The 144,179-nt window shown below is 43.6% G+C and overlaps 2 protein-coding genes, 2 long non-coding RNA genes and 1 pseudogene across 6 annotated transcripts; 4 read left to right on the top strand and 1 right to left on the bottom strand.

The window, feature by feature from the left end:
- Positions 1-54,197: 54,197 nt before the first annotated feature.
- On the bottom strand, positions 54,198-57,098 carry LOC131482811 (uncharacterized). Its single transcript, XR_009247311.1, has 2 exons — positions 57,034-57,098; positions 54,198-54,365 (listed from the first exon to the last, which is right to left on the bottom strand). It is a non-coding gene; the product is annotated as an uncharacterized LOC131482811 (long non-coding RNA).
- Positions 57,099-71,083: 13,985 nt separating this feature from the next.
- Positions 71,084-73,195, top strand: LOC131482762 (terminal nucleotidyltransferase 4A-like; annotated as a pseudogene).
- Positions 73,196-77,233: 4,038 nt separating this feature from the next.
- LOC131482807 (uncharacterized) lies at positions 77,234-106,720 on the top strand. Of its 3 annotated transcripts, XR_009247307.1 has the most exons (4): positions 77,234-77,292; positions 77,398-77,644; positions 105,034-105,091; positions 106,349-106,720. It is a non-coding gene; the product is annotated as an uncharacterized LOC131482807 (long non-coding RNA). The 3 variants fall into 3 exon arrangements; XR_009247306.1 differs by lacking the exon at positions 106,349-106,720 and having other exon boundaries at positions 105,034-105,253; XR_009247305.1 differs by lacking the exons at positions 105,034-105,091; positions 106,349-106,720 and adding an exon at positions 83,552-83,623.
- A 1,880-nt stretch (positions 106,721-108,600) lies between these two features.
- Positions 108,601-114,552, top strand: LOC118758162 (zinc finger protein 260-like). Its single transcript, XM_058678369.1, has 5 exons — positions 108,601-108,716; positions 108,958-109,050; positions 109,603-109,667; positions 111,366-113,665; positions 114,400-114,552. The coding sequence occupies exons 1-4, from the start codon at positions 108,647-108,649 to the stop codon at positions 113,541-113,543; spliced, it is 2,406 nt and encodes an 801-aa protein (XP_058534352.1). The 5' UTR covers positions 108,601-108,646; the 3' UTR covers positions 113,544-113,665; positions 114,400-114,552.
- Positions 114,553-132,736: 18,184 nt separating this feature from the next.
- On the top strand, positions 132,737-133,925 carry LOC131482763 (ubiquitin carboxyl-terminal hydrolase 17-like). Its single transcript, XM_058678165.1, is given in 3 exon segments — positions 132,737-133,229; positions 133,232-133,633; positions 133,636-133,925. Coding segments are annotated over 3 exon segments (1,185 nt in total).
- Positions 133,926-144,179: the final 10,254 nt, after the last annotated feature.

The raw sequence follows: 144,179 nt of genomic DNA on the forward strand, positions 1-144,179 counted from the left end.
GTGGTAAGTAGGAGTAACTATGCTGTTTGGCAAGCTGACCATAAGGTATGCAAGCATTTCCAGTTGGAAAGTATCTGTTGAGTCCCTAATGAACAGAGAGAGAAATCTATTGAAGGCCCTTGGCAAGAAAGAAATTTGCAACACAATTTGTCTATCAACTTACCCATCAAGTCTAATTATCTTTGCACCAAACAGATGGGGCAAGTTTGATGTCTCACTCAACCCATCTCCTAGGATTCCTTCTGTTCACCGGGTAGCAGGTGTCCAATAAGTGCCATTGAACGATGACTCTTTTCACCATGGGGTTTCCTGTTGTCCCATGGTACTGAAACCCCCAAAACAACCATGTCTCCCTACCAGCTCTTCTGGAGAGACACTACAGCATAACTGGCAACCTCCACAGCAGCATGATGGAAGACAGAAATATCAGGAAACTCCAGGGCAGTGCCCCAGCCTCAAGCAGCCCACTACCATCACCCTTGTAAATCCAGGACACTGAATATCAAGTCCATGTTGCATGTCAGCGGTGAGGGGCCCCAGGCAGGGAAGGGAGCTGATGGCCTGGACTCCTGATCCACAGCTGCTGGGAAATGCTGCCTTTGTGTTGCTGAGAGCAGCTGCTGTGTGATTATTTGCTATGCACGATAAAATGGGATACGCTAAGTTTTGTTAGAGTGGGCAGAGAAGTTTCACTGAGGTCTTTTATTCAATCGCAGCCAGGTGTAACCACAAGACTTTGATGTCACATAAAGAATCCAAGGCAAGAGCAGCTGCTACGACTCAGCAAACGTGGCTGCAGCTGCCACGCCTCAGCAAGCGTGGCTGCATCCATATCCTATAATGCAGTCCCAGTGAGAGTGGTGGCTGCTCCGCTTCTCACCCGGCTCCTTGCTAGGGCACCTGGGAAAGCAGTGCAAATGACCCAACTGCTTGGCTGCCTGCCCACTTTGTGGGTGATCCAGATGGAGTTTGCGGCTTTTGGCTTCATCCTGACTCATAAGTGGCTGTTGTGGCCATTTGGGGTTGTGAACCCAAGGAAAATCTGACATTCCCTTGCTCTGTAACTATTTCGAATTTTTCCAAATCAATAAATGTTAAGGGCTCTCTCTCCAGCTCACACATCTGTTAGACTCCCTCCCTGCCTTGCTGTTGACTTCACACCTCCTGCGACACCAGCCAAGCCGACCTCTTTACAAAGTCTCTCACTTCAAGTATTTTGTTACAGAGGTGACCTATATATCAGCACCATGAAGGTGACCTGCTTTTCCTTAAAAGGGAAACACCCGGAACTGCTGAAATATTCCTTTTCCCAATGTCTCCCACCTTGCTTATTCCCCATGGACACAAAGTAACTTTTTATTTAACAAACTTTGTTTACAAAGGAAATGAGTGGGGGGGAAGAGGAAGAAGAACAGGAAGAGAGAGAAAGAAGAAACGGAGAGAGAGAGAATGTACCATCTGCTGGTTCACTGGCTGGATGGTCACAGCAGCCAGGACTGGGCCAAGCCAGGAGCCTGGAGCTTGGGATGACAATTCTTACCCACACTGCCTCTTGGCACCTGGTTCCTAGAGGTTTTAGGAGTCGTGAAATCAACAGCAATACAGGGGATGCAGTCAAACAGACTTATGACCTTGAGAGAGAGCATTATGACAATTCCCAGCTTTAGCATTAGCAACAAATCCTGGGCCAAGATGAATGTGATGCTCCGCTGAACACTGCACAGGGCACCCTTGTGGTTTTGGAGGACCAGATCACGTGAGTGAACACGCTTCCCTTCCATCACACTGCCAAAGATCTAAAGGTGGACTTCTGCGCAATGAGTATATGGGAAATGACAGCCGCTGCTTGGCTGTGACATGGGGGTTGTCAGCCAATTACACTTGATCACACCCCGACAGATGAGAACAACATGTGTACGTGTCCATTTGCATGATACATCACCCATCAATTCTTGATACATTGACACATGTTAGAAGTTTAAATGTGATCACAAAGGTCTGAAATGCAATAAATCAGATCAAAAGATGAGATGTTGGAAAAGATCTCAGTTATTTTTGACTTTCCCTACATAGCAAAACGAGAACAGGCAAGTGGGAAGACCTAGTATTTATTCAACACTGTGTGAAAGGAACTTTTACAAAGGCTGACACTTAGGAACGTAAGACAGAAAAGGCTCCCTCATTCATAGTTAGTGCCTGTTTGAATCAGGGTTCCCGGGAAGGTGGCTGGGGCTCTTGTTCATGCTGCTATGTGAGCTTCTTTCTGAATTTCACTACAATCCTATGAATCCAAGGACGCCCTGTCCATGTGATTGCAGTCTCCAAAGGTTCTTTGGAGTGACATGAATATGAGATGTTCAAGTATCTTCTGGTCACCTTTACACAGAACCTGACCTGGTGGGTGGATGAATCTTACTGTAGAATGACGTGGTGTGTGGGGCCACGTGCTTTCCCAGGTCACAGGGACTGTGCATCCTTGCCTGACTCGTGGATGTGCTATAGGTTCCTCCCGTCAATTCCCATTGCCCTTAAAATCATCCATTTTCCACTGCAGTATTGTGTCTCCTTTTGCTCAATTCAGCTCCTGGAAATACAAAGGTCCAATCCCAGATGTGCATGGGCTGACCTGATATCTTGTCACTTGTCCCTTTCTTCGGCCTTCTCTTGAAGAGCTAGAGGTCATACTTTTGGGGTCCAGATATGACATCTACCAGCTGGGCAAGTGAGATCATTGACCAGAGCAGCAGGGAGTTCAGGCAAGGGCTGGCCTGCTGATAACCTGACCTCTAATAGGGTAAATGGAACATGTCTGTGGAATCTTACCAGCTAAGTAACGTTGTCAACTTCTCTCAGTGGCAGGGTCAGCCTGCCTTCTACGGACACTGAAACATATTTAATCCTTTCGTTGGGAGACTGAGTGCTGTGAGAAGCTCTGGGATCATGGTTGGCCCACTTAGGAGCTTGGTGCATGCTGAGTGTCAGAGCGCTGGGTCTAGATTGCTGTATTCCAAATCAGCACACTGGTGCAGTTCTGTTTTGGCACACTGTAACATCCAGATCAGGGCTATACAGGCTCCTCCAGGTGCCTCCTGTCTGGTTCCCCGGCTGCTCTCTTTTGGACAGGGCAGCGATTTGTTGGTGTCGCAGCTGTGGCTCACTGGTCTAACATTTTCCAGGAACAGGCTATGAAGTCCAGCCTATCCCAGGTGAAGGGGAAATTGAAAGAGCTCATCATTGCAGTTATACTGTATCACTTGTTATTCTCAACAGAGGGTATCCATCATTCGGCCCCTTCCCTGGGAGTTCAGTGCAGCTGTTAACTTGGCCTCATTGAGCTGTCCCAGTTCTGAGAGGTTTCAGCAGTGGCAGACACCCAGGCCCCAGAAGAGATTCCAAGCCATTTCCCACTTACTGTACCTTAAGTCTCCAATCAAGCTGCATAGAATGGGCAAATGATCCCCTCCTGGTTCTCACGTCCATTTTCTTCCAAGTACTATAACTAGGCAGATGGTACAGGGAGTCAATGGTCCTTATGTAAGAATGGAATTTGAGTCTGTTACCCTGGCAAAACCTCAACTTTTCCACCTGCAAAGTAGGGGATGATGACATCTACATCCAGAGAACAGTATGAGCTTAATATTAATGCCATCCTTTGTTAGTGGAAACATAGCAAAATGTTCAAACCTTTTTTTTTTTATTGTCGCTATGGTCCTCACTTTGCTTGGAAGACAGAGGGAACGGGAGAAGGGAAGATAATAACAGGAGACTCCTAATGCTGTTGTTGTGAGATTAGATCTCATAATGCTGCTTTTGGCAAAGGCTGGCTAGTTGGGTTTCCATCTTCTCCCTAAAGTCCACCTTCAAAATAATAGAGGGACCACCCTACAGTGCCAGCCATGCCAGTCCACCTGCTGGCTAACCCAGGACGACCCAAAGCCTCCCAACCATGCACAGGTCTTCCTCTGGAGTCCCTCCACCTGGCTTGCCGCCTGCCCTTGTTAAAGCAGTTGGTGGCTCTATCACAGTGTCTTTCTCCAGGCCCTCCACCAGTGTGCATTTGACAGGCATTTATAGGTGCCTGTCACTTTTAGGACTAATTTGTTGCTTTGCTTACTGCCTTTCTCCACCTGTAACAGCATCACTTCTGTGAAGAAAGGCAGCACACCTGCTTCATGAGTTGCTGGATATGAATCCAGCAAAAGGAGCAGCACATGCACGGGACATGAATCCAAAACGTGTTTGTGATTGTCAGTAAAGGAATGGCTTATCTATAGCCTTGCTATGGATTAACTGACCGCCTGCTGGCATGTGAGTGTTGGCCAGGTGCTGGACACATGTGAATAGGAACAGCCTGGCATGTATTGACCAGAATGCATGGTGTGTATGAGTGGACCTCAGAAAGTTTGTTGATAGATTAAATTAGAAATTAAGTTTACTTTTATATGAAAAAAATATTGAAACTATACATTTTCTTTTTTTTTTTTAAGATTTTTATTATTATTATTGGAAAGCCGGATATACAGAGAGGAGGAGAGACAGAGAGGAAGGTCTTCCATCCGATGATTCACTCCCCAAGTGAGCCGCAACGGGCCGGTGCGCGCCGATCCAAAGCCAGGAACCAGGAACCTCTTCCGGGTCTCCCACGCGGGTGCGGGGTCCCAAGGCTTTGGGCCGTCCTCGACTGCTTTCCCAGGCCACAAGCAGAGAGCTGGATGGGAAGTGGAGCTGCCAGGATTAGAACTGGCGCCCATATGGGATCCCGGGGCTTTCAAGGCGAGGACTTTAGCCGCTAGGCCACGCCGCCGGGCCCAAGTAAACTATACATTTTCATACTACACATTTTCTATGAATTATTTGAGATGCAAAGAGATATAGATGGGGAAATAGAGAGTTCCTATTCATGAGCTCACTCCCCAGTACCCGCAACAGCTAGAAAGCTGAAGCTATGAGTTCAAACTGCAACGTCCCCATACATACTCTCAGAGGCCTTGCGTGGCATGACTTGAGCTACACCCACTGCACCCCAGGGGCGGTGTTAACAGGAAACACCAGTCAGGAGCTGCATCTGGGTGGAGACATTCCAGGATGGTAGGTGGGCTTCTTATCCAGTGCCCCAATTGCTAGCCTGATGGCCACCACCTATGAATTTTTCAAAGCTCCTTTGCACGTGGATTTCAACATTATTTGCACTCAAGTAAACCATGTCTTTTTTTATTATTATTAATTATTATGCATTATGTGACAGTTTCATAGGCTCTGGGAATCCCTCCACCCTTCCCCCTCCCCTCCCCCCTGGTGGATTCCTCCACCTTGGTGCAGTATTACAGTTCAAATTCAATCAAGATTCTTTCCTTGCAAACATATACCAAACATAGAGTCCAGCTACTTATTGTCCAGGTGGGTTGAACAGTTTCTTGGGGAGACCATTTCTGGGGACCATTTCTTGGGGAGACCATTTCCAAAGTTAGAGCTGGTAGAATATCATCCCAGTCAATTAAGAGTCCCAATATAACATTAACAGCAATTTGTAACATTATGGAATTGACATGGTTTTGCGTAACCAGTATGTTAAAAAAAAAACAAAAAACTAAACCATGTCTTTTTAAAGACTTATTTAATCTTTGAAAGTCAGAGTGATGGGGTGGAGGAGACAGGAAGAGATGAAATGGAGGGCGTAGAGAGAGAGAGACAGGGAGAGTGAGAGTGCTTCCATCCCTGGTTTACTCCTTAAATGATGGCAAGGGCCTCAACATACACTTACAGTGTAATTTCACCTCCTGTGCCCATTTGAAGTCCCCAGTAGTAGGCAAGCAAGACCTCTGAGAGTATGTATGGGGGCGTTGGGAGCACCGTCACCCCTGCCAGGCTCTGTGGGACTTTTCCCTGTGCCATACACAAGCCAGGAGTAGGAGACTAGGGATGCCAGGGGCCCCATGAGCCTTAGCTTCATCATCTGATGAACTTATTAACAATCATGCAGCCCAGGGACTACCCATGAGCCGATGGGTCACCAAGGGCCCTGTAGAATTCTGTGCCTTGCTATGTAAATAAACGACAGCTGAGTTGTGGTTATTTTGAAATTCTGGAGATTAATGATTGAACACAAGAATATGCACTCCTCCCTGGAAAAACTGCCACTTCTGAGTTCCTTTTCATAAACTTTCCTTCCTCTCTTTCCCAGTTACATAGATGGAGGTCCTGAGCACAGCACTCCCCTGGCCAATGATACAGGTACTGTGTGTAAGCTCCAGCATCCCTCGGTGAGTGCAGCCATGCTGGGCACAGCTGTCCTAACCTCCCTGCCGAAAGGAAGATATGCAGTGAAGAGAAGTGGATTGGCTAAAGGCCCTCAGTCACAGAACACAGTGCACATGACACTCTGTACTCTATTTTAAACACAGCTGTGTCCCAGGATGTACTCCTATTGCCAAACCTTTAAAAGTACCTAATCAAATGAACACTCAGGTATTCTATATTCAGGTGGCTGGCAGTCCCTGAAAAGGCATACCCTGATCATCAGGTCCCCATCTTCATTCCCAAACTCCCCAAGCCACTCTCAATGAGGCCTGGAAGACAGAGAACTTCACTTTGTGGTGTTCTGAATAGCAGTGCCCCAAGAAGAGCAGAACCTGGGGTGCTCAGTTGGGTCATTCGTTAGCCATCTGCTCTGCTGTGAAGTGGGGCAGGACCAAGATCTTTTGGCTGTTTCAGGTGATGCACTGGGCTCTTGGCATTGAGATGTCCCTGTTCAGGCACCCAGCAGATGGTGGCTGTGAAAATGGGTCCGTTTGATCTTCAGGAGTGACTTCACATAGGTTTCAGGGCATCTCAGTATTTTCAGAAACCCCCAAATTGGATTAGCTTTGACAAGCCTGCTAGGACTATCTGGAGGGACCAAATGCCCTGATCTGCTTCTACTCTTCCAGGGTTACCTCTGCTGTATGGCAGGATTGTGTTTCTGGGGAATCTGTTTCTGGTGGTAGGGTTCGAGGATCACAAACCACGTAGGCTCTGGGTTAGGGGTTGAAGGCACAGACACATGTCTTGTGGCTTCTGCTCTCAAGGGCCCCATGGGATGAATATCAGATCTGCTACTAAATACCGAATTCATTAAACAGTCATGGCCCAGTCATGGCCAGGGACCCTTCCTGTTAAGCAAGGATGCTTCTATTTTTTTTCTTAGCGATGCAGTGGAAATAGGACTGAGGTTTCTGAGGGTCTCCACCTCTGCCTTGCCCAGCTCCTGCTGCTGGAGACTGCCCTGGGACTGGCATGGGCAGGGCTGGTCAATGGGTGACAAGTCCACCTTTGTGAGCGCAGGAATGACATGGGCAGCATTGTGATCATCACAATGACCTCTGCTCAGCAAAGCCCCACCCAGGCCAGGCGTCAGTGGGAGCAGCTTGGGTGTCCTTGTTAACCAGAAAGCCCCACTGTTCTGGACATGACCACACTGAACAGGAGCCACTAATCAGATTTTATTTCATTTAAAAATATACTAGATTGAACAATTTTTAACATTTTGCTGTATTTGTTTCATATGTAAATGTTACACATATTCACACTGTTTTTCTTGAAAGTGTGGATATCAATATCAATTAAGGTAAGATCACTGACAAGTATCAGAAAGTGAGGAAACAGGGTAGATTGTTGCATAAATAGCATGAGTTTAAAAAAAAATGCTGTCAGTGTTGTACAGGAAAGTACCCTGATATCATGCTGATGGAAACACAAGTTAGTATCACCATGTGGGGAACAGGATGGAGGCTCCTCAATGAACTAAAAACAGATCTCCTTGTCCCAGCTGTCACCTAATTGGCAAATGAAGTCAGCATGTGGAAGTGGTACCTGAACCCCCAAATTTACTGCAGCCCAATCCACAACTGCCAAGGTGGAATCAACCAGAAGTTCATTGACTGGTGACTGGAAAATACAAGTGTGTATATGCGAAGAAATGTTACTCAGTCAACAAGGAATGAAATCCTGACGTCTCCCACAGGATGGATGGATGGATGGCAGATCCAGCTGCAACTATGGAAACAAGACAGACAAGGCCAGTCACCTTACCTGGGCCAGTCACCTTCCTGAGGGTAAGGTCACATTTTCTGGGACAAAGCAGGTAGCATCCATGCAGCCACACCCGTTCCAACCTGAGAAAGCATCCGTGAAGTGGTCACAATCTTCTCAGCCTTCTGGGGAGGATGGGCTTGGGTTGGATCCCACAGCAGGGGCGTGAGTCCCAGGGACATCTACTCCAATGCAGGCAGCAAACAGTCATATTAATCTGTCCCATCCTGAGAAAGCATCCGTGGAGTGGTCGCGCAATGCACAGGCATCCTAGCTGATCTTCTCAGCCTTCCAGGGGAGGACAAGCTAGGCCTGGCTCCCACAGCAGGTGGGGGAGTCCCAGGGACATCTGCTTGCTCTGTATGTGGATGCTAACTAGCTTGCAATACTGTTGATGTAGCTACCCAGATCCATACACTTTATTGGAAAACACATTTTGTAAAGGAAAGGTAAGTCTTTTGCATCAGTTTCCTTGAAATGTTTGATTCCTTTCCTCTGAAGAAACACAGGCTTGTTGTGTGCTTGACAGAGGCCAAAGCTGGAGGTAGAGGGGGTCTTCCAGGGACCCACTGATCTTGGGAGAGGAGCAAGGTGAGCACAGATCAACACTACGTGTCTGCCAAGATTTCTGAGGAGCTTCAGAAACATCCTTTTTCATACATGTTGGAACTAAATTTTAAAAAAAGAATGGGGCCAGTGTGGTGACTCAGCAGCCTAATCCCCCACCTCACCATCCCATACAGGTACCAGTTCATGTCCTGGCTGCTTCACTTCTGATTCAGCTCCCTTCTTACATCCTGGGAAGGCAACAGAGAACACTCCAAGTTCTTGCGTAAGAGCAGTCAGACTGGGAAGTAGGCAGTGAGGGTATTCAGGGTCCCCGAGTCATCATTTTTTTTCCAAATATAAAAGGGTATTTTCCCCACCACGTCTTAGATTCACCAGAGGCAAGTACATATTTTAGCACATCCAGAACACTTCCCCAAAAGACAAGGGTGACATTAATATACCAATTCCCCACCTAAAGCATCAACCCAGTTCCATCTCTGGTCATTGCCAAGGGGATAGTTTCAGACTGGCCTCTTTATCATTAAAAAGGGACTAAGGGGGCCCGGCAGCGTGGCCTAGTGGCCAAAGTCCTGGCCTTGAATGCCCCGGGATCCCATATGGGCGCCGGTTCTAATCCCGGCAGCTCCACTTCCCATCCAGCTCCTTGCTTGTGGCCTGAGAAAGCAGTTGAGGACGGCCCAATGCATTGGAACCCTGCACCTGCATGCGAGACCTGGAAGAGGTTCCTGGTTCCCAGCTTCGGATCAGCGCAGCACCAGCCCTTGTGGCTCACTTGGGGAGTGAATCATCGGATGGAAGATCTTCCTCTCTGTCTCTCCTTCTCCTCCTTCTCTCTGTACATCCGGTTTTCCAATGATAATAAATCTTTTTTTAAAAAAAATGAGGTATTCTTAAAAAAAAAAAAGGGACTGAGGAAGTTGGCTGGTAACACCTCTTTGGAACTTTTGTCCCAAGGCCAGGTACCATGGAAACCAGGGCTTCTCCTTTGTTTATGGAGAAACTCCTTTGAGGTGAAGTTTTAAAAGATTCTATCCCCGCCATTCATACAGGTCTTCCTTTCTTTCCTCCTCTGCCACTTTGACAGGAGGTCGGGGCTTTCTTTCCTCCTGCCACTATGGCAGAAGTCTAGAGTCTTTTTCTCTCTTCCTCCTGCCACTGTTAGAGTGTGGGTAAAATGTTATTGTTGGGCAGTGTGAGATTTCTTTGTACTGAACAACTGCTACTTTGCTAGGCCAGGAGGTGCCTGGACTTTGGGAGGATTCCGCTTTAGCAATAAATCTGTTCTTTGCTGCCTCGCAACTTTGCGAGGGCAAGGGCACAGTTGTTCACAGGTCCCAAAAACAGGAGGAAGATAAGAGTGTGAGAATGGGATGAGCCATAAAGATAGTGGGTATGGGAACGGAACAGGCTCCCTGTGCCTGGAGGCCCTAAAATAATGAGCATGTCTAAGGTTGTTACTTTTGATGTATTTCCCAGCCCCAAAGGGCCTATATAAGCTATTGTCTTCTGCTGTTCGGGGTCCGACTGCCCTGCTTGGCTGGCCTGCATGCCCCAAGTGCGGTCTGACCCCAGGATGCTGGCGCAATAAACACTGTTTGCTGTTTGCATTACCGGTGAGACTCTTTGTCATTCTCTGGGGGTTGACTAGCTCGCACCCTGACGTCCAGGGGCTTTGGTCCGGACTCTAACACCACTATGGCAGGAGGTAAAGGCTCCTTTCTCTCTTAAAGCCCCCTCATGTCACTAGGAAGGGTAGCCCTCTTCTCAACTTTTCTAATAAATCTTACTTTAAGACTAAACTGTATCGGCATGAAGATTCTTCTTTCCTGCCAGACAAGAACTGAGGTTGCTGCCGTATTCTGGGTTGAAAACCCTACAACACTTGGGCCCCTGTACCCATGTGGGAGACCTGAAGGAGGCTCCTCCCTCCTGGCTTCAGCGCAGCTCCACTCTGGCTGTTACAGCTATTTGGGAAGTGAACAAGTGACTGAAGATCTCTGTTTTTCATTCTCTCTGTAAAGAAAAATAGAAGTTCTCCTTTGTAATTTTGCTATTGAAGTAGTGCTTTGTGAAAACTTCAAGGATTTGTCAAACAGATTCACAGGAGTTACATGCTACATACCACATCAGTTTTACCATGTGCAATGTGAAACATAACGTGATATTAATTCTGAGACTATTTGAAACATGAGTGAAGGTGAACATCTTTCTATTTGATTATTGTTTATAGTCCTTGCTGATCTTTAGTCTGGACTATGGTCTTTTTACCCTTTATCTTTTTGTTGATCTTCTGATTTGCTGTTATGCCTTTGACTGTAATGTACATTAATGTTGTCTCAATAGCTGGTGCTGTGGTTAGTAGGTTAAGCCATCAGGGCACTGACATCCCATATAAGCAACAGTTCGATTCCTCGATGCTCCATTTCCAATCTAGCTCTTTGCTAAAGTACCTGGGAAAGTCATTGAGGACTTGGGACCATGCCCAAGTAGGACACCCTGATGGTGTTCCAGGCTCCTGGCTTCAGTCTGGCCCATCCCCACCCTTTGTGGTCATTTGGGGAGTAAACAGTGGCTGAACTCTGTTTCTCTGCCTTACGAATAAACTTCGAGGGCCCGGCGGCGTGGCCTAGCAGCTAAAGTCCTTGCCTTGAAAGCCCCGGGATCCCATATGGGCGCCGGTTCTAATCCCGGCAGCTCTACTTCCCATCCAGCTCCCTGCTTGTGGCCTTGGAAGACAGTCGAGGACAGCCCAAAGCCTTGGGACCCTGCACCCATGTGGGAGACCTGGAGGAAGTTCCTGGCTCCTTGCTCTGGATCAGCACGGAACTGGCCATTGCAGTCACTTGGGGAGTGAATCATTGGATGGAAAATCTTCCTCTCTGTCTCTCCCCCTCTCTGTATATCCTACTTTGCTATTGTAGATGGTGCTGCTGGAAAGACAGAAGCAGTCTTAGTCCTTGTACTACTTGAAAGAAAAAATTTCACGTAGACAATTCAATGACCAAAGAGATTTTTTTTTTCTTAAAGATTTATTTTTATTAGAAAGGCATATCTCCAGAGAAAAGGAAAGAAAGATCTTCCATCTGCTGGTTCACTCCCCAGATGGTGACAACAGCTAGAGATGAGCCCATCTCAAACCAGGAACTTCCCAGTCTCCCACATGGGGGCAGAGTCCAAGGCTTTGGGCCATCCTCCATTGCTTTCCCAGGCCACAGCAGGAAGCTGGATGGGAAAATAAGGAGCTGGGACATGAACTGGTGCCCCTATGGGATGCCTGGGTTGGCAGGTGGAGGATTAGCTAATTTAGGTATTGCACAGGCCCAATAGCAGTTCTTGCATCCCACAACTCAGAGCTGCTGTAAAATTCTTTCCCTGACTCTATTGTAACCAAGAACTGTGCATTCTTTTCTAGGAACAAAATTTGTGCATCTTTGACCCCAAGATGAATAGGTCTATCATTTTACAGAGCTAGAATTGTTATCTATTTTGGAGCTTAGAGTTGGTTTAAGGTGATGTGATGGATTCAGTATTCATATTGAACTGGTACCGTATAGGATGCTGACATTGCAAGGGGATGACTGCCCAGTTGAGCTCTTGTGCCGGGCCCAAGGTCTTTTTATTTAAAGATTTCTTTGTTTTCATCAGAAAAGCAGATTGTCTAAGAGGAGAAACAGAAAGACCTTCCATCTGCTGCTTCACTCCTCAAATGGCCTCATCTGGGTTTTCCATGTGAGTGCAGGATCCCAAGGACTGGGTCATCCCCTGCTGCCTTCCCAGGCCACAAGCAGGAAGCTGAATTGGAAGTGGGGCACCCAGGACACAAACTGGCGCTCATAAATTAGGCTGGCACTTGTAGGTGGAGGATTAGCCCTTTGTGCCATGGGATCAGCCTCAATGTATAAGGTTTCTGATGATGCTTTCTAGGCTGTTAGCAGAGTGCCTTCAAACCATTTGTAGAAAAAGATCACATTTTTCCCATCTGCTGTGGGTTGATATTTTGTAAAAATGAAATAATTATTAGGAGTAAAATAAAATAAAATGACTATTCAGAATGGACTGTTTCACATTTAATTGCTTGCCACAAAATTAAAAAGCTCCTTAGGGTCATTGTACTGTTGCTCAAATCATTAATCATTTCTTTTCACAGCAATCACATTTTATTTCAGAACATCTGCAACCTGTATTTTCTGTTGCTATCTATAATATATGGCTACAACTCCTGCATTTGCAATTATAATCCAAATCCATTGTGGCAGTGTGGAATCTTGCAATTTCTGATTGACTTTTTCATTGTGAGCTATTTGTCACAGAAAGTTTCATGTACACACTTTGCATAGCCATCTTAGGCCAATATGCTCACTGACAATTTTGAAACAACATTTTTAGCATTTGTGAATTTTTATCCATCTAAAAATATATATTAGAATTAGATTTTTAAAGATTTATTTATTTTTCTTGGAAAGGCAGATACACAGAGAGAAGAAGAGACAGAGAGGAAGATCTCCTATGTGCTGGTTGACTCCCCAAGTGACCGCAATAGCCAGAGCTGAGCCAGTTTGAAGCCAGGAGCCAGGAACCTCCCCTGGATCTCTATCACATGGATGCAGGGTCCCAAGGTTTTGGGCCATCCTCGACTACTTTCCCAGACCACAAGCAGGGAGCTGGATGGGAAGTAGAGCAGCCAGGATGAGAACTGGCACCCACATGAGATCTTGGCTCATGCAAGGCAAGGATTTAGCCAGTAAGCTACCATGCTGAAACCTTAACTCTAATATTTTAAAGGTGACATTGTCCTTTTTTTCTATTAAATAGTACCATCTTCAATGTACATTCCCAGTAAATACTATTATCAATAAAATTTAATGGGCTATTTTTAGCAACTTTCCTTTCATCTCCTATCCTATTATAATTATTTCGAATCGTGTACTCATTTCTCCTCACAGTAATGGTAGCATATTGCATTTTGCTTCATATTTGGGTTACCTTTGAATTTGTGTTTGATATTAACCATGCCCCTTATACATATACATATGTGCTTTATATATGTAAGCCATGTGTATTTCATATGCAAACATGTGTGTATATATATATATATATATATATATATATATATATATATATCTTCAATATCCTAGGTTAGGCCAGTCTGTTAACTGTGAAACTGAAGCCATCTTGTTTCAGTTTTACATTGTGATGTCATCAGCTTCTTCAGAGTGCTCTCCTGGCAACTTTCAGGCAGTTTCCCAGAGTCACATTATGCTGGTGTAATCACTCACAAGGTCCAATGGTCTACTTCAGGTATTTTATTTTAAACATTGTCCACACAGTTGAGAGATGCACAGGTAGGTGGGTCTGATTACCTATATTTGGTACCTATTATAAATTTTTATGGACCTCTAAATTGGCCTTAACTGTGAAAGTTAATACAGTTGAAGATTATTCTGGTAAGTAGCATGATCTTTTATTTATTTTTATTTCAGTGTCTACTATTATAACGAGAACAGGATTTCAATAGGGCTAAATAGGGGATTCAACATACATAAAATTACAATCATGCTAGGTCCTAAAAAGGTAAGAGCCAAGGCAAATGTGGCCATTCATTATTCCATAATTCTGAAGACATATGTATCTTATTAACCTTTTCACACAATTTATCAATTTCTTGATTAGAATTATCTGTTAAAGCAACACAATCTAGAAGTTTCCAGAACCCATTATGTTTTTTGACCAATATAATGACAAATGGTAATTTATACCACCTAATATTTTGTTAACACTTTCTCAAATTTGACTCACTTCACAACTAATAATGCAGAGCAATAGCAGTAATATTTGCAGCTTTGAATAACAGAAATGCCAAGGGACAAAGTTTTGTTTTTTTTTTTAAAGATTTACTTTTTTTTTTTTTAAGATTGATTGATTTTTATTACAAAGTCAGATATACAGAGAGGAGGAGAGACAGAGAGGAAAATCTTCCATCCGATGATTCACTCCCCAAGTGAGCCGCAATGGCCAGTGCCACGCCGATCCGATGCTGGGAACCTGGAACTTTTCCCAGGTCTCCCACACAGTTGCAGGGTCCCAAAGCTTTGGGCCGTCCTGGACTGCTTTCCCACGCCACAAGCAGGGAGCTGGATGGGAAGTGGAGCTGCCAGGATTAGAACCGGCGCCCATATGGGATCCTGGGGCGCATTCAAGGCAAGGACTTTAGCCGCTAGGCCACACTGCTGGGCCCCAGATTTATTTACTTTTATTACAAAGTCAGCTATACATAGAAGAGGAGAGACAGAGAGGAAGATCTTCCATCCAATGTTTCACTCCCCAAGTGAGCCGCAATGGGCCGGTGCTGCGCCAATCCAAAGCCGGGAACCAGGAACCTCTTCTGGGTCTCCCACACGGGTGCAGGGTCCCAAAGCTTTGGGCCGTCCTCCATTGCTTTCCCAGGCCACAAGCAGGGAGCTGGATGGGAAGTGGAGCTGCCGGGATTAGAACCGGCGCCCATATGGGATCCCAGCGCATTCAAGGAGAGGACTTTAGCCGCTGGGCCATGCTGCCGGGCCCGGGACTAAGTTCTTTATGAGTGCTTGTGGCCAATGCTGGGCTACCAGCCACAGAAGCTGCTAAAATTGCAGCTTCAGTTACGGTCATGCCTGGCTCAGCCTGTCGCCGCTCCTAGCCCTCAAGTAAACCAGTTGGTATGGCAGTCCCACAGGAATGAGCCAAAAATTCCCCCACAGCATATGTCCCCAGACCTGGTTCTCTCACATACTGTTTAATGTCATGGCCCAGGGTGACACTGTCCAATCCCTGCCCCATCACTCACTGTAATGGCAGGACCCCAGTCATGACTTTCATCTGTACTGGGAGGTGGTGGTTCATAGCACCAAGCCCAACTCAGGTCTCCCACATGGGCAGATGTACTAGTTTGATCCTCCTCCAAACCATCTGTCTCAGCCCTCCTTATTTATCTGCAAGTGCAGTACCTAGTTGGAAGTCCCCCGGAAGTCACTCCTCGCCTGTCATATTCTCCCTCAGCAATCCTCCCTCCTACACACGCCAGACCCAGTTTCCTGAGCAATCCACAGTCCTCATGCCAGCTAGCATACAGATCCGCAATTCCAGTTCTCAAGTGGTATGTCATACTGCTGTGGAGCCCTGCCTGCCAGCCTGAGGCTCCAGACCCCATTTGCCTGTGCATTGGTACAGCTCAGGCACTGGGATTCCTGTCTTAGCTGTTGGACGTCCCATCCAGCTTCCTGCTTGTGTCCTGGAAAGCATCAGAGGATGGCCCAAAGCCTTCAGACCCTGCATCCTCTTGGGAGTCCTGGAAGGAGCTCCTAGCTCTTGACTCTTGGCTTTGAATTGTCTCAGCTCTGGCTCTTGTGGCCATCTAGAGAGTGAACCAGGAGATGGAATATGTTTTTCTGTCTCTCCTTGCCTGTATATCTGGTCTGGCTTTCCAGTAAAAGTAGATAGATATTTTTGTAAAAAAAAAATCTTACATTCCATAGTAGTTGTTGAACAATTTGAATAAAAAACCCAGTGCCTTTTAACAAAACATATAAACACTTAAAAATTTGCACAGACCTGCAAGATATGGGCATATAACAATCTTAAATTCAAAAAACAGTGCTGGAATTGTCACTGATTTAATAAGGTGTGTTGGGCCTGGCGGCGTGGCCTAGCGGCTAAAGTCCTCGCCTTGAACGCCCCAGGATCCCATATGGGCGCCGGTTCTAATCCCGGCAGCTCCACTTCCCATCCAGCTCCCTGCTTGTGGCCTGGGAAAGCACTCGAGGACGGCCCAAGGCTTTGGGACCCTGCACCCACGTGGGAGACCCGGAAGAGGTTCCTGGTTCCCAGCTTTGGATCGGCACGCACTGGCCCGTTGCGGCTCACTTGGGGAGTGAAACATCGGATGGAAGATCTTCCTCTCTGTCTCTCCTCTCTATATATCTGGCTTTCCAATAATAATAATTAAAAAAAAAAAGGTGTGTTGCAAAGGTGTGGTAATCAGAATGTCATTTGGCTGGCGTTAATGACATTGACCAATGGAACAGGATACATGGTCACTGTTAATATATGCTGAAACAGGCCCAGTGTGATAGCGTAGTGGTTAAAATCCTTGCCTTGCACGCGCTGGGATCTCATATGGTCGCTGGTTCTAATCCAGTAAGCCCTGCTTCACATCCAGCTTCCTGTTTGTGGCCTGAAAAAGCTTTCAAGAACTGCCCAAAGCCTTGGGACCCTGCACCCACGTGGGAAACCCAGAAGAGCTCCTGGCTCCTGGCTTCGGATTGGCTCAGCTCCAGCCATTGTGGCTCACTTGGGGAGTGAACCATCAGACGGAAGATCTTCCGCTCTGTCTCTCCTTTCTGTATATCCGCCTTTCCAATAAAAATAAATAAATCTTTAATATATATATGTGGAAATGGTTTTAACAAGATAACAGCAACATAGAATGAAGAATGAGTAGTCTCTTCAACAAAAATATTTGGAAAACAACCAACTTCTTTTCCATTTGAGTAGCAGCTTTCTGAAACACCAACAGAGGGTGAGTTTATTGCCAACCTGATCCCCAGCTAAGGCTTGCTGTTTCTGTGTCTCCTCCTGTGTTGACTTGGCTGATTTGGTTCCTGACACCCACTTGAAATACCTGGATTGGGTTTATGACCTGAGTCTAGTTCTGGTCATTCTGGGTATTTCGGGCTTTGAATGTATTGTGCGTGGATGTGTGTGCATGTGCGTGCTTCATCTGAAATAAATGAAAAGTTAAATTAGAAAATAGCTATAATAAGCATCAGAATCCTATTGGCTCTGGTTGTATAGCTGAAAAAATGAAAAACAGAATGTCAAAATGTGTCTGAATGCCTACGTTTATTAGACACTGCTCATAACATCTAAGATACAGATATTATCAATGTGCCTATCAGTGGATGCCTGGCCCAAAACTGGGGCATATACACAGAAATTCAGTTGTGAAAAGTAAAGTGGTTCTGTCAAGGTGACAGTGACGATAAATATAAAGGCCATTATGCTAACTGCCACAAAAAAAAGTGATAGGAAAATACATAATGTATTATTTCAGCTACATGTTGATTCTAAAGTACTCAAAATCATTGAAGTACAGAATAGAATAGTGGTTAAAAGCAGGCGAGGGGTAGAAATGCATATCTACCCTCGGTCAAAGGCAGAGTCTCAGGTAAAAAAAAAAAATTCTAGTGCTGCATTTATAGCACGGAGATTATAATAACATCAGTAACACCGGTTTTCAATAATTATATGAAGTAATAATTATATGAGGCAGCTGATAATTATATAAGACAATTCAAAAATTCAACAAAGTCCACATGTATCAAGACATCACATTGTTATCCCATTTACAAATGGAACATAAACATTTAAGAGACGAGAGACCCTTGGGTTAACTCACTAAAAACAATGTCAAGCGATATGTGTTTTTTTCCAAACTATATGTGTGTGTGTGTGTGTTTCAGGAGGAAAACATCCAAAGATATAGAAGTACTGAAAATTAAAGATTGACAAATAGATGCACCATGTTTAATATTTACAAAAAAGCTGTGTATAGTGTGTGGCCATTCTGATAAGGGACAGAATAAACTCCAGGACAAAAAAAAAAAATGCAGCTATGGATAAATAAGGACATTTTATGGTCAATTAAAATAACCTTTCAACTACAGATAAATATGTATTTCACACACACACACACACACACACCATTAAATAAAATCAAAGGGAGAAGTACACCGATAATGACCACAGTTAAAAGATAGAACAATGTCACTTTCACTAACGGACAGAACAGATTGGGAAGATATTGGAAGGGGTTCATATGTCAGTATCCTCATAAAACAACTTGACTAAGCACTTGAAGAGAATATGTATTTTATTCGTGTGCACATGTAGAATTCTCTGTAGAAGACCTTTTTCTAGGTTACACAAGATCCCAAAGAAAATTAAAAATCATAAACATAAAACAATGTTCTCTGACCAAAGTGAATTTAGTCTGAGCATCAGGAATAAAGGAGCATCTCAGAAGGTCACAAATATGTGGGAAATGGTGTCATACTCCTAAATAGAGACATATCGGGACAAAAATCACAAGGGAAATTAGAAAGTACTATGAGAAGACTGAAAATTAAATCGCAACATACAAAAAGTGGTGAATGCAGCTAAAATAGAGGTTAGAGAGATTTCTTCCCTGTGGCTTTACAATACCAAAATGGAAAATTGTGATCACTTCAAGTCTTGTGCATTGTATTCTAAGTTTAGTTTTGATCAACAAAAGCATATTGGTTCCACCAGATGGCAGCAGAGGGCAGCCTAAAACCACTAAACTGCATTTGGAACCTAAAGGCAACAAGGGCCGTTCTGGAGGCTCCCTAAGTTTGCTGCATCAGGGGTTGTACTTACTGTAAATGCAAGGGCACTCTTTCTTCAGTGCTGAGCTAAGGAGGTAACAGGGCAGCCTCTGAATGACTTCAGGTTGCTTCCACATGGAGGAAAAAGGCCCAGATGATTTGAAAGGGAATTTCTGTTACTTTCCCAGATGTTTCTCTTCTTCAAAACTTAATTTGAAAAGCAAAGAGAAAGAAACACACAAAGACGCACCACACAAAGAGAGAAAGAGATTCTACCTGCAGGAGCTGTGCCAGGCCAAATTGGAAATTAGAAATGTATTCTGGATCTCTCAAGTTTGCAGCCTCCCTTGTCTGTGCATGAACAGATTGTTGGATCAGAAGCATAACTGGAACTCAGGCACTGATGTGGAACGTGGGTGTGTGACCCACTCTGCCAAATGTGGGAGCCCTGGCTAGTGCTCTTCAATAACAGTGGAGAAGGGCCCGGCGGCGTGGCCTAGCGGCTAAAGTCCTCGCCTTGAACGTGCCCCGGGATCCCATATGGGCGCCGGTTCTAATCCCGGCAGCTCCACTTCCCATCCAGCTCCCTGCTTGTGGCCTGGGAAGGCAGTTGAGGACGGCCCAAAGCCTTGGGACCCTGCACCCGCGTGGGAGACCCGGAAGAGGTTCCTGGTTCCTGGCTTTGGATCGGCGTGCACCGGCCCGTTGCGGCTCACTTGGGGAGTGAATCATCGGATGGAAGATCTTCCTCTCTGTCTCTCCTCCTCTGTGTATATCCGGCTTTCCAATAATAATAAAAAAATCTTTAAAAAAAAAAAATAACAGTGGAGAAGCTCTCAGTTCCTGAAATGCCCCAAGCAAACTATTTACTTCTTCACATAATGTTTATGTAAAAATCATAAGTATAGTATCATAATCATAGTATCCAGCATCCAGTGGCTTAAGTGGGTGGAGCCACAATAGGCTGTGATGCTTTTAAAGATGCAGAAGTGCTTGGGAGAAGAAACCCCAACACACATCCAAACCACAGGCGAGTCATCACGCTGGAAAGGAAGAAAAGCTAAAAACAATTCAACACAGTGATGATTGTTCGGCAGAAAGCACAGGGAGTTTTGAGCCGAGAGGACAATATTCAAGCTTCGGCATGTCAGACTGAATGCAGGGAAGCCTTGGAACTACCCAAGAAACAGCATCTGTAGAACCAAGCTGGTCTGTCTGCCACCCTCAAAACGGGAAAACCAAAACCTTTTTTCAAAGTTCAAAATTGTCAACATTCATACAAAGTTCTAGAATCTGGGAGAAAGCCGAGCACTTAGACGCACTAGGCAAATAGGAGAACTGTGGAAGCATCGCAAAGCTCCTCATGTCAACCGGAGCACTTTCAAAGATAACGCCATGACAAAACATACCATTGGACGCACTGCTGACGGCTCATCCTGCAGAGGCCACCTCGCGAACTGCTGCTGGATCCTCCACCCAAGACGCTCCACACGCTTCTACCTTTCAACCACTGCCTGAATCCATCTGCTGTACTCGACCCACTGGACCTAAAGTCTTACGAGATAAAAAAAAAATAAATAAGACTGAGATTTTCAAAACTCAACTATATTTCATAGAACCAATCGCCACTTTCTGTACGTCTGAAGTGCTGATTGTACCTGTCAATAAAGAATACACATATTCAAATGAGGCATGTCTCTTTTCCTTACTGCTGTTCTACGCATGCTTACAGAGACCAGGAGATTCAGAGACCTTCCCTCTGCCGCCTGAATCCTCAAATGGCTTCAATGGTCAGAGCTGAGCTGATCGGGAAGCAGGGAACCAGGAGCTTCCCTTGGGTCTCCCTTGTGAGTGAAGGGGGTCCAGGCACATGAGCTGTCTTCCCTCGCTTCCCTGGGCCATTAGCAGAGCGTTGCATCAGAATTGGAGCAGCTCAGACTCCACAGGCTCCCCCATAAGGGATGTCAGTATTGCAGGAGCAAGCCTCACCTGAAACCCCATGGTGCCCACCCCTTACCTCAAAACTGCTCAGGAATCCAACTCAGCCGAGGGCAGCAGTTGTATCAGACCTTCACTACTAGACCAGCGCTTCAGCTTCTGACGCCCTCATCTTTGAAAGAAGGGCGCCATACCACCAACTACACAGAAAAGTGTCAACGCTAATCTTCTCTGTGTGTACATGTGCACACGTGAATACTGCGCAAATCACACAACGCCCTGGAATGAAAACACTCCCCCAACACTGATTCTTCTGCTTTCTTCAGGACTAGAGCCCTGAAGCATCACAGGCTCAAGACGAGGGACTGATGCAGGCACAGGGCAACAAGAAGGACAAGGAGAGACAAAACACGAGGAGAGGCAGGGAGCGAGGCCAGGAGTCGGGCTAGGGTAGAAAGGAAAGCAAATGCTGACCAGGACAGAGGCAGCAGCCAACACCGCAGGGCAGAATTCATGGGCAGGAAGAGGGAGAGGACAGAAAGCAAGCACACACGACCACCTAGGACAACAGCACTCCATGACAGCTGAAGCTGAATGAGGACACAACCAACAAGGTCTTGCCATCCCTGACATTCAGAGAATTGGCCTAGGAACAGAGATTCGCACTCCTGAGGGCCAGGACCTCCCAGGCATTTGGGCCAAGTGCTGCAGGAAGGCACCATCAGGAAACAGATGCCCTCAAGAGGATCAAGGGGATCAGGTCTTGTGGACCGCTCTGAGAGATCCCTCACTAGGGTTACTGGGCCTGCCGGGAGGTCTTGGGCTAACTGCTCAGGAGCCCTCAGGGAATTCACGGAACTGTCTCCATTCAACGTGGCATGACAGCCCGTTGCCAACAAAACTTCCTCTGAAGTGACCCATTCTGATCTGCTCTTACTCACTCTGAGGTCACAGCAAGTTGAGTCCCCAAAGCAGCGGTGTCCCAGGTGTCCAGCATGGATGGAGACTGCAAAAACAGAGTCTGTCTCAGCGTAGGTTTAACCACCAGGAAAGCCTTTGCTGCCAGAGAACACGAACTTCTTCCCCACTAAGAGCTCTATCTAAACCCATGAATGACAGCCCTCTCTCAACCTCCCCAGACTCACTACTCACGAGACCTTGGCTCCTGGCTTCCCATCAGCTCAGCTCCAGCTGTCGCAGCCCATGGTTCATTCGGGCAGTGAACCAGCCCATGCAAGGTTTTTCTCTCTCTCCTGCTCTCTGCCAACCTGAGCTGCCTTTCAAAGAACAATGAACAAATCCGTTACATAATAAGAACAAGAAAAATCCACATAAGCAAAATAGAATTCCTAGCCCTAACTCCTATTGTTTCAAGCATCTGTCTCTTTTGATCTGAAAGGCAGGTTTAACAGGGAGGGAAGGAACAACGCAGAACTAGCTCCTGCTGCCTCACTACCCAAAGGGCAGCAACGGCCGGGACTGGGTCAGGCCAAGGCCAGTGACATCTTCTGGGCGGCTCATGTGGGCACAGTGGCCCAAGGACATGCGTGATCCTCCACTGCTTCACGAGTTGTGACATTTACACAGCAGGGGGCTAGACTGCAGGTGGAGGAGCCAGAAATCCAATCAGTGTCCATTGGGGGGCTGACACTGCAGACAGAGGGTTCACTTACATGCCATCGTGCCTGCCTCCACACAACTTTGCCTAAACCTACCAGAAGCATTGCTTCAGCCCGTTTACCCTGTCTTCTGGAACAGGTTTCACTCTCACCAGAGCATAGCCAACTTATACAAGGTCACCCACTTGAAACGAGAGGTACCTACCCCGTGCGCACCTGAGTAGCACTCCACTTCACGCTCGGTCGCTCTAGAGAGAGCAGCAGGACTCAAGGGCCACCTGGAAGAGCAAAGGCAAAATGGAAAATAGGCAAAGCTCACTCTATTGGAAGACAACGTTCTTCTGCAACTTCTTCATTCATTTCTTCCCTTGCATGGACTCAAAATTCGCAATCATTGAAAGGACAATAATCTCACACACCAAAACCTTTCACCAATATACTGTGAGTGGTTTGCATTTCCTGTTTAGGACTAGCACACCACTGGGCAAGAGGAGTCATCTAGAATCTTACCAGCCTAAACAAAGCATTCATAATTCGCTGTATTTTGGCTAATATAGGATCACAAGCATTTTAGAAAGTGTTCTATGAATGCTGAATGGGCCCGGCACGGTAGCATAGTGGCTGAAGGCTGGGATCCCAAATGGGTGCCAGTACTAGTCCCATCCAGCTCCCTGCTTGTGGCCTGGGAAAGCAGTCGAAGACGGCCTAGGCCCTTGAAGACCTACACCCTCAGGGTTGGAGGAGGCTCCTGGCTTCAGATCAGCTCAGTTCCGGCCGTTGTGGCCACTTGGTTAGTGAATCAGCGGACAGAGATCTTCTTCTCTGACTCTCCTCCTCTCTGTATAGCTGACAGTCCAACAAAAACAAAGAAATCTTGAAAAAACAATGTTCAATGCGTCCTATATAATCACTCCAAGTTCAATCATTTGAGACACACAAAAGTAGAAATGAGAATCCTAATTTCATGCAAGCATACTGGGAACACCTTACTCCAAAATCATTAGCAATGCTCTAGGGTGGCAGGTGTCTCCCGTGGGCCCACCTACAGGCCTGAGGACCACAGGGGCTCCAAGCACGGGGTCGGGCAAGGGCTCTCTGGGCCTTGCCAGGAGTGACACTCTCCTACAGCTGCAGAGCCCCAGCACCAGGGGCCCAGCTGCTGCGCCTCCAGGCACACTGAGTGGCACCCAGCATGCTGAACGGGCCTCAACACCATGGTGGTTCTTCCCCACCCACAAGCTCTTCCCACTAGACCAGCTGCTCAGAAGGGCAGGGCCCTTCATGTCACCTCAAGGGCCTCGATGAGGCTAAGTCCCTGGCCACGGACCTGGGCCATGTGCTACATGCTGCAAGGACTGCCACATGAGGGCTCCTCAACCCTCCCACAACTCTTAGCAAGACCAGTAAGTTCACAGGGCCCAACATGGACCCAAAACCCTTTATCCCCTTGAGGGCACTCGATGCCTGACCACGCTTCCCTGCAACACCTGGCCCACACGCCTGTGAGCTCTCTTGCCCTCACCAGGGCCAACCTCCGTTCCTAGACCAGTTCTCTGAACATGGAGCTATTTCCATATCTTGAGCCACATATATGTGTCTCCGCCAGTCACTGATGGAGGACCCACTGGGGAAGCCCAGAACCCTGAATGCTGTTTGGCTCAACTGCTGTTGACTTGTCTGTACCTGAAAAGTTTGGCATCATAGTGAGGCCGTGCCCCAGAAAGCACTACAGCTAGCCTCCCAGAGCATACCGGCCATTCCCCTCATATGGATCATGCTTGGGATGCCTATGAGGGAGAACCCAGTGACCAGCACTAGAGATTCTGTGTGTGCAAGCTGTAGGGTGATGGCTGAGGCCTTGTGGGTAGAGGCCACGGGGACTATGTCACTAGCCTCATCTTTAGCAACAGGGCCTTCCTGGTCACTCTGTACCTGCTGCACAAACTACTACTGCCTTAGCTTCTCAGCAAGGGGGAAAGGATCAAATGACTACCTCGACTACTCTAGAACTGGCAAAACCTGGGCTGGAGTGGATACAACATTCCTAGGATGGCCTTCTTACTAGTTGCTTTCCCTCTTTGATGGAAATTACACTCACGCATATGTATCACAGTGTACTTCTGACTTGTGTCTAGGGCACACTTTTGCTTTATTCATGTTTATACCAAGAATACAACACTATTCTAGGGCATGGGCATTTGGCTTTTATATTCCTTTAGCATTCAAAAACTGCTGCTTTGCAAAAAAAAAAATACTCTAGGGGCTTGTGTGACAACTCAAGTGACTATCCTCAGTTTTGCAGTGCTGGCATCCCAAATGGGTGCCAGTCCATGTCCAGAAGCTCCACTGCCCATCCAGCTCCCAGCTGATGACCTGGGAAAGCAGTCGAGGATGGCCCAATGTCTTGGAAACCTCTACCCATGGGGGTGGACAGGAGGAAGTTCCTGGCTCCTGGATCCCGATCGGCTCAGGTTCCAACTGTTGCAGCAGACATCTGGGGAGCGAACCAGCAAAGGGAAGATCTTTGTTGTTCTCCTCCTTTCTGCCCATCTGCATTTCCAACAAAATTAAAGAAATCTATAGGAAAAAAAAAGTTCCTTAAACATAACGCTAACACCTATTCCAATTTTCACAAGCTCTCAAACAATACAACAAATAGATGATCCAACTGCACTCTACTCATTTCCAGGTCTATGCCAACAAGTAGTCTTTTTGCTTTGTGTTCCCCCAGTTGACCCTGGAAAAGCAGAGACAGACACAGAGATCTTCCACCTCCCACATCACTCCCAAAGCACTGTCCTTGGCAGGGATGGGTCAGGCTGAAAGCATGGGTGGCAAGGTCTTACCCACCAGAACCACCATCTGCTGCCTCCCATGGCATTGACATCATTAGGAAACTGGATCTGAGGCAGACTCATTGGCGCTCAAAACAAGCACTCCAATCTGGAAGGTAGGCAAACACTGTGATGGAAACACCAAGCCCTGTGCTTACTCCAAGGAAGGTTCTTCCCAATGGCGCTAGATCGCTCAGCTCCATTTGAGTACGTAAATCCCCCAGGTGGACCCTGACGAAGACAGCAGCAGCTCTACACACTCAGTAGACAAATGGACTCCAACGTGACCCACAGCTGAAAATCAAACTCACCACAAAGTCCAAAACTGCAAAGATCTTGGAGGTGAAAGAAATTCTCACTTGACAAGCGCCTTCCTATTACACCATCCTGAGTCAGAGGACTGTGTTCTGACAGAAGGAAATGACACAAGCACAGAGAGCACACTAAGGCTAGGATTGCCCTTGCTTCAGCTAGCCAACATGGCATCTCTGGGAAGAGGTTCTTAGCACCACTATCCCAGAGCACACGGGCTGTGCTGGGTGGCAGGCCTGTTGTACTCCAGGCCTGCATTTCCGTTACCAAACCCAAGTGTTGGAGGAAAGAATGGTGTTTCAAGCAGAGGAAACAGGCCAGTTCTTGGCACAGTCATATTAAATCTTAAAATACATTTCACCTGTGCCTGTGAAGCAGCCCATTCAAAAACAAAAACAAACAAACAAACAAAAAACACACCTACTTGCCAAACACAAGTTCCTTCTAACATAACAAGATGATCATTCAAAGGTAATCTCTCAACCCACTTTCAAAAGTTTCAATCAAGAGACTTAGTAGCAAACTAACATGACAAAAAGTTGCACATCTATTTGTATCCTTAAAAAGTTGAAGAACTGGGCCTGGCGGCGTGGCCTAGCGGCCTAAGTCCTCGCCTTGAACGCCCCGGGATCCCATATGGGTGCCGGTTCTAATCCTGGCAGCTCCACTTCCCATCCAGCTCCCTGCTTGTGGCCTGGGAAAGCAGTTGAGGATGGCCCAATGCATTGGGACACTGCACCCGCGTGGGAGACCCAGAAGAGGTTCCAGGTTCCTGGCTTCGGATCGGCGCGCATCGGCCAGTTGCGGCTCACTTGGAGAGTGAATCATCGGATGGAAGATCTTCCTCTCTGTCTCTCCTCCTCTGTGTATATCTGGCTGTAATAAAATGAATAAAATCTTTAAAAAAAAAGTTGAAGAACTGCATATTCTTTTAAGTCCAATGCTCAAAACAAACTTCTTTATGCCTGACCAAATATTCAAAATCACTGACAAGATATCTACACTCTGAAGAGCTACAAGCTAAGCAGCAGAGACAAGGTTCAAGAGGACTGGAGTTGCTTTGTTCCTCCAGCAGTCTCCCTTGGTTGTTCTCCCAATAGCAGGTAATAAAGTGAAACCTGCATGCAGAGTACAGGAAAGCCAAACAGGATTCGTTGGCCCCTCAACCAACCAGGCTCATTCTTCATTCCGAAGGAGTTCCCTTTGGATTTCTCTCCCCAGATGGGGAGATTCCCCAAATGGCCACAGGGGCTGGGGATGATCCAAGCCAGGAACCAGGAGCCAGGAGCCGGGAGCTTCCTCTGCTCTCTCACATGGATAGCAGAGCTCCAAGGACTTGGGCCACCAACCAGTGCTTTCCCAAGTGCATCAGTAGGGATCTGTATCAACAGTACAATAGCCAGAAGGGATGCCTGCATCACAGGTGCCAGCTTGACTCACTACACCACAGGTCTGCTCCCAAACACAGTGATTCTGTAACTCATTTGACGAATATGGAACATACTCTCCCTCTCTCTCCCTCTCTCTCTCTTTCTCTCTCTCACACACACACACACACAGAGACACTGACACACACACACACACATATACAAATATTCAAAAAGCTCATGCAAACTGAGTATTTTCAAGAGTATATACAAATCAGGCTTCATTTATATGTTATTTCCTTTTGTTGTTGTTGTTACTTTTACTTATTTCAATGGCACAGCAGAGAGAGAGAGAGAGAGAGAGCGCGCACCAGCTGGCATGTGCTAAGGCCTTACTCTCCCAAAGCCCGCCACAGCCCACACAGGGCAGGCAGAAGCCAGGAGACAGAAACGCCAACCTGTGCTGCCACCAAACTGGCAGGAATTGAGACACTTGAGCCATCACCGAATGCCTCCCAGAGCACACAGGGGCAGCAAGCTACACTCTGATGGGGATCCAGGAATCAGCTCCAACGCCAGGAAGAACTACAGCACAGAAGGTGTAGGGGGAGCACTGGAGAGACAGGCCCTGTACTGTTCATACCTAGGCATGCTCACACACTCTAGGGGAAGGATGGTTCATTTGGGGGCTTTCAGGGCTATGATGAGGACTATGTCTGGCACTACAGAAGAGGGCCAAAGAGCTAGTGGGCTTTGAGGGGGAGGGCTGGGCCCATGCCCGAGTTCCGGGCATCTCCAGGCAACAGCTCGTTGCTAGCCAACGCCCATTGTGAGCTGCCTATATGAGGCCCAGCATGCACTGCTCTCGTGACACTTTGTGGGACTGTCCGACTGAGCTGGACGCTCTCTGAGCACTCCAGACCAGTTCAGCCACCCACAGCCATGTCCTCAGGGATCCGTGGCCTAGGCACCAGGCTAGGCCACTACCTGGGACAGGCAAAGGCCATCGGCAGCTATTTCACAGATACACTTGATAAAGGCGTGTGGAGGAAGCACCTGCAAGGATGTGAAGAGCACATGTTGACAAGTCTCTCCACAGACTTGGAGGCATGCTATCAGGCATGGGAGCTGCGCAACAACCAGCACACCGCCACTCAACACACCTTACCCCAAACACTGGATCAATTCACAATCGAATCGGAACTCTTCAGCACCAACTGCACCCATCACCACGCAGATGATAACACAGAAGTGGGAAAGCTCGGAAAGGAAGGCGCCCAGCACCTGCAAACTCTCGGGAACTTTTCCACCAGAGAGCATCTCCTCAGAGTGCCCGAGTCTCTACCAGAAGCCTCCAACAAGCCGACCTTTCCCAAAGAAACTAAACCTCTGGCCTGCCTCGAGCCTCCTCAGTGGCTCCTGGAAGAGAACCAAAAGCTCAAGACATCACTAGCCACCAAAGATGAAGCAATCAGGCTCCTCCGGGAAAGCATCCACACACTATCTCAGGCCGTGATAGAGACCACACACGTGGACACACAACACCGGCAAGTGGCCCTTGAGATCAAACAACTCCAGAAGAAGCAACAGCTCTTACACAAACTAGCCAAGGGCACAGAGCTCTTTCTCACAGTGAAAAAGAAGGAGGTGCATGCTCTGCAGAACCACCTGGCACAGATCCAGCAGGGAAACGAGACGCTCAAACAAACCATGGCCAAAGTCACCAAGCTGGGGAGGCTTCTTGACACCACACACCACATCAGCCAGGACACACCAAGTCACACTCACTTGGCACACAATCTCCACAACAACAACATCACAGCCACAGAGTTTGAGGGTGAATCCTGCCAAGTCCCACAGACTCTTGGCAAATTTTCTCCCACCAAAGAAGATTGCCTAAGTCACCTCCAAACTTCCCTAGATGCCTCCCACACGACACCATTCACACAAGAGTCTCCAGAGCTCACGCAACCTGAGACCTCAAGCAAGTCTTCTCAACTCCTCCAAGGGGACAGCCACAAGCTCAAAGCATCACTCGCACCAACACAAGCCACAACCACGCTCCTCCTGGAACAAACACACACAATGCCTTCTTCCAAGACCACCATCACACTCGAGATGCAACCACACCAAATGTCTCTGCAGATCAAGCAACTCAAGGACAAACAGCATTTCTTGCAAAAGTTACTCAAAGGCAAAGACCTTTTCATGCATGCCAAAAATAAGCAGCTACGCTCTCTCCACAAGAACCTCGAGGACAAAGAGAAGGAAAGTAACACTTTATGGCAGACCCTGAGGACACTCACACACTCCACCACCACCAACATGTCCCTGGAGACACAACACGACCCAGAGTCTTCAGCACTTGAGGAAATGAGGAAGAAACAACAGGCACTAGAGAAGCTCGTGCGAGGGAAAGGGCTGGTTCTCAGACACAAAACTCGGCAGGACACCCTTGTCCACAAGGAGGAGGAGAACAGGATCTTACAGCAATCTGTGACCCAGTTAGAAGAGGCCGTGTCCACACTGCACATGGAGATTCAGCAACGCACACAAGGACACGAGAGAAGACCCGACACAGCTCGGGAAACCAAGAAGGCACTCCAAGACTCCAACACGGAGAGGCCCGCGTCAATCCAAGAGGACCAGCTGGCTGCCTGTGCACTCAGGGAGGAGCTGCACACTCCTGAGCGGCTGCTCCAAGAAAAACAAGACAGATGCCAGCAACTCTTCAGCGCCACAGAGGCCATCCTGAAGCAGATCCTGGCGTTCCAGCAGGAGAAAGATGCAATGCTGCTGGTACTGTACCAGAAACACCTGCAGGAATGGGCCCTGCAGAGCACACTGGAGAGCTTACAAGACATGTTCAGCCACCAGCGCCACAGGGACCACCACCATCTTCCACAGTCCCAAGACTCTCACCTGCCTCAAGGCCTGCCCAAAGCACATGCACTGTCCAAGCCAGAGCAAGAGCAGGAGTAGGAGCAGGAGGCAGAGCCCTGAGCAGCACCACCAATGCCGCTGGCCCGGGGACACTGCAACACTGTGGAGGCAGCCCATGATGACACAGCCGACCCTGGATACTGAAACCAACACCGAGAGGCCAGGCCAAAGCCGATGCTGACAAGACCCAACAGCAACTGCCTGCCAACCATGAGCCTGAGCCTGAGCCTGAGTCCTCCACGATGGAGGACAAGAAGCCCAAGAAGTACCTGTCAGACCTAGGAGACGCAAGTACGGGCAGATCAACATGGTGCAGGGCCAGAAGGCCATGCACCTGTCAATATCACAGGCCCCAGAGGAGATGCAGTCCACGGCAGCAGATACCTGGCCCAGTGGAGCCATTCCCAGTCAAGCCTAAGACACAGGGCTCCTCGGAGCCATCTCCCACAGGCTCACCTCACCAGTGACAAGGAGGGCTCTTACAGCACCTGAGAAAGCCAGGCCACACCCGCTGGCCCCAAGGCTGCCCAAGCCTCCCCACCCTACTACCAGCGGCCACCTGACCGGAGCCAAAAGCACGATTCCCACACTCTGCTGCCGGGGCAGGCACAAGGGCTACAAGCTGCCCAGGGCCCGGCTGCATGCAAACACCAAGTGCACATACAACAACAGGGAGAAGACACCCAAGCCCAGCAGCCGTCTCTCAGCTGCTCCCCATGCAGCCGCCCACATAGCCCCAAACACCAACATGGCTCACGGGACAGGGTCGCTCAGCGCTCTGCCCACAATCCACCTGCTCGCCAACCTTACTAAGGATGCCCCGGCTCAACAACACCACCCCTGTCCCCTTCATCCACCCAGTAACCAAGCAATTGGACACGCAAGTCACACTCTCAAACACCACCACTCATGACAAGACCACCCTCAGCACAGGCTCAGGATGATTCGTTGACCACTGAACCCCACACATACAACTCTTACATGCTTCACGCAGCTGACGTTGACGTGAGGCTGTCTCTTTCTGGACCATCAACATAAACTTTGTTTCCTCAGGAAGACCTTGCCAAGTTTACTGAGTCAGTTGTTTCCTATCTGCCCAAACGGACATTTTGAAGATACTTGGAATTGGCCATATGTCATCTGCCAACTGTAACTTATCAATTGTGCACAAGAAATAAACCAATGACAAAGACAAGATGATGCGCTGGCTCACCTCATACCATTCTCATAGCAGACGAATGGCTGGGACAGGCTAGTTTGACCCATAGAAGAAGTGCAAAGGACCCAGACACAGGTGGCCTCATGCTGTCAATACAGACACATGAAGAGGCCGGCTCAGCAGAGAGACAATGGCCATTGCAGCTTTCTGCTTCGCAAGACAAAGAGAAGCACTGGAACCTATCACTCATGCAGGGAGAAGGAAAGCTGACCCCTTTACCACAAAAGTCTACAGAAGATTGCAAGAAAACAACTGCCAAGAGCAGACTGCAGGACGAGCAGCGAAAGACTTCCAATGAAACCTCCACGTACTTTCCAGAGACCGATTTGAGATTGAAAAAGTGTCCGCAACACTAGGTGGACAAGGTACTAATAAAGTTTCTCACATCCCAAAACTGCTGGGAGGAGTATCTGTAGAACCCTTCAACGAGCCCCTCTCAGACCACACAGCAAGCCAATTTCTGCTTGAGGGTGGGTGTGGCCTGGGAGGGGGACAGACAGTAGGACTTCCTGGGGACCAGCACGGTGTCACTATACATCATGCACACATCTTCCTGGATCCCGGCATCGTCATGGGCACTGAGTCTAGTCCCAGCTGCCCTTCTTGTAATCCAGCTCCCTGCTCCTTGGCATGGGCAAGTAGAAAAAAAATCAACTAAGTACCTGGCCACTTGACTCAACACATGGGAGACTTGGAAAAACCTCCTGACACCCCTGGCTTCACGCTGGCTCAGCATAGCCCCTTCCGTGCCTGCCAGTTCAAGACTGACCCAGCACATGGTACATCTCTGTCTCTCTTTCACTCCCTGTCATTCTGCCATTCCCATAAGGATCATTTTCTCATTACCAAAATCTACATTTTGTTGGTTTCGCTTTTCTGTTTTATATTTGAAAGGCAGGTTCACAAGGAGAGTAGGAGAGACAGAGATCTTCCATCACCTGTTGGATCATTCCCCAAATGGATCACTCCCCAAATGGCCACAGCAGCCAGATCTGGGACACTCTGAAGCCAGGGGACTGGAGTTTCCTTCGAGTCTCCTGTGCATGTGCAGGCATGCAAGGACTGGAACCACACTCTGAGGCTTTCTCCAGCACAGCTGATTTCTAATGGAGTTGCTGCCACTCAAGAACCACCCCACAGGGGAGGCTTGGCCTGCCAGGTCACACTGCTGGCTCCTCAAATCAATCTCTTCTAAAAAACATTCATGTGTACCACGTAGGGCAACGAGTCCATAGCAGTGGCTCAAGACTGATGTTCCTCAAAAACAGAAAGGTGGGGAATGGTAGTCACTTTTTCAAAGATCAGTCGCTCTTGGTGCTGGCCCAATGTCCTAGTGGCTAAATCCTCACCTTATGTGTGCCGGGATCCCACAAGGCACTGCTTCGTGTCCTAGCTACTCCACTTCCCATTTCCCACCCAGCTCCCTGCTTCTTCACCAGGAGAGCAGTAGTGCAAGGCATTACAACTTGGGAACCCTCACCCGCATGCAGCACCCCAAATAAGCCTTGGCTCCTGACTTCGGGTGGGTCTCCTTGGTCGTGGCTGTTGCAGATGCATGGGGGCAAACCAGTGGACAGAAGAGTTTGCTCACTGTCTCTCCCTCTTTGGGAAACCTAACTTTCCTGGAAAAATAAATATGGCTATTTTTCATTGCTTTCCACTTGAAATGCGAAAGTACAACAGACAGGGATGGAGAGACTATGAGATCCTTCCATCCAATGGTTCTCTATCCAAATGGCAGCGATGGGTGGAGATGAACCAATCTGAAGAAAGAACCCAGAAGCTGCTTCATGGTCTTCCTCGTGGCTGTAGGAGCTCAAGGCCTTAAGCCATCCTCTGCTGCTTCCCAGGCCATCAGCAAGGAGCCAGACTGCAAGTGTCACACCAACTTGCAGTTGGTACTCTCATGAGAGGCCAGCACATCAGGCTGAGAATCAGCCTACCTTTCTATAGCCTAAACCCCCTCCCACTGCTAGAATCTTCCTCCAAGGAGCCAGAGCCATCACATATTTTCTCCTCACTTCCTGCACAAGAGGGGCTCTGAGCTTGCCTATCCCTTGCATGGAACTCTCTTCTCAATGGATCCCTCTCAGGAGCTCGAGAACTTGCACTCCGTGTTCATGGCCAGGTTTCCTACATCTTCATCATCACCCTGACATCACTGCCTTCTTTGCACATGATTCAGCCACTTAAGTGATCTAATCATGCAGTATGCGTTGTGTGCCGAGGCCAAACCACACACCCACAGGTTCTGGTCCCTGAGACTGGAGATGCTCCTGTGTCTGAGGTCAACATGAGATGAAATCATGCGTTCCTGGCCAACTCCAGAAGCCACTGGTGGGCCTATCCCTGTTAAATCAGGTGTAGCCGTCTGGCCCACAGAGGCCCTTGAGGATGCCTGCCCAGCCTGTTCCCAGCTCCAGCCCTCTCACTCACTGACAGGCGCTATCTCCTGGACCACACAGGCCACAGTGCTGGCTACTCACATACACTGCCCTGAAATCCTGAGCCCAGATTCCTCTTGTTTTGCTCAGAGGTGCAGCAGGCTGGCCTAGAGTCCTTAGGTGAACCTCTCCCTACTCAAATCCCTCAGTAGCTGAGAGTGTAAGCTTCTGCTGGCACAATGGACGGGGTCCAGGTTTGCCTGCATTGTGTCACTACACACCAGTAAGTTCACGTGACAATCAGGGTTGATGATGGACCTGGCTGGACTAGGCTACTGTACCTGCTGCCACTGAGAACTGGCACTATGTTTGCCCAACACCAGTTGAGATCACAGCAACCACTGCTGCCTGCAGGACCCAGGGCTGGAGCTGGGCTTGGTACAGGAACTTGGCTTACTGCACTGGCTGGGCTGCTGCTTCCACCGTTGTACATGATAACCGCGACTATGGTCTGGCTGCTCCGGCCAGGACTGAAGCACCTGCCAGCCATCACGTAATCCCCTGAATAGTAACTAACTCCATAGATCAGTAGTAACCCCGGGTTAATCTAGGATCAGACCAATAGTGAAATACACATCATCAATAGTATCTATACTGTAGGAAGGCAAACCATTTGCTCTTTCCCCACTCCTAAATTGTGAGGCACCACACGAATATTAGGGAACACTGAAACAATCTGACAGAAATAACACAATAGCACACAAAGCATTTTGGAATGCCTTTTCAGGAACGTAAAGCTTACACCTATTTCAGTGGTACAACAACGTCAAACAACACATTCATCATCAGTAAGGGATTAGCATATGTTTGTATATGCTTAAGAACTGACAAATGGAATATATGACTGAAGATAACCAGTAAAATTATACATATTCACAATTCTCAAATCTTTCAGTGAAATCATGCAGAAAAGAGGCTGCTTATAATGCTCCACTTACGAAAACGATGTTTGAAAAGGGAGGCAGGAAAGTAGCATCCTTGAGGGGTTCCCAATCCCGAATGCCAGTCCTGATGGAATTCCTATTTGCAAGGGTTCTGAAACTCCATGTTGCATCCAGAAATATCCAAACTATTTAAAAAAGGAGATGTATTTGAAGATTGCAAAACATACACAAACACATAAGAAATTACGGCAAATTGATTTCCCAGGTGTCTATTCTAGATTAAATAAGTACAGGTGCACTGAGACCTTAATTTACTAAGTTTTTATGTTCTTCTGAATCCTTTTTTTTTTTTAAAGATTTATTATTATTGGAAAGCTGGATATACACAGAGGAGGAGAGACAGAGAGGAAGATCTTCCATCCGATGTTTCACTCCCCAAGTGAGCCGCAACGGGCCAGTGCGTGCCGATCCGAAGCCAGGAACCAGGAACCTCTTCTGGGTCTCCCATGTGGGTGCAGGGTCCCAAAGCATTGGGCCGTCCTCGACTGCCTTCCCAGGCCACAAGCAGGGAGCTGGATGGGAAGTGGAACTGCCGGGATTAGAACCGGTGCCCATATGGGATCCCGGGGCGTTGAAGGTGAGGACTTTAGCCGCTAGGCCATGCCGCCGGGCCCCTGAATCCATCTTAAATAACCCAAATACAATTAGCACACAGCCTTTCTCAGTTGCTGATACCAAGTGAGAATTTGAAGAGACCAGGTTACAGATGATCTTCCCAAGGTTTTCTCAAGTCATTTAGAAAGGGACTGTCTATAACAATGATCTTGACTCTCTTTTTCTTCTGTCTTCTTCTGTCTCTCAATTCTTCAAAACCTGATCTCATCCCAGTAATTCCCCATCTTAGTTGATGGAACCACCAATGTTATGGTCAACAGTCCCAGAACCACAGAGGATACGCTCAGTCAGTATCCCTGAGCCATGCTCATCACTGCTCTGCCTGAATCCTCTAGCGCAGTCACAGGCAAACATGCCTCTGTTGAACAACTACAAAGGAGAGCTAAGGGGGAAATCTCCCAGGGAAGATTGGAGGAAATATCTGAAGACAATCAGAGGGAACGCCGTGAGGAAAGACAAGAGCTGAAAACACCACAGTGCTGGCAGCAGGAAGGATCATGATTTCAGAATTCTAGAAAACCTTTCAAGGTCAGGGCAAAAGGATTTAGTGGAGAACATGAAGAAAAAAAAAAAAGAGAGAAATTGGCAATAATATTCAACCTGAGAAAATAAAAGTATGTATTAGTAAGACAAGACTGCAGCACTACAATTATGTTCCCTTTTTAAATTTGGGGAACTCAGGTTTTAGTCTACCTGTAATAAAAAGCAATTGGAAAAACTCTTCCTTGGGTCTCATAAATATCCATAATACTCATCCATCTTTTTTTTTTTTTTAAAGATTTATTCATTTTATTACAAAGTCAGATATACAGAGAGGAGGAGAGACAGAGAGGAAGATCTTCCATCTGATGATTCACTCCCCAAGTGACCACAATGCCCGGTGCTGAGCCAATCCAAAGCCAGGAACCAGGAACCTCCTCCAGGTCTCCCACATGGGTGCAGGGCCCCAATGCATTGGGCCATCCTCGACTGCTTTCCCAGGCCACAAGCAGGGAGCTGGATGGGAAGTGGAGCTGCCAGGATTAGAACTGGCGCCCATATGGGATCCCAGGGCATTCAAGGCGAGGACTTACGCCGCTAGGCCACGCTGCCGGGCCCAACTCATCCATCTTTTAAGGTTTCATATTATTAACACTATCATTTTTTGTTGTGTTGTTGCTGTTTAAAGCATGCGGTAGGGAAGGCTCTAATTGCAACCTAGTTTTAACATCAATTCCTGGGAATCACAGGTACCTAACAGCCATTCTGCTGGTTGCTGTGCTGAGGTCTGGTTTACATTTAATAAAAAGATTCCTCTTATAATTGGCCAACCTTTAAGAACACCTGCCCATTTCCACTCAGTTTTACAGTTATAAAAGCGCTTCTGGCATTTCATTTTTATCAATGAAATAAGCAGAATCAGACAGAACTGACATCTGTTCACTCAAAAACTACTTTCTCTCTGCCAGGTGAAAAGAAAGGGTTAATAAAGAATAAACACAGGGAATAATATAAACACCCAGGATGCTGAACACTAAATGGTATCTTCAGTACTTGCCTTCGTTCACTTTCCAGTCCTTTATTCTCAGAAATGAAGAAACTAAAGGCTACATAAATTAAACTTTTTCTCCACCATCATTCCTTAAAGCTTGGGTTCTATGACAAAAACTAGTATTAATTCTGTTTAAAGCAGTTTTCTTTAACCTTAAATAAGTCAACGTTTTCTGACAATTTAACCAAAAATTCAATGCAAGAAATAGAAAAGGTACAGATGCCACAACAGCAGCAAAGGTAAATGACTCAAGTACATCATGAGCACGTGAAATTCAATCTACTGGGCCAGTGCCGACATCCCATATATGTGCCAGCTTGTTTCCCGGGCCTGGGAAAGTAGTGGACAGGGGTTTCCATCCAATAGATGTCCACAGCATTCCATCACTCAAGTGCAAAATTAAAAAGATGTACACGGTGGGCCTTTGGTCCAGCAGTTAAGACGCCTGCATCCCACAGCAGGGTTCCTGGATTGCACTTCTGGCTCTAGTTCCTAGATTCCAGCTTCCTGGTAATGCAGTTCCTGGGAGGCAGAGGGGGAAGGTCCAGGGCTGGAACCCTCGATGGCATTCCCAGTTGTAGGCTTCAGCCACAGCCACAGCAGACATTTGGTGTGTGAACCAGCAAAAGTAAGCTCTCTTCAAATTTCTCTTCAAAAACTTGAAGTCTCCAGACTTCTTCAAACATCCCCCTCTGGACAATATTAAATACACTATAAAAAGAGACTGATCGGGCCCGGCGAGGTGGCCAGGCAGCTAAAGTCCTCACCCTGAACATGCTCCGGGATCCCATACGGGCATCGGTTCTAATCCCGGCAGCCCCACTTCCCATCCAGCTCCCTGCTTGTGGCCTGAAAAAGCAGTTGAGGATGGCCCACAGCCATTGGACCCTGCACCCACGTGGGAGACGCGGAAGAGGTTCCTGGCTCCTGGCTTTGGATTGGCGCAGCACCGGGCATTGTGGCTCACTTGGGGAGTGAATCATCGAATGGAAGATCTTCCTCTCTGTCTCTCCTCCTCTCTGTATGTTGGACTTTCCAACAAAACTAAATATATATTTCTTTTAAAGGGATTAATGGGCCCGGTGTGATAGCATAATGGTTAAGATTCTTTCCTTGAATGCACCGGGATCCAATATGGGCTCCAGCTCTAATCCTGGCAGCTCCACTTCCCATCCAGCTCCCTGCTTGTGGCCGGGGAAAGCAGTCAAGGACGGCCCAAAGCTTTGGGACCCTGCAATCGTGGGAGACCCGGAAAGAAGTTCCTGGCTCCTGGCTTTGGATCGGTGCAGCACCGGGCATTGTGGTCACTTGGGGAGTGAATCATCGGATGGAAGATCTTCCTGTCTGTCTCTCCTCCTCTCTGTACACCTGCCTTTCCAATAAAATAAATAAATCATTAAAAAAGGGGGGGGGATTGATGACATTTTACTGTAGTCTCAGGTCATGAGTTGAATTTATGTATTTCTATGGGTTGATTTTTTTATTTATTTGGAAGTCAGAGCCACAGAGAGGGGGAGAGAGAAAAGAGGCAGAGGTCTTCCCTCCCTTGGTTCACTCCCCAGAGAATTCCAATGAGCCAAACAGGGCCTCACCCAAACCAGAAGCTTCATCCTGGCCCACCACTGGGGTGCAAAGGACTCAGCACTCAAGACATCCTTCACTGGCTTCTCAAATATATCAGCAGAGGCCTGCATTACAAGTGGAGCAGTGGGATTCCAATCAGAGCCCATATGGAATGCAGGCTGTGCGGGCAGCAGCCTTTACCTGATTTTCCACAACACTGGCTCTCGAGTTACAAAATTATCACTTTTACAAATTTATCCTGATGTACAAATCGCTCTTTTCCTATTCCACTGTTTGTTTTGTTTTGTTTTGTTTTACAAATTCCATCTGCGATGGCCTAGCAGCTGAAGTTCTCACCTTGAATGCACCGCGATCCCATATGGACACCGGTTCTAATCACGGCAGCCACACTTCCCAGCCAGCTCCCTGCTTGTGGCCTGAAAAAGCAATCGAGGACGGTCCAAAGCCTTGGGATCAAGCACCCATGTGGGAAACCTGGAAGAAGTTCCAGGATCCTGGCTTCAGATCAGCACAGGACTGGCTACTGCTGTCACTAGGAGAGTGAATCATCAGTCAGAAGATCTTCCTCTCTTTTTATCTGACTTTGCAATAAAAATCAATATATCTTTGGAAAAAAAAATTCCATCTGCCCATTTTGGTTTGAAAACAGAAAACAGAGGTGAGCACAGTAGCAAGGCAGCTTGAGCTATGCGTGGGACTTACTTACCCCGTGTAACTGCGTAGGGTTGAGACCTGCTTCTACTTCCAGTCCAGCTTCAACCTTCTGTATCTGGCAAGCAACAGATGATGCTGCAGGGATTGTAGTCCCTGCCACCCACACACAACACCCACACCACCTTTCAGGCTCCAGGCTTTGGCTTCAGGCAGTGCTGGCTCTGCAGGCATTTGGGGAGTGAACAAGCAAATGGAAGACACCTCTTTATCTCTTCACCTTTCTCTCTCTGTGTCTGGCACTCTGCATTTCAATAAAGAAAAAAAAATGTAAAAACCATACAAAGAAACAAAATACAGAATGGAATTTTAAATGAGGTTAGTGGGAAAACTTTTCCAAGTATAATGATTCATCAACAGGTTTGCAGGAAATGAATATTATGAAAAAAATCTATGTATGGATTTCAATGTTTGGACAGAAAGAAACTTGTCTTTAAGTTAATTTCTCCATAAAGTTTTTCAACTATCTATTTACAGACTTCACAACTCTCTACTTAACAGGTATAGTTTACACAACACCTGGCATATTCAGCTTCACTCCACCCAGAGGTAGCTAATAAGTTATCTTTCAGCTCAATGGAAAAACTAAAAAACAAAATCCACTTCTGCAAAGCAGTATTCAGTTTGATCCTAACTTGACAGTTTGTACCACCCTCCTGCAGAGCCTCTCACATTGATGACATCTACACACACACACACACACACTTAATCCCACAGGACCAGACTGAGTCACTAAGTTCACAACCAAAACTGAGGGCTTTTTTAATAAATGTGGTGGAAAGCACATAGTTTTTCAGTGTCTTTTTCATATTACTTTTACGAGTGGATTTAAAAACAGTTAACTTCCTTATAACTAAAAGCATTTGAATGTTTCTGTACATGATGCGGTTTCTGGATTAACTAAATAAAAAATGAGATTCAACTCAGGGAATTTTGATTCACTCCCTCAAATCAAACAAATACTAACCAAATAAAGTGTTTGTTTCCCATTGACAGAACACTAAAATTTGTCCTCCTCTCTTTATCAAAACAGAACACCTTACAGTGCACATTGGACTCTTACATTCACAACCAAGAAGCATACAACAATGACTACACGGGGGCTGGCATCGTGCTACAGCATGTTAAGCCACCACCTATGAGGAAAGCACCCCAGAGGGTTCATGTTACAGCTGTGTGCCTGGGAAAGCGGCAGAAGGTGGCGCAAGTACTTGGACCCCTGCATCCATGTGGGAGACCCTGCTCCTGGCTACAGCCTGACCCAGCCCCAGCAGGTGCAGCCACTGAGGGACTGAACCAGTGGACAGAAGATCCATCTCTTCCTCTTCCCTCTATCTTTTCCTCTGTAATAGATAATATCTCCAAAAATAAAGCTTCCTTATCATTTTGCATTATTGTTGTATGATATATATCTCTCTCTCCAAGTTCCCTCCTCCCCACACACATTGATTTCCCCTCTATGTTTACAACTGGTGGTCCACTGGTGTTCAACATGCTGGTACTGAGGTGTTTCCCCACACTGTGGGCGTGGACAATATCGGAGAGTCCATCATCATTAGAAACTCAGATTTGACAGAGAAGAGGGACAGAAAAACCCTCTGTTCACTGGTTCACTCCCCAGGTGGCCACAGCAGCAGCAGCTGAGCTGATCCAAAGCCAGGAGCTCCTCCAGGTCTCTCACATGGGCAAAGGGTCCACCACTTTCCCAGGCCACAAGCAGGGAGCCGGACAGGAAGTGGAGCACCTGAGATATAAACTGGCACCCAGATGGGGATCCTGGCTCATGCAAAGCGAGGACTCTAGCCACTAGGCTAGTGCCCAGGACCCAAAACAACTCTTTTATTTAAAAAAAAGAGAGAGAGAAAAAGAGAAAGAAAGAAAAAAATTGTTACCACATGCTCAGCCTAATTGTGCAGATTAAATCAGCAACCTGTGATACCTGCAGCCCAGATCAGAGTACCTGGTGTGACTTCCACCTACTTTGCCTCCAGTACAGATATCTGCTAATGCACCTGGAAGGCAGCAGGTGGCACTTGAGGTACTTGCATCCCTACAACCCATGGGAGAGACTCCACTGGAGTTCCAGGTACCTGCCTGTGGCTTGACCCAGTCCTGCAGGGATCAGCGCAGACACCAACACACAAGTCAAGTCTCTGTCTCTGCCTGGCCCTCTCACTGGCTCTGCCTTTCAAATAAATAAAGATGTCAAAACATTACCGCTATAAACCAAAATTCAACCATATCATACCATTCACAGAAAACCACAGTAATAACATATCATGTAATTAACAGATGTAGAATGTATTAGCTTAAAATTCAACTTCTTTCTGGGCAAACGAATTCAACAAAGATGACTTATTTATCCCTCCAACACAGGCTTTTCAGGGCAACACAACAACTCAGAATAATTAGGTAAAAAGTAAAAATGTTAAGAAAAGGCTTTTCTTTTCAATACGAATCTTCAAAATAATTACAAGTATCAGACTATTCCACAAAATTAACTCTCAGGAACAAGTCCGTATTCAGCTCACTGACAAGAAAGTGTTCTTTCTTTCTTTCTTTTTTAATACAATCAGCAAACAATCATTTTTCTAAACAATTTGCTACCTTTTATTGTACTAGAATAAGATGAGATACTCATGTATATTTCATAACACTGCAAGATATATTTCACTTCTGAAAATATTGAAATTCATACTATATACAAACAATACAATCATAAACACACTCTAATTCTTCAAAGACCCACATTAAGTGAAAAAGATAAGATGACATGAATGCTAACACAAAAACAAAAATGAAGAAAAGCACAGTTATCATGAAACACCTGGCCAGGAGCTCCACACTCCCCACTGCTCAACTACCCTCCGAACATTCTTCAGTGGACTCCACAGGGTTTCCAATAGCAAGGTGCCTCTACTACAGGGGCAGGAAACAAGTCGTACCTTCTCCAAGGCCTATGCCTACACTACCGCGGGGTCACACACAAACAAGTTGTCATCTAGCAAAGTGTATTTTCAATCACAAGAGCACTAGAGAAACATCAAGAACGAAAGTTCATCTCACATATAAGTTCTCAGGGCGTAACAGTTTACCTAAAATATTTTCCAAGTTCAGTTTAGTCACCTCTGCCTCTACATCCAGATTTTGCTTCAAAGGCAACTTCCAAAAGTCAACAAGTTCATGCTGAGTAGCAGCTTGCATAGCTGTAGGGTCAGCACACTGCCCATTCTCTGAATAAAAAAGAAAGGATGGGCAACTGTCACAACTCACTGAGAATCAACAGACATGTACATTAGTTATGAGTTCAGCACACCATGATCCAATCAGAATGATTTCATAGTCCATGATACGGTTTTTTAATTACAAAGACTTGATTTTCCATGCATTGTACTCCTTTGATTTACAGAACAAAGGCATCCTTATTTTGAAAAAGAAAAAAGTTCCAAAATCCAAAGAATTAGAGTTGTGCAGAAATTTGTAAAGTTTTGCCTTAACAATTAGGTCCTATACTGTTATCTGACTCAATACTCAAAAAGGAGACATTACACACGTTCGATTCAAAATTCCACGGGACCGATTCTACAAATTCTATTTCAAAACACGGTAGGTAGAAGGAAAAATGGACAACCACAACTTGACAGCCAAGGTTCAACAAGCAAGCTGTCACCTTTTCATGATAAAATTCCTCATAATTAGGAAAACATGCATTGGTTATTTCCATTGAAAATAATTGTTAAAATTGAATGAAAACAATGTGTAATGCTGATCAGTTACCAATCAGGACTTTCTCTTCAAAAGGAAACTTAAACACAAAATGAAACCACGCAACTCTTTTCCATGGTCATATGACAGGAAAATGAAGAACACAATTCATTCACTATATGGAATTTTCTACTTTGCAGACTAATAACAATAATAAAAAGCAGATGAATGCATCCTCTACCGAGGACCACTGGGAGGTTTGCTACACTTGGTCACCTCACACAGCCCTCCAGCACTGACAGCGCCCACCTAGGAAACACAACATTTCTAGCGGCCAAGATTATACAAGCAGTGCAAAGTAACCAGAGTTTCTTGAAACTCAGGCAGCTCCGAGAACAAGAGCAGCTGAGAATATGAACCAACTCAATTAGACACCATTTACGAAAACAGGAGCTGCTCATCAGAAATAACTGAACTGCCTACAGCCTAGTCCATTTGTCACTGCCTGACAGGCTGTTGACAGCTGGACCTGGTGACAAGACCCGTTACCAATCATTGTCATTAAATTATATACTGCCTACCTGCTGGGCCCCATGCAGGTGTCCAGCACAGATCCATGGCCTCCCACAAAAATACTAACAGTAGACTACACCGTGTTATCACTCAGGACAAACTGGCTGTGTTCCTACACGGAATCATTCCCTTTCCTTACATGCTGGGGAAGGAGCCTTTTCCAAGGAATAGCCCTGGCCAGGGAGAAATTTCCTAGAAATGAAGTTAACCATTTTCAAAAACGTTGCTGAACTTCCTCCTGTTTTCCCCCTATAGTTTATACATAGAGTCCACCGAGCAGTTTAGAAATTAGGAACTATACTATCGTGATAATGCAGGCAGGAATGGCAGGAGGGGAAAATGGGAAGGGAGAAAAAAGAGGAGAACGGAGAGAAATGAACGCTTATAGTTACAATAACGCACCTCAGAAAAAAATTTTAAGAAGAATTTGTAGATGAAAGGAATGTGGGTTTTACAACCACTTCGCTTTTATGACAATACATCATTCTCGTCTGGGGAGGATAGCGAATTTACACCATTATCAGGACAGGAACATTTAGACAAATACTGTCTGAGGATAACCCGGGGAAGTGACTCCCTAACGTGGCTGCTGGCTCTTATAGACCTTCTGTATCCCTCTGGCTATTTTTTTTCTCCAGTGTCCAGCCAAGCCCACCTGCACAGTGGAAGCAACTGGTCCCATTAGCAACCCATGACTCCCACTGGCAGGCAGTCCTCATCTTACCACAAACTGAAAAGTCCTGAAGGCCTTCAGCTGAGGACCAGGCAGGTGCCCACAGTGCGGCTGAGGACCAGGCAGGTGCTCGCAAGTGAGGACCAGGAAGGTGCTCGCAAGTGAGGACCAGGCAGGTGCCCACTGCGCGGCTGAGGACCAGGCAGGTGCTCGCAAGTGAGGACCAGGCAGGTGCCCACTGCGCGGCTGACGACTAGGCAGGTGTCCGCGGCTGAGGACCAGGCAGGTGCCCGCGGCTAACGACAGGCAGCTGCCCACAGCGCGGCCTGCCCCCACAGACCCCAGCACCAGACCAGGCGTGCAAGCGCACAAACGGCCCCGCGGCCACTTCCCACACCTTCCTCCGGCGCTGCCACAGCCGGCCCGCCCATAGGCCCACACCCCCGGCCCGCAACGCCCCGGAGCCACGACCCTGCCGGACCACCGTCCTCACAGCCGCTTCGAGAAGCCCACCTCCCTCCACCGCGGGCGCCCAGGGGGCTCCCCGAGCACCAGCCGGGACTCCCACGCCAGGGCTCCGCCGCCAAAAAAACTCACCGAGGCCGCCCCTCCAGCGCTCCCGGGGCTCCTGAGGCAGGGACCACGAGCGCGGGCTTCCCGTCTGCCAGCCAGTCCGCCGGCTCCGCCTGGCACGCCCCGAGGCCCCGGGCGGCCCTGCCCCACGACGGGCTTCAGCCCGCAGGCGCCCGGGGCGGAGTGGAAGGCGGCCAGATCCGCCCGCCCATCCGCCGGCTGCTGGAGCGCGCCAGCACGTCCAGGCCGCTGGCCCGCCCCACACCTGACATTGCCCGGGGCCACACCCCGCCGGGCCCGCCCCGTCCTCGCGCCGCTCCTACTGGCCCTGGCCCAGCCAGGCCCGCCCTCACTGCACTGCTATTGGCTCTGAGCCAGTCAGGTCCGCCCTCGCCCCACTGCTATTGGCCCTGAGCCAGCCAGGCCCGCCCTCGCGCCGCTCCTATTGGCCCTGGGCCACACCCCCGCCCTCACGCCGCTTCTATTGGTTTTGGGCCAGCCAGGCCCGCCCTCACTCCATTGCTATTGGTTCGGACTAGCCAGGCCCGCTTTCGCGCCGCTCTTTTTGGTGCGGTGCCAACCAGGCCCGCCCTCCCCGGCCTCTATTGGTCCTGGACCAGCTACCAGAGAGACTCTGAGGAACTCACAGGACCCGAAGTGCTCGGTGCAGGATGCCCGGGGTCTGTCTGTGTCCAGGAGACGGAGGCCCACCCCTCCACCCCTCTACCACAGCAGAAGCAAAATGAAATGACCACCTTCATGTTCTGGAAATTCATGAAGCAAATACATCCCGCGGCTGTCCAGACTTTGTGGTTGTCCTTGCTGCCTCTGTGTCAGACTGGACATACAGATGGTCTAGCCGGAGGACTTAGCTCAGTATATCGCAATGGGAAGGCTCAGTCTTTTTGTCAATAGTGCTTTGCCTACCACGCCATTTAAAAAAAATCATATCAGCCCCCCAAAATCCCATACAAAAGCAGGGCATAGTCCCCGAGCAACCCCCGATACTACCTGTTACAGGCGTTCTGAAATGGCCCCTTTTCCTAAAGCATAAAGAATAACATGAAGCTGACTTTCCAAAATAAGCTGCTTCGTGCCTTCCGCAACAGTCACCTAAAAAATGCAAAGTACATTGCACTGCTTGGCAGCAGCTTCAAAAGCAGTCACACAACGTTTGATGGAGGCTCGAAATGTTATCACTAATACCAACTACCAACACTCACGGCTGTCTACATTTCCAAATTTTTGAAGCAATATTCTGTCCAAAAAAAAATCTGTCTTGCTTCAAAATAACACTGATATTGAAGAGAGACACCTCTTGATATCTTTTCCAATGTACTCCAGAATGTTTAAGAACTACCTAAAGGGGCCGCACCCTGGTAATACAGACTAATCCTCTATCTTCAAGCACCAGCTTCCCTGGTGTTCATGTCCCGGCTGCTCCACTTCCCATCCAGCTCCCTGTTTGCAGCCAGGGCAAGGAAAAAAAAAAAAATCCAGCCATTGCAGCCATTTGGGAAGTGAGCCCGTGGATGGAAGATCTTCCTCTCTGTGTCTCTCCTTCTCCCTGTAATTCTTCCTTTTCAATAAATATATATATATGAATAGACAAATAAATAAATAAATCTTAAAAAGAAACTACTTAGAAAGAATGATGTTGCCATCCGTGTAATAACAGTAACAAAGACTTCGAGCCTATTATACACTTACTTAATGCCTAATGTTTACATTAAGGGGCACTGGTACTCAGCCTGAAAATGAGATCCACTTATTTCTAAACCTCAAGACTATTTGATTTTAAGCTAATATGTGTAGCTCATATTTTAATACAAAACACTTTTTATAATAAAAAAGTGAATCCGCATAAGCAGTATTTAAATTGAAATTCACACAAGCCCAGCTTAGTTTAAATGCAATCCTTCTAAACTTAAACTCTACCCCATGCCACCCAGCAACTGAGGTAGGGGCCAGCATTGCTGCACAGCAAGTTAAGCTGCTGCCTGCTGTGCAGGCATCCTATAGAGTACCCTGCTGGAGTCCTGGTTCCTTCACTGAATATTCAGGTCGCTCCTGATGTGACGGAAAAACAGAGGGAGACTTGCCTAGAGTTCCAGCCTTTGGTCTGGCCCATCCCCCAGTGGCCAGTTGGGAATTGAGCCACTAGATAGCAAATCACAGCCTGGTCTATGATCTCTCATTCTGTCTTTAAAATAACCACATGAATAAATAAATAAATAAATAAATAAATAAATAAATAACTTTTTGTTATGTAGAGACTCATGTAAAAACTCAGTGTTTAATATGAAGAATACTCTGAAACAACAATCAATTCAAAATATGTGGGGAGCCATGCAGTTGGGTCGGATGGCATGGGTGTGTGATGAGCACTGCTCCTCGGTTAGCAAGACTATGAGGAGTTTCTGGCAGCAAGGCAAGGCCCGGCGGAATGTCTCTGGTCACCTCATTTCTGCTTCACCCCATTGTATGGACACTCAATCACCTCTCTGATGTTTCATATAATTCTTCTGAGGGTGTTGTTGTTTTTCTGCTAATGTGAAGTGATTTCTGTAACTGGTATGACACCTCAAATTGATCAATCATGTTATGATAGAAACATCAATAGCGACATAAGGCTATGACACACAGCTAAAAATATATAATAGCACAATTGAGCCCACAATGTCTCCAAATATTCTGCTATGTGCCCACTTTTGTCCTGAAGTTTGCCCTAGTGTAAGTAATGTTTTCCTTAAGAAATGGCTTGATAATATCTTGAAACAGATGGCAATCATGGAGGTACAAAGAGTTTGTTTACCATGCGCCTTGAACTGTTACAACACATGATATGACACATTTTAGGTTCTCACCACAGAAAGCAAAGGTATATGGGGTGTCTTCTAAAGGGAAACAAATGTGAACGCCATCAAAATGGCTTACAATCTCTATCTTATATTGGCACTTATTTGTAGGGGAAGAAAACAGTTTATAAAGATAAAAGGAAGTTTCTTGCAAAGGCCCTCTGTTTGTAGATTGGCTGAGTTGCCTGGATCCCTTTCACTGCCCTTTAACAAAAGAACAAAAACCAATTGAATCAGCACTAGGCGAAGGTGACGGTTATTAACGCATGATTGATGTTATATGCTTTTATAAAATCCTTTCATTTATGATCTTTTAATTCTGTACTCTTAATATTTTAAGCAATATTAGTTAGTTTGTGCTTAGTAAAAATTGATTTTGAGTATAAGTGAATCATTTGTCACTATGTAACCGCATGTACTGCAGCAGTGGAGTTCCTGGCTTCAACCAGGTGACTGCAGGTTTCAATGAGTAATGGCTTGTTGAAAATGTTTTCTTGGGCCCCAGTGCAGTGGCCTAGTGGCTAAAGTCCTCACCTTGAACGCTCCAGGGTCCCATATGGGTGCCGGTTCTAATCCTGACAGCTCCACTTCCCATCCAACTCCCCGCTTATGGCCTGAGAAAGCAGTCGAGGATGGCCCAGAGCCTTGGGACCCTGCACCCACGTGGGAGACCCAGAAGAAGTTCCTGGTTCCCGGCTTCGGATTGGCTCAGCACCGGCCATTGTGCTCACTTGAGGAGTGAATCCTCAGACAGAAGATCTTCCTCTCTGTCTCTCCTCCTCTCTTTACATCTGACTTTGTAATAAAAAATAAATAAATCTTTAAAAAATATTTTCTTTAGGATTGTTTTTTGTATTCTCTTAACCATGAAGTAAAAATGAAACAATTGGATATTGTGCAAAAGCTTCTGATGATTTGTGTATAAATAAAAAAGGCAATTTTTCTGAGTTGTCCATTATGAGCATCATGCCATAGTGGTCCACGTCTTATCTCTTCTTCATATCATCTCGCCGATCCATGCATCCTTTGCCGGAGTTGGTCTCTGGCAGCGATGGACTGTGCCGGGCCCTGTACTTGCTGGTACACACAAGAATCTGGTCTGGGAGCACCTGAGACAAAGTTTCTTTGGGGATCTCCCCAGTTGAACTGCCAGACTCAGAATCCTAACCTTGAAAAGACAGAAGACAGAACAAGTCAATCAACTACCTCAGCTATATGTTGGCAATGAAAAACTGGGCAAATGGACTATAATGGACTACGTCAATCAGTGGATTCTTCAATGACCTTATCATGCTTGGAGTGGCGAGAATAGCAGCAATTCATAACTGGTGAACTATCAAACCACTTGAGCAAGAATCTCGGAGCATACCTCACATCTGGGACCTGGGGTGGGGTGGGAGACTGGGTGGGACTTCTCCCTTAATATCCCCCTTTATCTCAGATACATTAAGGATACAATATGGAAATAATAGTCTTACCCACTTTCCTATAGCCCTTGAACCTTTTTACCCTAATTAACTATGTGAAGATTGTCAGAAAAATATAATAAAAACATGGGAAAAGTTTAAAAAAAAAAAGAGTTGGGTGGGTACTTGTCACAACAATTAAGCTTAGCTTGGATACCTACATCCCATACTAGAGTATCAAGTGCTACACTTCTAACATAGTGGCTGCTGTGCACCCTCAGAGGCCCCTGAGACACTGTCATCCATGCTGGAGCTGTAAACTCACTGTTATCCTCCAGAAAATTGCAGTCTTGAGGCTGACGGATCCAAAGCTCTGTGTGCTCGTCCTCCTGCCTTCAGACAGTGGTACTATAACTCAGTAATAATAATGGCTGCTTATCTTAGAATGTTCTGGTATGTATTGTAGATCCTAATGAAGTTCCATCCTCCACTCTCATGAGCCTGACCTTGCCCCTTGCACCTCTAGACTTTGTCCAATTGATCTTTGACAAACATGTAGCAAGTAGTGTTTTGAATGGTGTGACACATCCCATGTTGTAGGAACTCTTTCTCCTCCATATATGAGAGGCAGGGTCTACCTATTGTTGCCAGGGAGTCCAAGACAAAGCCCACCTGATATGAAAGCCCTTAAGTGTCTCTGTAGTGCTGTCAGTTCAATGAAGGCTCTTGAGTGGCCCAGGTGAGAAAGAAGGACTACCCAGGTAAGCCTCCAGTAACCCACTAAACATAAGAAGTAAAGTGATTAGCAAATCCAGTAAGCTGTTGGTGATTTTATCTCATCAAGAAAAGACGCACAAAATGGAACAAATATAGATGATCAAAGGACAGTTAGAAACTTGAGCTAGTGCAATACTGTATTTTTGTTATCAAATACTAGACTTGTGAAATGTCAATATGTAGTCATTCAATCAAGTTAGTATGCTTAATATACTCTTTGTTGTCACAAATTTATTTGCATAAACTGTCATTTACTATGTTTGCATGGGTTAGCATTTTGAAAGTCATCGTAAGAATGTCCAGGACAGGGCTCGGCAGCGTGGCCTAGTGGCTAAGGTCCTTGCCTTGATCCCATATGGCTGCTGGTTCTAATCCCAGCAGCTCCACTTCCTCTCTATCTCTCCTCCTCTCAGTATATCTGACTTTGTAATAAAAATTAAAAGAAATAATAATAAATCTTAAAAAAAAAAAGAATGTCCAGGACACTGAGAATAATTATAGAACTGATACAAAGCACTTGTACCAGTGTTTGGCCTTCTGTGCCTTATTCTATTTAATATCTAAGATTTGGGGATGATATTTCTATAACTCATCAATTTAGATACATTCAAATTTACATTTTCAGAATCATTCAACTTTTTGGTTATTCCAATATTTGTCCTTTAAATACTTTAAATTAAAAATAAATATTTTAGAAAAAATATTAGTAGGAAAAGTCAAATATGTATTTCTGAACAGTCAAATATATAGTGAACAAATAGATATTAAGAATCAAACAAGTATTTCTGAACAGTCAGATCGATACTAATGAGTAAATAGGTATTAAGAGTCAAATAGGTGTTCATGAATAATCAAATGGATATTTGAATCAACTAGGTACTGATAAATAAAGAGATCTTAATGAAAAGTCAAGTAGATATTAGTAAAGAGTCACAGTAGATAGTAATGAACATTTAAGCATATATGGCATCATTGGTTTTTAAGCTTAGACACTTGTAATATTGCTTTATGGTTTATAATCATGCCATATATTGTGAGTCTTGAAATAGTTTTAAATTATTTGAATCATGAACTTGACTAGGTAGGTTATTTGTTCAGGAAGATTATCTTGATTTGTGGATATCATTTGCATATTTAAAACTGTGTAGATGTAACACAGTAATGTACGAGTTGATCTTAAATGGATTTTTAGTTGGTTAAAAATAAGATAGGATTGGATGCACTAAAAGCATATTTTGTATGAAAATGTTCTTAAATTTTTCTAGGGTATATCAAATAGCACACAAATAAAGGTATACAAAAAAAAGCATAAAAATGGAATTAGCAATTTGAGATGATAGTAGTTCAAAAATTTTAAATTCATGCAAATATTTCCAATATGTATTTTCATAAATTTTATGAGACTTTGTAAAAAATTATGAAAATGCAAATTATTTTTAAATGCATGGATTTAATTTTTTGACCCAAAATCTCATCTGTAAAATTCTATTGTTATTCTTTCCAGTTTTGTCTTTTTATACCATTTTTGTAGGAGCCTTTTGATGTTCCCTTGTGTAGGAGTAATGGTAACACTCTGAGCTCCTGTGTTGGAGGATGCTCACTGAGTACTCCATTAAGAACAGATCATGTAAGATGGGAAGCAGAAAGTTGGTCTGAATTTATTGTGCTTCATGACCAATCCTTATCAAGAAAATCCATTTAGTCTTGAAAAAAGGTGAAAATGTCATTCACTCTTAGGAAAATGTGGTAAATATTTTCAAAGAGGTCTTAATGTGAAAAGAAGTGTAGGTGTGCAAAGTCATAGGTAAATGTGTACATGTTTATACTAAATGCCTCAGTAGAATATAGAGTTAGATGGGCCTATTCTAGATGCGGGCTTTCTATCTTCCATATTTGGATCTCTTAGTCAATTAATGTGATGTCCACGCACTCAAAATCAACAAATTGCTCATTTTCTCTGGTGAGAGAAAGACGAAAGATCATTTTGGTATCAATGGTGTCAAATTTCCAGTCTTCCTACTTACTAATTAATTACATTTTCCTAACAATTTCTCCTAATCAATTGGTAGATGTCATAAAACCATGAAAAGGCACAAATCTGAAGGAATCAATTATGTATATTTTCAGGACAAGCATGGCGTTTACATTGTGAAAAGCATTTATCACATGAAAACAAGGCTGTTTTTCTCGATGATTCTAGTTCTGTTAAAACTGTTTCCATGCACACTGAAGGCATGCAGTCCCAAGGGTTCCAAGAGTCACTGAATGGGGTCAGGGTGAGAAGGAATAAAAAAGGAATATTGGAAGCTCTTTTAGGGCTATTGATTCTATGTATGGTGACTTTCAGGGCATGTGTGATAAGGAGAAATCAAAGCATGATTATGTTTTCATGGACAAAGTTTGTGTTGTTCAAAATAGTCTTCCCCCAAATATGAAAACTGCATACAAAAAAGAGGCCTGACATCAAAATATTTCCATGAAAACAAGCTGAAATAGTATCTCTGGCTCAATTATCTGGACTCCTGACACCCAGGTGGAAGAGTTAGGTTAAGCTCCTTTCCACTGATTTTGGCACCCCACACAATGTTTTCAATAGCGAAGCAAGTAAGTGGGAAGTACCTCTCTCTTCAGGAATCTGTCGCTTTATTAATAATCAGTTAACACATGCTTAAATTTCATTAATCTGTGTATTTTGTGAGGTACCCCTATAAAGAAGAGTTCCACAAAACCTGTTGTAAAAATCTTAGATCCTGTTTTGTTCAATAGGATGCATCTTGAAGCAATTAGAACTAGCTCTTGCTTTCTGAAACCAGATGGCTCAGCTTCTCTTTTGTTTCACATGCACGTGAAATCATCCTGGGCCTGTGAGTGAGCTTGTGGACAAGGGCCTCACTGCCCTTTGAACATGCCCTGGGCTCCAAGACAGCCTGAAGGCCTGTTAGGGCACAGCAGTGTCATCAAGAGCAGTTAAATGTGTCATTATGATACCTAAGGTGTCCTGGCATGTAGGCAGAAAACTCCATGAATGCTTTCCATAAGAAAAGAGGCTGCTTGAGAGAAAATGTCTGCTTGTACTGCAGTCTCTCCTGTGTACTGCTCTGCCTAACCTCTGTTTTTCTCAGAGAAGATCAGAAGTCACAGTTGGCTTGTTGGGATCCCATGATGTTTTGGAATCATTGCTTAATTTTCACTTTCCATAAACAGAAATAGAATTGGACATCTCTCAGAAGGTCTCACAGCAGAGGAAGGTCAGTGAGGAAACCATCTTGTTCAGGTGCTTGACTGTGCCACCCAGGTGCTCTGCTCAGTACACTGACTCAAGTTATGTGATGAAAAAGCCTTGGCATGGAAACAGTGCTCTCTGTTGCACAGTGTTCAGTCATAAGACCCACACTTGGACCTTGTTTCTCCAATCCCAATGCCTGGGTTCATGCCTATCACATCACAGTACATGTCTCTACCCTAGTATCACTCGAGGGACTTCCTCTTGCATTAGAAAGGCAGAGTGAAGCCATGCACTCAGCATCCTGCTGAGTCTTCTCCTGCTCTTAACTAGTCGAATGATGGATGATTGCATTCCTCTGTACCAGTAGTCCAAGGGTGCAATCATATACTGGCTAGTAAGAATTAATGCACAAGATTTAAGATTCAAAGTAGAGACAGTGTTCCCCGTGACATAAAAATGAGACACCCCATTACCTTTCTCTGCCATTCCATTCCTTTCTGAGCTACCTGAAATGGGTGGCCAAAGGAGGCTTGGAGTCAGGCACAGCGCCAAATCAGATGATGTCAACTTGCTTGATGGTGAGTATGCAATCTTGTGTAAACATAAGAGTAAGGATTCTAAAAGATGAATATTCAGTTTGGGAAGCTGGTCTAAAAGCCTAAACACAGAAAAAGACACTGTTAAAACAAGAATTTTAAGCATAGAGCAGAACGCTTTGTGCATCGTTGAAAAATCACAATGAAAATAATGAAGAATACACCAATATATCTTCAAAATAGCCCCTGCAATATTTCTTTCATCATGTGTTAAATTGAGGGAATATTAATCAATAATATAAGTGTATTTAAAACGTCCTGTGTTTCAGAATTGCCAAACTGAGAGCTTATTGATAATAACCAAAATTACATAGAATAGTCTCCTTTAGTTTTTAAGGTAGTAGCATAACAGCACTGCCTTGAGGCAAACACTGCAAGGGTTAGGGTTAGGGTTAGGGTTAGTTATCTTAGAGGCCCACTCAAGGTATGCAGTTGTATGAAAATCTCTCATTGAATTCAATTTGTGACCACCAATAGACTAGTGTTCAGCAGTCTTTGAAAAGGTTACACAAAGAACACTTGCTAATCCTTTTGTATGCACATGGAATCAGGATTTCCTCTTTTGTTAGTACCCTAGGTTAAGGATGTGTACAAAGATAAGGCCTCCATATTCATAATGTTAACAGTGCAGCATGAACTCAATGGCAGTAGCAAGGCCTCCTCCACAATGTAGTCCTTTGTCTGGGTCATGAGTTGAGTAAATAAAATGGAAAAAATAGAAGATGTCTGAAAAGAATGTTGGCTGCATTGTTGAGACATGTTCAAGAGAATAGTTGTTACAGCATCACCTGCAAAGTATGGCAGTTTTGACCTCATTGTTCCCTTCATCCAAAGCATCAATTAATTTTTCATAGAGGTTGGTTGGAAACGGGCTTCCAGGTATACTTTGAGGAAAATCCTTGCACAGATGGAAAAATACTATTTTTATATGGCTAACCTAATGTGAAAATCTAATTGAAACATTCTATTGTTTCACCATTTCTTCCCAGTAAACCAAACTGTGAGAACTTAGTTGCTACTGTCTTCTGATTCATAAATCAGAAGCAGAGACTTGGATTTTATCATATCAAGGGTACAGTCATGAAAATGGGATCTGGAGTGTACTGAGAAAACTCTTCCTATCACCTGGCACTTATTATTTTAGTAAACTTGTACAAACTGATATAATTCTTATTGTGCTTATTTTCTGGACAAGTAATAAGCACATATGTTTTCCCTATGTGCTTATGTGAAACATTGTTTCAGATTCTTGGAATTCAAGTCTTGGCTGCCAAGATTTGGAATCAAAGGAACTGCCTATTCACACTCATGTGTACACTCACATAACACATGAAAACCGAACAATCTTTTATGATTCAAGTTGTGCATGCCCCTTTTGACAATGCTTTCATAATATCCTTATGATTCTTGTCTTTATATTTAATTCTGTACTACTACTAAGCAGATGCTTCTTGCAAATTTTATAAAAATGATATATCTAGTTATTGGCTACTACAGATACAATACCCACAAAAATTAACACTAATTGAGATATATCACAATTTTTCTCACAATGCTTTGGTATATCCTGGCTGATAAGCTTTCTAGGTGGTGTTATGAAAAATTAGCCCATGTATATCATTGATGTACATTGATAAAACTAGGTATGACGGATGTACACTGTTAATACCAGGTATATCACTGACACACACTGACAATACCAGGCATGTGATTGATGTACATCGATAATACCAGGTATATGACTGATGCACACTGATAACACTGGCTATATAACTGACATATATTGATGATTCCAGGTATGATTGATACGTTAATAATAACATAAAATTCAACTTACATTTGACAAGGAAGAAAAGAGTGTTTCCTTTTCTTTGTATGAGCACAAAGAGAAGTTGTTACATATCATTGCTAATGTTCTTTGTAATTGTGTCACCATAGAATTCTTTAATATTTATAACAGTAACTGCACCCAGGGAGTTCTAATGATAATAATCCTGTGACAGTTCACTCTAATATTTATTGAACTAGTCTTTATAAGATACATTTAGGATTAATGAAAATAGAGCAGTGAAACAAAGAGACACAATTCCAGTCTTCCGGTGTATTTACATGTCTTTAGTGTACAATGGCCCATCTCAGATATGTGAATCTGAGATCCCTGGGAGGGGGCTGAAGTGAATTCTTGGCCTCTGACTGCCTTTAATGGCTTGGCACTCAGGGGTACCTTTACCTAATGTGTACCACACGCATGACCCGCAACCAGTGTTTTCTTTCTTGTTCCCAAGATCCTAGAATCCAGATTCCATTAGCAAAGTTAATAAGTGAAACAAAAATAAAACCCAAGAGAATGTACCAAGAGTTTTGGATCTCAGCATCTAGACACCTAAATAGCAAAATCAATGAATATAGTTCTGATCATGTAACTATTTGAAGTCCATAGTCATTCACTAGTCATGTAACATGGTGCTACCCAGAGCCAGATGCAAATTACTCACAGATATTTTGCCTGACTGGGAAGTAAATCCATTTTTTTCTGTATGTACAGCACAAAGGGGTAGCACTCACTTGTTCGTATTGTTGTTGGAACACAACAGTATTCAATTAAAGTCATTATCAATCTGTTGCCAATTATCCTGTGGCTAAATAGAATGGGGACAAGAAAATTCAAAGTTTCTCATCCTAATGCCGTCTTCAAATCTTGTTTTGGTTGTGATGGCGGCACCCTCTATTTGTACACTACTGTCAAGTACCAAGATGGATTGATTCAATTCTTTCTCATTTCTACCATTTCCTCTCACAGAAATACATCTGCATATTTGTGACTTAACTTGATAATTTCCAAGTAAGCTTACTTTTCATAGACATCAATTGAATGTTCAGAAGCTCTAGCAAATTGAGTTCACCACACGTATGTTTGTAGTTTGATTTAATGTCCCAGGCTCCTGGTGAGAACAAATTCCTCTACACTCTGTCATGTAGTGTGGTAAGCATGGTACCTATTGACCAACATACCAGAGGAGATAAAATAAGGAAAGACAACAATGGTGGCATGCTTCCTAAATCACCTTGAACGTGAAAACAAAGGAGATAGGCACATGAGGCATTTAATGGACGTTTTAATGACCCATTTGCACATTGGTTGATTCACTGAAAGATAAATGTGGGTCTGCTCTATCGAACTTTTCTGACATGTTGATGAATGCTTTCTTTCAAAATATTTGTTGAAAAGTGTGAAAGTCATCAAATGCATAATTGTGTTTTGGGTCACCATTGTGTTTATAGAGGGGATCTGTCTTGACATTCTTCCATTAATATTATCAATTGTTCAATTTTCATCTAGGACACTGAAGTTAAAGAATAACCATGTGTGTTAATCTGTGTGATAGTCTCAAAGAACATATGCATTCCCTGGGCTTTTGAACAAAGGAGTGGCTATCTGTGTAGTTTATAACATGTCTTACAGAATCAATATTTTGCTCTACTGTGGTTCTTCAGCAATCACAATGAAGAAGACATAGCATACGGACTTCAAAACTGTACCCAGATGACATTAGGCTACTTCTTACCTTTAAAACAGTTGCCAACACATAGGGAGACTTACTTGTCCAGTCTACATGATTTCTAGAATTCACACATGTTGTGAATATGCCCTCTGTAAATTGGCCCTTTGAATCAATATAGGAAATCATATTCTGTACATAAAATAAATGAAATAAATTTGTAGCATCATATGTTATCAGGAGCACAGGACAAGCACATCCCTATTGCAACATGAGAGCCAGACTATGCAAGGACACAGATCTATAAGGAATAAAATGACACCAAGCTTGAAATTTTCATTTTGGCATCTCTGCATCTGTTAATCATACATATTCACATTCCTTTCTACATAATAAATATCTTTGATGCTCAATTTTATACCATGTTTCTTTACAGGGAATTTATACATTTAAATCCAACTCCTAAGTCTGCCATGGAGTCACCTCTCATCAGTTGCCACTTTTCTCATTCATATCCCTTATGATCTCCAAGTGTAGACATGTTTTGCTAAAACAATTTCTTCCTTGTACTCCACAAAAAGACTATATACCCTATTCCTACACCTGTATAGCTCCAATTCTTTCATAACAAATCTGGAGCTTGACCATTCTCCAAAGCAGTTTTTTATTATATTCTCACTGTGATAGGGGCAAAGACTACGATAATATTTACAAAGTACCTAACATGATGATTTTTATACATGGAGACTAAAATTCTGCATATCAAGTGATGAAAATGGAGAAACCATGGGAACTCCATAGATGCTACAACTGAATTCTAGTATTCTACTTTTCAGTATTAAATGCCCAAATATATACTCTCCCTTGACAGGTTCTGTTAGAATGGAAGGACAGATATTCCATCAGATAAATTTTTATGTTGAAATACATGAGAGAAAAGTGAGATCAAACTGAGGGGTGTTGACTTGTGAGACAAAGTAGTCCAGTAGAGAAAATGAAAGAAAACATGAGATTAGCAGAGAGCTCTGCAAAAGCCAAGAGGGGAATGTGAGATGAGGCAGACTCACTGATATTCAGACATTCAGATCCAGTTAATGTGTGAGGATGTATGGGAGTTTGTACTGAAATCAGTGACACAGTTTTCATGTGTTTTGTATTTCTATGCATTTTCAAAGCCTTACCACAGGGCAATAGATAAATCAGATTATTTTGCACTGAAAAGAGTGAAGCAAGTTTTTAAGCCACAGAAGGAGGCCATCCAGTGACTTTTCCATTTTTGAGACAAACATGGATAAAACTGTGGCTCAGAAATATCAGGGTATAGAAACGTACACTGAAACTTACTGAAATTGACTTTGGCATCTGGCCATTGTGACACACATCTTTCAGGGCTGAGCCAAACAGTGGTGCTTGTTTAGATGTGGGCAAAGTAGGTGCTGGTGCCACCGTATTGTGCTTGTTACCAAAGACACACTGAGATAACCACTTTTTAATGGAATGTTTCTTTCAAGTAGGCTTCAGGTAAGAATGTGAGGAATAAGTGAGATGGTTAGATGTAGTGTTCAATTCATGGAATCCCATTTCCACATTTTCCAGATGACTGCATGCTGGAAATGGATAGGAAAAAACAGCAATGAATCAGTGAATGTGAAGAAAGCTCTACAGACTAAAATCAGTTCGAAGCCCTGGGAGGAGTGAATGTGCTTTCTTCCCTGCCTTTCAGGAATTGGTATTGAAACCCGGGGTCGAACAGCCATGGTTTGTTGCACTGCATTAACAGGTGCTTAGCATGCCAAGGTGCAGCCACCCTTATTATAACTCCAATCAGTAGGCTCATGGGTAAGATAATTTCTCAAAGATTAAACAGCATTATGTGTTCAGATGACTTTGAATTTCATAATCACATGCATTCATACTCAGTCTCTTTCAAATCTTCCATCAAAATGAATTAAAAGAACAGTGATGACTCAAGGACCTGGAGAGCTGCTGCCACATTGGCAGAAGGCCTGGATTAAGCCACTTCCCCAATTTTGTCTAGCCCAGCATCATAACCTGCAGCCATTTTAAATGTGATCCAGCAACCTGGATCTCCATCCTAGTGCCTGTCTACTATTGTATTTTTTTTCATGCTTACTTATGTTTTGGAAGTACAAAATGAGACAGAGGAAACAGAGAGCGGCAGAACATAGGACTATAGGACTTTCAATCTATTGAATCAATTTACCAATGGCTACTACAATAAGATTTAGCTAAAAAAAGCAAGGCACAGGGAAATCCACATTGATCTCCAACATGTCTGGAAAATGCTGAAACACCTGCCTCACCTTCTGCTGGTGTATTATCCGTATTATGTCCCAGATGCTCTACTTCGGATCCAGCACCATGTTTATGTCTTGTGATATCCGGGAGGGGTAGCTCAAGTCCTTGGGCCCTTGCACCCATCTAGGAGACAACAGAAAGTTCAGGGAAGTCTTTGTGAAAGTGGAACCAAAAATGGTTAGCCCAGATTGTCACAGACTTTACATAAGGATGGAAATAATCAAGATATACTGAATCTCAATCTATGCAATTAGCTCAGAGACATGTATTTTCAACAAATTGCCTGGAGACATTGTTTCAAACAAGTTGAAACCCACTATGTATCTCAAACACTTGCAATGCTTAAGGTTAGTCCAGGACAAAGTTGTAAACCAGAACTACAGCTCAGGTGTTCTGTGTGCATGGCAGGAAGCATTAAATTTAACATGCTGCTTTCCCGTGTATGTAGCAGGAGTAGGAAGCTGGAATTAAAAGCAGAGCAGAACTAGAATCCAAGCTCTCTGTGAGATGAGGTATGAAAACAGGTAACTTAAATGCTAGACCAAATGCTTATCACAAGACAATACTTTTGTCAGTGATTTTGAGGTCACTGACAATTTCATCTGGAGTTCTTCCAATATGATTTTTAATATCACCTCAATCACTAAAATTTGACATATTTAGATGAATTCAGTAAAATTCAGGTTAAGGAATTAAATGACCAGTACATCTTGATTTTTAAACATGGAAAGTCCATAAGAGAACTCTGAGGGTTTAAACATTTGATACAAAAAAATCTGATGTTCATAATAAGGATAAGGGACATATTATTTTTATGAAACTCATAGGTGAGTGAGATTTGAAGTTCAATTTTTGATTTGCTTTTCAGCTGAAATTATCTTCATAATTTAAAAATGCTAGAAGAGAAAGTCTTGACACATCTTCCCATTACTGATTATGTACCCCTAGCGCAGTTTTTATTAATAATTTTACAACAACCATAGTTAAGAATTTCTACACATCCCTGTCATGCAGGTAAGGGACATGGTAATTGGGGAATGTAGAGGACTGGCCCCAGGGCACCTAGCTTGCAAATAAAATATCTGAATCAGAAATTGAGGCGATTCGATTTTGAGAGAAATCTATTAATATATTCTCCCATGCTTTGTTGCCACTTCCTATGCATTATCCCTTTCTTTTTGTTCATTTTATTTTGTATGTGTCATAAAATTGTTCTGTGCAAAAATTTGAAATCCTACAAGCATTTTATCATTGAAAAATACATTTGTTTCAAAAAAAAAAATAGCTTAGGAAAGCACATCTGCCACCATTCAAAAGACAAACAATACATAGACATTGAAAATTCTTAATTTGAATGTGACCTCTATTATCTGTAGAATGTTTTCATGCTTGTATATTGGCATTCATTGCCCTCCAATAAATGAGCAGTCTTCAACAAGCTCATGGAGAGATGCATATTATGAAAAGTTGTGCACGATTTTCAAATTTGGCAAGCAAATAAGCATTTTTTATTATGCTTTCCGTTTTTAGTTTGAAGTAAGTTTTGTATGTATATGTTTAAAAATCAATTTTTTACATCTTGTGTAGAACAAAATTGTAAAGAAAATATGTTGTCTTACGCCTTTTGTTTACATTTGATGGCAAACTTTCTGATTTTTTTTCAGACTAGTATGTATAATATATTTAGTTGTCTTAATTGTGAGTAGAATTATTTTGAAAATATTTAGTTATTTGAAAGAGAGAGATTGCTGCCCTCTGCTGGTTCACTCCTCAAATGCCTGCTGCAGTCAGAGCTGCCCTGATCTGGGAACAGGGATAGTAGGGAACCATGGATTGGAGCATGACCGGCTGCCTCCCAGAGGGCACAGGAAGCTGGAATTAGGCCTGCGGCAGGAGCACAGCCCAGTTCCTCTGCTTTGGGTGCACATATCAAATGGCGCTTTAACTGCTTTGTCAAATGCCTACCATTGTTCCTATCCCCACATTAGCCAAATACATACATATTTGTCATGCTATTGGTAGTGTCTTTTCCATGCATGTACCATGTCCCTCATACACACAATCACTGTGTCAATCAAATTGAATTCAGCAAAATGAAGAGAAAGCCTGCACCTGGAGGCAGCAGTGAAAGATCCAGAACCCGGGCCCCTACCACTGCATGCAAAACCTGAACTGAGGCCTCACTGCTGTGGTCATCTGGGGAGTGAGCCAGCAGACTGAGTTCCTTGTAGATATGCCAGTTTCTCTTTTTTAAAAAATCAAAACACATTTTTTTTTTTTTTTTTAAAGATTTTATTATTATTGGAAAGCCGGATATACAGAGAGGAGGAGAGACAGAGAGGAAGATCTTCCATCCGATGTTTCACTCCCCAGGTGAGCCGCAACGGGCTGGTGCGCGCCAATCCGATGCCGGGAACCAGGAACCTCTTCCGGGTCTCCCACGCGGGTGCAGTGTCCCAGTGCATTGGGCCGTCCTCGACTGCTTTCCCAGGCCACAAGCAGGGAGCTGGATGGGAAGTGGAGCTGCCGGGATTAGAACCGGCGCCCATATGGGATCCCGGGGCTTTCAAGGCGAGGACTTTAGCCGCTAGGCCATGCCGCCGGGCCCCAAAACACATTTTTATGAAAAATAAAAACTGATGCCCATCACAAAGTCCCAGACACACAGGTCTCCTGGGAGCCACACCTGGGCCTTCCAGAACTTTCCACCACAGGTACACAGGTTTCCCAGGAGCTACATCTGAGCCTTCCAGAACTTTCCACCAGACACACAGGTCTCCCAGGAGCCACATCTGAGCCTTCCAGAACTTTCCACCAGACACACAGGTCTCCCAGGAGCCACATCTGAGCCTTCCAGAACTTTCCACCAGACACACAAGTCTCCCAGGAACCACACCTGGACCTTCCAGAACTTTCCACAACAGACACACAAGTCTCCCAGGAGCCACATCTGAGCCTTCCAGAACTTTCCACAAGACACACAGGTTCCCTGGGGGCCACACCTGGGGCTTTCTCTCCCAGGGGCCACACCTGGGACCCTCAGAACTTTCCATCAAAGACACACAGGTCACCTGGGAGCTGCAGTTGTCTGATGCTGTGTCCTCTGCACACGCACACACACACACACACACACACACACTGACGCACATAGAAACTCTAGCAGATGGCTGCCATGCCTTGGTGAAAGTTTGTGGGCTCAGGCTATTCCATAGGGATTTGGGAATATTTAGCTTACAACAGCCATTAGAAGCCAAGTTTCTACATGATTCCTAAGCTCCATTTAGACAGTATTAATATAGAGAACAGCAACAGGATTTTGTTGTATATTTTAATGCGCATTTATGGTCAAAAAATCAAACTATTGGCAGGTGGTATTGTAATGTGCTTTATGGATTAAGTTATCCCTCTCCCTCAGATTTATCCTTTAAATTCAGGTGGACACATGACATGTCTCTCTCTCCCTCCCCTTTCCTACATCTCTTCCTTCATCCCTTTCTCACAACCTGCCATGCCTATGGAGAAAATAGAATTGAGCTGCAGATAACCATCCTCCAGTTGTGAGTGATTATAAGGTTCCAATGGCTGCTGGATGAGGACTCCCCTTCACCAAGACCAGCCTGGCGGGGACTTCTTGTTCTATTCTTAGGAATGCTCTTCAGTCAGAGGGAGCCCTTGTAAATGAGGGTAAGGGCTGACAAGCACAGCTATTCTGCTTCAGTGCCGACTGTAGACTTCACCTGTGGCAGGGGCCATGAATTTAACTAGTAGTAAAACTATGAGATGACCAAAAGAATGGAATTTGGATTCAGCTTGGGTCATGATTTGTGAATTTCTTTTGGGTGTCAGACCCCTGGGAGATTCCGATGAAAGGTTTGGAATCTCTTTCCACAAACTGCTTATATTCATAGGAATTTTCATTTAATTTCAGCAGTTCATAGACTTCTGAATTTCAGAGATAGTTTATTCACATGTTCAGACTTGACTTACCCTAGAGTGTTTATTTTGTAATATCTTAATGCTCTCATCATATTTCTCACCATGTTAGAAGCGTGTATTGTTCTGATCACAACACTTATGCACAATAAAAAATGAAACATCAGAATGTATCCTACAGAAAATGAAAGTTCTTTTCTTTCTCTGGTTACGCTTTATTTGCAGATGAGCACAATTCATCCTTTACTTATAAGCTCTTGCAGCTTTCCACCTCATACATACCAGGGTACTTCAAAATGTTTGTAGAAAATGAAATTAAAAGATGTATTTATTTTGGTGCAAAAACAGGGGGGAATCCAAGATGTTCATGCAAATATGTATACTAGGAAGAAGCTATACATGGACTTCAACAAGATTTTGCAAAGAAATCAACTTGTTTTTCAGTTCAGTTTCTCCACATTTTGAAATAATTAGCACATTCATGCTTATTGAGTTATAATGCTTTAGAGTAACTTTCTAATTTACTTCAGACATCTTCCTCTTGCCACTGCTTATAAATCTAACCTATTCTTTTTTAAAGATAGCAGATCTCCCATTGTTTGGATAGAACATGTTTTTTAATTGAGCCCATCCCCTATGGATCACATTTGAGCAGGACAGAAAAGCTCCCCAAAGCAGGACTCTAAGGGAAAATGAAATTGAAGTCCACAATTAAAGGAAGCTCTCAGTTCAGGGCGAAGTGTGCTGGCCCCTGATCTGTGGGGCAGCAGGGCTCTTGGGAAGTCCCAGAGGGGTGCCTCGGCCTGTCAGAATAGATCAGATTTCCAGGCATCTCTCCAGCTGGAGGGGCCGAGATTCAAGCCCAGAGCGAAGGTCTATCTGTGTAAGAGCCACTGAGATCCGTGCTAGTTCAAGCTTCTTGGGCTGTTCTGAACCTGAAAATGGCCCTGTTGTCATTTTCCTCTGATACTTCAAACAGGCTGTAGCTAAAATCAATCCTGATAGCCCCAATTGGAGAAAAACAAGTAAGCTGTAAACATTTCAGGTCTCAAGTTTCTTTCTTCCTCCTTCTCCTTTTTCTCCTTCTTCTTTTCTTTTAAGGAGAGTTCCTTGCTTGTGCGGTGTATTACTATCATCCTCTCCATAATGTATACATACCCTAAGCCAAATGATTCAACTAAATGAATGTAGAAGTTCATCTGAAGTGAGTCAGTATGTTTTTGATGTTCTTAAAAAAACCTCACATAATTTCTAATGCAGGAATTGGAAAGACAATTTTCAAAGGAAAATGTTTTTCATTGGGTAACCAGACTATGGGAAATTTTTTATAATGGAAACCATCTCTTACTTTTAACTATAGCATAAAAATTTGATAGTATAAAATTACATAGTAAAACCCATCAGATGCAAAATTCCAGTTTTTGATTATAAGTTATAACTCAGGATAGACAGATTTCTGAAAAATGGTTTGATTTGGCAATGATGTTGTTTATTAAATATAAAAATTTCAGAAAAAACTAGTTCAGTCCATTCCTTTACATGGAAGATTACAAAAATGAGGTAGCTGGATTTTGGTTCTACTGGGAACTACTTTGCTTATTATAGCTCATTGGATTATATTAGACTAGAAACATACTGAACATCTTAGACTGTATTTCAAAAGGTAATATTCAAGGAATAAAAATTTAATCATATAAATATTTTAGAAATTAATTTACCTAATTTACCTTGTAATCTTGATTCTTTACAGTACATTTGTCCTAAGCTCAGATTTTTTTCCTGTGCATGCATAAACGTTGTTCTGTTGGGCCATTACTTTATTCAATGTTATTCAAAGTACACTTCAAGTTAAATCAAACTGAGTCAGCAAACAACTATTGAATGCTAAATAATATATAAGGCAAGACAAACCAAATCGTACAAATAGCCAGTGTCCTGAATATAGTGGACATCATCATTTGATAGACATTCATAATACTTTACTAATGGAAACAAAGATCATCATGTACCTGTGGCTGGCTGTCAATGACTGTAAAGTTGTTCTTGGAGTTTGAAATGCTGGATCCTAAGCCCAGTTCCTCAAATATTTGTTCTCCAGCTTTTTTGTTAATCTTATGAAGTCACACACCTGACATGTGTCAATGCTATTCTATGCATTTAGGATCTTCCACCTGCAAATAATACCACCCTTAATTTCTTTTAATACCTGTCAGATGTGGAGGTCATTGCTGCCGCACTAAATTATCTGTATGTTATTGTTGTTATGGTTCGCAATCAAGATACTTGAAAACAGGAGAGTGGCCGTTTATCCTGGTGTGTAAAACACCCTCGTCCCACACTGGTGCACCTAGGGTTGATTCCTGGGCCTACTCCTCATTGCAGCTTCCTTCTAATGCACACTCTGGAGGCGGCATTGATGGCAGCCTGGATCAAGAGCCTAGCTTCTGGCTTAGGTGTGGTACAGCCCTGGCCATTACAGGCATTCCCCAGCGGAGTGAACCAGCAGACAGGGGCTATCTGTCTCTATCTCCCTCAAAAGAAATACTTGAAAACAAAGGCAAGGGGTCAGTGTTGTGTTGCAGCAGGCTAAGGTTCTACCTTTGATGCCAGCATCCCATGCAGATACTGGTTTGAATCCCAGTTGTTCTACTTCCAGTCCAGCTTTCAGCTAATGGACCTGGGAAAGCAGAGGATAGCCTAAGTACCTCAGCCCCTGAACCCATGTGAAAGACCGGAATGAAGCTCCTGGCTTCAGCCTGGCCTACCCTGACCATTGTTGCCATTTGAGGATGGAAAATTCTCTCTCTCTCTCTCTCTCTCTCTCTCCCACTCCTCTCTATTTCTCCTTCTGTAACTTTCCTTTTCAACTAACAAATAAATCTTTTTTTAAAGGCCCTTTGTATCACCTATCCATTCACTCAATAGGTGTTTATTTCATGTTTATAACTGTAGATCAAGAGAAAGCAACAGTAAGCAGCACAGACAAGGTTGTTGCCCATATGGAGTTCATGTTCTGGAGGAGGCCAGGGTATAGGATTTTTTTGTGGTATGTATGAAGGGAAAAAAGCAGAATCACTTCCTAGAGAGCCCCGAATGACCATATTGTGGAAGAGCATTTGAAGATTGAAGATACTTTGGGAAGATAACATGTGAGCAGAGAGTTAAGTGAAGAGAATGTTTATTAAATGTTTGGAGTGATGTTGACAAAGGCCTTGTTAGATTTATAAGCCAGTTTAGACTATCCTAAAATCTACCAAGTATAGCAAAATTATGTGTCAACACAATAAACTGCTAAATACTAAAATGAAAACAGACACGAGACAGCTGAATAGTACCCTATAGCCACTTTCAGGTGTATAGCAGCCAGTTCTGTGTACAAACAAAAATTGAAGGGTGAATGAAGTAGTCACAAGATGTGGTTAAGAACTTGCACTGTTATAATGTATTGATTACTCAATACCATGCCAATTAATTCCATAATGTTGTAAATTGATGTTGATGTGTTGGGGCTTCCAATTGAATGGGATGATATTCTGTTAGCTCTACCTTCAGAACAGAGAAGGTCTCCCCAAGAAACTGCTGAATTTATCTGGACAAAAAGATGCTGGACTCTATGCTTGGTATATGGTTGCAATGAAAGAATCTTGATTTAATTTGAACTGTAATACTGCAACAAGGTGGAGGAATCCACCACAGGGGGAGGGCACTGGGAGGGGTCGGGGGAATCCCAGAACCTATGAAACTATGTCACATAATGCAATGTAATTTTAAAAAAATGATTGGAGTGACACACATCCCCCAGAGCTCAGAGAATGGTGGATATAGCCACCTGTCTTATTTTTTATCTTTGGACAGAAGCAGATAATGCACAAAGGTTATGAACAACATTTATTTCAATTGTGTCAAGTTTTGGACTGACTCCAAAACTTAGGAACCAGGATAAAGATACTTGTGTCTTCCTTTATAGATAGATGCAGGAAGTGGGACTTCCGTGCTTGGTCTATAAACATTGGGTTCATGGCAGCAACAGAATAACACGCTAAATTTTCAGACCTGTAATTCAGTCCAGTTAAACAAATGCTTATTGAATATGCATCAAACAATCCAAGCCAAGTTCTATGTTAAGCACTGTGCACACAAAGAGAGATAAACTATGTTTCCTGCCCTGGAGGACCTTATAGTTTAGTGGGAAAGACAGACTTGTGACCAGATGCTGTTAGTCTAGTACGGTAAGAGCAAGCCTTCACTCACTGAACTGCAGTGATATGAGCAGTGGTCTGTAACAGGTGGCATACTCTCTTTTCACATCTGGACTTACAAAAATTATTTAAGTTATGCTCTCCCTAAACAGAAAATAGTATATGATTCAAATTTGAGGGTAAAAGTTTGCATGTGTTTAATAATGTGCTTTAAGACATGTTTCTAAATGGATCTTCTGAGATTTCCATTTTCTAATACAAAAGCAATTTGTACATTAAATGGATGAGTGTTTTCTGAGAAGTCTGTCCATGACATTAGTTTGTTGTTAGGGAAATGCTGGTTATAACAGCAGAGTAAGATAACAGGTGTATTCCCCACAACCTTGAGTCCTCAGATAGGCAAACTATTACTCCATCCTTACCAGTTTAGTCTACTGTATTCTCTGTGTAGTTAGAATAAGCTTTCCCATCACAGTTCAAGAAGTTCTATTTGGAGGGTCAGCAAGAATTTTCCCTATTTTCTTGCCACTTGGTGCACTACTGGAGAGTAAACATCTGATCAAAATGATCAAAGTGAAGTTTCCATGGCTCAACAAGACTCATCACATTTTAGGTTTCATTTTTATCCAGTAGAACCAGTAGAAGACTCCTAAACACACATGAACTTGAGTGGCTTGTCCCTCAGGCTGACACGTGATTTTCTTGATTGCAAAACAGAGCAAGCAAAAAAAGAAAAAAAAAAAAAAAGGCACTGCCTGCCTTCTCTCCCTGCCTTCTCTCCCTGTTCTATGCCAGCCTTCCTGCTAAGCTATGTGTATGCATCCAAGCCAACATTCCAGCTGAGCCCGAACCTGAAACAGGACCCTAAAACCGAACACTAATCTGAAACCGAACCCCGAACACCAAACCCCAAAACCAAGACCTAAAACTGAACACTAATCAAAACCCAAACCCAAACCCCTATCCTAAACACGAAACAGAACCTGGACCATAACCCTAAAACCGAACATTAATCTGAACGTGAAACCGAACCTGAACCTGAACCCCAAACCTCTATCTGGAACCCGAACCCTGAACCGGAACCCAGACCCTAAAACCGAACACTAATCCGAACCCAAACCCCAAGCCCGAACCTGGACCCAAACCAAACCCCTGTCTGGAACCTGAACCCTGAACTTAAACCTGGATCATAATACTGAACACTAATCTGAACCCGAACCCCAAACCCTATCCCGAACACGAACCCAAACTTGGACCTGAACCCTAAAACTGAACACTAATAAGAACCCGAACCCCGAACCCGAACTCTAATATGAACCAAAACCCCTATCCCAAACACTAACCCCAAACCTGGACCTCGAACCCGAATCAAAACCACTACCCCACACCCGAACCCTGAACCTGAATCCGGACCCTAAAACCAAACACTAATCAGAACTTGAACCCAATGCCCAAACCCCTATCCCAAACCCGAACCTCAAACCTGAACTCTAACCCTAAATCCGAACACTACCCTGACCCCAATCTGGAAACCCTGGCTTTCCTTCCCTGTCTTGATCAATGTCACCAGGAGGGGCAGAATTGCTTTGCGGACACTCATCCCGCAGACGCAGAGCGCAGAGCGGCTGCTCAGGGGAGCTTAGTTCCCAACTGTGCATAATGGGTAGCATGGCAAACGTTCTCTAAGAGAAGGCCGCGGACCTTGGGTGAATCCTGGACAGCATGGGGCATCCGAAAGCCCAGAGGCAGCATTCTGAGGGGCCTGTGCAGGCTCAGACCAATAGTCCTCTGCTCCAGCGTCCCTCCCGACAGACGGCAGGGTCGCAGGTCAGCTGGCACTCCCGGGTAGAGGAATGTCCCACGTATGGCTTTCCCTCAGCTCACCCCTCAGAAGGGCCCAAGAATGCTGCCAGAGGCCTGGGTGCAGCCCTGCAAGCTAGGGGTCCTGACTTCAGCTCACCACTGCCTCAGCAGAGCCACAGGTGGCCAGCTGGGGTCCTCCTCACACCACAGTCTCCCCAAGGAGTTTTCTGAAGAAGAGAACTTGACAGGCCTGACACCCACGCAGAGTCCACCCCTGCATCCCAGTGGTGCAGAGACGTGTGACACTCAGCTCCCACAGCAGAGCAGCAGGTATGGGACTTTGAATGCTGTGGTAGAGCCGGTAAGCCTTCTTGTGATGCAGGTTGGGGTCCTCACTGCTCCCTTTCCATTCAGCTCCCTGTTAATGCACCTGCGAACACAGCGGAGGAGGGAAGAGGTGCTTACGCCCCTGCACCCAATTGGGAGACAGGGAAGAAGCTCCTGGCTCCCAGCTCTGGATGGGCTCAGCTGTGCACATAAGCCACGTGTGCCCCACCAGTTCCACAAACAGGCTGTCACCCTTCAGGACTTCAGCCCTGGCATTCCAATTTCCCCGCGCAGGCTCACTCCCTGCTCTCACCTGGGGCCCTGCCCTCCCATCTCTTGTCCTTCACTCAGCCACCTGTGGACCTTTGCCCTATCTAGCCATCTCACCTCCTCATCCCCCATACTCCTGCCTTGATCTGAGACCGGGGCCTCTTCCCAACCTGGGCTCACTCCTGCAAGTTTTAACTTTGTCCAAGTGTGAGGGATGCCACCCATGACTTTTTACAGGCAAGCCAGGTGGTCACAAGGAAGGGAAAGGACACGTACTGCAGGGACAGAACTAACCTGCCTGTGTCCCCCAGAGGGTGAGCCAACTCCACTAAGGAGGGCCGAGTCCTTCCCTGGGGTTCCAGAGGGAGAAGAGTATTGGGGGGGAGGGGTCAGGGTCTCAGACCCCTGGTCAGCCAAACCCCAGCAGAATGGATGGCCCTGACTGGTTGTTGGACCATCCCCTCCACTCAGCTGGTTGCCCTTTGTTGGACACACCCAGATGCTCGGGCAGTGCCCTCTGGCAGACTCAGCAACATTCCAGGGGTTCCAGGTCAGTGGATGCTGGAACTATTCACAACTGACAGAGCCCCGTTAGGAAGGTGTCCTCCCCAAACCCTTGCTCCACGCATATGCATGGGGCCAACTTCACTTGGTGCTGCGGAGGACTCCTGGTTTCAGTGGGTGTCTGCCACAGGTTCAGGTGCTGTCTGGGCTAAGAGCTCTCCTGGCAGCAAATCAGTCACCATCCTCTGTGAAAAGCCCATTCTGATTCCCTGGCACCTGAAGCCACATGTTCTCTCAACACATTCTGCCTTTGCTCTGGGATCAGAATACTACTCCTGTGCGGGGGTTCACGGTGGCTTCTTTGTTAAGATTTTGTTTTAACTCTTTGAAAGACAGAGTTACTGAGAGGAGCGACATAGAAATCTTCCACTTGTGGGTTCATTCCACAAATGTCCGCAACAGATGGAACTGTGCTGATTTGAAGCCAGGAACCTTGAATTGCAGCCGAGCACAGGGGCCCAAGGACTCGAGCTGTCCTCCCTCCGTCCAGTGCTTTCCACGGCCATCAGCAGGGAGCTGCAGGGGAAGTGGAGCAGCTGGACCCGAACCTGCAGCCACTTGAGATGCCAGCAGCTTCGTCCATCGTACAAACCAAACACAATTCTGGCCAGCCATCTCATGGAGGCCTCTGTCTGTCTGGCCTCTGGTCAGTCAGCCTCCCAGGCACTGAAGAGCCAAGCAGGGTGGGCACCCACCAAGCCATGTCCCATTGTTCTGAAGAAGCAGCCATGAGAAAGGAGATGGTGAAATGGATAGTGAACCTGTGGTGAGCAATCTCTGCCTGATGTGCAGATATTTGGTGGTGTTAGCACAGGTATTTTATCTTCCCTCCAGCAACATAGACCTGATTGTGTTTGGAAAGTGGGCATGTCCTCGCTTGCAGCTGTTGGGGCAGTCATTTGCAGCAGCACAACATGGTGGAGACATGTTCCATCAAGGTCTTTTGCAAAACCACACTATTGATAATTAAACTTACAATTCATGTGGCTGAAGTTCAAGTGGATAGCAGCTTTAAGATAGATGGGCAGCAGAGGCCATCAAGGACCGCATGAAGAAATATTAATTGCAGATTTAGTTGGATTTAGTACTGAAACAGTTCCTGCTTCAGGGGGACCTGAATGAGTTTTGACAGGAGGAGTCAGCTCGTACAGCCTCATTCTGATGGGCTGTTAGCTTTCTCCAGCTGCATCCCCAAATTAATGCCCAGAAACCTAAGGAGAACCTGGGGATGCTTCTCATAGAATTTTTTGAATTCTATGGAAGAAACCTAAATTACTTGAAAATTAGTATTAGGATAAAAGAAGGAGATGCCTGTATCACCAAGGTCTTGAAAGCCATGACCATGGGTGCAATCAGGATGCTGTGCTAAGGAGTCCCTGCTGCAGGAAACAATGTTGGTAGGAACTCCTACAGCTCACGCAGGTTAAGTGAAGTGGTCAGTTCACCTACATTGTGCTCTGTAACTTTTTCTTGTGGGTACCTGGGGAGGGAAAGGGTCTAAAGAGGCAGACAGTCTGTGGGAAACTGACGAAAGTTTTATTTCCAGGGTTTGTTTGCATATGTTAGGCAAAGCAACAGTTCAAACTTAGTTCAAATAGGTTAAACTTCTGCAAAACATTAGTTACCATCATCAGGTTACATTACTTTAGTTTAAACTTAAGTTACGTCACTAGGATTGATCAAAATAGTTCAAATTCAGAATTTTGTCACAAGAATTGATTGGCTAGTCATTTACATTTCTCATATGGGCAGAGAGTTCCAGGATAGTTAACAAAGGTATTTTGATCTGGAGTATAGTTTTATTCTTGGCTAATGTATTAACTTGAGTACCAATGCTTATTGGGAAAGCATGAAAGCACCTCCAAGGTGTCACTGGGGAAAAAAGTTACTCTGGGCAAGGAGGCCCTCTGCTTCCTCTTTCCTGTAGTCTCTGTTCAACGGATTCCCATAGGCCTCTGCTCTCCCAGCTAACCTGCAATTCCACAGTTCTCGGTCATGTAATGTCACCACTTATGAGACCCACCCCCACCTATTTAGAAAGTACTTTAGGAAGGATCATGGGTCACTAAGGAAGTCATCGTCTACCACAGGTGGGTCAAGGCCCAGAACTGGAAGCAAGGTCACCCTCCACACAGGTGCTTGACTCTGTCTTTCCAACCCTGACTTCAGTCTTCAACTCCTCTGCACCTTCTATGTTGTCACTCTCTGGAAACAACATTGATTCAGACATGCTATCTTTTACCAGATCTAGTGCTTATCAATTCAGTAAACAAGCATCGGCTTCTCTGATGGCCAAATTAACCACTGTCTAGCTGACACCCCATAGCAAACCTCAGTCCATGCCTTCCAGAATGATGATCATGGTAACCAAACATCAGACCAGGTTCACCATACCTCTGCTGATTCTTGCGGTGGCTGCAGTTGCTTGTAGATAAGCTGCTGTCAAAGGGACTGCCTCATTGAATGTCCATCACTCATCATCCCTGGCCATCACCTCTACTTCCTCCACCCCGTGGTCCAGTGTGCATCTGTACTGTAAGTGGCATAACAGCATGAAATTATCCATGAAAGGCTCTCATGGCTATTTGGAAGCTGTGAGCAGCAGAGGCAGGGGGTCCCCTGTGGGCAACTGGGGACACACCAGTACATCTGGAGGAAGAAAACACAGACACACACACACAAGTGATAGCCTGCCTATGAGCCTGAGCAGACAGTGGCTCTGCTATACCCTGTACCCTAGCCTGCTCAATGGTGTTGATGCCCATGGGGACCCAGAGCAGGGCCAGCAGGTGAGCCTGTGGCTGGGCCCATAACCATCATTGCGCATGTCTGTCTGTGTGATGGTGGCGTTGGATCCCAAGAACAACATGTGCTCACCTGCGAAGCATTATAAGGCATGGACCATATCTACTCTCATGTTTGGTTTGAAACTTTGGAACTGCTTTTCTATATAAATATTGAAAATTACAATTTGTGCAATAACTAAGATTTTTAAATTTAATTTCATATTTTCACATGTTATATTTAAGAAAGTGGTCTTTTTCTCAAAAAAAAAAAAAATCAAGCTCAGATCCTTTGCCAAGTTGCATTTTCTAAGATGGGCTCATTGTGTCAGCTGTAGTCAAGTGAGCATTGGCAGAGGTTCTTGGAGGCTTCTGTTTCATGATTTTACTTTTGGTCAGACATGAGGCTAACTGCCTGGAGGTTTCTGGGGCCTTCAGCCCCAGAGCTTGGGACAGGATGTCCAGCTCTCATCTGTTCTGACTGCAGTTCTAGCATTTTGATTTTATTCTTTCAACCTTGACAGAAAATCCAGCATTGAAAGTGCCAGAAATATAATTTTCTTTTTTTAAAGATTTATTTTTATTAAAAAGTCAGATACAGCAATTCAGTCAACCGTAACCCCAAGAGGAACAAATGATCATTATCCTGAATCCATCCCTGAAGCTGAAGATCTAGATCTCAGCTTCCCCAACAATATGTTATCCTAAGAGACATACAACAAATAACCTGGGCACACTTACAAATCTGCAGACATTCACCTTTCCCTGGCTTTTCTGTCCACATTCCATTATTGTCAGGTCTCACCTCTCCTGGAACTCTCTAAATCACATACATTAGAAATACAAAGCATCTTAGCATTAACATCTTCACTGTCCTGCCCAAGCAGTGAACAGAGGGTGAGGACTACAGAAATACAGGGCCCATGCTTAGATGCTACCTGTCCTCAAAGACTGTCCGTGGGAAGCAAGCAGGTACTGCGATGAGACATACAACCAAGATAGTGAGCCCCTCCCTATCATGAGCCTTTATAGGGGCTTGTGAGAGGGGAGGTTATACAACCATGCAATGCTGCTCCCTCTCAGGTTCCAGGTGGTGATAGCTGAGCAATACAGCTGGGCAGAAGGGAACACCTAGGTGGTGATGGGGGAGTGGCTTCCAAGTTTGTGACCCTGAACTAGCTGCCTACCTCACTACAGACCATTAACATTAAGTGTTAAAAAGGTTTTAGTAAAATTAAGCTTCTAATGAAGGAAACTTTTAGCAGGTTAGAAAATAGTGATTTCCTTATAATTAAGATAGGATACAATGCATCTATAATAACCAGTATTGCTAATATAGAACCCTAGACAAGATGTCTTCTCACTTTGTCTCTTACTGTGAATGCATAATCAGGTGTTGGGTTGGAATTTATCGCACCACCTTGAATAGGAGTTCCACATGTGACAATGCAAAAGCAAAGGAACATTATTGCTAGCGCGTTAGGGTCCAAGTCTCATCCGACACAGCCGAGTCTTGACAAGGACCCCGACTATACATTTCACATAGTTCATATAGGGTTTTGGCTGCAATTCTAGGAATGGACCATTGATTCTATAAACAGACACTGGCAAGATTGTAATTGGTCAGTTTCTACCACCTGTGACCACTCTAGTGGTCAGTCACTCTTATCCATGCCCACTCCAGTGTTCAGCCTCTATTGCCATGACCACTTGATGACTAGGGACCTTTCAAGTCTCCTCTGATTGGTTGGCTGTGTCTAGGATGTGTGGTGGCCCACTTTGGGGAATCGGTTGCCTCAATTCCAGGGAATGAAACTTAGGCCTAGTGTGTCTGAGGCCTGCTCAAGGCGTGTCATGACTTTACTTTGGTTCTCCTTACAGCAAGCGAAGCTCTCATTACAGCAACCAGAAGTAGTGGTTAGCTTAGCCATTAATCAATCAGCATCACTTTAGCATCACTTATCCTATATTCTAATTACCATTACTTTTCCAACCCTCTACTAACTGCTATCTCTTAACACTTACATATGTGCTTTAATTACCTTATTACTAGTTACTCATTTAATGTTATCCCTAATGTTTTCTTCTAACACTTGCGTATTTTTGCCATTAACTTGATTTTCTTTATTGCCATTCATTTATTTAACTACTCCCCAATACTATTCCTTATTAGCATCATCCTTGTACTATTTATCTATTGCTTAGCTCACTATTTTTTTAATTCATCTATCAGCACACTTCAGTACTACTTAGCTGCTATTTTAGCTCCTCAATCTCACACAGGAAATTAAACACAGTAAGGAAATTGTATGCACAGTGGTCAAGTTTTAAGAACTATCAATTTGTATTAATAGACCTTTTATGCATGGTGGCAATCCAACAGAAATCAAAACCAAAAATGATGAGATACTCAAGCAAGTTACTATGTACTAGTAAGAAACAGATATGGAACAACAGTAAAATACAAAATACAGACCAGGAGATTAACCCCAGTAAGATAAATGAGATTGAAAAGATAAATGTACACTGTATTTTCAAATGCTCTTCAGGTCTGTATTTCACAAAGCCAGCCGGTCAGCGCAGAGGCTGGCGCCACAGCACGCTGGATGAAGCCGAAGCGGTGTGGGCTCCGGAGGGCACAGCCCGCCCTCAGCATCCCGAGCGCGCCTGCAGCCTCCCTGGGGCCGCCATCTCCGCCCTTCCTTCCGCCAGGCCGTCAGCAGGCGTCACAGCAAAGATGGCGGCGGCACCCGGCGAATGCCCGGCTGAAGGTGCCAGCTCCCGAGGCCCGCAGAGCTCCGTCCCCGCCCCCGGCTCCCGAGTCCTGAGGGACGGATGCTCGAGGCTGTCCTCCACCCGCAGTGGGCAGTGGCCTGCCGAGGGCTCAGGCGGTGGGGGAGAGGCGTTACACGCGGGAGGAAGAGACGTACAGCGCGCAGGCGCAGACGGAAGCGGGGCGGGGAAAGTGACGCGGCCGAGGGCGGAGCTGCTGCCGCTCCCAGGCCCGGCTGTTTCCAAGGGGCCAGGCTTCCTCGCCTCCCCACCGCTAGCCGCCTCTCCGCGCCCCTCTCCCCGCTGGTCCCCGGTTCTCCTCCACTCCCCGGCGCTCCCCGTCTCTCCCCACCTCTCCCTGCCCCTCTCTCCCCACCTGTCCCAGGCTTACCCCTCTCCGCGAGATTCGCCCCCGCCTCCCCGCCCCCGCCCAGGCTTTCCCCGCCTCTCCCCCACTCTCCCCACCCCTCTCCCGCCGCACCGGCCTGGCATCACCCCGTCCCACCTCCTTCCCAGGCCCGCGCTTGCCGCGCAGGCGCACAGCTGGTTGTGGGGTCCGCCCTTTCTTGTTGTGCTTTTGCCGCAGCAAAGCGAGCGGGGAAATCCACCCGCTTGTAGTCCCTGGCCTTTCCGCGCCAGCGCTGTCCGTTCTCAAAACAACCCTGAGCGGCCCTGGCAGCACTCGGGGCCTCACGTCTCCCAGGCCGCCTCGGGGCTGCAGCGTCTTCCTGGGGGATCTGGCGGCTCAGGGCTCTAACCAGAACCTGCAGTGCCTAATGTGGCTCGAGGACACAGGAGCTCTGCATTTGAACATCTTTATTTCAATCATCTAGTCGGCATTTGGCATTTCCCGCAAAAAAAAGTCAAACGAACTAACGGGAAAGGGCCGATACAAAGAAAAATCTGCTGCAGGTTCAGTGAATTGTGTGAAGATCGGCACACTTTCCGGAGTTCGCGACAGAGAGGGCAGGAAGCGGCCAGCAGGCGGACTTCTCTGAGCTGACAGCGTCCCCTGCTGTGGGGAGGTCAAGCTGCAGACGGGGAGGCCGCTTCAGCGCTGAGGCAAGCCTCACTCCCCCTCCTGCCCTCACACCCCTGTGATTCTGATTGGCTGCGCGTCCTCTGACGCCGCACGTACTCAAGGTCTGTGCGAACGGTCCAGTCACGCGCCCCCGGAAGCCCTGCAGAAGCACACGGGGTGTTGTTTCCTGGTGCGGCCAAACTCGCCTTCCTGTTTCTACTGTGAGGCAATCCTGGGGCAGTGCAGCCGCTACCGCCCCGAGCCCTGCTGTACTTGTGAGAGGCTCCAGGCTCTGCAGCTCCTGCCGCCCGTGACCGTCCTCTGCTCGTGAGAGGTCCGGGACAATGCAGCCCCTGCTGCCCCGAGATCTGCTCTGTTCCATAGAGGCCCGGGCAGTGCAGCCGCTGCCGCCCCGAGTCCTGCTCTGCTCGTGAAAGAGGCTCCGGGCTCTGCAGCTCCTGCTGCCCGTGACCGTCCTCTGCTCGTGAGAGGCTCCAGGCAGTGCAGCCCCTGCTACCTGTGACCGTCCTCTGCTCGTGAGAGGCCCGGGACAGTGCAGCCGCTGCCGCCCCGAGACCTGCTCTGCTCGTGAGAGGCTCCAGGCTCTGCAGCCCCTGCTGCCCGTGACCGTCCTCCAGCACAGGAGCCCTCGGACGGACGCCCGACTCCTTAGACGCTGGGAAGTGGTGAGTGTGTGCGAGCATCTCCTCAGGCCCCCAGGGCGGGCGGGGGGCCAGTATGGAGACCTTGATGGCCTCACTCTCCAGTATTGACCTTGAGCCTTCAGGACTCACATTTTTCCAAATTGTGTGTGGTGGGGAGGGGAGAGTGTCCAGGAACAATTCGAACTTCATGTTGGGCCGGATTTTCCTTTTAGAAAATTGGTCCTGATTCTGTTGAGAAACAGCGTCTGAAGGCCACAGCTAAGTCCTCAGTGTAGCTCCTCCTAAGGGTCTCACGGTCACCTTGTTCCAATGTCAGACCAGCACAGACTCTAGCAGTTTACCTCACAGCTTGGCTGCAAGGTTGAGGGGCAGCATCTGGTGATGGCCTTCTGGTTGGCAGAAGCCAGGGGGTGGCACAGAGACCTTGCAGACAAATAAAGGGGTGCAGCAGGGACTGCCCCAAAAGGGGCTTGTATAGAAGAACCGAGGACTTAACCATTAAGGTACAAGTTGTCTGGATTGATTTATTTTGATGGCTTTTGATATGGTGCCACCTGTCCCCACTGCTTAAGTTCTCATACTTGGGAATAAATGTCCCCATGAATTTTAGAGGGAGATAAGTCAGGTTCTCCAGAGAGCATTAAGGCAGGGAATAAATCCCTAAATGTCCAGAACTGCTCATATTGCCAAGAGCTGACTTCTGCCCTGAAAACTCACATCACACTCCACTGTTTCCCCCAAGATACAATTCATTCAACTTTAGTAATTTATCTTTGTTTTTCCCCCACAAAATAACCATTAACTCTGTAAAAGGACTGTTTTCTGTGAACACTAGGCATAAGAGAAAAGCAGTGGTTGCCCACCTGACACACACAGTGAGATATCATTGCCCTGTCTGGGTGAGTGTGACAGTGCTTAAGATGACATGTGGGACTCACGTGGCTGTATCAGAATGTGTAGGTTCCAGTTCTGTGCAAATGCAGTGTGAAGTTAATGCACAAAGTGGCTTGGGTTTTGAAAAATCTGATTTATTTTCAATCTTGTTGCTTCAGTCTTGTCCCAGCCTTGCCTGTTACAGCCTTGTCTGTTGCAGCCATGAGGAAAGTGAGACATTGGATGAAAATGTCTGCCTTTATCTCTCTGCACAGTAAATAAAATTAGATTAAGCTTAAACGTATTAGTACATCTCCCTTTTTACCTAACTGAAGTGCTGGCACTTTTATCAGAATGTCCTCACTTTGTGATTCCCTTCGGAAAATTTGCATGCTGCTTGATATACCCTTCTCTTTTCGTTTTGCTGAGTTTGAAAAACTTTTGTAACAAACACGACCAACTTATCTTGGCTCACTCAATCCTCCTGAAACATAGCAGTAGAATGGTAGAATGCTGCCCTAAAGCTGGAGGGCATCTATTGTGTTCCCTCTGTTTTGTAGAGTTAACCCCCTGCAGCATTAATACTTTCTTTACCCATCCTCAGTTCCATTCCTTGCTGGCATATTGGTACCAACTAATTAGAAGCTGATTGCTTAAAGGACAATGCAGAAATAATTGATGCACTCTCGGTTAACTTAGCCTTGCTCAGGGAGTGAAACCTTTACAAAGACCCTGGTAAATCCTAGGACAGTGTGCCCTGATTTGAATGTTACATCGTTTTTCCCTTGCATGGAACCAAGTTTATTCCACAGTCTCAGAGAAAGAAAAGAAAATTCTTGACATCTTTATTTTCTGCCAGGTTTTCAGTAAGACGTTTAACAGTATAAACCTAATGAGTAGGTGAGGAAAAAAGTATTTGTGAGTTCAAGTCTTGGTCTTTTTTACCTACGTCTGCAGAGGTGACTAAGTCCTGGTTCTATCTGATGTGTTTGATTGCCTAAAATATATTTCTTCATTAATGTGGTGGCACAGCAAATCAAGCTGCTACCTGTTTATGGGTGCCAGTTCAAGATCTGGCTGCTTCTTACAATTGTGCTCCTCACTAATAAATCTGGGAAAGCAGCCTAATGTGTCCCAAGTGCTTGAGTCTCTGCCACTTGTGGGACACCCAGAAGAAACTCTAATTTCCTTGCTTTGGCATGAGTCAGCAATTGCTGTCATATATGGAGTGAACCAGCAGGTGGAATATTTTTCTCTGCCTTTCAAATAAATAAACCTTAAAACTATACATCTATTTATTTTTCAGTGAAAGTTGCAAATTAGAAGAGACAAAGATCATCTATCCAGTACTTTACTCCGCCCATGGCCAAAATGACCAGTGCTGGACCGGGCTGAATCCAGGAGCCTGTATCTTCCTCCAGGTCTTCCATGTGGGTTATAGGGGCCCAGTCATGTGGATGATCTGCCACTGGTTTTCCCAGCTGATTAACAGAAAGCTGGGTTGGGAATGAAACAGCTGATTCCATATGGGATACTGGTGTTGTAATTGATAGCTACACATATTATACCACAATGCTGGCCTTGGCTTTAATTTTTTTATACTGAGGACAATATTTTTCTTGCTTTTTATTTCTCATAGGCTGATTCATGGCAAGTGTTTTACATATGGGACAGTATTCTCACGTTACAAATTCTGGATAAATTCTGATGCTGAATAAAGCATTGGTAAGGTAGAAGGATTGGAGTTTCACAGTTCCTTCATGTACATTTATTTATTTTGCGATTCTCTAGGAGTTGGTTTGACTTAGTTTTTTTCATCTAGTATTAACTGAATTCTCTGTGCGATAACTTTGCTAAATAGTAGTTGCCACTAATATATACTGGAAGCATGAATTTGTACTGATCAGTGCAAGTTGGTGTGTACTTCACTTGCGTTTTATAAGATTTTCCTCTACATAATATGTTGCTCTGTTTAGGATCACTGGGACAAACACAGCAATTCCAGGGTAGAAGGAGGGTCTTCTGAGCATTTTCTCAACCACTCCACCAGATTCCCATACCTCATTTTAATTGAGCATCTTATAGGATTCTGTTTTCTCTCATTTATTAAGATATGAAGGTTATGTGTCTCCTAAATTTTTATTTGTATAGTTTACATAGAGTCTGCAGTGTTCATTGCCTATAATCTAAACCCAATTTGAAATAACACTGTGCTGGGCCCAGCGGCATGGCCTAGCGGCTAAAGTCCTCACCTTGAAAGCCCTGGGATCCCATATGGGCGCCGGTTCTAATCCTGGCAGCTCCACTTCCCATCCAGCTCCCTGCTTGTGGCTGGGAAAGCAGTTGAGGACGGCCCAGGGCATTGGGACACTGCACCCGCGTGGGAGACCCGGAAGAGGTTCCAGGTTCCCGGCTTCAGATCGGCGCGCACTGGCCGGTTGTGGCTCACTTGGGGAGTGAATCATCGGACGGAAGATCTTCCTCTCTGTCTCTCCTCCTCTCTGTATATATCTGGCTGTAATAAAAAAAAAAAAAAAAAAAATAACACTGTGCTATTCCTTGAGAAGTTCAGGTATGTTATGGTCCCAGTTTTTTCACCTATTCTGTATATAATTTCTGTCATTCCTTTTAGTTAGTGTAAATTGAAACAATGTGTTCATTGTTGGTAATACCACTTTGAATAAAGATGTATATATTAAATAATGTGTGGGGCCTGGCGCAATAGTGTAGGTTAAGGTCCTCACCTTGAATGTGCCACGATCCCATATGGGCACCGGTTCTAATCCCAGGAGCCCCACTTCCTGTCCAACTCCCTGCTTGTGGCCTGGGAAAGCAGTCAAGGACAACCCAAAGCTTTGGGAGCCTGCACCCACATGGGAGACCAGGAGGGAGGAAGTTCCTGGCTCCTGGCTTCGGATTGGCTCAGCTCCAGCCTTTGCCACTGCTTGAGGAGTGAATCATCAGACAGACGATCTTCCTCTCTGTCTCTCCTCCTCCCTGAATATCCAGCTTTCCAATAAAAATAGTTAAATCTTAAAAAAAAAATCTTAAAAGAAATAATATGTGAATAGAGAAAGTGAATATCTGTACCCTCATTTGATGTCAAACACTTGTTTTGAATGACCTGACATCTAAAATCATGTTGAAATTTTTACCTGATTAATTTCTCTGTTATTTGTTTAAGAGAATGTGAGAGAAAATCAGAATTCCAATTCACTGGTTTGCTTCTTAAGTGTCTATAACTGCCAAGTATGTCTCAGGGCTTAGGCTGGGAGCTGAGAACCCAATGCAGATTCTTCCTGTGGGTAGCAGAAACCCAGTGCCTAAGGCCATCACTGCTTCCCTAGGTCTGCTTTAATAGGAAGCTGGAATCAAGATCAGAACTAGAAATGCAACCCAGGTACTCTAATGTAAGCTAGAAGTTTCTTAACTGCTGGGCTAAACACTCACCTTGTGTTTTTTGTCATTACTGTTGTTAACTGAGATACATTAATTAAATTTTGAATACCGTACCTGTAATTTGACAGCAATATATAAATGAATAAAACAGGGTGAGACAGTATGGGTTTGGTGGGGTGAATGCATCTCACTGAGTGCAAGTGATTCAAGTCCAGCTTCCTACAATGCATCTGAGAAGCAGCTGGTGGTGGCATAAGTACTTGCAAATCTCCCACCCACATACGAGACGCAAGAGGACTTGAGGGACTTGGAGTCAGTCTGCCACAGCCACAGCTGTTAAAGCCATTCAGAAATAAACCAGTGAATGAAACATCTGTTTTTCCGTCATTCTTCCTTTCAAGTGAATAGATACATTGCAACTATCTTTCCACCTAAGTTCAAGGTTAGTTTTCCAACAGTGACATTTACAAAATGCCAGGTAACACCTTTGTAAATCAAGTATGGGATGAGCAAGAGGTTCAGCGGGAAAAGCAACCCTGAGTTTTGGTTAGATTTTGTGACAGGTGTTGTGAGGTCACGTGTTACATTGCTGCAAGTAATGGCAGCAGTCCGTTGAAGGACTGGTTATGGTCTTACATTCATTTTCTGATTTAGTTCCCTGCTAATGTGCTTGGAAGCTAGCAGAAACCGTCCCAATTGCTTGGACACCTGCACCCCTGTGGAGGGTCTGAATGGAGTTCCAGGCTCCTGGTTTGGGCCTGCACCTTGCTGCCTATTGTGGCCACATGGGGAGTGAACAAATGGAGGGCAACTCTCAGTCTGGCTGACTTTGATTCTTGCCCTAATGCTCACTTTTAAACAAATAATGTTTTTTAAAAAATTAAAAAGGGCCTGGAGTGATATTCTAGTGGCTAAAATCCTTGCCTTGCATGAGATATATAAATAAATATAAAGAAAAAGAAAAAATAGAGTTAAAAAAGCACTAAGCATTTTTTATACTCTGTAGATGGGAACTGTTAAATTTCTTTTACAGGGTCCATTGTTAGTGTGAAGGGGTGGTTTCTAATTTTTGAAAATTCTAGTAAATTGTGATCAATGTGTTTATGAATGCTACCATAAGGTGCAGTGCAGTATTTGAATACATACATACAGCATAAGCTGACTAAGCCGGGTAGCCAGGCTCTCCATTTATCTTTACTGTTACGGCATACCAGGTCCTTCATCCTACTTTCTTAAGTCTGTCATACTGTGAACTGTAATTGCCACACTGTGATGGAACACTGGATCTTGTTCCTTCTGTCACATGTTGTTTTTTTTTTTAATTAATTACATTGCATTATGTGACAGTTTTATAGGTCCTGGGATTCCCCCCATCCCTCCCCAAACCCTCCCACCATGGTGGATTCCTCCACCTTGTTGCATAACCACAGTTCAAGTTCAGTTGAGATTCTTTCATTGCAAGCATATACCAAGCATAGAGTCCAGCATCTTGTTGTCCAGATAAGTTCATCAGCTTGTTGGGGATGTCACTTGTTCTTTTGCTACCAGTTCCATCTCTTTCCTATCCCCAGTCCTCATTCTTCTCAATGATAATATGCTAGATTTATTTCTACATTTGCCTTATTTCATTTTATGTTATCATATCTTTTTTTATAGATTTGCTTATTTTTATTGAAAAGTTGAATTCACAGAGAGAAGGAGAGAAAGATTTTTCATTTGCTACTTCAACTGCCAGGCTGTGCTGATCCAAAGCTAGCAGCCAGGAGCCAGGAACTTCTTCTGATTCTCCCAGGTGGGTGCAGGGTCCCCAGGCCGTGGGCTATCCTCAGCTGCTTTCTGAGCACACAAGCAAGTAGCTCAATGAGAAGTGGGGCAGCTGGGACATGAGCCAATACCTAAACGGGATCCTGGTGCATGCAAGGTTAGGACTTCAGACCCTAGGCTACCACACTGAGCCCTGTTATATCCAGGTGCATTTATTTTGCAGCAAATAATGATATTTTATTCATTTTAATGGCTGAATGCCATCTTGGCAGTCATTAGGTTTCACTACTAATACATTCAGGAGAAACAATATCTAAAAACAAAAAAGTTTGATTATCTTTATTTCTATTTCTGTGCCTTTGATTTCCTTCCCTTGCCTACCTCCTTTGGGAAAATATTAAATTGCGTCACAGTGAAATGTTGGCGTTCTTATTTTGTTGCATATTTTAGAGCTTTTGATTTTTTGGTATTCAGTTGGATGATGGCTATAAGTTTGTCATCTAAATACTTTATTGAGGTATATTTATACCTCAATTGAGGTATTTTGGGGTATATCTATAAATATTTATAGATTTGCACAGCTTACATATATGTAAGTATTACAAAATATTGAATTTTATTGGAAGTTTTCTATAGGATTATTTCAATGATGCTTATCTTCCATCCTGCTTATGTGAAACATTTGGCTTGTTGATTTTCATTTATTGGCCATTTTCTACATCCTGAAGTTGTGACCCACTAGGGGAGTTTCCCAAGTTCCCCCACTTGACATTCTCACCAGATCTCATACATGGCAGTGGGTGTTAGGCCAGGGTGTCTGCCCTTCCATCTTGGTCTTGCATGAGCTGGTTAACATTGCCGTCCACCCCAACCCACATCCTATTTTAGGATGCACATTTGGGTGCTGCTGCATTAACCTGCTCAGACTGTTGTCGGATCCTTTACCTGTGAGTGATTGCAAGTTCCATGGTCACACCTAACTCAGTCCATCACCACCCCAACTCTTGAGCTAACCAGTGGGACTTGTATTTTCACAGGGTTTGGCCTATACACCCCCCACAGAACCTACCACTGCACCTGGTTCTGTCGTGTGCTGATTAGTGTCGTGGCCCTGCCAAATGTGACCCGTCCCCTGATCCAACATTCCATCAGGTACTAGGATCTAGTCCTGCTAGACAGGCCTCCAGCCTTAGCTTTCACATGGACTGGCATGTGGTGGTCAGCGTTGTTCAGTGATAGCAAGTTCTACACAGGACTCACAAATAGGCTGGTGTATCAGTGTGACCCATACAGAATAACTGATCTCTTCCCTCTAAACCACCAGGTCTCAGTACCCTTGCTGACCTTCAAGGAAAAGTTACTCTGTTGTTGGGATTCCATCGGGAGTGATTCCTCATGGACGTACCTAGGCAGGAATTCCACACCCCCAAGACACTAGAGCTCGCCACTGGGCAGCCAGCAGGTGGGGCCTGGCGTGAAATGGCACAGTGGCTGCCCGGGCCCAGCTCATCACATGGTAGAGGTGACTGTAGCTAGGGTCCCAAGCATGGAGTCCAACCCAGCCTGTGTGCTCCCAGCAGCCAAAGTTCTCTCTACCCAGATCCCAAGGTCATACTCATAAAAATTTCTTTCTTTTTTATTGGAAAGTCTGATATACAGAGAAGAGGAGAGACAGAAAGGAAGATCTGTCCGATGATTTAATCCCCAAGTGGCTGCAATGGCCAGAACTGAGCTTATCCGAAACCAGGAGCCTGAAGCCTCTTCTGGGTCTCCCACTCAGGATCAAGTCCCAAAGGCCTTGGGCCATCCTTGACTGTTTTCCCTGGTCACAAACAGGGGAGCTGGATGTGAAGTGGGCCACAGGGATTAGAAATGGTGCCCATATGGTATCCTGGCATGTACAAGACAAGTCTACTATACCTAGTGCAGTACTATGGGTATCTTAATGATCTTGATCTTGCAGATCAAGGAAAAGACAAATTTCTCCATCTTTTAATGTCTTCCTCTTTTCTTGAAATGTTTTGTAATTTTCATTATAGAGATCTTGCACATCTTTAGTTAGGTTAATCCATTCCAAGGTATTTAAGGTTCCTCTCCACTATTTTAAAGGGGACTGTACTTACAAGTTCACTCTCAGCCATGGTTTTTTTTTTTTTTCTTGTATATACTAGGGAAATTCATTTATGTTCATTAATACTGTATCCTGTAACCATGCCAAACTCTCTCACGAGCCTCAATACTCTATAATCTGATATTTCTGCTGTGTACAGACCCCTATCATCTGTGTACATTGATAATTTGACTTTTTTCTTTTCCTGTTTGAATTCCTTTAATTTGTTTTTCTTGCCTAATAGCTCTGGCCAGGATTTCTAGTACTATATGGAATAGAAGAAATGAAAATGGCCATCCTGGTCTAGGTTCATATCTTAGCATAAAAGCTTTCAGCCTTTCTCCGTGTAGTGTGATGCTGACATTGGGCTTTCATTTATTGTTTTGATTGTGTTATAGAATGTTCTTTCCAGACAATATCTTGCTTAAGGTTTTAGCATGAAGTTGTGTTGGATTTTATTAGATGCCTTCTCTGCATTGATTGAGATGGCAATATTGGTCTTCACTCTTCAATTTGTTGATGTGGCGAGTTGTTGTAAATCAGAACGCAGAGTTTTCAACCTTTCAAGGAAAAAAAAAATGAGTTAGTTATGGAGCGAGGTGGCAGCTATCTTGCAGGACAGTGCACCAAGGGGAAAGCAAACATAGTTTTCATAGTCAAAGTGAATATACAAACAGTCATGTTACATGAACAACGCCAGAGTGGTCACTGGTATCTGTTAATTCTATTGCAATAACATCTCAAGCAAAGTGAAAGTTACTGAAGTCAGCAGGCCCTCAGACAATTACATTGTATAAGCTGGGCCTGGCATGGTAACCTACTGGCGAAAGTCCTTGCCCTGTATATGCTGGAACTCCATTTGTGCTCCAGTTATAATCCCGGCAGCTCCACTTTCCATCCAGCTCCTTGCTTGTGGCCTAGGAAAGCAGTAGAGGATGGCCCAAAGTCTTGGGACCTTATCACCCTTGTGGGAAATTTGGAGGAAGCTCCTGGCTCCTGGCTGCTTGCTGTGGGTCAGCTCAGCTCTGGACATTGTGGCCACTTAGTGAGTGAATCAGTGGATGGAAGATCTTTCCTCTGTCTCTCCTTCTCTCTGTAAATCTGACTTTCCAATAAAAGTAAATAAATCTTTAAAAACAAATGATACACCAAAAACTATTAAATAAGCTAGAGGCTCTTCCAAGAGCCTCACCTGAACTGGTACCTTTGCAGAGTTCATGGTTGGTCCTGTTGTTATCTCTTCTAGCTGATCATTTGAAGCGTAATATGTTGAACCACCCTGTGATGGTGTGCAGTTAACTTCAATGTTGAGACACTTCTCCTGACTACATAAGATAGCAAAAACATACAAAAAAGTGTAAATGATTAAAGTGATCCTCTTCCTCAATACTTATGGTTATTAAGAGACTAAGAGTTGAAACACCCTTATCTGTATCTTTCATTAACTGATTTCCAGATATGAGAATTAATTAGGTTTGAAAAGCTGTCATAAGAGTAGATTGAAGCTCCTTTATTTCAGATGACACATTACCATGATCAGGCAAATGTCTTTTAATCTGTTCCCAGTCAAATTGAGTCCTACTGCAAGGCACAGGAGTCATGCATACAGTAGAATAACTCCAGTCACATCTTAGGGATAGTTGCTGGTTAATGAATTTTATTTGGTCCCCCAGCCTAACAGTTGATTTCAAACTGGCTGTCTCAGCATAGAATTGACTATCAATTTGTCTCTGGGTAAACCCATAAAGCTTCTGAATCTTTTTGCCATTTTTTCTCAAAACATACAGTCTGAACTGCCTGATGCAAGGCGACTCCCGCCGCAGCTGCAGCAACAGTGATTGCAATGATCCGCAGTATGGCTGCAATTGACCTTGCTGTCAACCGAGTAGCCTGTTTTTTAAGCTCTTGAATCAAAGTATGAAGAATGAACACAGATGCTGACTCTTCCCATTCTCTTTCTTAGTCTAACAAATATCCTCAACCCCACATGAGCCCTAGAAAGTGTATAGTTGCCCAGGGGGAAATTTGCATATTATTTGTAGATAAGCATGCATGACAGAGAATTCACAGATTGATTCCACTGTACACACCCCACCATCAGCACAAAGGGTAATCTAACATAAGCTTGAGTATAAACAGTTAAAATATTTGTAAATGACACTGATAGGTTTCCAGTTTAGTTGGAGACAGTCTCTATCCAAGTCTCCATAGATTCCAGAGCATTGACTAATTTCCAAATGTGGTCCTGATGGGAGAATCCAGGAATATAAGGGAAAGGAACAGCCATGCCACCTCCATGCCAAACAATAGAATTGGATGAACTAACGTGAATCTCAATGGTTTCATTAATCTGATCCAATCACAATAAACTTCCATTGAACTGGCTATGGGCAGAGCCCACAGGGCTTTGATCTATGACATTTTCATAGGAAATATTAAACGTCTTCCTTTTTTCTGGTCCCACACAAGACACCCAAAATAGCCATGATACAATGGAATCATAAACTGGAGTGTGACAGTTGCCTGATACTCCTGTGTATTAACTATGGACTCAAGGACAGCTACACCAGATAACAAAAAAAAACAAATGTTTCCCTATGACCTTGTTGATTTTATTTTTTAGTACAGTAAGTGAAGCCCTGTGCTCTGGTTACAATCAGTGAGAATGTGACCCTATGCAAATGGGAGTCCCTTCTGACCCTAACTAGTAGTTATATTTAACTGTATCCCTTCTTCTTTATTAGAGGTCCATTGTCATCAAAAGGCTCAGGAATCCAAGTTGAATCAGTGACATATACCAGAACACTTGAATACCACCATGTGACAGAGCAGTTTAGCGGGGGATGAGGAACGTAGGTCCAGTAAGTGTGATTACTACCCCAGCTCACAGCTGAAGCAAAGGACAGAGTGGCGATGACAACCATGGCTAGAAACAGTGTCTCTGGAGATAGACATTTTCTGGTAGCTTCACGTGAGAGCTTCTGAAGTTGACCCCATGTCAGCAGTTTGGCAGTTGTCATTGTGATAAATGGCGCCTTGGCTGTCAGCTGTATCCTGTGAAATTCCTGTTTTTTTAAGGAAGATCCATTTTCTTCAGGGACAGGGATGTTTCCATGAGAACTGCTGCCCTTCTGAAGCCAGATGAGCAACAGAGAAACCTGCAGTTTTTTTCAGAGGATCAATTAGGAAATCCTCTGGAGATAAGAGCATAACCTCTGCCCAGGGACATTAGTGTTCCGGCCAGTTAGTTGTCTTACCAAGGCAGTGATTTATAAGGCCATATAAGAGAATATTTGTTAACAGGAATATTAAAGTGTTCTTGAGTGAAAATTAAGTGTTAAAAATGCTAGGCATAAAGTGTCTCTGTGGGGTATCACCCTTTTTATTTTTATTTTTAAGTTATTTTTTACCAGTTGACTTTTTTTAGGGTGTGATGTGATGTGTACATTTAATAATAGTTTGTTTTTGGAAGTTATAGAGAATGCTTGTAATGTATAGGATGGATTACTCTAAGACAGTTTGAAATTTTTGCTTAGTGTATGTAGGTTTATTGTGTGTATTAATAGTTGAGGGAATTTTTATGATAGGAAAATAGGAGAAAAGGAAAGATTTCATAGTTAAAGTGTAGTTATAACTCATAGGTTGTGTCTAGAGGAATTTATAGACGTGTGAGGTAATGTCCATGAGGAGATGATTGTCACTTGTTCTTTTATACGTGTTAAGGCATTACTACCGAAAGCATTATTCATTGTTTCTCTAGGGTGTGGAGATCCTGAGAGGCTTTTGTTTATAGTTTTAAGAGAGCATAGAGGAAAAATGAAGAAAAAGTGTGAGTCACCAGGTTGTTTATTCTAAGGAACAATACTAACTGAAAACTATTAAACAATAGTTTTAGAAAACATTTACCCAAAGATTTGATGTTTGCTACAAATTTAAGAGTATAAGTTCATAATTAAACTGAATTGTACATTATGGACACTAATCAGAAAATAACATGAGTAACTTGTTAGATTGGCAAACTTGAGCATAAAGGAATTAGTGACTTAACATATTTTACAAACAGTTTTTATTAAACATTTAAACTATATGAACCAGAGATAATTTGTGCTGACTTTGTGATTTTTATTTAGGGCAGAATAATAAATTAATTTTAGCATCAGTTTAAGATCTTTACATTTATGTTTGTTTTTAGTAACATGAGTTTCTTAATTTTTTTTTTAAGATGGCTTACAAATATAGGTAGAGTCATATTTTAAACAGTTGTGGCGGGAACCATAAAACTCATTAATGAATGAGATAGCTGTTGGTTCTCCTAGCTTTGTCCAATTTATGCTTAACTGTACCATGATGACTTAGGAAACATATAACATCTGCTCTTAAAAAATTTTTTGTTATAGAAAACTCCAAAAATTGGTGCACAATGGGTGAAAGGTATAATTTTTTGAAAGGTATAATATTTTTTGACCAGTAAGCACAGACTGTAATGTGTGTTAACAATTTAAAATATTTCTGAAATAACTGACTGGAAAAGAGTGGCCTAAAGCTAAAATTTATTAGGAAGCCATTTTTTATTTAATCTCAAGGAGTGTAGAGGCCAAGTAGGGTTACTGTAAAGCAACACCCTTTTTTTGTTTTGTAAAATACACGGTAGAGGACTGTAAGAATAGAGTTTGCATTCGCAGTTGTTATCTCTCCACCACACCTGTAGAATTCAACAGTTGTAGCAGAAACATAGACATCAAGGTACACAGGTGACCACCACACTCAAACAGTTCAGAAACCTGATGGGCCATAACAGCATCTCCTATGGAGCCTGACCTATAAAGCTGTGCGGCATGCAGCCTTGCTGAGTCCAAGATGAGTACTCAGAGCAGAAGCAGATCAGGTGGTGAGATACATGTTTATGGTTAAAGGTCAGTGCAAATCCTGTGAGCCTGGAAGCTGGAATCAACTGCCAGGACTGTGTTAATCATCTCGGTGCCTCACTTCCCTGACTACTAAGTCTGTTTTTGAGCTCAGGATGACCACTACCCTCTGACTAGGGTCTCCAACACGCTAGGGCGTGTAAGAGAGATCATGTCAGATGAGTATAGGATGGACTAAGATGTCTTTATTAACCAAGCTTAGCAATGGCAGTAACCACTGGAAATTAGTAAGTGAAAAGACACCATGATAATTCAGTTTGAATTGACCCTGAGATGAAACAATGGTTATTACTGTGAAATATATCCATTCAACGTAAGATCTATAGTTTGTTTCTCAGTAATGTAAATTATCCTAAGAGATATGCATTGAACAACCTAGATAACATTTACAAAACTGTAGACACTCATCTTTTTCTGACTTTTTGGTCTACATTTTACTAATAGGCTTCATCTGTTCTGAAACTCTTGAAAATACACAGAATTGAATTAGGCTTCTGTAATTTTTTGGAGAAAGGGAATGTTTAACTAGCTGAGAGAGAAACTATGCAGTATGGGTTTGATTCAAGCTCAGTCACTGAAGGGTGCTGTTAGTCACCTATAAGGCCTTGGTTTATCTCTTTGGTTTCAGATTGTTGGTAAAATAAATCTCCAGATTTCCAGCAAGATCCCTGGATCTTTTGTTTTTCCACTATTGGACAGGTAAATTTATAGGGTGCTATAATGTCCTCTCAGAAAATGAAGCTTTTTTTTTTACATTGCTGTGTGGTGTACCTTCTCAGTTTCTTTCTTTGAGTTTACAGAGCTTTATGTAAAACTTAGTTTATCAGGGCTGAGGGGTTTATGATGGCTGTTAGAGTTATGGATTAAGATCTTCCTTCCTTTTTAAAAATAACTGTATATCTGAAATTCAGAGTTAGAGAGAGAGTGATCAATTTTCTATCCACTGGTTTAGTTCCCAAATGGCTGTAATGTTCAGAGCTGGGTCAGACCATTGCCAGGTACTAGGAGTTTCTTCTGCTTCTCCCTCTGCCACTCAGGTGCAGGCTCCAAGTCCTGGGCTGCTTTCCCACATGTACTAAGAGGGAGCTGGGTTAGAACTGGAGAAGCTAAGGACTTCAGCTGGCACCCATGTTGAATCCTGGCATTACAGGCAGAGCTTTTTTCTGCTTATCCACAGCAATAACACAAATCCTGTTTCCTTCCTAACACAATTATTCATGCCAAAGGAAGCAATGAGCTTTATCAAATGGAATTCACTTTAAATAGTGCTTCACCGCCCAAACTCTCTAGAGCTTCACAGTAGAGGCAAGGGAAACCTGAAGAGGTGAGGACCCTTCCTTACATTGCCTGAACAACCTTTTTTTGCTTTTCAGATTGATCAGATTAGAGCCATGCTACATCACCTCATCTGTAGGTTTCTAATGAATGGATGATATTAGAAATTTTGTAATAATATATGAGTCAAAAGGACATCTAGTACCAATTGGGGGCAGAACAAATTGGACGGCTCTCCCGGACCAAGATCTGGGAAGATCAAAACTCTAAGGTGGACTGTGTGAGCTAATGGCCCTTGGAAGGATTTCCTCAAGCTTGGAACAATGAAGAAAATGAGGTTGGAAACAGTTCTTTCATTGCCTTTATCTCATTCCATGAACCTCCTCACCCTAGTACACATGGGCATGCACCCCTCTCAAGTATGTAAATATCATCAAAAATGAAATGATTTTTTAAAAAATATATAGGAGTCCATTGAGCAGGATAAACAAGGGCCTAGAAAAATAATTGGAAGGTTCTTGATGATGTTATTCTCAGTGAAGGGATTAGCTTTCAGACAGAGAATCTGCATCACTCCCTAGCACATTTCCAATGCTTTATGCTGCCCTCATTATTTCCAGAAGTGGTTCTCATATTCTATGTTTGGAGACAATGTTAATGCCTCATGTGCCCTCATAGCTCTGTAAAGAATCAGCAGTTGTTAAGATTTTTGTACAAAAAAGATGCAAAGCAGTATATTTTAAGAAATTTTCTATGTTGAGTGGTAAGTAGATATTATGTGCCTGAATGAACCAAAGTGGATAAACACCACACACTGATAATATGTCAAAATCCCTTATTGTTTTGAGATGAGTTTTTTTTTTTTAAAGATTTATTTATTTTTATTACAAAGTCAGATATACAGGCAGGAGGAGAGACAAAGAGGAAGATCTTCCGTCCGATAATTCACTCCCCAAGTGAGCGCTGCGGCCGGTTCTGTGCTGATCCGGAGATTAGTTTTTACTTGAAAGAGTTACAGAAAGAGAAAGAGTTAGAGAGATCTTCTATCCACTGGTTCATTAACCAGCTGGTCATAAAGGCCACAGCTGGGCCATCCAAGGCCTGGAATTTCTTCTGGGTCTCTCACTTCGACAAAGGGGCCTTAAATTGTGGTCATTTTCTGCTGCTTTCCCAGGCTATTAGTAGGCAGGATTAGAGCTGGAATTCATGTGAGATTCCTGTGCCTCATCCGGAGAATTAGCTTGTACACCACACTGCTGACATTTGAAAGTGCTTTTTTCTTTTTCAGTTTTTTAGATGGTGGATGATTTTATTTAATATTTTTCATCTAATTTCTGTATTTTCCAAATACTTTCATATATATGTATAATATATAATATATATATATAATTTTATCTTTTATAATGCTGATACAGTTAATTACATGGGTTTTTAATTTAATACTTTTCATCTAATTTCTGTGTTTTCCAAATGCACACACACACACACATATACATCATTTTATTTTTTAATGCTTACATAGTTCATTATATGGGCGGGGTCGACGATTAGGGGAAAGTGGTTGAGACCATTGTTTCCACATTTTCTTTCTTCTTCCTGATTCTGAAAGAAAGGGAAAGATAAGGGAAGAAGCCACACCCAGCCTTCTAGCCACCTCAGTGCCTGGTGAAGGAAAACAGCCACCCTACATCATCTCGGGGTCTCTGATGTGGAGCATGTTCTGAGGGTTCTGTTTAAATTGTTTTAGTAGTTCTGACAGGCTGTCAATCCCACAGATTCAAAGATGAAGAAATATTCAAGGTCCATTGGCTGACATAGTCTCTCTTAGTCTCCAGTCACCTAGAAATTTGCTGTCAAGCTTCAATGGGGGTAGTTAACCAATTTGTTCTACCTGTCTTCCTCTGCTATGGCTTACAGATGCCATATGTCTCCAGATGTCCTTGCAGGCTGCAATGGACTATCGAATCCTCCATATGCAGAACTGAGGAAACCCAGTTCTGACAAATGCACCCCACTGTCAGATCAGAGGTTCTGCCATTCTTCCTGTAGTTGGAGTTATGAGTCCAATGCTTAAGTTGGGGGGACCCTCAGAGAAATCTTATCTAAGGTGATCTTATGTGTGCCCTCCAGTACAGGGTCAGGCTTATTCTGTCATCCACATGAGCCTATACACGCACTAACTGATAGTTGCAAATGCTAGGTCAGATCTATTCACAGCCTGTTCTGTCATGCAAACCAGTGGATGCTGTGGCCAAGCTCAACCCTGCCCACTACACACTTGGCTGTCATGTACATAATGGGAGCTGTGGCTCAGTCATAACAACGTCCAAGAGCCCCGACTGGGCTGTCTCCCAACCCTGGTTCCTGTACTTCCAGTATGTACAATGGATTGGTCTAGTCTGTGCCACATCTCATTCAGGTCTCATCCACACCATTTGGCATTGAAGCCTAACTCAACCCTATTGACTCTATGCTCCATCCTTCACTAATGTCAGCAAGTGCCACCACCTGTCTAGCCAGGTCCATCTCCAGTCTTGGTTGTCATGCTCACCAGTGGGAGTTGCAGCCTATCAGAGAAGTTCCCACATCTTCCCTACTGGACCCTCTCCTGACCTTGGATCTTGAGCTCTCCAGGTGGTTCTGCACTATAGCTTGACAGGGCTTGCCTTCAGTCCCAGCACTTGCCAGTTGATGCTGTGGCAAAGCCAAACCAACCTATACTTACCATGCACCGATGGATGCAGTTAGCATAGCCTGGCTCTCTAACCCAGTTCACATGCAGGCCAATACTAGTTGTAGCCTTACACAGCCTTGTCTGACCTCAGTCTCAGCTCTCACAGGAATACTAACCCAACATAGCTCCCCTAGTAGGCTCACACCTGTCCCCCACTCCCATGTATCTCACATGTGCTGGTGGTACTGCAGCCCCTTCTGGCATGACCCTTCTAACCTTGGCATATGCCAGTGGATGCTATAGCCTGGCCTGGCCTGGTCTGCCCCCAGTTACAGCTTGAGCCGGTTGGTGCTACATATACCCAGGCCAGCCTTGTCCTAATGTAAACTGGCTGGTACTGTGGCCTGAATTGGCCTGTCCTGTACTCTATTCTGATTTTCAAATCTGCCAGTGGGTGTTATGAACTGGCCCAGCCTGGCTCACCCTCAGACCTAACCTCCACATATGCTGGCAGGCAGTGTAAACTGGCCTGGTCTGGACTACTGGAAGTAGGCAGTTGAAGGCAACATTTTGCCAGAAAAAAAATACTTTTTTGTAGAGATTTGTTATTTTTTTAATTTTACACAGTATACATTTTAATAAAATAGAAAAAAATAAAAAATTTTATCTATTTTATTAAACTAAAGATGAAAGTAGGAAAATAATTGACAGTAAGAAAAATATCTTCAAACTTATTCTACATTTTATTAAATCTGATGAATATATTCTCTATATTCTCTCTTTTTTTTTTTTGTAAATTTAGTATTTTTTCCCTCTGTTTTATTTTTAAGTTTATGGTACAATTCCATAACCAGATGAGTTGGTCTGGCTGCTGCTCTAGTCAGATGCTACAGATACAGCGAAAGGATATAATGTTTCAATTTTGTTTGTGTTTGAACAACAACATGGAAACAAAAATTGACATATGCTTATGCAGAGATTTTCCATTTGGTTTTTTAATAAAGTTTGACACCTTTCCCCACCCAAAAAAATAAGTTAGGATATTTCTCTCTTCTGTATACAAGATTATAAGAGCAGAGATTGTTTGACATGATGATGGGAACTTCTGGAGAAAAGATTCTTTTTTTTTTTTTTTGCCACTTACAATTTATTTTTTTATTTTTTTCCATTTTTTAAAAATATTTTTGACAATCTTTACATAGTTAATTGGGGTAAAAAGGTTCAAGGAGTATAGGAGAGTGGGTAAGACTATTATTTCCAAATTGTTTCCTTCATGTATCTGAGGTAAAGGGGGATTTTTTTTTTTTTTAAAGATTTATTCATTTTATTACAGCCAGATATACACAGAGGAGGAGAAACAGAGAGGAAGATCTTCCGTCCGATGATTCACTCCCCAAGTGACCCGCAACGGGCCGATGCGCGCCAGTCCGTTGCCGGGAACCTGGAACCTCTTCCGGGTCTCCCACGTGGGTGCAGTGTCCCAATGCATTGGGCCGTCCTCAACTGCTTTCCCAGGCCACAAGCAGGGAGCTGGATGGGAAGTGGAGCTGCCGGGATTAGAACCGGCGCCCATATGGGATCCTGGGGCGTTCAAGGCGAGGACTTTAGCCGCTAGACCACGCCGCTGGGCCCGTAAAGGGGGAGTTTTAAGGGAGAAGTCCCACCTACCCCAGGTCCCTGATGTCAGGCATGATCTGAGGGCCTTGCTCAAGTGGTTTTGATAGTTCACCAGTTATGAATCGCTGCCAGTCGTCCCATTCTAAACACTATGAGGTCTTTGAAGAATCCACTGCTTGATATAGTCCATCTTAGAGTCTCCATTTGTCCAGTATTTCGCTGCCAACATATGGCTGAGGTGGTTGATTGACTTGTTCTGTCTTCTGTCTTTTCATGGTTAGGGTTCTGAGTCCGGCATTTCGATTGGGGAGATCCCCAAAGAAACTGCCTGAGGTGTTCCCAGACCAGATTCTTGTGTGTACTAGCAAGTACAGGGCCTGGCACAGTCCATTGCCCTAGTCAGTTGGTGGTTGCAATTGCTGGGTTGGTTCTTTTCCCAGCACTGTCTTCCACATGAACCAATGGGTGTTGCAGTCCATCTTGGTTCTGCCCAGCATGTACTCGGCCCTCACATAAAGCAGTGGGAATTGCAGGCTAGTCAGAGCGACCCACAATAACCCCCACCAGGCTTACCCCCTACCCTGGTTTGCCAGTATGTGTAGCAGACTAGTCCAGTCTGTCCCACATCCCATTCAGCTGTCTTACATTTCAATGGACATTGAAGCTTAGTTCAGTCCAACGAGCCCGACTGTCATGTTGGGTGCCTTTCTGTCTAGCCACCCCAGCCCCTGTCCTAGTTTTCATGCCCTCCTGTGGTAGTGGTAACCCAAGAGGGAGGAGCCCACTATTTCTCTTCTAGGCCACTCCCACTCCCGGTTTATGCACTCTCCAGGTGGTTCTGTGGTTTGGCTTGACAGAATTAGCCCCCAGTGCCAGCTTCTGCCAGTTGATTCTGCGGCAAAGCCTAACCAACCCTCACCTACTCTATTTATGCTTGCACCATTAGGAACAGTCAGACCAGCCTGGCTTTTCAGTAGTATATGTGCAGCTGAAGTGAGCACCCCGCCTGGCTTTTCCATGATCTGGCTCACATGAAGTGCACAGGTGTTGTAACCCTCCTAGTCTGCTCTGCCCCCATCCCAGCTCACGCTCTCAAGTGGGATTAGATGTCCAGTAGGGGAACCCCCGCATATTACCCCTGCTGGCTCTGCCCCCTTTTTTGGGTTCTCACGTGTGCTGGTTGGGTGCTGCAGTAACATTTGGTACAGGCAACCTCACCTTGGCATTCTGTAATGTGCACTGGTTTTTGTCTTGACCGAACCTGGCCTAACCCACACTCTGTTCTGTTACTCGGATTCGCCAGGGGATGATGTGAACTGATTCAGCCTGGTCTGCCCCGACCCATGCCAAATGTATGCCAGTGGGACATTTTCCATGACCTGGGCTGTTTCCTTTCATGCTTCTTGCGTTTACCTGTAGGGACTGTGTCCTGCTGGAGGAGTTGCCCAGGCTCCTCCATCAGAACCTCTCCCAATGTCAGATTTTGTCTATACCAGTGTGTCCATGATCTAGTCCTACTCAGTTTATCTCCTGTCCTAGCAGCAACAGTGACTTTTTCTGACTGGCCTTCAACCCATTCCGGTTCTTACTGTTCGATGTTTTAGTCCAGCCATGGCTCGTCCATACCCACATACAGCTCACACATGGCTCAGTAGGGGCAGAGACCTAGCCTAGTCCATTCCACATCCACCCTGGCCCTCCAGGATACCAGACGGTGTTGGAGTCTAGCCTAGCTTGGTGCATCCAGTCCCAGTCCACACTTGTTCCAAGTCAGACTATAACCATATCCTGATCAGAACGCAGCCCCCATTCCAGCCCCATGGTCCTTGGTGGGAACCTCCACCCAGCTAGGGTGTCCCCTTAGCTCCCCAACTGGGCCTGTTCCCAGTTGTAGATCACATGCATGCCAGTGGTTGCTCTGACTCAGCTTGGCACAGCCCATCACCTTTCCCGGCCCTTTTCTTACATACTGTGGCTTAGTGTTCCTGGCTCATGCAGACCAGTAGGTGCAAGAGCCTACCTCAGCATGACCTGTGCTCCACCCTGGTCTCTAGTTTCGCTTTTGGGATAAGGTTTGCTGAGTCCTGCCCGGTACACCCCATTCCATTACTTATTTCTAAAAAAGAATATATGAGTCAGGCTCAAGGATCCAGGCCAGGAGACTTGGCACGCATATGACTCCATGCCCCAGGGGCTCACATGAGCAGCATCCACCATGCAGGTGGGTCCCAAGAGCTAAGCCATGTATTCTGAGCTCCGCCACCCCCTGCCCCCGAGGCCCAAGACCTGGCACCCAGTGTACAAGCAGATTCAAGGACATAGAACACATGACCTGACCTCTGCCTAACCCTGCATCCATTTTGCAGAAAGACCCATGGGCCTGGGCTATACAACCCTGACATCACCGGACCCCCTGTCCCTGGAGTTCACAGACCTGTCATTCACCATGCAGGTGGTTCCAAGGTGATCCAGATCTCACTAGACCTCCCCCCCCCAGGACTCAAGAACCCACCTGCATGTGGGCTCAAGGAAGGACTAGGCTAGACTACCTGGACCCCCACTAACCTCCTGTCCCCGAGTTTCAAGGACCCGGCACCCACGGTGCAGTCAGGCTCAAGCACCTCCACCAGGTTATTTGAACACCACTGGACCAGGTACCCACTACACAAGTGAGCCCAAGGACCCCGACCATGTAATGCTGGTCCCACCGAAACCCCCATCCCCCCGGGGCTCACAGACCGAGGATTCAACACACAGGCGGGCCCAAGGGCCCAGGCCAGTTGACCCAGGTCCTGTCAGACCACCGCTCCCAAGCCTCACAGTCACTGCCTTTCCACCCTAGACTGGCATGGCTTGCCTCACCTCAGCATCAACGAGAGTGTGCGTTAGCCTGGGTCAGTCCAGCCTGCCTCAGTTTCAGCTTCTGTTGGTTGGTGCTGCAGCCTAGTTGGTTGTGGACAGTTCCAGCTTCTCCTGCAAGCTGGTTCTCAGATCTGCCAGTGGAGTTCTAGTGGGCTTGGTGCTGTAGCCTAGTGGCTAAACCCTTGGATGCACCTGAATCACATATGGGTACCAATTAATGTCCCAGATGCTCCACTTCCCATCCAGCTCCCTGCTTGTGGGCTGGGAAAGGAGTTGAGAATGACCCAAAGCCTTGGGAACATGCACCTGCGTGAGAGACCAGAAAGAAGCTCCTGCCTACTGGCTTCAGATCGGCTCAGCTCCAGCCATTGCAGCCACTTGGAGAGTGAATGAGCAGGGATCGAGACCTTTATCTTTGTCTCTTCTCTACCAATCCTTTTCAGTACTTTGGATTGTGTGAATACAATAGATTTATAATGCAGTTTTTCTTGGTATGTTATCCATTACTGACAGGTAAAGTGCTTCAGTTTTGGCAGGAATCAGTTTTTAAGTATTTAAAATTTTAATTTTATTGGAAAGTCAGATATAAAGAGAAGAGGAGAGACACAGGGGAAGATCTTTTGTCCATTGGTTCACTCCCCAAGTGGCCTCAGTGGTAGGAGCTGAACCCATCCAAAGGCAGGATACAGGAGTTTGTTCTGATTCTCCCATGCAGGTACAGGGTCCTGAGGCTTTAGACCATCTTTGAGTACTTTCTGAGCCACAAGTAGGAAACTGGATGGGACAGGAACTGGCTGGACAGTAGACAAACCAGCTGCAGTATGGCATCCCAGCGCATGTAATTCGAGGACTTTAGTCACTAGACTGCCAAACCAGTCCCATTTTCAAGTGTTTAAAAATATATAAACCATTTTTCTACTTTTAATAAAATCCTTATTATGAATAAATCAAACTAGAGTACCCAGATACCTGAAAAAGCAAGTTATAGAAATGTCTTTGTGAAGTTCTGTTTAGTTGAAGTTGAAATTTAATTCCTTATTCCTCACAAGATGTATCTGCGAATCAACCTAAAATATGTAGTTTTACATACAGTATATTTCTTTTGAATCACTTTTATTAATACAATATTTATTTGAAAGGTAGATTGCAGAGAGGAGAGAGATAGTCCATCAGATGGTTGAGGGCTGTGCAATGCCTTAGTCCAGCAACAAGAATCCATTTAGGTATGCCAATAACCTGTTTAGTTTCCCACCCTCTGTAATCCAAGCACACTAGCAGCATATTGCGTTGAAAGTGTTGAATAGCCATTAGACATAAACAAGGCAATTGGTATCAGATGTGATCTATCCCAACAGGTGCCCAACCTCCTGTATCATGACATTCAATTCTCTAAGTCTGATGGTTTTCTCTGACTGTTGCTATAATATAACTATTTAATGAGGTAAAGTAAAAAATACATTTCAAACTATGTTGCTGTCATATTTATGGATGTCCTGTGGGCTAAGGCAAATAAAATGGCAAAGTCAAGTGTCACTGAAGGTTTAAGAACTGGGAAATGTCATTGAAGTCCTAGGAAGCTTCAGTTGGAGCAGTTACTAGAAAGCTGTGTAGAATAAATATGTATTATATCAATTTTTCCTGTATAAGTGCAGATAAAATTGCTCTAATTGAAAGATGTCTGCCTTCAGCACAGTTTTTAGTATTAACAGCAATAAATGTTCTAATGGAAGTCCTTATATGGAGTCCAGTGCAGCTTATCTGTCAAAACAGACAAGTACTTAATACCCCCAATTATTTTTGAGTAGCATAAATTTTAGTGACAATATGTTTTTTTTATGGTATGTTGTAATTTGCACAATACCTGTTGAAAAGAACAAGTTAGTGCTTGGAGCAGGTTTCCAAGCTGTGTCACCCACAGGTCTACAATGTGATTTTACTTATTGCAATTGGTACAGATCTTTTTGCTTGCAGCCACTTGTGCTACTACCTCCAGTGAGTTCCAGCTCTGGGTTCTTATGTCAGATTTCCACCAAGAACTCCATAGCCCCAACTTCTGGCTCACCACTCTCCACCTCCTGTGATACCATGCTGAGGCTGCACCGTTGTCTCTGCAACCTTTCTCTCACTTTCGGTTGGAGCACATCCCAGGATTAGGGAGACACCAGGTATCCTATGTAGTTAGGTTGTTGGTGGTGCTGATCTTGCCGGAACCTGCTGGACATTAGGTCTGGGTGCCACACGGACTTATTTAGACCCCTACAATGCCACAGTCAGTATTATTTTCCTACAGGACCAATGCAGTCCGCAGAACTCAGTGAGTTCTTGCGAGCTCAGCACATGTGCAGTTCATTGTTGTCCCTGCAGTCCTAAACTTTTGCCAAAGTGTACAAAATGGTGCCTGATGTACCACTAGTACAGTTCTTGATCTGCTGGCCATCTTGTCTGAGGGCTTCCCAGACCTGTCTTGGGTGGAATCTGTAGAATGCCACGTTGCTGCAGTTCACTGAGTCAGAAATGAGTTCACCACCAGCTCAGCACTGCTCAGTCCTTTCCGTTGCCTTTGCCTCCTTACGCAAAATGGCGCCCAATTCAGCTTTAGGGGTCTGACTGAGTTGTGAAATCCACCCTGTTCTCTCATTGCCCGTCTGTGATCTGCTGCTCTGTCTCTGCTCCTGGTCAAATCAAATGGACCAGCAGGACGGACAGTTTTTTGTTTGGATTTACCTCCCAAGCTCCCAGTGAAAGTCCCTTTCCACCTGGTTGCTGGTGGAATTCTGGCTGCTGGTAGAGTTCACATTGCTGTTAGCTGAATGCCGCTTTAGTATCAGTCACTGCAAGACCACACCATTGTGTCTGCTGCTTTCCTGAGTCTGTCAGTCTCCAGGTACTCCTCTGCTATTGTTCTGTGCTTTCCTATTTCCTGGAATGTGTCCTCTGCTTCATCTTGATTAAATGTTTCTCTCCATTTAGACGTGTCCTTACTCTGTTCCTCTATGTTGATTCTGCTAACCAGAAGTACAATGACCAAGAGCAAAAGAGACAAAGGCACAATGAATATTACTGAAAACTCTCCTGCAAAGGAGCTAAACCTTATGCTAACCTCAGAGTTAACTGAGGAAGACATTGAGAATATGGGGCATACCGAATTCATAAAACTCATTTTAAAGCTTCTGATCAAAAGTGAGAAACACATACAAGAGTTCAAAGAATTTAAGGAAACAGTAAAGCAAATCAAGGCTGATATATCAGTAATTAAGAACACAGTAGAGCAAATTAAAAGTACCATGGAGAGTGTCCAAAATAGAATGAAGCAAGCAGAAGAAAGAATCTCAGAATTGGAAGATATTTCCTGTCATCAGGGGGAAGCAAACAAAAAGCTGGAAGCAGAGCTGGATCAGGCCAAAAAAAAAAAGTATTCAAGAACTGGAAGACACTATTAAGAGGCCAAATTTAAGAGTTATGGGAGTCCCAGAAGGTCCAGAAAGAGATGCTGAGTTTGCAAATGTATTTAATGTAATAACAAAGGAAATTTTCTCTAATCTAGAGAAAGATTTGGGAAACAAGATCCAGGAGGGGCACAGAACTCCCAACAGGCTTGATCAAAAGCAATCTTCACGACACATGATCATCAAGCTCTCTTCATTTGAACATTAGGAAAAGATACTTAAATGTGCATGTGAAAAAAACCAGTTTACATATAAAGGAAAGCCAATTAAACTCACAGGAGATCTCTCACAGGAAACCTTTATAGGCCCAAAGAGAATGGAGTGACATATTCCAGATTCTAAAAGAAAAAACTTGTCGGCCTAGGATAACATATCCAGCAAAGCCTTCTTTTGTCTTTGAAAATGAAATAACATTCTTCCACAGTAAAGAAAAGTTAAAAGAATTTGCCTCTCCCAAATCTGCCCTACAAGTGATACTTCAAGATGTTCTCCTGACAGAGAAGAGGAATAGCACCCAACAAAACCAAAGGCAAATAGGAAGGACATCCCAGTAAAATGACAACAGAAGACTAAACCAATCAACAACCCATTCCTAAAATGACAGAACCAAATTAGCAACTAGCACCCATGTATATTCAACTCTGAATGTAAATGGCTTGAGGTGAATCAAATGTCATAGATTAGTAGACCGGATTGAAAAACAAAACCCATCTATTGTCTAGAAGAGGAAATCAGTGGAAACTATATTGCATGGGATTTGATGTTTTTGGTGTTTCATCTCTTCAAAACACTTTCTGCTGAATAAATTATTCAATGATTCATAGATCATAGAGTAGCATCATTTTCTTCAAAAAGGTTCTTGATTTTCATTTCTTCAGCTACACGTTAGTCATTTTGTAGCATGTTATTTAACTTCATGGTGTGGTTAATTTCTTTTTTCTCCCGTATGTTGATTTTGTTTCGTGGCTTCTCATTTAAGGGGATGCATAGTAGCTGTGTAATGGAGACTGTCATATCTAGTAACATGTCATTTAAGTTTATGGCATTGTAAATTTCTAGTTTTCTTCCTATTGTTGATTTTGTATTATGACTTTTCATTTAAGAGGATGTACAGTAGTAGCTGTGAAATGGAGACTAACATCCAAATGTGAAGATACAATGTAGTATGCATTTCTACTTCCCAACAAAGATGGACTTACAATGAAACTGTTCACTATATCTTTTTTGTTTTTAAAGATTTATTCATTTTATTACAGCCAGATATACACAGAGGAGGAGAGACAGAGAGGAAGATCTTCCGTCCGATGATTCACTCCCCAAGTGAGCCGCAATGGGCCGGTGCGCGACGATCCGATGCCGGGAACCTGGAACCTCTTCCAGGTCTCCCACGTGGGTGCAGGGTCCCAATGTATTGGGCCGTCCTCAACTGCTTTCCCAGGCCACAAGCAGGTAGCTGGATGGGAAGTGGAGCTGCCGGGATTAGAACCGGCTCCCATATGGGATCCTGGGGCTTTCAAGGTGAGGACTTTAGCCTCTATGCCACACCGCCGGGCCCAACTCTTCACTATATCTTGACAATAGGATGCTGGACTCTCTGCCATTGTCCATGCCCACAATGATGGACATATGGCTGTGTATAAAGAACTTTACTTTAGTAGTGATAAGGGAACTAAGTGGGGGGTGGGAGGGAAGGAGCCTATGGAACTGTATCATAAAATGATAGTAATAACATGTAAAAATAAAAATTTAATTAAAAATAAACATTGTTGGCCATCAAAAAACAAAAATAAAAATAGTTTGGATTATCAAAAATAAGTTAGTGCTTGACAGTAATATTTTTTATTTTTAAGTAAGTATAACATGTTTGCTTTAACCTTATAATAACTTGAATTTAATCCCTGCTAATTATTGAACTTGTTTATGCTGTTTCTAGGAAGCCTTCGTGTCCCTTTTCGTCTGAATGCACTGTTCTTGCCCAGGAAAGTTGATTGTCTTTTTTTTTTTTTTTAATATTTTTTTATTGTTATCAGAAAGCTGGATATACAGAGAGGAGGAGAGACAGAGAGGAAGATCTTCCATTCAATGTTTCACTCCCCAAGTGAGCTGCAACGGGCCAGTGCGCGCCGATCCGATGCCGGGAACCTGGAAACTCTTCGTGGTCTCCCACGTGGGTGCAGGGTCCCAATGCATTGGGCCGTCCTCGACTGCTTTCCCAGGCCACAAGCAGGTCTCTGGATGGGAAGTGGAGCTGCCGGGATTAGAACCAGCATCCATATGGGATCCCGGGGCGTTGAAGGCGAGGAATTTAGCCGCTAGGCCACGCCGCCGGGCCCAAAAGTTGTCTTTGCTTCTCTAGCCATTGTGTCTGGTTCCTGTCTTGACAGTACTTACACAATAGGAAATAATAAGGACACATGGGAAAGCAAAACCAATTCATAACTCTGTCTATCCACCTTTTCTTCCAGGTGTATTTCTGTAACCGACTACATGCTTCCAAGTCTAGAGAACACAACCACACTTTCAGTAAGTTATATGTTTATGTCTCAGCTTGTTTTACATTGTGTTGTAGGAGCTTTATGATGATTTTCTTAAGCTGAAACAAAGAAATAAATATGTAACAAAGAAGGTAAGATTGTCATAACTTGACATTGGAGCTGTTAAATCTGATTCAAACTTTCCCTCCAAGTTTTCTGATGATATAAAAAAGACATTTATTTTATGATTCAAATTGAAACTAAGAATTTGTTAATTATTGTGGGATATTAAGTTTGAAATGGTGTTTATTGATCTTACAGATGATATAATGAAAATCATTCGTTACCAACATGAAAATAACCACCCAACATTTGGGAGTAGTAAGAGTTTCCAAATATAAAAATAGTTATCAAATTTTCAGTTTTGCTTTTTTGGAATTGCTGAAATGGTATGGTGCCTAGTAGCATTTGGAGGTTTTTATATATTTTAAAAACTGATTTAAGACATGTCTGCTATCTGCTGATTGATTTTCCAAATGATCACAATGATCAGGGCTGGATCGTGTCAAAGAGAAGAACCAGGAGGTCCAACTGTGTCTGCTAGATGAATCTCTCACCCCAGTGCTTGAGCCTTCTTCTGCTGTTTCTACTGCAGAATCTAGCTTAAAGCTAGATTGGAAGTGGGGAAGGTGGTAGCTTAACCTGATATGCCACAGTGCCATTTCTTTTCTTTTCTTTTCCTTTCTTTTCTTTTCTTTTCTTTTCTTTTCTTTTCTTTTCTTTTCTTTTCTTTTCTTTTCTTTTCCTTTCTTTTCTTTTTCTTCTTTCTTTCTTTCTTTCTTTCTTTCTTTCTTTCTTTCTTTCTTTCTTTCTTTCTTTCTTTCTTTCTTTCCTTCCTTCCTTCCTTCCTTCCTTCCTTCCTTCCTTCCTTCCTTCTTTCTTTCTTTCTTTCTTTTCTTTCTTTTCTTTCTTTTCTTTCTTTTCTTTCTTTTCTTTCTTTCTTACTTTCTTTCTTTCTTTCTTTCTTTCTCTCTCTCTCTTTCTTTCTTTCTTTCTTTCTTTCTTTCTTTCTTTCTTTCTTTCTTTCTTTCTTTCTTTCTTTCTTTCTTGATTTATTAGTTTGCAAAGCACAGCTACTTAGAAAGAGAGAAGTGGAGAGAGATCACCCGTCTGCTGGTTTACTCCTCAAATAACCAGAATGTCCAGAGATGAGCAAGTATTAAATCATGGGCCAGGAGTTTTGTCTAGGTCTGCAACTTGGTTACAGGAACCCAAGTGTTTGAGCCATCCTCCACTTCCTTTCTAGGCCTGTTATTAATTAGTTGGGTCAGAAGTGGAGCATCCAGGAAATGAACCAATGCCCATGTGGTATGTCAGTTTTTTTATCTACTAAAGCAAAGGCCTGACTCCTGCTGCCTATGCTTTGGTTTTTATTTAAAATGCAGAGTTGCAGAGAAAAGATGAAAGAGAGTGAGTGAGCTAGAGATCTCAGTGGGTCATTCTCAAAAAGTTGCGATTAGGGAAATGTAAATCAATATCACAATGAAATATCACCCCAACCCTGTCCAAATGATTATTATTACTTGGAAGAAAGGGTAACAAATGCTGGTGAATATGTGGAGAATGAGAACTTTTATACAATGTTGATGGGGTTATAAATTAATTCGGTCACTGTATAAAATTTCTCCAATGGTTATGCTGTATGATTGAGCCATCTATTAGTTGTGTGCCCTAAAAGTATGAACACATTGTATAAAAGAAATATCTGTAGCCATCTTGTTTACTGTAGCAGTGTTCATAATACAGAATATATGGAATATATGAATGATCGTTAGAAGAAGGAATAAATAAAATGCGCATATGTACAATAGACTATTATTCAGCTATGAAAACAAAATTCTGTGGATTACATGAAAATGTAACTAGAGGGTAAAGTGTTAAGTAAAATATGCTAGTTACAGATATATAAATATCAAATATTCTATTACATAAAGTAGCTTGAAGTATCAAAAGCAACAAAAACAAAAGGAAGGAACACCTGTTTATCAGTGTTGGTGCAAATGCAATCTTCTCAAACAAATGGTGAAGCATGATATTAAAATAAATAAATAAATAGCTAAAAAACAAAAAGATAGCTGGTTAATTTTAAGGGGTTTCCAAACACAGAAGCAAGTTGATTTATAACAACATGGTGTTAGCCTTGTATGTATTTTTTTCTGTTAAATTGACAGCCTGTCACTGGCTGAGACTTAGCTGCTTGTACGTTGTAATTTGTTTCCCTACTAAGTTTGAAGTTCACTGTAATGAGAATTTTAGCTTAATTTAAATGCTTTTTTTCATAAAAGTAAGACAAATAGAAAGTAGAAAGGATTTTAATATATACCTTCTCCAAAGTTAAAAAAAAATCACATATATATTTGAATCCAGAGTAAGCTGTAGGAACTATTCACTCATTTGTGCAAGTTTAATTTAAAATTTTTTTCCAATATTTTTTCAAGTTGCAATAGGAAAGATGGATTTTATTAATGTCAGTTTATAAGACTTTAAATATCAGCTTGTTTGAGAAAAATATCATAAATTATTCAAAAATTTTCTCACTGTCCTATCCAGTATAAATCATGTGTCTTTCTTATCTAATCTAGCATGTTATTTAGCTCAATGTTCGAATTTATATGTACAGATTACACAGTGAACTCATAATTATTAGAGAAAATAATCTTACAGAATCATAAAGGAATTCCATTGTAAATTCAGAATTGCAAATACACTGTAGGACAAGATGTTTTTATTTTGTTTTTACCTTATGTTGCCATATAGATTATAAATTAATCTGTGTCTTTAGAAGATGCAAATGAAATATGCAAAGAATAATGCTGTGTCATCTTTCTATTTAGTTATCCTGAGCTGAAGTTTTAGTCATATCCCTCCGAAGACTGAACGTGCGACATCCATGGATACAGATTCTGTTCTTAATGTATGATTTTCAACAGAGAACAGACTTACTTCCTAATCCTATACCTTAAGTGAGTGATCCAGAAAACTTTCCCTTTCAAAACTGAGAAATCAGCAGAAAGGCCCCCAATATAGCATTCTAATAAGAAGAAATTCTACAGAAAGAAAATATGGGGGAACATGCCAGTTGGAAAACACTCACTCACTATTACAGGCACTGAGTTAATATTTTTGCTCAGTGTTAAAATGCTTAATTATCTTAATTTAATTGAAAAGCAGAGTGGCAATAACAGAGGGACAAATGGAGGGTGGTTTCTTCTACTTGCCAGTTTATTCTAACAATGCCTGCAACATTTCATCAGAATCAGAGTCATTAGAGAAAAGAATCAGCTGCAGAATAATAAGGGATAGTCTATAGTAGTTTTGGAATTGCAAAAGTAATGCAGAAAGAGTATTTTCATTTTGCTTTTCCTCTATAATGCCATATAGATTATAAATTAAGCTGTATCCATAGAAGTTGCAAATCAAACATACGTAGAAGAATGTCCTGTTGGTCTTTCTATTTAGTGGTGCAGAAGTGAGGAGACATGTGCTATTGCAGGTGTCATTTGAAGATGTGGCTGTGGACATTACCCAGGAGGAATGGCAGAGCATGGACAATACTCAGAGGACCCTGTACAGGGATGTCATGCTTGAGACCTATAGCAATCTGCTGTCCGTGGGTGAGTGAAATTCTGTCATGCCTAATAGAATCCTTTCTTTATACTTGACAAATTAAAGAAGAATTTATAAAGTTTAGTACCTAATAGGACTAGTATTTGAGGTTATAAACGACCTTAATATCTACTCTTCAGATAATGATTCATATTAGCCGTTTTGTGACACAAATGTTAGATCCAATCTTTTCTTCTTTAAGCTCCAAGATAGTGATTTCACAAAGTGTCTTTTTTTTCCAAGTAACAGGGTACTACATAACAAAACCTGATGTGATCTTCAAGTTGGAACAAGAATCAGTACCATGGACAATGGAAAAATCTGTTAACCAGCAGCTTCCAGGTACGTCAGTACATAGTGGGAAGAGAGGTTGATACATAGCTCAATAAATATTCACTGGAATTCGTACTTATTATTTTTTATGTTTCTTCCGAAATCAGCTTATGTCGTGATGAGACAAAGGCACTCTAAGGTCTCCATGTGCAGGTCTATCTGACAATGCCTTCAAATATTAAAATTTATCAACCTGAAACCAAAAATGTAGAACTAAATATTGATCTTTTACATGATCCCGGCAAGACAAGACAAACTGGAACTGTTATGTGATGTAATACATCCCAAACATTAGTTTGAATTTCTGTGCCATATTTTCTATCCTACCCCCATCAATTTAAAATACAAAATCCCAAGTAATTGAAAATGGAGAAAGAAACCCTATTTATTATGTTAATATATTAATTTAAAAAGTGTAATGATCATAAATATGTGCATTGTCCTAATGTTAAAGTCTGCTATATCTAGAATGGCAAGAAACATCATTGTCTCACTTGAGCATTAGAAAATAAATATTTAGATGTGATTCACAGATATGTTTACTCCTTTTCCTCACTTCAGATCCTTGCAGAAAGAATGAGCTGCTTGGAACTAATCAGGAAAATCAAAAAACCGCTTTCAGGCAAGTTGTAATCACAAAAGTTGTATAACTTCAAAAAGAGTTACATTGCCAAAGATGCTTAATTTAAGCTCTAGCCATAATTGAAACATGATATGAAAGGGAAATTCTTATAAAAAAGAAACTTTGAAATATAATTTTTTTTTAAATAAGCAGACAGAGAAGTTTTATTTGCAGAGTTCCAGGTGAATGTACAAAGCAGAGGGAATGGAAAAGAACCACCTGGGAGAGAGCAGGAGCTGGGGTACTTGTTGAATGGAGAGGGAGATACACCAACATTTTTCAAAAGGGTCTTGGATTTTTAAGTGTTCCATGACTCTTCCTTGTCTGAGCAGGAACCTGTGGGAAGACATTTCCCATTGGTTGTCTCTCAACCAGAAAATAGCTTCTACTGTGTAGTTAATTCAAAATGTACTCCTGCTGTTCTATGGTTGTTCAGGTCTCAGATGTGAGAAGCCACATGGGTGATAGAATTGAGACAGGAGACAAAATAAAGGAACTGGTCTTTTCTCACTTCATCTCAGGAGTGTAGAGGTGGTCATCAAAGGTCCACATAAGTCATTTCAAATGATTAAACCCCGGCAGAATACCTGTGGGGATGCCATGAATCTCACCGCTCCTTCACTAATGATAAACCAACATGAAACATGAGAAAGGAGCTTGGCACTTGGGTACCATGCCAGGTGGTCAGCATTCAGAATTCACCTTGGATGTTTCAAGTCATGCAAAAAAGTATCCTCTGACAGGGACTGTCAGTCCTCCACCAGGTTTCTTTCAAACACGCATTCAGAACGTACTCCCAAAGGGGAAATTGAGGTGACAGGAAAAGAGCAATAGATAGTTGGGGATTAGAGACTCCTTTGTTTTTTTTTTAAAGATATATTTATTTTTTGAACGCCAAATATACAGACAGAGGAGAGGCAGAGAGGAAGATCTTAAGTCCAATGGTTCCCTTCCTAAGCGGCCGCAACAGCTGGAGCTGAGCCAATCCGAAGCCAGGAACCAGGAGCTCTTCCAGGTCTCCATTATGGGTGCAGGGTCCCGTGGCTTTGATCCGTCCTTGACTGCTTTCCCAGGCCATAAGCAGGGAGCTGAATGGGAAGCGGGGCTGTCGGGATTAAAACTGGTGGCCATATTGGATCCAGGCGCGTATGCAAGGTGAGGACTTTAACCACTGCGCTATTGCGCCAGGCCCAAGGGATTAGAGACTCTTAAGTTCTAAACAGCCATGCTTCCTATTTTCATCCCCCTAAAAAAATCAACCCATCTAGATTTTCAGCCAGAGCTAAGTGATAGCCAGCGGATGGGGTGGAGGGGTCCATATTTATGCAGAGCAGTGGGGTATGAAGAGTCATTTTCACAGGTTCAGTCCCACTTGAGGGAAAGCATACCAACACTGTGAATTCTTCTCTCTGCTGAGTCAAGCCTCATGACTGTGATATAAGAAGCCTTTTTCATTCCCTGTGTTGGGCACCGGAGAAAATCTTACCAGGAAATCTCAGTGGCTCTTTCTGCAGCTTAGTATAGGAACAGCAACTCAGACTAAGTTACTTACAGAAGTTTTGCTTCATAAGTTACCAGGTGAACTTAGAAGAGGGGAGGTGGAAAGTGTGTCCCAGGAAAGATCTCAAAGATGGGGTGCCTCTTGAAAAGTGAGAGGAACGCCCCATAATTTATTTCAAAATGTCTTATTTTTCCTAGGAAGCCTGATGAAATGTCACTTGGGAAAAATTGCACCTCTAGTGCATCTGAGAACAAACTCCAATGTGGGGAAAATCTCAGTCAGCATGACAAGGCATACAGTTGTAAGCAGTGTTTTGAAGACAATGGGAAAGAAGAAACTTTCAGCAGGAACACGTTCCTTAAGTGTGAGAAAATTTGTGTCAAAGACCCATTTAATGACCCTATTATAATTGGAGAAACAATTCAGGTTGACAAGAAAATATTCCATGGCAATCCTTATTTTGGCATCCATCAACAAACACACTCAGGAAAGAAACTCCATGAACATTTCAAGAGTGAGAAATGTCCTATTTTTAAAGGAGATATTAAAATAAATCAGATGATCCAAACAGCTAAAAATCACTATATATGTCACTACTGCAAACAGTCTTTTAGCTGTACCTCTTGCTTTACCACCAAAGAGAGATGTGAGATAGAAAATTTCTGTATATGCAATGAATGCAAAAAAACCATTTACCAGAAGTCGGAATTTGCTAGAGATAAAATGCTTCCCAATGAGGACAAATCATATGAATGTAATGAACTTGTGAAATCCTTTTGTGCTCAATCAGGTCTCATTAGTCATCAGAGAATTCACTCAGGGGAAAAACCTTATAAATGTAATGAGTGTGGAAAAACCTTTTGCAAGCCATCAGTTCTCATTAAACATCAGAGAATTCACACAGGGGAAAAACCTTACGATTGTAATGAATGTGGGAAATCTTTTTGTCAAAAGTCATCCCTAATCATACATCAGAGAACCCATACAGGAGAAAAACCTTATAAGTGTAGTGAGTGTGGGAAAGGTTTTTGCCAGCAGTCAGGTCTCATTGTACATCAGAGAATTCACACAGGGGAAAAACCGTATAAATGTAGTGAGTGTGGAAAAGCTTTTTGTTACAAGCCATCTCTAAATGCACATCAGAGAATCCACACAGGGGAAAAAGCTTATGAATGTAGTGAGTGTGGGAAAGCCTTTTGCCAGCAGTCAGGTCTCATTGTACATCAGAGAATTCACACAGGGAAAAAACCCTACAAATGCAATGAGTGTGGAAAGGGTTTTTGCACAAAGTCACACCTAATCACACATCTGAGGATCCACACAGGGGAAAAACCTTATACATGTAGTGAGTGTGGTAAAGCTTTTTGTCAAAAGTCACATCTAATCATACACCAGAAAATACACACAGGAGAAAAAGCTTATGAATGTAATGAGTGTGGAAAAGAATTTTACCAGAATTCAGGTCTCATTAACCATCAGAGAATTCACACAGGGGAAAAACCTTATAATTGTAATGAATGTGGGAAAGCTTTTTGTCAAAAGTCCTCTCTAATTATACATCAGAGAACCCATACAGGAGAAAAACCTTATAAGTGTGGTGAGTGTGGGAAAGGTTTTTGTTGGAACTCACATCTAATCATGCATCAGAGAATCCACACTGGGGAAAAAGCTTATGAATGTAGTGAGTGTGGGAAAGCCTTTTGCCAGCAGCCAGGTCTCATTGTACATCAGAGAATTCACACAGGGGAAAAACCGTATAAATGTAGTGAGTGCGGAAAAGCTTTTTGTTACAAGACATCCCTAAATGCACATCAGAGAACCCACACAGGGGAAAAAGCTTATACATGTAGTGAGTGTGGCAAAGCCTTTGGCCAGCAGTCAGGTCTCATTAGACATCAGAGAATTCACACAACGGAAAAGCCCTATGAATGTAGTGAGTGTGGAAAAGCCTTTTACCAGCAGTCAGGTCTCATCACACATCAGAAAATTCACACAGGGGAAAAATCCTATAAATGTAATGAGTGTGGAAATGGTTTTTGCACTCAGTCAGTTCTCATTAGACATCAGAGGATCCACACAGGGGAAAAACCTTATAAATGTAGTGAGTGTGGAAAAGCTTTTAGTCGGAAGTCATACCTAATCACACATCATAGGATTCACACAGGAGAAAAACCTTATAAATGTAGTGATTGTGGAAAAGCTTTTTGTCAAAAATCATCCCTAACCGTACATCAGAAAATCCACACAGGAGAAAAACCTTATCAATGTAGTGAGTGTGGGAAAGCATTTTGCCATAAATCAGACGTAATCAGTCACCATAGAGTTCACACAAGAGAGAAACTTTTTCAATATTATGAGTATGGAAAATCTTTTTGCTAGCAGAGAGTTATTACATAAGCAAATTCTTATGCCTGAACAAGTGTTGAAAATTGATACACAAAACATTGATTTTAATAGAAAGCAAAAACTGACGTAGGTTTACAATTCAGTAGCATATTAGCGTGGATTGGCTCATGCCTCGCTGGGTGGGACACAAAGATTAGTTACTCCTCACCATGGTGTTGAGGATTTTCCTGCACACCCCCCCCAAACAAAATGTGTTCTGCACCTTAAATGTCGACAAATATCTTGTTAGAGTTACAAGCCAGTCTAGATTATCCTAAAATCTGCCAAGATCAGCAAAATTATACTTCAACACAACAAATGGCTAAATACTAAAATGAAATAGACACGAGACAGCTGAATGGTACCCTATAGCCATTTTAAGGTATATAGCAGCCGGTCCTGTATATAAACTAAAATTGAAATGTCAATGAGCTAATCATAGGTTGTGGTTAGGACTTGCTTTTTTTTTTTTTTTTAACATGTCAATTCCATAATATTGCAAATTGCTGTTGATGTTATATTGGGACTCTTAATTGACTGTGATAATATTCTACCAGCTCTAACTTCGGACCAGAAATGGTCTCCCCAAGAAACTGTTCAACCCATCTGGACAATAAGTAGCTGGACTCTATGCTTGGTATATGTTTGCAAGGAAAGAATCTTGATTGAATTTGAACTGTAATACTGCATCAAGGTGGAGGAATCCACCAGAGGGGAGGGGAGGGGGAGGAATCCATCAGGGGGGAGGGGAGGGGTAGGGGAAGGGTGGGGGGATTCCCAGAGCCTATGAAACTGTCACATAATGCAAAATAATTAATAAAAAAAACACAATTCAGTAGCATATCCGCAGGAAGGAACAAAAATAGTACATTGACTAAAAACAATCATCTTTCTGAAGTCAATCCTCTGCAGATCCTATGAAGCTCAGAGAAACAACGGTATTTAAACAGAAAAACTAGCTACTATAAACCTACTGTCATAGTCAAATCTTATAAAGTCCAAAATAAGCATTAGTAAGATCACAGATTGGACATATTTTATAATTGCAGTAGGATGTGGAAAATCTTTGAATGTCTCAACAAATATCAAATCATAAACATGAGTGTCATATCTTAGAGCAAGGCAGTGTGATTCTAAAATAGTTGATGGAATCTACTTGATTTCATTTTGTTGTAAATATGTTCTTTCTAATTTTAATTTTGAAAATAAATATATCTTTGTAAAACACTTGCTTTAAACTATACAGTTATCCAGCACAACTATTTTTACAGTCTTAAATCGCTAATGTTCTATTACAGATTCATATGGGACTCACAAATATCAGCTGATTCATGTGGCAATTGTAATGATAATCACCCAGCTTTGAAGGATTGATCTTTTGTTCAGAGCAGGGAGTGATTCATTTGTGACATCTGGCAAACTGTAGGTCACTTTTGTCCCTTGTCTCATTGTATAATTTTAAAGGTATATGGAAGAGGCATAAGAATTTTCTGTCAAGAGATTTTGGTATGTGGTAATGGCAACTGGAGCTTAAATATCAGCTGTCACAATTAGTGCTCACATTCACACTGATTTCATACATCATGGCTTTCCACAGCAGGTTTATTGCCAATGGATACAAACCTGTTCCTAAAGTCTTTCAACTATGAGGATGAGCAGCAAATCTAGCTCTATGGCATAATAGCGTAAGCCTCTGGTTACCGTGCTATGGTAACCTATGGCACCATTGGTTCATGTCCTAGCTGATTCATTTCTGATCTACCTTCTGGCTTCTGGCTTCTGGCTTCACACTAGCTCAGCTACTGCTGTTGCAATCATTTGGGATTTGAATCAATGGAATGAAGATGCCTCTCTGCCTCTGTCTCTTCATTGCAATTCCATGTTGAAGTAAGTTAAAAATGTTATTTTAATCGTGGGCATCATGACTGAAGTTGAGGCAAGTCAAATGTTTAGTATTAAGCTCATTGGCATGGTTCCCGTCTGTGACAGCCTTGATTACTTTTATTTAGTATTTAGAATCATGACCCTTTCAAGCTCAAAAATGTTGAGCATCAGATGCAAGAGAGGCATCTTTTTCTGTAGAATGTATCATGCATCATATAATCAATGCCTTAAACTACAGAGTGAAGTTTGTGCACGTCTAACTGGTTTCCACCAGCATTCTCATGTGAGCCCCTAGCTGTGATCCCTCTGATATTGGTGCTAAACAGATCCTTGCCAAGGTCCTCCCTAGGAACACATCTCAGAGAGACTACTTTGCAGTGAGATTTATTTAATGTTTTGCAGTTCCACTTCTCAAACATTCCCAGTCCCTCTGGCAACATTATAATGTCCTTTTATTATTCTGATTGCCTCCTAGGAAGGTGGAATAGGGAAATGAAGGGATTTGTGAAGGTTGAGACAAAATAGTATTTATATATTCAAGTTATAAATTCTGCTTCAGTAACCATAGTTTGGAGCAAGTTTCAAGAGTAATGGATCAACTTTCTGTATCTTTCCACCTCCTGTTTATGAGCAACAGCGACTTACTCTAAATCTTCCTATTTTGTCTTTTCTTCTGTGCAGTTTGTGTTGTTTTCTAATAATGTTTCAAACTGTTGGGTTTCCATATCTTAAAACTGTTCTGTACTTGAGTGTAACAACAGTTAAGAAGGTGTTATGTAATGCAAAAAATTTTTTTTTCTTTTACTGGCAAACCAGATATACATAGAAACAGATCTTCCATTTGCTGCTTCACTTCCCAAGTGGCCACTAAAGCTTGCTAGGGCTGAGCCGATCCAAAGCCAGGAGCCAGGAGCAGGGTCCCAAGGTTCTGGGCCATCCTTGACTGCTTTCCCAGGCCCCAAGCTGGGAGCTGGCATTGAAGAAGAGCAGCAGGAATACAAACTGGCACCCATATGGGATCCCAGTATTTCATTTCATCATGAAAAACATTGCATACTGGGATCCCATTTGGCTAAAATATTTACCTGTTTATTTTTTTTTTTCACTTAATTCATCCAAACTTCAAAAAATTGTTTTAAAATAATTACAGATACAACTCTGAACTCTCTAAATATTTTGTTCTTAATTTAGATATACTGTGTTATTTTTAAATATTTATTTGAAAATTAGATTGGCAGTAGAGGCAGAGAGATATTCCATTCATCAACTCACTCTCCAAATGGCTGCCATGGCCATAGCTGATTCGATTGAAAACAAGGAGTCTCCTCCAGTTTTCCCATGCATGTGTAGGGGCCTAAAAATTACAGCCATCTGTTTTTTCTCCCAGGTTATAAGTAGGGAGTTAAACATGAAATGTTGCAGCTTGGATTCCAATTGTCATAAGATGCTGGCATGATGACAATCGTTTAGCCTGCTAGACCATCATTGACAGTCCTAGTTTTTTTTTTTTTTTATGTAAGATGAAAAATCCAAAAATAGTGGAGAGAGAAATGTAATTGAAGCCACATGCATGAGAATGTCATGAATATTGAAGACTGAGGTATGAGAGATGTTTTCTATCTGAATTGTAATAGGTAGTAATTTGATAAATATACAGTAGGGCAAATAAAATAGTATTAGTATAGAACAAACAGCTGAAGAGTGCTTTTCAAGGTTTATGGAAGATGAATATTACATGGAATTAGATTAATTGAAATTAGAAAACGAACATTCTTAATATTATCTAAAATTTGATCATAAATAACAAAGGCACATTCCATTGAAGCTAGAATTTGATAACATAAAACTAAGCAAGTTTTTATTTTATTAGTTTATGAAAAGTTTTGATTACTTTCAGAATTTTTTTTAATTCTTCAAACCATTTTTCTAAAGCATTTTTGTTTGTTTTGTGTTGACTTTAATTACACCTGTTCAACATGTAATGAATTCTTACCTAGTTCCTTATCTCTGGTTTCTCCTAATATATTTAAATTCTCCCCAGTAAAGATAAGGTGTCATGTGTTAAATCTATATTTTTTATGTTCCACAAACTGATATTTACGCTTCTGAGATGTAACATTTCTGTAATGGGCTTTGTTAACTTTTTTTTACAGAATGCATTTTCCAATTTAAAAATAACATCATATTAAGAGAGTCTTCTTTTTACCAATTAGGTCAAAGCCTTAAAATTTTAAGACCCAAACCCCATGGTTTAGAGCGAACTGATACACAAACCATAGGTGACTTTGCTACAAGAAAAAAGGGTATATACTTTAGCACTGCATGCTGTATGGGGTGTTGGGAATTTGTCTTGCAATGTTCATTTAAAAAAAATAAATGGTGAAAAAGAGCCTTAAATAATACTGCTGTTATGAATAAAACTCCTCAGCCTGTTGTTTGTAAAATGAATGCTTCCTATAATATGCCATTTACAGCAGCATGTTATATATCGATAATATGTGATATTCAGACATATCCTGTGTTACTATTTTAATTTTTTGAACAACATAGTATTTTCTTTAAGCTTGTAAACTGATTTTGTGTCCTGTCTTTATGTGTGTATATTCTGTCCTGAAACAATAAAAGATCTTTTCTTGCATTATTTATACCATTACTTAGAGGTGAACAGCTATATTGCTGTATATTAGCTTTGGAGTATCAAAAAAAAGCACATTAAAGACATACCTTTGATCAGTATTTTCTGTACATGTATATTTTATGAATATAGACAAACATCATTTTAACTCAAATTTAATCAATTTAGTATCACTATATTTAATGAAAATGCTTACGCATGAGCCTCACTGAAACTGTGTGGTTCTTGAATATGACTATCTTTTTTGTGGTTTGATGATTATTATAACTGTTAGTTAAAATTACACACATAAGAACAAAAACTACATTGCAAACTGAGAAAATAAATTTTCTTTTAAAGTGGCAGGATTAAATAGTGCTTAAATATTCTTCTAAAGTATAATTAATATTAACAAATAAGATTATTTTAGTTATTTTGTTTAAACAATCCTGTCAATCTTAGTAAAGGGCTAAGAACCCTATTCCACATAAAAGCATAATAATTATCTACTGTCACAGTGAGATAAAGACCACTTACAAATAAAACTAAAACAAATGTTACAATTTACTGAATTTTATTTAATCGGTATTTATTTGTTGACTAAATTAAGCTGAAAATTTCAGGTAGTGTTTTAAAAAATATGGCCTTTTCCCAGAGCAGATTTTGAGTTTAAATATACAGTAATCATGGGTTTGCTGTTCCCAAATTATGCATGAGTTGTCACAAATGGTTTGATTATTTCTTTGGATCTCAGCAAAGTTGTGCCTTTTTTTTTAACGAAGATTTGTTTCTCAAGCTCTCTGCGCATCATTTTTGTGTGTAGCTTCTAACTGATACGTCAATATTGAAGAATAGGAACTCTTTATTTAGGTGTTTGAATTTCCATATTGGCAATTTAAAATTAATGAAAAGAGTTCATGAAAAAAGAAATATGTTAATTGAGCACAAATGGAGGAATTGGGTCCTGTTACGCTTTCTTGTTCTCAGTTTATGCTCATAAAGTTTTACTTAAGGAACAACATGTCAGAATAGAACGTGAGATCTTGAGTTATTAATAATTATTATGAATCTAGTTTTTGTTATTTGGATCCTTGGAAAATTCACGTAATATCCCTAAACCTCATTTCTTGTATGAAACAAGCTGACCATAGATGTACTATGGCTACTTAATAAAGTCTGAGATATAAATGGAGGTTCTTGCTATGTTTTCCTAAGTTCTGTAAACTAAAAAACTTTTCTATTTGTCTTTTCAGCCAAACCAGCACCTCTAGAAATAAAACCTTTGCCGGAGTGGGAGGAGTTGCAGGCCCCAGTTAGATCTCCCCTAACTAGGAGTTTTGCTCGAGAGTGAGTCCTTTGTTTAGAACACCTTATTGGAATAACCGCTATCTGCAATTGTTATTATTGTGGAAAACATCAAAAATTAACAAACTTTAAAGAATGGTCTGGGAAGTGCCACCTTTTTGGGGTTGTTAAGTCCATTTTCATTCAATGTTGATTTCCCCACTCCAATTCTCCTGAATCTTTTTTTTTCTTAAATTATGTTTTTGACGATCTTTACATAGTTAATTTGGGTAAAAAGGTTCAAGGAGTATAGGAAAGTGAGTAAGACTATTATTTTCAAATTGTTTCCTTCATGTTAAAAGGGTGATATTGAGGAAGAAGCCCCACCCAGTCCCCCACACACCCCAGGTCCCTGATGTCAGGCATGATCTTGCTCAAGTGGTTTTGATAGTTCACCAGTTATGAACCGCTGCCAGTCTTCCCATTCTAAACACTATGAGGTCTTTGAAGAATCCACTGCTTGATATAGTCTATCATAGAGTCTCCATTTGTCCAGTATTTCGCTGCCAATATATGGCTGAGGTGGTTGATTGACTTGTTCTGTCTTCTGTCTTTTCATGGTTATTGTTCTGAGTCCGGCATTTCGATTGGGGAGATCCCCAAAGAAACTGTCTGAGGTGTTCCCAGACCAGATTCTTGTGTGTACTAGCAAGTACAGGGCCTGGCACAGTCCATTGCCCTAGTCAGTTGGTGGTTGCAATTGCTGGGTTGGTTCTGTTTCCAGCACTGTCTTCCACATGAACCAATGGGTGTTGCAGTCCATCTTGGTTCTGCCCAGCATGTACTCGGCCCTCACATAAAGCAGTGGGAGTTGCAGCCTAGTTAGAGTGACCCACAATAACCCCCACCAGGCTTACCCCCTACCCTGGTTTGCCAGTATGTGTAGCAGACTAGTCCAGTCTGCCCACATCCCATTTGGCTCTTGTACATGGCGATATGTATGAAGCTTTGTTCTATTTAACCATCTCAACTATCCAGACCTCACGGATGTTGTAGAGTGCCTCTCTGTCTAGCCACCCCAGCCCCTGTCCTAGTTTTTGTGTCCTCCTGTGGTAGTGGTAATCCAAGAGGAAGGAGTCCACACTCTTTCCCTCCCAGGCCTCACCCACTCCTGAATTATGTAGTCTCCAGGTAGTTCTGTGGTTTGACTTGACAGAATTAGCCCCCAGTGCCAGCTTCTGCCAGCTGATGCTGGGGCTAAGCCCAAACAACCCTCACCCACTCTAATTTTGTTTGCACCATTAGGAATAATCCGCCCAGCCTGGCTTTTGCCTGATCTAGTCCACATGAAGTGCACAGGTGTTGTAGCCCTGCTTAGTCTGGTCGGCCCCAGCTCTCCAGTTGGAGTAGCTGTCAAGCAAGGGAACACTCCCCACACTGTATTTCCCCTCCCGGCTCTAACCCCTCCCTTCCGGGTTCTCACACGTGCTGGTTGGGCGCTGCAGTCACATTTGGTACAGGCAACCTCATCTAGGCATTCTGTAATGTGCACTGGTTTTTGTTTGGGCTGAACCTGTCCTGACCCACACTCTGTTCTGGTGCTCGGATTCGCCAGGGGATGATGTGTACTGGTTCAGCCTGGTCTGCCCCCAACCCATGCGAAATATATGCCAGTGGGACACTTTCTATGACCTGTTCTGGGCTGTTTCCTGTCATGTTTCTTGTGCTTACCTGTAGGGTCTGTGACCTGCCAGAGGAGTTGTCCAGGCTCCTCCATCAGAACCTCTACCAATGTTCCAAGTGAGACTACAACCGTTTCCTAATTAGAACGCAGCCCCCATTCCAGCCCCATGGTCCTTGGTGGGAACCTGCACCCAGCTAGGGTGTCCCCTTAGCTCCCCAACTGGGCCTGTTCCCAGTTGTTGATCACATGCATGCCAGTGGTTGCTCTGACTCAGCTTGGCACAGCCCCTCACCTTTCCCGGCCCTTGCCTTATATACTGTGGCTTAGTGTTCCTGCCTCACACAGACCAGTAGGTGCAAGAGCCTAGCTCGGCATGATCTGTGCTCCACCCTGGTCTCTAGTTTCGCTTTTGGGATAAGGTTTGCTGAGTCCTGCCCGGTACACTCTGTTTCATTACCAATTCACACCTTAGCCAGCTGTTGGAGCTACTCTGCCTAGTTTGCCCGACCCCCAATTCTGGACCACATGTTCACCAGTGGAAGCTATGACTCCTAGGGAAGCTTCCCAAGTTCCTCCACTTGCTCTACCCCCAGACCCAGTTCTCATACATGCCATTGGGTTTTAGTCCAGGTTCCGGCGAAGTCTGGCCTTCCATTTGACCCTGTATGAGCTGGTGAACATTGCAGCCCGACTCACCCCACACCCTATTCAGGATGCACATTTGTGTGCTGCTTCTTTGACCAGTCCAGACTGTTGTCAGTTCAGTTCTTTTACCTGTGATTGGTGGCAGGCTCCTTGTTCACACCTAGCTTAGTCCATCACCACCCCAACTACCTAACCAGTGGGGCTAGAATTTCCACAGGGTTTGGCCTACACATCCCCCATAGAATCTACCTCCGGATATGGTTCTCGAGTGCTACTTAATGTTATGGCCCTGCCTAATGTGACCCTTCTCCTGATCCATCATCGTGTCAGAAAATAGGATATGATGCTACTGGACAAGCCCTGAGCCTTAGCTTTTGCATGGACTCGTGTTTGGTGGTCAGCACTGTTCAATGATTACAAGTTCTTTAAAGAAAGAGTTAGTGTCATTGGGAATCTTTAGGATTGATTCATGTCCCAGAAGCACAGTGGGTTCAACCTGGAGCTACCTAACCAGTGATTCAAAGAACCAAAACCCCAGAGGCCCCAGCCAGGCGGCCAGCAGGTGGAGCCTGTCACCAAATGGCACATTGGCTGCCCCGGGGACAGCTCATCACGTGCATGTGGTAGCTGGCGTCAGGGATCTGGGCATGAGACGCCCCGTCCTGAGACCCACCAGCAGCCGGGTGGCCTCCAGTTAGTATGTCTAAGCTTGCTGTCTGCCTGTGTCTTTTCATTCACTCCAGAGATTTCCAACTGCTATTCATATAAGTTGCTCAAAGATATAGTTTCTTTTAATCCTTTGCTTTGCTTCTTGTTTATTATAGATTTAGGCGTTACAAGTCCTGTATTCAGAAATCTCTCCATATCTGATGAATTTATGTCACAAACCATATAATGTGTGGCTCTTGTTAGCTATGATTCCCCTATTATCTTAGTCACTGTAAGAAGTTACTGACCTAAAAGAAAATGTTATTGGCCTTACTCTGTCATTTAAAGTGGCATCCAAAAACCTTAATTGGCTTGCAGAGAGTATCACAACATGCACTGGGCTTTCCAATGCCAAGACTCACATCAAATTCTTTTTCCTTGAGACTAGAGTTCCTCTTGTTTCTAGGACAAGAGTGTCCAGGTTTCTCTGTGATGCCAAATCATCAGTGGGGTTCTCAGCCATACTCTGTATACTGTCCTAGCACAGTTGTGAGCACATAGAATCCTACAGGTTCCTGCCTTGCCTTTCCAAGATCAGTGCAATCACAGTGACCACAGCATAAGCAGGATCTGCCAGATATCTGGCCTGCCAAGGGCCATCAGTGGCTCCTCCATCAAATCTCAGGCAAAACTCACTGGTATACTAAAGTTGCAATTTACTTGCCTAGGGGCTCCAGAATTAGGATTTATGTTTGCCATTCCCAGAGTTGCATTTTGGTGCAATTTGATGCAGTCTGAAAAGGAGCCTTAAGGTCCCTGGATTGCCCTTTTCAGGTCAGTGCTTTTGCATGCTGCAGGTGCAGTTTGCCTAGTATCATTGAGGCCCCAGCCTGCCCCCTTCCAGCCAGCAAATTTAGATAATCACTAAATGCTCAGCCTAGGACCTCAACTCAAGCATTAAGCCTGCCTGCTCCCACACTGGTGCTTTGGTGTGCCATGAGTTTGGCCTGCCTAAGCTCCAGCAACAGGCTCTGGCTTGCTCACTTTCTTTTTATTATTGAATTTTTTACTTTTTTACATTTTATTATTATGATTATCATTTTATGATATAGTTCCATAGGCTCCTGCAATTTCACTTATCCCCTCCCCATTCCTTCCTCCCCTTGCCTAGTTCCTCTATATCATTACTAAAATATAGTTCTATATACACAGTCATATGTCCATCATTGCGGGCATGGACAATGGCAGAGAGTCCAGAATCCTATTGTCAAGATATAGTGAACAGTTTCATTGTAAGTCCATCTTTGTTGGGAAGTAGAAATGCATACTACATTGTATCTTCACATTTGGATGTTAGTCTCCATTTCACAGCTACTACTGTACATCCCCTTAAATGAAAAGTCATAATACAAATTCAACAATAGGAAGAAAACTAGAAATTTACAATGCCATAAACTTAAATGACATGTTACTAGATATGACAGTCTCCATTACACAGCTACTATGCATCCCCTTAAATGAGAAGCCACGAAACAAAATCAACATACGGGAGAAAAAAGAAATTAACCACACCATGAAGTTAAATAACATGTAGCTGAAGAAATGAAAATCAAGAACCTTTTTGAAGAAAATGATGCTACTCTATGATCTATGAGTCATTGAATAATTTATTCAGTAGAAAGTGTTTTGAAGAGATGAAACTAACAGAAAACAACAAAACCCATGCAATGTAGTTTCCGCTGATTTCCTCTTCTAGACAATAAATAGATGGGTTTTGTTTTTTAATCCAGTCTACTAATCTATGACATTTGATTCAGCTCAAGCCATTTACATTCAGAGTTGAATATGTATGGATGGTACTTTGGTTCTGTCATTTTAGGAATAGGTTGTTCATTGGTTTAATCTTCTTTTGTCAATTTACTGGGATCTTCTTCCCATTTGCCTTTGGTTTTGTTGGGTGATATTCCTCTTCTCTGTCAGGAGAACATCTTGAAGTATCACTTGTAGGGCAGATTTGGGAGAGGCAAATTCTTTTAACTTTTCTTTACTGTGGAAGAATGTTATTTCATTTTCAAAGACAAAAGAAGGCTTTGCTGGATATGTTATCCTAGGCCGACAAGTTTTTTCTTTTAGAATCTGGAATATGTCACTCCATTCTCTTCTTGCCTATAAAGGTTTCCTGTGAGAGATCTCCTGTGAGTTTAATTGGCTTTCCTTTATATGTCGGTTGATACTTTCATGTGCATATTTAAGGATCTTTTCCTTATGTTCAATTGAAGAGAGCTTAATGATCATGTGTCGTGGTGAAGATCGCTTTTGATCAAGCCTGTTGGGAGTTCTGTGCCCCTCCTGGATCTTGTTTCCCAATTCTTTCTCTAGATTAGGGAAATTTTCCTTTGTTATTTCATTAAATATATCTGTAAAACCAGTTTCTCTTTCTGCACCTTCTGGGACTCCCACAACTCTTTTTTTTTTTTTTTTTTTTTTTTTAGTTTTAGTTTTAAAGTAAGATTTATTAGAAAAGCTAAGAAAGGAGACTCCCGCCCTAGTGACGAGAGGGGGTTCTGAGATAGAAAAGACCCTCCCATAACTCTTAAATTTGGTGTTTCAATAACATCTTTCAATTCTTGAATACTTTTTCTGGCCTGATCCAGCTGTTTCCAGCTTTTTGTTAGCTTCTCCCTGATGACAGGAAATATCTTCCAATTCTGAGATTCTTTCTTCTGCTTGCTTCATTCTATTTTGGAGACTCTCCATGGTACTTTTAATTTGCTCTACTGTGTTCTTAATTTCTAATATATCAGCCTTAATTTGCTTTATTGCTTCCTTAAATTCTTTGAATTCTTGTATGTACTTCTCAGTTAACTCTGAGGTTAACAAAGGGTTTTGCTCCTTTGCATGGGCATTTTCAGTAGTATTTATTGTGTCCTGGTTTTCGTGCTCTCCAGTGGGAGTGGTTACGCATGAAGGGGATGCCCACTATCTCCCTACTAGGCCACTCCCACTCCCAGAACATGCACACTGCAAATGGTTCTGGCATTTAACTTAACAAAATTAGCCCCCAGTGCCAGCCTCAAACATTGGATGATGTGGCAAAGCCCAAGCAACCCTCGCCCACTCTAATTTTTGCTTGCACCAGTCGGAACAGTCAGCCCAATCTGGCCGTTCCCCAATCTAGCTCACATGAGGCCCACAGGTGTTGTAGCCCTGCCTGGTCTGGTCTGCCACCATCCCAACTCATGCTCTCCAGTGAAAACTGAGGAAGGGTGACTTTCAACTCAGCACATTTTCCTGACATTCTCGAACAATTAGTAGAACAAGATAGAGAAGAGTGTCCTGAAATCCTGTGTAAATGGCAATGCTCCTAAAAGCAGCCAACAAATAAATATTCACAGGTTTCTTCTGGTTATGTATTTCTACAGTGAGTACTTGGAGCATTATACTTTCATGTTAGAATCAATAACCAATTCGTAGTATTTTTATTTACTCTTGTGGATCTCTGTGTTATATTATCATATTATAATATTGATGTAGTGTACTTTTTAAAATTAGTAAGATTTAATGCAAGGCCAGGTTTTCTTATAGTACATCATCCATGCTCCTTCACCTGTTGGAAATGGCCTCTAATGATTGACGTGGCTTGCCATAGTTCACTTTGCTGTTTTTCCCAACTGGTAGATTTTTTCCCAAATCTTTGAAGTGTGACAATGTGGCCATAATGAGCTGCAGATACATGGTGATGTATAGTCTGAAATAATGCGCCCTAAATGATTCTAGGTTTCTAATAAATTAAAAGTATAATACACATGCTAAATCACAATGACAGTGTGATTGAAAGGTGCGTAAATTGGTGATCATGTGCTTCATTGGTTCTGCATACTCCAGATGCAGCGGCTGGAGGGATGTCAGCAGCATTCCCAGCCCCTATCCCACCTCAAGAAGACTCAAAGAACACGCTGAAACTGTGAGAAGTAACTTCACCAGGGCACCTAAGCACAGGAAGGAGCAAGCAAAAAGCAACTTCACTATGGGAAAAATGCTTGGGACATCTTTACTGGTGCATGGCCATGTCCTCTGCAGCCCAGTAATCATTTTCAATCTGCATTTCTCTGTGAATTCTGATGCTCACTTGCAAGTAGGAAGAAACTAGCTTGTTCACAAAACATTGTTGGTGGTGTTCGTTTTAGTTTTAACTAGCTAACAATTCATAAATACGCTTGTCTATGTGTGTATGTGTGTGTGTGTGTATGTGTGTGTGTGTACACACACTGAGTACTTCCTTATTCACAAGAGACTTCCTTATTCCTGACACCCTGTAGATATTTGAAATCACAGATACTAATGAATATCCATCTATCAATTTATGTGATGTTTTTACTGATGCACATCAAATTTATAGCAGAGTTTAATTTATAAAATTTGTTATAGTATGATTAACTTTTGTTGGACAAATTAGTTTTAATTTATTTATAGGGATCAAGATTCTGCATTGCATATGGTTTGATAATAACAAGCATTAATTATAAAGTAATAACAATATGGTATTTGGAAAAGCCAGATATACAGAGAGGAGGAGAGACAGAGAGGAAGATCTTCCATCCAATGGTTCACTCCCCTAGCGGCTGCAATGGCTGGAGCTTAGCCAATCCGAAGCCAGTAGCCAGGAGCTCTTCTGGCTCTCCCACGTGGGTGCAGGGTCCCAAAGCTTTGGGCTGTCCTCAATTGCTTTCTCAGGCCACAAACAGGAAGCTGGTTGGGAAGCGGTGTTGCCCATATGGGATCCTGGTGCATTCAAGGCGAGGAGTTTAACCACTACACTATCATGCTGGTCCCTAACGTTAGTGATTTAAAGAATGCACTTCTTCATAAACAAATGGTGAGATAAAGAAAATCCAAACAAAATTAGAAAATATTTTAAAATTAATGAAATCCAAAATAGATATTTTTTTGAGAAATGCAAGCAAAGTAATTGTTCAAAGCATATATACAAATTTAAACACATGTATTTGGAATGAGAAGCATTTAAAATTCAAGAACAAAATTTCTCCTGCAAAAAACCCAAAAACTAAATTAAATAAGCAATAAGTGGAAGCATATGATAATGATGAAGAGAGGGGAATTAAATGCAACACAAGCACAATTAGCAGAGCTAAAATTTGATTCATTTACTAATTTTTTTAATCTAGGAAAATGATCAGAAAAGAAAGTTTAGATAATGATTAGCAAAATTCAGTTACAAGACGGTAGGAGATAGAGTTCTACGACACAGTGGATTGGTTCTAGCTCATAAGAACATGTTATATGGTTTACAAAGAACACTAATATGTAGTAATGAAATGCAACTATATAATGATACACAAGAGTAAACTTTCTATGACTATGTTTCCATCTCTAAAAGTAGTATATTACACTGTGACCATCCTTCTTGTGATGTTGGAAGATGATATGACATCTGCATGATGAGAAGAAGTGAGGTGAGTGACAGAGGTGTGTGACACAGTGTTAGGTGAACATATAAGGATTACATGAACACACGTGGTGCAGTAATAAAACAGTCACTATGGAAATACAATAGGTTACCAAGCAGCGAATGGGTAGGGACCATGTACAGGGTAGATAGGCTGGGAAAGACATCATTCACAGCATAAATCAAAGTGGAGAAAGGCAGCAAGAAATTCCATCACACTACTACAGACATGTAAAACCTATTTTGTAGTTTTTAAATTTTCCGTTTAGTTTTTGTTGGACCTTATTCGCACGTCAATTTGTGCAGGTGAAAACACAGATAAGTGGAAACTACCGGTGCTTTGGCATGTGCAAACACACACACACTAACATGAGCAATAATAAAATAAGAATAGATGGGTTGGATTTTCGTCTTAGAAAACACCAATTCTTCTCTATGATGGGGTGTGAAACTGCATTTTGGTGACTAAGACTTCAGTATGGCCACTGTGTGAATAGCTGTGATGCACATAATTCCATTATGAGACATTTATCAATTGTTTTGCATGTTTTCCAAGGTGGCTCCTTATAATGTAGCTAATACATTTCTCATCCTTAAGGCACCTTCAGTTATTTTGGGAAGAGAAAGTGCGTACTGTTGTCCTGAGTCATCCTAAGTGCCACAGCACTGGCCAGGGTGGTAGAATAACTCCCAGCATGGAACAGGCACTGTGCAAGAGCACCAGTTCCAATTCTAGAGCAATGAGAATGGATACCTGGGTGGTCATGCTTGGACACTTGCTGAACTTGGCACAGCAGTGAAATGCCCTGGCACAAAATTTTTCAATTCTGGGATGTTGTAAAGGGCAATATGTTCTTCTGAGTTTACTGGTTAAATAGCAGTGCTAAAGAAATCTAGGCAAAGGCCCTCAACCCAGAGCTTGGAGGTCAGCCAATTTTATCAAAACTATTGTAATAGATCTAAATGCTAAATCATGAACAAGATTTACTCTTAGGGGAAATGAAAGCAAGTGTGTCCAAATTCAGTAAGTGAATGGTGAGCAAACACAAAATTCTAGAGTCTTGTCATGTTCAATATAGCTAGAGCAGAATATCATGTGTTTTGAAGAAAACAGGAAGAAATTCATTAGTAAATCTTTATAAAGTTCTGATGCCTAATTAAATTTTAGTTGCACAAGAATATATATACACACATATATACATAAATACATACATTTACACATATATAATTTGTTTCTTTAAAGTTTTCCTCTTAAAGTCGTGCAGAGAAGAGTGTACAGGAAGATAAGCACACATTGAAACAGAGTATGTTATAGAATTCTAAGACAGGATGAAGGCCAAAATTAAGATTAGAAGCGAAGGAGGAATTAGAAGTTGTATGAAAGACCAGTTGTTATTTATGTAAGTTATTGATTCTGGTCCAGAAGTATATTTGGTCACTCAGTTATGGTACAAAATACATGGCATATCCTGATAGCTTTCTTATCAATCACATACCAGCCTGAGAGAATCCTTTTATGCTCTGTTTGTAAGCTGTGCTGGCTGAGCCCTCACAAGATGTCACGGTATAGCTCACCCCTTTCATTAGTAAGTGCACAGGACTCCAGGAAGGGAGAACTCATTGGGTTTTTGAGATCAAGGGTCTATTGCATCTTCTTAGGTTGGTACAGCTTTTCAAATCTAGGAAACAGGATGAATTTATGAGAAAGAGGTATTTGAAAGCATAGTTTATCTGTCAGACTGGTGCTGAGCTCAGCTAAAAATACTTAACAAAATTCTTGTAAATTACTACATCAAGAATATATAAAAGTGATGGTCATGTGTCTAGGCACATTGCTGAGCAGATTTGAAAATACCATACCTAAACATAGTAACTGGAGATAACTTGATTGGCTTCTATTATCTGCCTTTGTTAACTTGTCTGTGTAAATTTGTATAGGCTATTTATGTGAGTCTTATCCCTCTGCAGAGTTAATATCCACTGTGCCTCATTACTGAAAAGGTGGAATAAAAATAAAAGCTTATCTAGCTAACTGCTTCCAACTGCTGTGGCACTGACTTAATATAGTTTCTCATGGAGAGTAATTGACTCTTTGTAAGTTAGTATAATGGTCACCATTGCTCTGTAGATGGGAGATAGATACTGTAGGAACAGTACTTGCAACAATAATATGGGCTTTTAATCGGATGACTTTCCTTTTGAGGACCTGAATTCTCCCTTGTCCATGTTAGTCCTCTGCCTGTTAAGAACTCCATGGGCTCCTGGTTGTGAATTTTGCCTTCTGTGTTAAGCCTCTGGTGGCATCCTCCCAGTGTCTCCTCATCTTCAAAATATGTGACATGCACAATGCCAACTCACAACATCATAGGTTTCCCCAGAGCTGTGATTGCACCTGAGCCACATAAGGGTCCTTTGGGAAAAATGCATCAGGGATAAAATGTTGGGGTATATGTTCATCTTCTGTACTGCTTCAATATATATTGTATAATGAATAGTAGGAGGAATTATGACCTAACACAAAAGTTATTTTAACAGTTCATGAAATATTTTAGTGGACATTTTCCATGTGTATATTTCTTTTAGATATATTGATTTCAAAGGTAGAGTGATAGAGAGATGGGGAGGAAAGGAAAGGAGAGGAGACAAAGAAAAGGCAAGAGAGAGCTTCTTTCATTCACTGGTTCACTGCCCAAATGGCCCCAATGGCACAGAGTGGAGCACACTGAAGTCAGGAGCAGGGAACTCCACCTGGTTCTCCTTGTGGGTGACAAGGACCCAAGTACTTGAGAAATCATCTGCTGTATTTCTAGTAAGAAACTGCATTGGAAATAGCATCTGAATTCACATTCAGCCATCTAATTCAGGATGCCACTGAAACAGGCAATGTGTTAACCCACTGCACCACAACTCTGGTCCCTCTATGAATGTTTCAAACATTCCCTTTATTTCTGTCATTTGAAGCTTGCAGGGACAAATAAGTGGTGTTACGGGTGGAAGTTTATCGTGCTTATACAAAGTGGATTTATATTGGGTTTATGCGAAGTTGTTTTACAAAGTTGTTTTAAAAATCGGTTTTGGGAATAATTGGTGTTACAAGGTGGATTGACATCGTGCTTTTAGAAAGTGGATTTATATCGTACTTATAAAAAGTGGATTTATTTCATGCTTATGCAAAGTGCTTTTACACAGTTACCTTGCAAATAGGTTTTAGAAATAATTGGTGTCACAAAGTGGATTTATATCATGCCTATGTAAAATGAATTTATATCGTGCTTCTACAACGTGTATTTATTTCATGCTTATGCAAAGTGGTTTTCCTCAGTGTTATTACAGACTGGTTTAAGAAATATTTGGTGTTAAAAGTTGGATTTATATTGTGCTTATACATAAAGGATTTATAGAGTGCTTATGCAAAGTGCTTCACACAGTTGTTTTGCAAATTGGTTTTGGGATTAATTGATGTTACAAGGTGGATTTATATCATGCTTATACAAAGTGGATTTATTTCGTGTTTATACAAGGTGGATTTCTTTCGGTCTTGAGCATAGATGTTTTGCAAAGTTGTTTTATGAAGTGGATTTAGAAATACTTGGTGTTACAAGGTGGATTTCTATCATTTTATACATAGTGGATTTATATCGTGTTTGTGCAAATTGGTATTACAGAGTTGATTTACAAAGTGGTTTTAGAAATAATTTGGGTTGCAAGGAGGATTGTTATTGTGCTTATGCAAAGTGGTTTTGTACAGTTGTTTTACAAATTGGTTTAAGAAATAATTTATGTTACTAGGTGGATTAATACCGTGCTTTTACAAAGTGTGTTAATATCTTGTTTATGCAAAGTGGATTTATATCAAGTTCATAAAACGTGGATATATAATGTGCTTATGCAAAGTTGTTTACACAGTTGTTTTTGAAATTCATTTTAGAAATAATTGGTGTTACAAAGTGGATTTATCTTGTTTAAGTGCAAATTGATTTTACAAAGTGGGTTTGGAAATAATTGGTGTTACAAAGTGGATTTGTGTCGTGCTTATACAAAGTGGAATTATATCATGGTTATGTTAGTGCTTTTATACAGTTGTTTTAGAACATAGTTTTAGAAATAATTGGTGTTACAAAGTGGGTTTATATGTGGCTTATTCAAAGTAGATTTATATTTTGCTTAAACTAAGTGGATTTATATCATGCTTATGTAGAGTTGATTTATATAACGCTTATGCAAAGTGGTTTTGCACAGTTGTTTTACAAAGTTGTTTTGGAAATAATTGGTGTTACAAGTGGATTTATATCGTGCTTATACAAAGTGGATTTATTTTGTGGCATTCTCAGGCCACAAGCAGGGAGCTGGACAGAAAGAGGATCAGCCCGTACATGAACCAGCACCCGTGTGGGTAGCTGGCCATGCAAGACAGAGGGTGTGGCTTCAAATCCTATGAGGTGGATTTTCAGCGTGAGGGGATTTTAACTTCTGCTGGTGGGATTGAAACGGAACCAATTCACCCCCTCCCCATATACATGTCTCCAAACTCTCTCTTTCTTACACACACAGACACACACACACACACTGACATGAAGTTGTACTTTCACCAAAGCTTTATGGCATCCAAGCGTTCCATCACTCTTCGTTGTTGTTCGTGAAATCTCTGGCATCAATCATGCCATCATCCCCGTTAGTTGCAATGTGGACAGAGAGCAAGGTGATGGTCGTAAGTCCATCTTCTCCCAGTGCTGTGGAGAAGAGTTTATGATGTGAGAAGTCATGAGTGAGGCTGTCCCACCCTCAGGCCTCTGACCATTTTTGGACTTGAAGCTGATTGGTGGAGCTGGCTACTGGGGGGCGGGGGCGCAGGTCGTGTAGGCTATATAAGGGTGGTGAGTGGAGGGAGAGCATCCCTGACCTGAGCAAGGTTGCAGAGAGGGAAGCAGAGAGTGGAGCGCCAGCACACAAGTCTCGGGACCATGGCCTCTGGAGTAGTGCTCAAGTCGACTTCACTGCACTCCGGGGGTGAGTCTCATTTCAGGGTCCTGGGCAGATACAGAGGTTCTCAGCAGAATCCAGATGGGGCTTTGTATGTGCCAGGGAAGTCATCAGTCCGGCCTCAGAAAGAGACCCAGCTGGACGAGGGATTGGCTGCAGAGGAAACAGAGCTGGCTGCCAGAGGGGAAGCTTCTCTGAGCTGGATGGAACCTTACAGCATTGGGGCTGGTCTGCAGAACCCAGGGAACGCCTGCTACATGAATGCAGCTCTCCAGTGCCTGACGTACACCCTGCCACTTACCAACTATCTGCTGTCACAGGAGCACTCCCACACCTGCCAGCGCCGTTCAGAGCTCTGCATGCTCTGTGCTCTGGAAAGTCACTTTACTTGGGCTCTGCACAGTCCCGGCCACATGACCCAGCCCTATAAGGCATTGGCTGCTGGCTTTCATAGAAACCACCAAGAAGATGCCCACAGTTTCTGATGTTCGCGCTTGATGCCCTCAGGGCAGCAGGCCTGTCTGGCCTCAACTGCGAGTTGGGGCCCACAGAGCACCAGCCTCTAAGCCATAAGCTAGCTGGAGGCCGCTGGAGGTCTCAAGTCACATGTCTCCAGTGCCAAGGCACTTCAGACACACGGGACCCTTACCTGGACATCATGCTGGAGATCCAGGCTGCCAAGAATGTACAGGAAGCCTTGTGGCATTTGGTGAGCCCGCAAGAGCTGGACGGGGACAATGCCTATGATTGCGCTGCCTGCCTCAAGAAGAGGCCTGCGTCCTGCACGCTTACCTTGCACATGTGTGGGGATGTGCTCATTTTGGTCTTGAAGAGTTTTTCTGACTTCACGTATGACAAAATGGCAAAGCCCATGCACTATCCTGTTTGGACATGAGGCTTTACCTGTCTCAGCAGAATGGGGGGCCACTGGAGTACAGGCTGTATGCTGTCCTTGTGCACGTGGGCTTGCATCGTACCAGATGACATTACCTGTGCTATGTCAAAGCCGGCAATGGCTGCTGGTATCAGATGGATGATGCGAAGGTCAGCACCTGTGGCCTGACTTCATCCTTGAAGCAAAGTGCCTACGTGCTCTTTTATGTGCGCAAGGGTGGATGGGATGGTGCTGGAGACCAGCTCTGGCAAAGGATGCCTGGATTGGCGAGATGATATGAAGAAGAGATACGATGTGGACCACTATGACATGATGCTCATAATGGACAACTCAGAAAAGTTGCCTTCTTAATTTGTACACAAATTATCACAAGCTTTTGCACAATATCCAATTGTTTCATTTTTATTTCATGGTTAAGAGAATACAAAAAACAATCCTAAAGAAAACATTTTCAACCAACCATTACTCATTGAAACCTGCAGTCACCTGGCTGAAGCCAGGAACTCCACAGTTGGCAGTACATGCGGTTACATAATGACAAGCGGTTTACTTATACTCAAAATCAATTTTTACTAAACACAAACTAACTAATATTGCTTAAAATATTAAGAGTACAGAATTAAAATATCATAAATGAAAGGATTTTTATAAAAGCATATAACATAGATTCTTTGCTAAATCTTATAATCAAATCATGCATTAATTACCGTCACCTTCACATAGTGCTGATTCAATTGGTTTTTGTTCTTTTGTTAAAGGGCAGTGAAAGGGATCCAGGCAACTCAGCCAATCTACAAACAGAGGGCCTTTGCAAAAAGCTTCCTTTTATCTTTATAAACTGTTTTCTTTCCCTACATATAAGTGCCAATATAAGATAGAGATTGTAAGCCATTTTGAGGGGCATTTACATTTGTTTCCCATATACCTTTGCTTTCTGTGGTGAGAACCTAAAATGTGTCATATCATGTGTTGTAACAGTTCAAGGCGCATGGTAAACAAACTCTTTGTACCTCCATGATTGTCATCTGTTGCAAGATATTATCAAGCCATTTCTTAAGGAAAACATTACTTACACTAGGGCAAACTTCAGTACAAAAGTGGGCATATAACAAGATGTTTGGAAACATAGTGGGCTCAACTGTACTATTGTATACTTTTAGCTGTGTGTCATAGCCTTACGTCGCTAAAGATGTCTTTATCATAACATCATTGATCACTTTGAGGTGTCATTCCTGTTATAGGAATCACTTCACATTAGCAAAAAAACAACAACACCTGCAAGAGAATTCTATGAAACATCAGAGACGTGATTGAGTGTCCATGCAATGGGGTGAGGCAGCAATGAGGTGACCAGAGACATTCTGCCGAGCCTTGCCTTGCAGCCAGAAACTCCTCGTAGCCTTGCTAACCGAGGAGCGGTGCTCATTACACACCCATGCCATCTGACCCAACTGCATGGCTCCCCACATCACGGGGCCAATGGGCAAGTGTCACAGGCCAGGGAGCGCCAGATTCTGGGCCTCGGGAGAGACACTCCAGTAGCACAGGAGAGCCTGCACAGCATTCCAAGCTGGAAGCCAAAGAAGTCCATGGTTTATTATTAAGATTTTTCCTGTCAGGATATGACATGACCAAAATAGAATTAGCTAATTGTAGCTATCACAATACCAAATCTACATGGCAAATAAGCAGAAAAACTGCATGTATGTATAACTAGAATAGAGATTAAGACTAGTGATGGTGGAAGTCTCTCTCAAGCCTCTCTTTATTACCCCTAATATACTCTTTGCCCCAAGCCCGTTAACAGAACAATAGGATGCCAATGAGTCTGATTAGACCAGGTGCTTTTAGCCACAGGCCCAATTCCTGAGAGCTCAGCTTAAGGAGTGCTAGTCAACTCCTTAGCCCACAACAAGGTGATGTTTTCCTGGTTCCTTAGATGTTGAAACTGGACTGCTGCTATTGATGTGAGAACATCCATGCACCCTCCTGGCTGCCTCTCTGCCCACAGGAAGGAGAGTTCGGTCAATGCCAGAAAAGGCAGGAAAGGCTGTTGTCAGTGGGCCAGGTCCTTCATGGTCTGCTTTCTTCAAACTCAGTGCCTGATTCCTCTGCAGCTTGTCCAGGTTCCCACTAGGCAGGAGTCCCCACATGACAGCCCCTATCCTGGGAGGCTCACCCTCTGGATGCTGTCCCCAACCTGGCTCTCCACATGCAGGGTCAGTGCGTGCCTTGGGCTTCAGGCCAGGGAGAACAGAGGAGTGCTAGCCAGGCACTGGGTGTTGCAGAGCTCTTCAGCTGAAATGTATTCTCAGCACTGGCAGCTGCAGAGAGAGGACGGGTGGGTGGGTGCCTTAGGAGTAGGAAGCAGCTGTCCTGTGTGGCCCCTGATGCCTCTCTGTCAGCTCAGACCCCACAGGAAGAACAACCATGCCCTCAGCCCTCTCCCCGAGAAATCACTGCTTCCTAAGGAGTAACTGTGGTTGTTGACAGTAGCTGACAGGACATACTCCCACTGCTGCTCCTGCTACACTGGGCCGTGCCTCCATGGGCTTGCCATCTCCTAGACAGAGTGACATGGGGCCATGAGGTGTCCTACAGAGGCAGCAGGAGAGACAGTTACTCAGCCTGGAATATTTCTGTGGATTTAGGAGATGCTAGCTCTCCACCCAGCCCACAATGCTGCAGGAGGACTGAGGCTGGGGCAGAAATGGGACCCCCAATGCCACCCTCTTGGCTTCTGACTGGCCTTGGTCAGTCTCAGCAGCTATTATTGGCTCAAGATCTGGGATGTGAACCCCCTGTTCCTATGAGGCCAGCACCTGCCCAGCCCTATGCTGCTGCCCTGAGTCCCTGTTGGCTGGACCTCCTGTGAGAACCAGGTCATGGGTGGGTTCTAGAAGGATCTTTCCCTCTGCTCCATCTCCCACCAGGTCTGGCACCCCCAGTAGCACCAGGTGGGTCCATGTGTTGGGAGGGAAAGCCTGTCTGTAACTGGCCAGTTTTTCTGCACTCAACTGTGTCCTTCACTCACATGCTTAGCTTGGCTCTGAGCTCCCCACCAGCTGGGTGGTAGAAAGAGGTAGTCATATTGCTTGAGGGACACGCACTCTTGGGTGGCTGCCAGGTGGATGTCACTAGATGAGCAGCGCTGGGCAACCTGGAAGGGTATTCAAGCTGACCCTTGTTCCTGATGCCCACACAGTGAGGAGTTTTCTTAGTATGAGAGAACATTCAGAGCCTACAAGGAACCCCTTTAGTCACTGTGTTCAGACTGGTAGTCTCCAGAGCGGAAGAACCCACAGAAGAAACAGAGTGACTGCCTTGTGAGCTGGACAGGCACTGGAAGGCTTCCTAGAGACAGTGACAGACTGAGAGTAACATGACAAGGCAAGGGGAGGAACACAGCAGAGGAAAGGCAGACCAGGGGCAGAACCACAATCAGCCAGGCTGGGGAAGGAGTTCTGCAGGAGCACACAGCACCAGACCAGGCTAGGGCAGTCTCTGGACAGTGTGGTCAATATGGAGGATGACAGGGTGAGGCTGCACTAGAGGAAAAGCACTGCTCCTAAAGAGCCCAATGATCAGGCTGTGGCAACCAGACTTTCAATCATGCTTCCTCAAGGATAAAAACCTATGACAAATGTCATTAGACCCCGTATCATAGGGCACGGGAAAGGCCTAGTGCCAGGAGCAAGAATCACGGGTGATTTAGATACTGACTCCTGTTCTGAGGGTGGTCTTGAGCTCTTTCATGATAGGAGGGAGCGGGAAGGCTCTGACATGGCACATCCTCTGCCCAGGGTGCCATGGACATGATAGAGATGTCTCAGCCTACTGAGGAGGAGAACAGAGGAGACTGGGGATTTCTTGGACGGGACCACACCTCTGGCTGAGAAAGAGGCATCAGCAGGGAGAACCCTTGGCTGGAAGGGGGCAAGACACATCATGGTTTGTGAATTTGAGAGGTGTTTGGAGGAACTGTGAGAAGGTGAGAAGGGCTGGGCAAAGTCCAGTTGCAATGGAGGGTGACATCTATCGTCTTCTGCCTATGGGTGGCAGCAACACCCATCCTGACACCCTTCCTCCAAGCAGCAGAGTCTTCAGAGTCGGAGAGCCAGCTACCTGCTCGTGGGACAGAGAACAGAAGGGGACAGGGACTGCCACAATGCCTCTCAGCCTCAGGGTTGGAGCTCCTGTCCATTCTGGGGTGGCCTTGGAGCCCTGACTCAGGAGACTTATTCTCTGTGGCTCAAATGTAGGACTGGGGCAAGCACAGGAACCAGGGCAGGGGTCGGACCTGGTGGTGGTTATTGTGGGTTGATCTGACTAGACTGTAGCTCTTACTGGTTTGTGTGAGGGTTTCTGAGGTGTAGGTAGAGGGCCAAGTGTGTGCTGGGCAGAACCAGGCTGGACTACAACACCTAGTGGTTTGTGTGGAAGACAGGGCTGGAAACAGAAATGACCAAGCAATTGCAACCACCAGCTGATTGGGGCGATGGACTGTGCCGGGGTCTGTACTGGCAGCACACACAAGAATCTGGTCTGGGATCACCTCAGACAAAGTTTCTTTGGGGATCTCCCCAGTAGAACTGCTGAACTCAGAATACCAACCATGAAGAGAAGTGCAGGCTCTGTGGGCTGACCACGGAGTGCAAGTGTCAAAGCTGAGCCTCCTAAGAGGCTCAGATGGAGCAGTGAACAGCATACCCAGGTGCACATGGAGGATATGGCAGTCCATCAGAACCTGAGAAGGACAACTGGTACCACAATAGAAAACGAAGGAAAGTAAGGTTGCATAATAAGGTAAGGACACGTTTCAATGAACAGAGAAACATTTAATCAGGATGAAGCAGAGAGGACACATTCCAGGAAACAGGAGAGGACAGAACAGCAGCAGAGAGGTACCTGGAGACTGACAAACTCAGGAAAGCAGTGGATACAACGGTGTGGTATTGTGGTGACTGATACTCCAGCAGCATTCAGTTAACAGGCAATGTGAACTCCACCAGCAGCCAGAATTCCACCAGCAACCAGGTGGAAAGGGACTTTCACTGGGAGCTTGGGAGGTGAACCCAGACAAAGAACCTGTCCATCCTGCTGGTCCATTTGATTTGACCAGGAGCAGAGACAGAGCAGCAGATCACAGACGGGCAATGAGAGAACAGGGTGGATTTCACAGCTCAGTCAGATCCCTAGAGCTGAATTGGGCGCCATTTTGCGTAAGGAGGCAAAGGCAACAGAAAGGACTGAGCAGTGCTGAGCTGGGAATGAACTCATTTCTGACTCAGTGAACTGCAGCAACGTGGCATTCTACAGATTCCACCCAAGACAGGTCTGGGAAGCCCTCAGACAAGATGGCCAGCAGATCAAGAACTGTACTAGTGGTACATCAGGCACCATTTTGTACACTGTGGCAAAAGTTTAGGACTGCAGGGGACAACAGTGAACTGCACATGTGCTGAGCTCGCAAGAACTCACTGAGTTCCGTGGATTGCACTGGTCCTGCAAGAAAATAATACTGACTGTGGCATTGTAGGGGTCTAAATAAGTCCGTGTGGCACCCAGACCTAACGTTCAACAGGTTCCGGCAAGATCAGCGCCACCAACAACCTAACTACATAGGATACCTGGTGTTTTTCTAATCCTGGGATGTGCTCCAACTGGAAGTGGGAGAAAGGTTGCAGAGACAACGGTGCAACCTCAGCATGGTATCACAGGAGGTGGAGATTGGTGAACCAGGAGTTGGGTCTACGGAGTTCTTGGTGGAAATCTAACTAAGAACCCAGACATGGAGCTCGCTAGATGGAGTGGCACAAGTGGCTGCAAGCAAAGAGTTGTGTACCAATTGCAATAAGTAAAATCACATTGTAGACCTGTGGGTGACACAGCTTAGAAACCTGCCCCAAGGAGAAGACTCTGCTAACCAGAAGTACAATGACCAAGAGCAAAAGAAGAGACACAAAGGCACAATAAATATTACTGAAAACTCCTGCAAAGGAGCAAAAGCCTTTGTTAGCCTCAGAGTTAACTGAGGAAGACATCGAAAATATGGGGGACACAAAATTCAGAAAACTCATTTTAAAGCTTATGATCAAAAATGAGAAACACATACAAGAGTTCAAAGAATTTAAGGAAGCAGTAAAGCAAATCAAGGCTGGTATAACAGAAATTAGGAACACAGTAGAGCAAATTAAAAGTACAGTGGAGAGTCTCCAAAGTAGAATGAAGCAAGCAGAAGAAAGAATCTCAGAATTGGAAGATATTTCCTGTCATCAGGGGGAAGCAAACTAAAAGCTGGAAGCAGAGCTGGATCAGGCCAAAAAAAGTATTCAAGAATTGAAAGGCACTATTAAAAGACCAAATTTAAGAGTTATGGGAGTCCCAGAAGGTGCAGAAAGAGAAACTGGTTTTACAGATATATTTAATGAAATAACAAAGGAAAATTTCCCTAATCTAGAGAAAGAATTGGGAAACAAGATCCAGGAGGGGCACAGAACTCCCAACAGGCTTGATCAAAAGCAATCTTCACCACGACACATGATCATCAAGCTCTCTTCAAGTGAACATAAGGAAAAGATCCTTAAATATGCACATGAAAGAATCAACTGACATATAAAGGAATGCCAATTAAACTCACAGGAGATCTCTCACAGGAAGCTCTATAGGCAAGAAGAGAATGGAGTATCATATTCCAGATTCTAAGAGAAAAAAATTGTCAGCCTAGGACAACATATCCAGCAAAGCCTTCTTTTGTCTTTGAAAATGAAATAACATTCTTCCACAGTAAAGAAACGTTGAAAGAATTTGCCTGTCCCAAACCTGCCCTACAAGTGATACTTCAAGACGTTCTCTTGAGAGAAGAGGAATACCACCCAACAAAACCAAAGGCAAATGGGAAGAACATCCCAGTAAAATGACAACAGAAGATTAAACCAATGAACAACCCATTCCTAAAATGACAGAACCTAAGTACCACCCATATGTATTAACTCTGAATGTAAATGGCTTAAGCTCAAACTTCATAGATTAGTAGACTGGATTACAAAACAAAACCCATCTGCTTATTGTCTAGAAGAGACACACTTCACCAACAATAATCAGTGGAAACTATATTGCATGGGATTTGATGTTTTTGGTGTTTCATCTCTTCAAAACACTTTGTTCTGATTAACTCATTGAATGACTCATAGATCATAGAGTAGCATCATTATCTTCAAGAAGATTTTTGATTTTCATTTCTTCAGCTACATGTTAATCATTTAGTAGCATGTTCTTTAACTTCATGGTGTGGTTAATTTCTTTTCCTTCCTGATGTTGATTTTGTTTTGTGGCTCTTCATTTAAGGGGATGTTAGTAGCTGTGTAATAGATTGTCATGTCTAGTAACATGTTATTTAACTTCGTGGCATTGTAAATTTCTAGTTTTCTTCCTATTTTTGATTTTGTATTGTGACTTTTCTTTTGAGGGGATGTGCGGTAGCTGTGAAATGGAGACCAATATCCAGATGTGAGGATACAATGCAGTATGAATTTCTATTTCCAGACAAAAATGGACTTATAATGAAACTGTTCACTATATCTTGACAATAGGATGCTGGACTCTCTGCCATTGTCCATGCCCACAATGATGGACATATGACTGTGCATGAAGAACTATACTTTAGTAATGATATAGAGGAACTAGGTGGGGGGGGGAGGGTGGAAATTGGTGCTGGGATAAGGGAAATACCAGGAGCCTATGGAACCCTATCATAAAATGATAATAATAATAATAAAATGTAAAAAAGAAAAAAAATGGAGGACAGAATAAATCAATCAACTACCCCAGCCATATGTTGGCAGTGAAAATCTGGACAAATGGAGACTCTAAAGTGGACTATGTCAACCAGCAGATTCTACAGTGAGTTTATCGTGCTTGGAATGGCAAGATTGGCAGCAATTCAGAACTGTTGAATTATCAAAACCACTTGAGCAGAACCCCAAAGAGCATCTGGGACCAGGGATGGGTGGGAGGCTGGGTTGGGCTTCTCCCTTTATCTCCCCCTTTATCCCAGATACATTTAAAAAAGCAATGATGATTAAGCAATAGTCTTACCCACTTTCCTATCACTCTTGACCCTCTGTGCCCTACTCAACTATGTAAAGATTGTCAAAACAAAGCTATTTCAAAAAAAATGTGGGACTGGTAATTGAAAGTGTGGGTTCAAAGAAGAAGCACTGCACACGTGGGGCTGTCTGGAGTCTGCTGTGGGTGGGTGGAGGGTGTTTCCCATTTAAGGCTGCAGCCTTCAGAGCACTTGTGTTGCAGCCTCCCCAGAACACTTGCCAGGTTCCATTCAGGGATGAGACACAGCCCACAGCATGAGAGGGTGGGAGATCCTTGGTGCTGCCAAGGTTGCAGGTCCGTTAAGAAGCCTATTAGCCAGGCTGGGACGGTAGCCTCGTGGCTGAAGTCCTCACCTTGCACATGCCAGGATGCCATATGGGTGCCAGTTCTAGTCCTGACGGCCCCATTTTCTATCCAGCTCCCTGCTTGTGGCCTGGGAAAGCAGTCAAGGATGGTCCAAAGCCCTGCAACCCTGCATGCATGTGTGAGACCTGGAAGAGGCTCTGGGCTCCTGGCTTCAGATCAGCTCAGCTCAGCTCTGGCCATTGTAGCCACTAGGGAAGTGAATCATCAGACGGAAGATCTTCCTCTCTGTCTCTCCTCCACTCTGTATATGACTTTCCAATAAAAATAAATCTTTAAATCCCACCTTGACTGTTGTATACTGGTGCAGACTGTCGCCACCCTGGCAGCCAAGGACTGAGATTGCAGGGAGGGTCCTGGGGAAGTGTGTGCTTTCTGGAGGCATGAAGAAAGACACTGAGAGGCTGGGTTGTAGGGTACAGCGTGTTCTGGGCCTCTGTGCCTAGCACCCCCTCCTGCAGCCCCCTATGTCTCCCCTCCCAGTACTCAGCTCATGCTGTCATTTCCCTCTCTGTTGGCAAGGGTGGGACAGCTGGCATCTGGGCCTTGGGCTCCCGCATAGTCACGTGCCTGGGGTTTTACAGGCCATGTTGCATGGGTTTGTCAACACAACGCAGAAACATGTCACACCAGGAGGTTCCTTATTCTCCTTTGCCCCAGGCATATCAGCCTAGAAGCTTTAAGCTCTTCCCACTCTAACCCAGGACCTGGGGGCTATCCTCCCCTCACCCTCTCACTCCCACCAGGCTTCCTGGAACTCACCTTGTGGGCAGCTGAACCCTGAGGGGCAAGGCTGGTGAAGCAGGTTTCCAGAGCCTGGCTCTGCTAGGTGTCTGCTTCACACAGTGAGAGCCGATCTCCTCAGAAACCTTGAGGCTGCTTGCATTCAGGGCCTGCTAGGGCAGGCCTGAGGCAGAGTGCTGCCAGCTGGGCAGGAGTAGAGAAACACAGAGCTGGGAGTAGAGAAGTTGTGATTGCAGGTCACACCTGCAGGCCTGAGATCTGTCTCCTATGTCCCAGCAGGTCTGACATCCACAGCTCAAAGTGGAGGAGAAGCTGATGTCCCCCACTCTAGGCAAGGCTTTGGGGTTGCCTTGTATCTGTGTGGATCCTTGTGAGACAAGCTGTCCTCCTGGACAGGGCTGAGCTGGGACCAGACTGATGGGCCTGGGTTCCTGGGCAGAGGGGTGACAGGTGAGAGTCAGTGCTGGGTGCAGACTTGGGCTGCCAGACACCATGTTCCATGCACAGCTATGTTGGAGCTTTGGATAGTCTGAGGGCACTGTTGTAGGATGAGTATGTCCCAGACGTGGCCTGGGCCCTTCTCTGGACATTCAAATGTCACTGGGTATCTTATGTTTTCATGGCTCAATCTGGCTGCCTCACACTGCAGCGGTGACTGACTGAAGTAAGCTTGTCTTGGGGATCTGACATGAGGTACGAAGGCACTCTCAAGGACTGGCGGACTAACGTACCGCTGTAACTGGCCGGTGCAGGTAGAGGATCCCGTAGGGCAGGCATAACCCCCAGGACACAGTGGAGTGACCGCTGTCTGAAGCCCACCATAGGAGCCAGCCCTACATGGGACTTCAGCCACAGCACCTGAGGGAGACAAGACTGGGATGTCAAAGGAACGCATTGGTTGGCTTGATTAAGAGAGACTTCCACAGTGGGCAGTGGGGTGGAGGCATCATCCTGGGATTGGGCGGGGGCAGATCCCAGAGGTGAAAGGTCATCCTATGGTCAAAGAGGGGGACATCATTGAGGAGCGGAGGTGAAGAACAGAGACTGTAAACAAGGGTATGCACAGAGCCATTGGGAATAGGGCTTGGGCTAGATGGGTGGGTGCACTGGGGGTGTGGGTGAAGCTAGCACCAATGAGGCTGGTGCTGGGCAGACAGTCCCACCAGCTGTCTTTAGGCCCCAGACAGAGCTCTCATCTCTCTTCCTGGCTCTTCCTAATAGTAGGGGGTAGAGTGAGTGGTGGGCCTGCTGCTGCACCAGAGCCTAAGGCCGCACAGGCACCTGCACTTGGTGTCCCTGCTCAACATTAATTC

This window comes from Ochotona princeps, chromosome 20, assembly GCF_030435755.1.
Source record: "Ochotona princeps isolate mOchPri1 chromosome 20, mOchPri1.hap1, whole genome shotgun sequence".
Taxonomy (NCBI): Eukaryota; Metazoa; Chordata; class Mammalia; order Lagomorpha; family Ochotonidae; genus Ochotona; species Ochotona princeps.

What these genes read in the sequence shown, in the direction of transcription:
- LOC118758162 (XM_058678369.1), top strand. Translation starts at nt 108,647, where the DNA reads ATGGACAATACTCAGAGGACCCTGTACAGGGATGTCATGCTTGAGACC. An exon ending in TGTTAACCAGCAGCTTCCAG is followed by an intron (nt 109,051 to 109,602) that starts GTACGTCAGTAC and finishes TCCTCACTTCAG; the next exon opens with ATCCTTGCAGAAAGAATGAG. An exon ending in AAAAAACCGCTTTCAGGCAA is followed by an intron (nt 109,668 to 111,365) that starts GTTGTAATCACA and finishes TTTCCTAGGAAG; the next exon opens with CCTGATGAAATGTCACTTGG.